Below are 121,896 nucleotides of genomic sequence, written 5' to 3' on the forward strand. Positions count from 1 at the left end.
ATACTAAAATTTAGCCCATCCCCCAGCCCTCCCTTTTAGAGGTCAGCATAGAAAATAAAAAGTTGTTTGTGTGTGTCTGAGTGGTCAGATATGCTATCTCCTCCCCACTGTTTTCTCCAGATCTTCTTCTTCTTTCACCCCCAAATTACAATCTTGTGTCCTAGACACAACTTCCCAACTGTTACACATTTATATTTGTTATTGTATGGATGGCTGGTCTTGCAAAACATATGGCAAGAACACTATTTTAGATTTCTCTACCAAACCTCAACAACACACAGCCCTCACCAAATAATAATGTACCTGTCCAACTGTTCAGCTAAAATGCGCAGCTGGACAGAGAAACAGCAGGACCTCTTGCATATAGAAATTTATACGGTTTCACTCATTTTATAGAACACAGTGTGGTCTTGGATTCTGAAGATTTTTTTTCCCCACTGTGTAGAAGGGAACAGGAGACTTCCTCGATGATGGGCAGCTATAAGAACATATGTATTTTCACTGGCTTTGGATATTATCTCTCAGAGATCAGAAACTGTATCAGTCTGTGGACTCAGAATCCAATGGAACAGTATAAAAGTACTACAATTAAATAGTTTTAAAACTACAATGGAAACTCCCCCCATCTTAACCATGACTTATGTGCTTTGTTATTTCTCACTAATTAACCAGGAAATCTTTGGTTTTCTAGGACTATCGTTTATACCAGTGGTTCTCAACCTGCATCTGTCTTGCAGCCCAATCAGCAAACAGCTGTGGCCCATGTAACATCCTCAGGGCCGTACAGGTAGCAAACAGCGGTTGCCCATGTAACATCCTCAGGGCCGTACAGGTAGCAAACATACTGAGTGGGTGTGGCCCATATAACACATAGTGGGCTGCTTATGCAGCCCACACTGGTAAATAGGTTGAGAACCACTGGTTTATACAAATGGGTTGCCAGTTCCTCTAGCCATTACTAGAGATCTGAAAGCCTAAGGGGCATGGGCTATCGGGGGGGGGGGTGTGAGGAGAGGGGAATTAATTGCAAAGAACTTTTTATTAATGATAATTTGTAAAGAGAACTTGGTAGGTTTTGAGAGCGATTCCTTCCTCGCTTGTAAAGCATACAGCTGTTTGCAATAGTTTGCTGCTGTTCAAGTCTCCTTACTCGTAGCTGGGAGGCATGCATGAGATCCATAAATCAGAGCATCTTCCTAAGGCTGCAGGGAGGCCCAGGGAGAGGAACCCTGCTCGGACTCCTCCTCCCCCCACCATGGCTCTGCACAGCTTCCGAGTCAGTCAGCCTTCCCCAGCCCTGCCCGCTCAGAGCCCCTGAACAAGGGGAGAGGGGGCAATGCATGCACTTGATGTTAGCAGGAATCTGTGCAGCCCACACAGACCAGCTCAACACGTGAGGACCAGCACTAATGCCGGTCTGCCGGAACCCTGCAAACCCAGCTCCTTCCAGGCTGCATGGAACCCCTGAGCCGTGCAGGCAGACGGGGGGGAGGGGGGGGATTTGAGCCCTTCTCACAGAAAGCGGGGGTCCTCAGATCAGACGGCTTGTCCCGGAACACTGATGTCCTTCCACACAGCTGTGCAGGGGGAGGCAATGACAGCAGCCAGCAGCACGGGGCATGAACCACACACCAGCTGCAACAGCATGTAGCCAGCACAGCCTGGGTCCCAGCCCGGGGCAATGGCCTCCCCTGCCCCACCCATCTGTGCTGCTGCCAGGGTGCTGGGCTGTGCCTCAGCAGGGAGCCAGGTACCAGGGAGCCAGCAGAGAATGGGGGGGTGCAGGAGGCAGGGCACCCCTATTGAGAAGCTGCGTTCAGGGTCAGGCAGCTGGGCTGTATCCCTGCAGGGGGATAGGAAGGTGGGTGTAGGAGCAGAGGGGTGGGCAAAGTCTCTGGCCACCCCCGCAGAGCTCTTGTGCCAGGAAGCCCATATAAAGAGGGGGTGCAGCTGGCAAGGCACCCCATGGGCACAGGCAGCCACAGAGTCCCTTGCACCTCCAACAGGGAGCTGGGTGCCAGACATGCTGTGGGGAAAGGCAGGGCAGGGAGGGTGCCTGGCAGCCCCAGCAGGGAGCTGTGTGCAGGAGCAGGGCACCCCGTGGGGAAAGGCGGGGCAGGGAGGGTGCCTGGCAGCCCCAGCAGGGAGCTGTGTGCCAGGAGCAGGCACCGCATGGGGAAGGCGAGGCAGGAGTAGGCAGGGTGCCTGGCAGCCCCAGCAGGGAGCTGGGTGCCAGGAGCAGGGCACCCCGTGGGGACGGCGGGGGCATGGGCAGGCGAGGCGCAGCACCCTTACCGAAGTAGACCTCCTTCTGGCAACGCGGGCACTTGGGCATGGTGGCAGCTCCGCAAGGACCAGGCTCTCCGCTGACTGCTGCTGCTCGAGCGCCTCTGCGGCCAAATGCGGCCCGCGCCGGCAGGGTCACCCCGAGGCCCCGCCCCCCAGCTGTGAAGCCCCGCCCCCGAGCTGGGGTGGCGGCGCGGGGGGAACCCTGGCACAAGGGCAAGGGAGGGGAGACAGGCGGGTCGGAACTGCCCTGCCGGGGCGGAGGGCTGGGGGATGAGACGGGAGGCAGAAGGGCTGGGCTCGGGGTTGGAGTGGAGGCGCTGGTGGACAGAGGGGACTGGGGGGCATCCAGGTGCATCTCCTCTCCTGGCCCCAGTGTCCTGTTGATTTTTGCCCCACGCTCTCTCCTAAACTCAGGGGCTCCCCACATTCCTGCCCCCAGCCACCTGCTCCATGAGTCCTTCAGGACATTTGGCCCTTGGGAGCCAAGAAGCAGCACACTTGGTGTCAGGCCCCCAGACGGGCCCAGATTCGTTGCCAGGAGCTCCAGAGCTGCGCTGGCGGAGCAGAGACGGGGGCGTTGCGGCCACAGTGGGAGCTAATCACCCACTGCCAGGTCTGGATTACCCAATAGGCAGACTAAGCATGTGCTTAGGGCACCAGCAAAGCAGGGGGCACCCCAAAAAAAAAAAAAAGATTTTTTGAAAAAAATCTGATATTTCAAAAAAAGAATCGGAGTAGTTGTCATGGGAAAAATCAGAACTTTGCTAGACTTCCTAACACTCCACTACACACTCTTCCCCCATTTTTCTGTTCTCTTTTTATTACTTATCCCCACCTAAACCAGGGGGGCATCCTACTAACATAGATCAAAATAATGTGAGGAAATCAGATCCTGTCATGTATTGCAATAAATTTATGTTTTATTATTGATATATTCTTCTGAGTTATACGTACTTGATTCGTTTCTCTGTGTGTGTGTGTGTGTGTGTGTGTGTGTGTGTGTGTGTGTGTGTGTGTGTACACACACACACAAAATAGTGTATGTTGTGTAATTTTTTTTTTTAAGCTCAGATAACTGAGATAAGGGGCAGGATGAAACATAACCGAGTGGAGCACGGAAACAAACTGGCAGAAGAAAAGAAACAAAAAACTAGTGAAATTTTCCAAAATCTCCAAAGCTGACATCATTTTTCAAAGCAAATCCAACAGAAGCAACATCTTCTTTCAGTAGCACAGACACCGTTCCAAAACCTGTAGCTGTTTCAGAGACTGACCCTTCTTCTATTGGTGAAACAAACACCATTCCAAAACCTGTGGATGTGTCAGAGACTGAACCTGCTCGTGCTGTAAATAATAGGAGAAAAGACCCTGGTATTTGGGTTGATTTCAGTACCGATGACGTAGCTTACTGGATAGATCGTGAACCAAATGACTGTCAACACCACACTTGGCCATTTGAGAAATCACATTGGACTTTTACCAATGGCAAACAAACAAGATATTGTCCACAAAAAATATTTTTCAGCATGAAAGAGAATGGTTAGAAATACACTCAAGAGTGGCTACTGTATTCACCATCAACAGGGTCTGTGTACTGTTTTGTTTGCAAAAAGTTTGCATATAAACCTTCAACATCCCGGTTTGCTGCAGATGGATTTAGTGACTGGCGGAATATGGTTTTAATTGAACAATATGAAAATAGCATTACCCACAGAGATTCAATGTTGACATATTTAAATTGAAGACAGGGCTTTGGATTGACACAAAAATTGGAAGAACTAATTAAAGGGGAGCGTGAATACTGGCAACATGTCTTGCAGCATGTTATAGAAGTTATTCAAACATTAGCTGAACGTGGTCTGCCTTTCTGGGGATCAAATGACACATTTGGATCATTGCAGAATGGAAAGTTCTTGGGATTGTTGGAGCTTGTGGCTCAGTTTGACCCATTTTTAGCAGGCCATATCTCAAAATATGGGAATGCTGGCAAAGGTAACCCATCATACTTATCCAAGACAATATATGATGAACTCATTGGTCTAATGAGTGACAAAGTTCGTTCAGCTATTGTGGATGAAATAAGTACTGCTGGGTACTTCAGTTTAATCTGTCGACTCTACACCTGATCTTTCACATATTGATCAATTGAGTATTGTACTAAGATGTGTGTCTCCCACAGATGTAAAACCAGTTCAACGATTTATAACATTCCTCAATCTGAAAAGCCACACTGGTGAAGAAATGATTGATTGTTATCCGGTGGCAGTAAGTTTTTTCTCAACAGTCCAGTTACTTTATACATTTTTCTCTGCCTCAACACACCGATGGGCAGTTCTTAAAACATATTTGGGCAATGATTGGGCAGTGTTGAAATCTCTTTCTAATACTCGCTGGGAGGCACATGCAGTGGCAACAAGTCCAATTCTGGAGTCCTACTCAAAGATTGTGGATGCATTAGAAAGTATAGCTGAAGACCAATCACAAAAGGGAGAAACTATACGAGAGGCAGAAAACATTGCAAACAAGATGCAAGAACTAGAGGTTGTATTCATGTTGACCATGTGGAAAGAAATTTTACAAACACTTTTACCACACAGGTCAAGCTCTCCAAGAAAAAGAACTGGATTTGAAAACATGTGCAGACCTCTATCAACCATTAGCAGACCACTTACACACCTTGAGGAATGATTTTGAAAGATTTGAAGACATATCAAAAGATATCTTGCCTGATACTAACTACAAAGAAGCCCAGTCCCGCAAGCGAATCAGGAAAAAACAAGCAAATGATAGCAGTGCAACAGAAACAGCATTGAATCCTAGTGACAAATTTTGCGTATAGACTTGAAGCTCATATGAAGAGGAGAGGTGAAGTGTACAAAGAAATATCAAGTAGATTTTCTTTTCTAAACGACATGGACTTATCTGACGAACAATAGTCCCAAAAGCTAGTTGACTCATACCCTGTTGACTTGAACATGAATCTCTGTGGAGAAGTACGGCAGTTCCACCGTTATATGCACGCAAAGTTTAATGAAACAGGAAGAATGAAATTCAGTCACATTGATCTTCATGATACAATATTGAAAGACAGAATACAATGTGTATTTCCAAATGTAGAGGTCGCACTACATATTTTTCTAACACTGATGATTACTAACTACTCCGCAGAACTCTCTTTTTCTCAGCTGAAAAGAATAAAAAACCCTCAGAGAGCAACAGTGTGTCAGGACAGACTTGAATCACTTTCCCTATTGTGTATGGAAGCGGACATGCTTTGTCAAGTCAGCTTCGATGAACATATCCAGAATTTTGCAATCAGAAAATCGAGAAAGAATCTATTTTAATTTCAGCATACATGTAAGTTTTGTTTCATTTCGAAAAATAAAATGTTATTTTACGGTATAATATTGTTTTTATTTTGAATTACATATGGGGGGGGCACCATAATATTTTCAGTGCTTAGGGCCTCTAAAGGCCTTAATCCGGTTCTGCCCACACCCTGTGGGGGCAGCAGGTGGGGGCTCCAGCTGAGATCATGCTTAGGGCTAATCAGGAATTGTTCAACAAAACATTTGTTGTCAGAAAACACTAACTGGTGACACCAGAAACTGCTGGGGGATCATGTCAGTTTTGATTATTTCTGTTCTCAGAAAGGTTTGTCAGGTCCCAGATGGAATTTCTGGTCAAAACCAAAGCCAGAGAGATTGGCCACCAGAACAGGGATTTGAACCTGGTCTCCCACATCCCCAGGGAGGGCCCTGTGCACAGGGCTATTGGCTAGGCAGGTTGGTGGTTTCTCTCTCTGGAAGGTCTCTGTTTCACCCCAGTGCAGAATGGGAACATTTTTGAAATCTTGACGGTTTTCCTGGGAGAACTGTTTCCTACAGAACTGGATGCATAGACAGGGAGTGAAAGCCAATCCCTGCCCTGAAGAAGTTACAATCTAAATGGAGAAATGAGAGGAGGGAAGATTACTGTCCCCAAGTTACACCTGGGGAGATATGGGGCTCAGAGTGGATGTAATGACTTGGCTGAGGTCATGCTGTAGCCCTCAGCTGACCCCAGCGTTCTTGAACCATTGAATGAAGAGAGCTCCTGTGTCACTCCCAGTGCCTTAACCACACAGCCATCCTCCCACTCAATATACAGCCCCATTTCCTTGGGTGCTGGGCTCAGCTGGCATGCCCAGAGCGCTGAGTCTGACAGGAAAGCATATTTTAAAAGGCTGAAGGAAGCACCAGGCTTGGATCTGCTCAGGATCATCCTGGTCCTGGAGCAGTTTGTGTCAAGATAGGAAGCAGGCCCCACACCCTGGGCTCTGCATTCTTAGGGGTGTGGCATGGACCATGTGTGCTTATTGGGAACATTTGGTCATGTTTTCTTGATTACTACTATTATTTGCTATGGGGGTTGCTTTTCTTTTGGAATAAACCCCTCTGAGGAGTCCCAGATGCATTCCTGGGGGAAATCCTTTCTGTCTTGCTAGGAAGGAACTCAGAGGAATAGCTAAAGGCCTGTTTTGAATTCAATTATCCTCCTCCTGTTCAGAGCACCAAAACCAAAAATGTCAGAAGTGAAATCAGGTGCCTAGCTGCAGCCAGCCAGGGGCTGTTGTCTGTGGGTAGTGACCACCCACAATTCCAGGTGAAATTGACAGGAGCTGCAGCTGCTCGGCACTTCCATAAAATCAGGGCCCCTTGGTATCTCAGGTTGGTTTTCTTCCTAGGGTTTACCTCAGCTAGATAGATGAAGGTAAAGAGCATTTCCCCTGCTCCAGGCTTGTGGTTAAATCAGGATTAGCTAATAACCTTGATCTAATCTCAGCCTTTCTTCCTCAGCTAGACAGACCCCATCAGAGGGGCATAAACTTGTATGTAATAGGACAGTTCTCTTGCTGTCCTCCTCAAACCAGGGTAAAAGCCAGAGCTCTGTGCTGATTTATAATCACCAAACCCCAGGAAAGGGACCATGGGTGGCATCTGGTCCTTAGAGGATGGCAGCTTTCCTGCAGAATCTAGATTAGGAATGACTGAGTAACGTCCTCCTAGCCAACAGTGCTGCATCTCACCCCTTGCAACAGGCGGGAAGTTGGACTGCTGTCCTTGGCACTTAGAGGAAGGGATTTCATGAATGAAAGCCCTGAAGCACTAGGTCTTGGCAACAGTCACTGAACTCAGCAGGACTAATTCTCTCTTATGTAAAGCATGCACTCCCGTCCCATTGGCTGGGAGCAGAAGCCTTTGTAAAGCATGTGTGCGGCAAGATTTTCCCTATAGATCATGAAATGAACTTTAGGGGTGAGTCAAAATAGGATGGGGTCTGACAGAGTAGGGTGCGGGAAGGGGTTGAAAGGGGTGCTCCCCCCCCCCCCCCCGAGGCCACTGCCATGTATCACTGACAGCCATCTTCACGAAAGAACAAGTTGATGGGCTTCTACCAAAGTCCCCATAGAGCCCTAGCTCAGACCTCAAGCTCCAGGGCATGCTCTGAAATCCCACCCTGTCGCCCAGGGATTGCTCTCGCAGAAGGCCAGCAGCACGACCTGGAATTGGACTGACTCCCATTGTAAAACTGCTTTTAATGCTTAGACTGTACCTAGCCGCTCCCCAGTCCTCTCCCATCAATACACACCATGGCCACGGCTGGGAGTGGGTGCTCCCAGGCCAGCACAGAGTGACAGTGCTGCATTGGCAGAGAGCATCACAGTTGGTCCCACCACATGGCCAGTGCAGTCAGTGTCTCTCTTGGGAGCTTTACAGCTCAACAGCTCAGGAAACTCCACCGTGGAGCAGTTCTCTGTCCGACCAGTGGTGAGACTGACAAGTGGGGTAAGACTGATTCCTGGGGCTCCTTCGAGCCCAGTGACCTATCTAGCCTCTGAGTTTGAGCCCTGGTCTACACTATGGGGTTAGGTCGAATTTAGCCGTGTTAGGTCGATTTTAAAATGAATGCATCTGCACAACCAACCCCATTCCATCGACCTAAAGGGCTCTTAAAATAAGACTTCTGTACTTCTCCCCGGTGAGGGGAGTAGTGCTAAAATCGACCTTGCTGGGTCTAATTTGGGTAGTGGAGACACAATTTGCTATATTGGCCTCTGGGAGCTATCCCAGAGTGCTCCAATGTGACCACTCTGGACAGCACTTTGAACTCCGATGCACTAGCCAGGTACACAGGAAAAGCCCTGGGAAATTTTGAATTTCATTTCCTGTTTGGTCAGCGTGGCGAGCTCAGCAGTACAGGTGACCGTGCAGTCCCCCCCAGAATCGCAAACGAGCTCCAGCATGGACCGAAAGGCAGACACTGGATCTGATTGCTGTATGGGGAGAAGAATCTGTGCAGGCTGAACTCTGATCAAAAAGCAGAAATGCTAATATATATGCCAAAATCGCACAGGGCATAGTGGAGAGAGGCTACACCAGGGACACACAGCAGTGCCGCATGAAAGTTAAGGAGCTCAGGCAAGCCTACCAAAAGACAAAGGAGGCAAACGGTCACTCTGGGTCAGAGCCCCATACATGCCATTTCTATGATCAGCTGCATGGCATTCTAGGGGGGGCTGTACCACTACCCCACCACTTTCTGTGGACACCTGCAAGGGGGGAGTTTCACGCAACAGGGAGGAGGATTTTGTGGATGAGGAAGAGGAGAAGAATGTGCAGCAGGCAAGCGGTGAATCCGTTCTCCCCAGCAGCTAGGATCTTTTCATCACCCTGGAGCCAATACCGTCCCAGGGTGGGATCCCCGACCCTGAAGCCGGAGAAGGCAGCTCTGGGGAGTGCACATTTGTAACTACAGTACAGGGTTAAAAAGCAATAGTGTTTAATGTTTGATTTGCCCTGAAGAATTGGGATGCATTCGCAGCCAGTACAGCTACTGGAAAAGTCTGTTAACGTGTCTGGGGATGGAGTGGGAATCCTCCAGGGACATCTCCATGAAGCTCTCCTGGAGGTACTCTGAAAGCCTTTGCAGAAGGTTTCTGGGGAGGGCTGCCTTATTTTGTCCTCCACGGTAGGACACTTTACCACACCAAGCCAGTAGCAAGTAGTCTGGAATCATTGCAGCACAAAGCATGGCAGCAAATGGTCCTGGGTCGATTTTATAGAAATTGATTTTATACAGTCGATTGTGTATGTCCCCACTAAGCGCATTAAATCGGCAGAGTGCGTCCTCAATACCGTGGCTAGCATCAACTCACGGAGCGGTGCACTGTGGGTAGCTATGCCACGTAGAATATCAGGGTTGGAAGGGACCTCAGGAGGTCATCTAGTCCAACGCCCTGCTTTGAGCAGGGCCAATCCCCAAATCCTTCCCTATAGATAGCTGGTGTCTTACTCCCTCTGTCTCCACTGATGAAGGTACCTGGTTTCCTTGTTGCTTTGTCCCATCATCTGACTAGCCCTTAGTTGCACAACTTTTTAATATTATTTACTCTAAAATTCCCTGTCACTATAGCATAGGCCCACAGAACTGTATGAATTCCAGATACTGAAGCCAGGGGCGTTAGATCAGGAGTGAATTTGGTCTGTTCTCAATTAAACTAAAAGGCACAAATAAAATGGGATAAAAGGAAAAGAAAACTGTACATGGAATACAAAGTTAGCCAGTGGAACTCACTGCCACATGGTATTAATCACCCATTTAATTATCCAAATGAGTAAGCTTCAGAAAAGGATTAGAGTGATGTTTGTCACCCAGTGTAGCTTCTATTCCAAGAGCAGGGGCCCTGGAGCTCGGGAGCAGCAGTCCTGCAGCTTGGCTGGTCCTGCCTGGCTCATGGAGAGCCCACCCTGAACCACCTCAATACTGCCCTCCGCCGGCTAATTCACCAACATGTGGATCTTTGATCCTCTGCAGGGTGCTTTGGTTTCTTCTGCCTGCCCACACCTCGTGCCTTCTAGTGTGGTGCTGGGAGCGTGCAACCCTACAAGAATGAGCAAAGCTGCGTGAGACCCTTCCCTGCCACAGGGAGAGAGGCTGCCTAATTCTCTTGGCAAGTTGACGTGGGAGCATGAGGATGGGAAAGGAGGGGAGAGCTCTTTCCCATCTCCCCAATCCCCTCTCTGCAGTGTTCAGGCAGCCCCAAGGAGCAGGGAGCAAGTGGGGAGAGGCAGATGGGGGAGCAGGGTTAATGGAGCAGAGACAGGATGGGGGAATCTGCTATATCTGCTCTTCCTGCAGGTCTGAGCAGCACATGGCTTGTGCATTTTGCTGCCATTGGAGAATTTTTCCAGACAACTCAGGCCTGTGAGACACCTCTGGTTTCCTATGGCTTTAGAGTCTCTCTCAGCTACCACGATCAGGAATAGATATCCTGACGGACAATGCTCCCAAACCAAGGTTCATGTGTCTGCCAGGGAAATAACTGAGCCAATGCCAGAATGCCAGCGGGGGTCAGCCTCAGCAACCTGCAGCCTTATCTTGTCTAGAGACCTTGGTTTAGCTAACATAGCCATTATCAGGATAAAATGTCTATCTGGACAGCCCTTAATCCAAATCAGAGGGCGGAGCTGGGTATAGGAGCATCAAGTCCAAACACTCCCAGAGGTACTAGGAGCAGGTGGCTCAGTTCCATGCAGCCCTTTGAAAATACAGGCTGGGCTGTTTGTTTTTGTTTAAGGAATGTTGTTAAGGAGGTGACGCAAAAACCAGGGAGGGCGGAGACTTCAAACGATCCCCTCTGGGCTCATCCCATCCTGCAGAGGGACTGTGGAGCAAGAATAATAATAATAATAATATAGTTGACCTCTTTATAGCGCCTCTTATCCAACCATGTTACAGCACTTCTAATAACTCCCCCTCCTTGCTCCCCTGAGGGCTGCAGGAATTGGAAGGTCTTCTGCCCCCTCTACCCCCGAAATGTTTTCCCCATCTCTGCTCCTCTAACCTCTCGGAGTAGGGTTACAAAGGAGAGAGGTGCCTTTTCCTTGCCCCTAGGTTAGGAGCCCTCAAAGGAGGCTGCTAGGTTTTGGTAAGCTATAATGGTGTGAGGTTGTGGAATTGCGTCTGTTTACACTAGGGCTCAGCGTTTTGAAGCAGAGCCAGAGGACAAAGGGCAGGGGCTCATATACAGAATGCAGATTATTCTAATCTCCCTCTTAACCAGGTTAGTATCACTGCTGCAATTCAGGGCTATCGACAGAGCCATGCGTTTTCCTGGGGCAGTGCAAAATCAGCGTGGATGGAGACACCACAGGATGAGAACACCATTTCCCTGGACACAAGCCCTTCTCCCAAGGTTTCCATTGAAAGAGACCCTACAGAGTGACACTGGTCAAGAGACAGCAGAGCTCCAAGATTCTCCAAATACTCAGACAGCTGCAGATTCTGCAGAATTCCTCTTCTCTTAGCCATAGTTCAGACAAAGTTCAATTTAAAAAAACCCAACTGTGTTTACAGTTTGGCACATGATTTTAATTTGACAAGAAAGTTACAAAACAGCCCAGAAAAAAGGAGCAGGGGAAGCCACCAGAGGTGTGATCTGATGGAAAGGCTGTCAGTGAGACAGGCCATTCTTCTGACTACAAGACAGAACACCAATGCCCTGGGATGTGGAACAGGGTAGTACTAAGAGCAGACACAGGCAACTATTCATGTCAATCACAGAGATTTATACTCTGCTAATCCTATTCTAATCTGTACATGGAAACCACAGAATTAAGTAGACTGTAAAACCAAATCATCCCCTAAGGAAAAAGTCTGGGAAATGTCTTAATAAAGATAAATGGGCAGCTAATGTTTTGGGCAATGGGAAACAGAAAGTGATGATAAAGCTATTTTAGTAGGACTGCAAACCCACCTGTTCAGGCCATAAACCAGCTTCTACCTGACAGAGGAGGAGGCAGGGGGTTGGTTAACCAATAACTGTCCACTGCAGGGTTTCTTGCACTTTCCTCTGAAGCATCTGGTGACAGCTACTAGCAATAGCAGGATACTGGCCTGGCTGGACAATTGATCTGAGGAGTATGGCCAGTCCCATGTTCTCTACGGAGCATGATGAGTAGGACTGGGGACAGAGGGCCAGGTTTCACAAGGGACCTATCTCCGTCTGACACCAGAGTGCTCAACGATGCAAGCTGGGTCAGGCAACCAGCTTTCAAATCCGACAGCCTGAGCATGGACCACAGGCCTCTCGGCATGCATAATAAAGATCTTTTCCCTACAACTCTGCCCTCCTGTAGCATCACTTATTGCTTACGAAACACCAAGCAGGACCCTGGGCTCCAGGTGCTGGGGGCAGCAGGACCCTCTCCAAGGCACTGCTGCTGCAAGGGTTGGCCACCTTTGCTGTGAACAGGAGGGAGGCTGACAAGACCGGGGGTGCCCCTACCCTGGCTGCCCAGAGAGGAGCAGCAGCAGCGGCACCTGGGGAGGAGGGGGATGTCTGGCCACCCGAGGCGAAGTGGTGGTAGCCATGGCAGTGATTCCCAGGGCCACATACCTCCCTGCTGGCTCAAGTGGTCCAGCAAAGCTTTCCCAGCTGTGCTGCTCTGTCCAGCCAAGTCTCCTCATGTAACTAGCCCAGCTGGGGTGGGGCTTGGAGGATCAGTCCAGTGGGTTGGTGTGGGGGTGGGGAGAGCTGAGATGGGCCAGGCAGTCCAGTCTCCTCAGGACTGGGGAGAGCAGCAGCTCTTCCTCTCCCCCTTGTGGTTTCAGGTGGGGCCTGCTCCTTGTACCTTCCAGGCTGTGCCTGACGATGTTACACTAGTGATATCATGTCATGGGATCCCCAGTCTCCATAGATATTAAGGTCAGAAGGGACCATTATGATCATCTAGTCTGACCCCCTGCACAATGCAGGCCACAGAATCCCACCCACCCACTCCTGCAATAAACCTCTCACCTATGTCTGAGCTATTGAAGTCCTCAAATCATGGTTTAAAGACGTCAAGGTCCGAGGCTTATTGTCAGTGCTCCTTAACATGGCCTTACTCCTGGATGGCACCATTCTTGACTCTCCAAGGTAATCCAGCTCTCTTCAGTGGGCCTGCTTGGGTCAGTAAGAGCTACAGGATTGGGCCCTTATCTGGTATCACACTTCCTGCTATAGGATGAGCTAAGTGGCCTACCTAGTGTCATTCCATAAGGGGTAGGAAATGGATACTGGTGCAGAGGTCGCTCCCATACCATGGTGGAAACATCGAGGAAGGATTGATTAGGTAGAATAGGAGGATCAGATAGGACAGTGAAGGGTGGGGCCCATTAAAGAAGGATCAAAACCAGACAAGGGAGTAAACAGCAGTGAGCAGGCCTGGGAAAAAACGTGGCTGGCTGGCTCTAATTACAAAGGAAGCTGAGCTCCAGAAGAACAATCAAGTCTCATGATACATAAGGTTAAAGGGAGAGGTTTGTAACAATAACACATCCTAGGAGGGCTGTGGCAAGCATGTGGCATTGGCTGGCAGTGACTGATGTAGACGCAAGGCACGAGGAGGCCCATGGATCAGTACAGGAGTCAGATTAACTCCTGGCAGAAAGTCAGGTACAGGGGCCTGAGGGTGGAAAGTCTGCCCAGGCAGGTGGAGGGGATGTAGCAGCCCCGGCACACATAACCCCTCTCTGCTAGAGGGCTCAGCGCTGATCAGTGCTGTTCCAGAAGTGGACATCAGTGTCTGGATTGGGGGTATGACCAGGGCACCTGGACATATGTTGATTCAGTACTGCTCCCAGGCAGCCTCCTCCAGCAGGTCTCCTGTGAAGTCCCAGCTAAAGCCATTCTCCCTGGGGTCAGAGCAAACATCACTGCCTTCCTGTGGGCCACAGCTGCCCCTGCTAGGTTAGGGCTGTACTAACTTCACCCCTTGTGCAATGGGTGAAGGGTTGGCTTAGAGAAGTCTTGTAGCCCAGAACACTCCAGCGTCCAGGGCAGCTGGGAATCTCCCCTGGGGGTTCACATTGTGAAAAGCGAGTCAGATGAGTAAAAGCCACTGCAGAGTCCAGCAGTTTCACATTGTGCAAGGGAAATTTCCACTCAGACTGAGCATCTTCTAATTGCCAGTAACAGAACCACACAAACTGGGGGCCAACGCTAGCTGCTAGCTCATAGTCCCCAGCTACCTACCAATGCAGGGATGTGCTCCTGGGACACTTGGGGATTCAACCCAGACCAGTGTGGGCCTGTGTCACCACCTGCAACTCTGGCTGCTTTAAATGCTATGCTGCTGCAGCTCACAGCCCTGACACCAACAGTCAGTGGGTCACACCTGCCTTCAACCACCTAGTCACTGTTTGCAGAGTGACCCCCCACCTCTAACTCCTCCCCTCCAGTCCCAAACTTCCACCAAATGGTCTCCCTGCAGAGCCCAGCCCTCTCCTGGGACACTCACTGAAGTAGTTACATCTGCTGCCCCTTTAAGAGACAGAAATTGCAGCTTGGTATCTTGGATAGAGCAAACAATCACTTCAATCCAATCAAAGCACTGGGCTGGTTTAGATACAAAGTCAAACAAGTTTACTTGATTAAAAAGTCATAGGCTTAAGTGATACCACATACAAGGAGTAAGGACAGAAAGGGTTACAAGCAAACCAAAGTAAGACTAAAACCATCTAAGACTAAAAGTTTACTTCAGCAAGTTACAATCTTTGCCTCAGCAGGTTTCTCACCTATATTCAGATACCAGAGACTTCACCCCCCTTGGCTGAAGGATCCTCTTTTCCTCTAGCCTCTTAGATCTCCCCAATAACGGATGCCAAAATGGCTTTCTGTCCTCACTGATAACTTCAGCAGGCAAGAAGCCCTCCTGAGGCCCAGCTTCATGGGCCCATGAGGGAGATTCATTTTGGCAATCACACACACACACACACTAGGTTGATGGCTTTGTTTACCCTTTAAGTAATTGTGCCTTCATTGTCTCTGCCAGGCTGGTCAGACAAGCAACTGCACATTTCTTTGTCTAAGGCAGCCTAGGCTGTAAGAAGGTAACTCTAGCACATACTGATACACATGCCATACAGTGGTTTCCGGGACCAGAACGTTAGTGTAACCCACACACCTCCTGGATGTGGTGTTTTGTCCCATCTAGCGGCACCGAGACCATTTAAGAGAGAGATTAAGGAGTCTGCTCTACAGCCTTAGCTAACAGGCACATGGCTTTTAGCTCATGCAGTGGAGGCTCATGCACTAAGCTCCAGAGGCCCCAGGTTTGATCCTGCCCACCGTGTTACATTAGCAGGTAACATATGATCCCTTACAGAACCCCTTTTAGACATGGATCATGACAACAGTGTCAGGTGCAGGGGGCACACCAGGCCTGACAAGAGGAGAGAGGAACAGAGGAGGACAAGAGTTGCCAACACAGAGAAGGGAACCTCTGTGTGACAGTTCCCCAGAAAGTGTTTTCTGGTCCTGTTAATGACATAAGCAATACAGCTTACCCAATGCCCACGGGGGAACAGGGGCATGACACAGTCTCATGTTTTCTTTTGCTACCCTGTATGTGCTCCTAAACTAACCCTGTAACAGGGCATTGCCCTCAAACGCACCCCCTTGGGGCACAACATGGCCCTGCAAATTGCACTGATTTTCTCCCAGCCCAGAGGGCTGAGACCAGGATTCCCCCTTTGTGGGGCTGGTTTATTAACTCTGGTAGAAGTACAAATGCAGTAGCCCTTCAACTCCACCCTTCTTCTGGGAGCTGATCAAGGGAGTCCTACATTCCAGAGTCCCACGGCGTCCCCCGGGCCAGGGTAGTAATTCAGGTAGGCTTACGTTCCTTGCATTCCTGAGTAGCACAGCTCTCCTCCTAGGGCGGGCTGGTGAACAGCCAGGCTCTTCCTTGGACCAGGAGTCCCCAGCTCTCCTCCTCGAGCCGGTCTGTAACTCAGGCCAGCTGCAGGCTTCAGCTAGCTTCTTCCCAGCTGGCCCCTTTTCCCTAGGCAATCCTCCCCCCTGCCATGCTTGGAGAGATCATCAGAGCCAGGTGCTTATTACTGACTTAGTTGCTCACCAGTCACCTAATTACTCACTTACACAGGGCTGAGATGGGCTCCTTCTTCTTACCCAAGTCTGTCTTGGGTAAACAGGACCCTGACTCCTCTTAAAGGGCCCCCTGACAAACCCACTCCCGCTTTGGTATTTACACCCCTTATCTTATCTTTGGGCCTGAGCCAAAGCTTAATGAAGTTAAGGTGAGTCTTTCCATTGATTTCAGGGGATTTTGGATCCGGTTCTTAAGCCATCCCTGAGCCAAACTATACCTATTTCGCTTTTTGAATAGTTTATCCTAAATCAAATCCTCCAACCCTTTTTTGGCTCCTATTGACTGACTTTCCAGCACTGGGTCTGTATCTTTCTTGTACAGGTGCCCAGAACTGGATGCAGCATTTCAGCAGAGGTAGCACCAGAGCTGAACTGCAGGAATAATGGCCACACTGTTCTGTGCTTTGTCTAACAGGGCCAATATCAGCTTGGCAGTCTGCCATCACCCCTCTGCTGCGCTCCACATTACTGCTTCCAGCAAATGCCTTCCCATTGGGCAGATGTGATTAGATTATCTTTTCCCCACACAAATTAGCTCATATGTGTCCAGGAGGAATCTCCTTTTGGTGTTTCCTGTCCACATGTCTAACCACTCCAAGTCCACGCAAGGTTTTCTGTCCTCTGAACAGGTGCTCCCCAGTCCAGTAGCATCTGTGAATGTCATTAATATGCTGTTTGCTCTCTGCTCCTGGTCATTAATGAAGATGTTAAGTGAAACCAGACCAAATCCCACTGCATATGCTGTCTAGGCTTCCATTTGAACTTCTGCCCCCCTCCACTTCAGTTCCACCCCCTCGAGGCAGGCCAGATCAGTCAACTGTACCCATGGCTCCATCAATCAATAGCCATGCCCCAGCCCTTTGAAGGGGGCTATCCCATCCCCCAGGTGTGTTGATTAACAGCCCGAGGCGAAGCAGAGTTTGGGAAATGTGCCACGGCACTGGTTATTTACATGGGCTGGGATGGCTCTGGGCCACACCTTGCAGCAACGTTGCTCATGCATCATCCTCTGCAGTTCCCAGCAGAAACGCTGGCCAAGGCAGTACTGTTCATAGAATGATACAGAACCAGGCTTATGTTTCTCGTGGCATCTCTGTATGTTGGCGGTGAGGGCCTTGAGGGTTGTGCACACACGCCCCATTCCCTCATCCGCTGCAGCTATGAGTCCAGCAACGGAGAAAGGCAGAAACCAAGCGAGTCTGTGATTGAAGGGGCCTGAAGAGCTCAATGTTTTAGGGGAGGTAGAATACAAATCACCCCCACGAAACCCCAGGAGCTTAATACTCTGCAAGCTGGCGCATTTGGAGCAGGGGGTAGTTAGGAGACCCAGTGAAGAGGGCCCACCACAGGCAGGAAGAGAAGAGGCATGCTGCATGTACAATGATTATCTGGGAGACCCAGTGGGGGCGTGTATACGTACAGACAGGCCCTAGGGGAAGTGACTCAAGCCCTCAGGTGCATGCCTAGATCCCTAGGATTTAAAAGTCTGCTGTCAGGTCATGTTAGCTGGCTCTGTCTGACACTTTCTAACACTACAGTCTGGACAAGGCAAGTTGTACTTTAGCATCCGCTAAACTGGCTGAGTGAGCTCACACTTCACTTGGCCAGTTTAGCAGGGGTCAAGGTGTAATCTGCTGTGTCTACACAGAGTCCTATGTGTAGTCTAGGCAAAGCAAAGGAGCAGGGGTCAGGACAGGGTCAGATACCAGCAACCTGCTAACCCTGCTCTCTTTCCTAATCCAGACAAAGCCTTAGAAGGTGTTAGTTCAGCTGAGCCCTTAAATCCTGGTCAAGACAAGGGCAGCTTCACTGTGCTAGGGTCTGACTCGGGGACAGAGCAATTCAGGAATTAAACAGGCATCAGAGAGGCACAGGAAAGCAGCACAGCTCTCTTCAGCTCCTGGCACAGCACACATGGAGCGCTGTCACGAGGGCACAGCCACTCCCAGCACTGGAAGGAAAGAGCCAGTTTGTCCCTTTCTAGGGAATAATTAGGTTCCCGAGTGAAATGCTCCCCCAGCTCCCCCTGTTCTGGCAATGTGGGGGATAATACAGCCTCTTCCCTAGCCAAGCCCAGCTGCATGTTAGCTGGAGCTGGCAGGTCAATGAGCCCCAGCTGTATCTGCTCCCTGAGTCCCTTCCTGCCTGGTTCCAAGTCTCTGCATGCCTGAAAGGAAAAGGAGGTCTGGGGCCTTGCCTCTAGCTGCAGCCACAGCTCTACTGCCCAGGGCCACCCTTGCTCTAAGACAATGATCCTTGTGATGGGGCATGCTACCCTCCAAACAGAGGACGAGGAGAGCGGTCATGCCTCCTGCCAAGGGCCCTGTAGGGAGCAGGCCACTCTGTCTGTAGCTATACATTGTGGAAATTGCATGTGTGTGTTGCTGTCTTGTGTTCTCATATGGATTCTAGCGGGGGGGTGAACTGGAGTCTGGGTTGGAGGGTGCCCTAGGGCTGCACACATGGCTACACAAGAGACGTGGCTAGTTGTGCTCTCTCAGCATACTCCTTCGCTCCGATACAAGGTCAGGCAGCTTGTGCAGGGGACAAACCTAAACTGAGACTTATTAAGTGTTAGGGTTATTTAGATAGCTGGAGGCTGTTGTTTTGGCAAAGGCTAGGGCAGATTAGGATGACATGTAACAGAACTGCCACTTTGGGAGAAATACTGACATTGCAGCTGGGGTCCCAAGTATGAGAGACAGCTGCTACTGGATAATAATGACAATTATTTGGGGCTGTTTGCTTTAGATCACTGGTCAAGGTGCATTTCCCTAGGCAATGTCAAATTCAAAACCTCTGCAGCAGGCACAGCGCATGAAGTGGTGCCTCACTTGTGAAACAGGCACTGAATAGGAGGGATTTCTGCCCTTCTCACTGCACCTTTGGATGACACTGGGACTCACCCCACTGAAAACCTTATACCCTTGGAAGTATTTAGGTGCCTAACTCCCATTGACTTCATTGGAAGCTCAGAGCCAAAATACCTCTGAGGATCTGGGTCTTAGTATCCTTCCCTCCTACCCGAATCCCTGTAGATGAGCTCCCCTGTCCCTCTGCAGCCCACCCCCTCCCCCCGCCGCGACCCACATGGCAACACTCGGGTTTTTCTAACCTAATAGGTTGCTAAAGCTTCCAGCTGCTCTTTGGCACTGACCTGAAGGGTAACTGGCATTAGAGAGCCCTCGGGCAATGCAGTGTTCATGGGAAGCCCAATACAGCCCAGCCACCATTCATCCCAGTCTCACAGTATCACATTGATCCACTGACCTTTGGGTATCACTTGCTTTGCCTTTGTGGCCCATGTCACTACGTAAAGAGGCCATGACTCTCCTCGGCTTGAGCCCTCCTTAAAAGGTACCCATATCTCAGAGCCAGGGCAATACAAATCGGTGATGTTTTTGAAGATAAATAAATTAATAAATCAGATTTTTTTTTTTTTTAGAAAATAATCATAAGTTTTTCTTTTTAAAAATAGCCCTGTTCAAATGCAAGCTGAATTTAATACAAAATATGTTAAGGCCTACTCTTATTATAAACTCTTACAACATTTAAATAAAAAATAAATACGCTCAATCCATAAGCCTTATAAAAAACTTTAGTTAAAGGCTGCTTTTTATGTAAAGGAAATCAGGGGGGAAACATCTCACTTTGGAGGTCAAGCATTACAAATATGGCATGACAGGTCATGCACTGTATTAAGGATTTGATTCTGTGGGGACCCAGGAGCTGTGCTACTGGGTGCAAGAGACTGGCAACATTGTCATGGGTATTGGGACCTGGCCTCTGACTCCAGGAGATACCATCATCCACTGAGCCCACCTGGGTGGTCTCATATTCCTATTTTAGAGCTTCTCCCCACCGGAGCTCTGATTGGCTCTGTTCTCAAATTATGAATATCTATAAATCCACCCATCATTCACCATTTTCTAACATACTAAAAATATACAATTAAAAGAAATCTGAAAATACTAAGCTATATAATTGCTTAAATATCATTATGCCATGCCCTCCTAGGAAGCAAAAACATGTACCAAATTGAGTGTCCAGGCTCCATTTAGTTCTAAATCAACATGGTTTCGTGTTTAGATCTACCACTGAGAATGCACCATTCTTTAGAAACTAATTGAAGTACAACTGGAAAAGTTGATTAAAATCCATGATTTAAATCGAGGCTTTCTACTTGGCATTTTAAATTATAATGTAAATCACTGCTTTAAATTGCTTTGATTTAACTCAATCTGCCTGCTCAGAACAACCCTGGCTACTGGAAGAAAACCTCCCCAGCCCTTTGAAGTGTTGGCTGCAGTCCCTAGTAAGCATTGCACAGCCTCACCCCAGATGTGACTGTGGATGTGCACACACAGTCTAGCATCTTCCACCCTCGACCCTGCTCTTGGGAGGTGGCTGCCCCCATCTTGCTAACTCTGGACCCCTTCAGTCTTCAGGCAGGCACTGCTGCCCGGCTCCGGTTGAAGATTCCCAGTTTGAGCACATGGTGGTTTTCCAGGTCGGGCTGAAGGTGACTGTAGCATGGGGGGGAAGGCGGCTCACTACTGAGAGACAGAGCCAGCTCCCATCCTGGCCATGTCTCTGTTACAGAAACAGGATGGCAGCTGATTCCTGGCACCATCTGAGCATTGCACTAATTTGATCTAATTTTTGTTTTACAGTTTCCCCCTAATAAAACTGTCAAGTAAAAAACCCCAGTAACTGAAAGTCTCCACCTGTGAGTAATCAGCCAGCCCAAGCCGGGGGAGGCTCCTTTTTCCACTTTCTTAAGTGCTGTTTAACTTTAACCAGAGCTGGCGTGCATCTGTGCCAACTGGCTGCCGGGGCCACCGCCCAGCATGGCAAATAAACATTGACAGGAGCAGGGTTGAGTATGTTTTCGCTTTCCGGTCACCACGGCAACATAACACAAGAGTGCGGGCAAGGCGTGGCACTGCAGATGGCAGGAACAGAGCCTGCACTCCCAGGGCAGACCCAGCATGGGACCAATAGGGAGCCTACAGAAATTGGCTGAAGAGAGCACAAGATGCTTTCTGTGGAGCTTTGATCCTCGCTACAGAATGGCTCAGAACCCCAATGGGCAGGCGACCATGCTCTGGTAGAAGCCTATAGGGCAGCCCTGCCAAGACTCCCACCTCGGGATGGGCTGTTTCAGGATTTGGGACTTTTCCTCTGCTCCCTGTAGCCACCTTAATCTCCTGTCACAAAGTGAACTCCCCCGGCTCCAGCGCCTGCTCAAGCTCACTCCACAGCCACAGCAAAGAGCCAGGCCCCGATGCAGGGCACGTGCCTCGCTCTGTGGAACAGCTGGGTGCCTGGCTCCCAGCTCCGAGAAGTCACGTCTGGGCTGCCTGAAGGAAGGGCTCTGTAGCTCTCCCCACTCTACCATCAGGCCTGGAGAGGTGGGGGAGGCTGGGAAGAGGGGGCGACAGGCTTAGAGATCAGAGAGGACCAAGAAGTAAAGGAGCCAAGACCCCATAGCAATCCCCCTTAGGCATCTGACTGACAGCTTTGTATTTCGTCTGGACTCCATCTTCCTGCTGCAGTGCCACTGGCCACGGTCCCTCTACACTGGGCCCCCTTCTCCTGCTGACTCTGAACTGGCCAGCGGTCCCTGCAGTCTGCCCCGACAGTGGGCAACAGCGGGGATATCAAAGGAAGGTGAACATCACACACACACACAAACACAATACACCTAACTGCGCACTATTTGCCATGCAGAGGCACGTACTGTTGACCCCACCTGTGATCAGCTGAAGTCCTAAATGGTGGAGCTGGGAGCCCTTGTCATTTCACCCTAGCCTTGCAGGGCTCACCACTTGTGCAATAACAGAGAGCTGTTACCAGCACCATCTATTGGTGGAAAGGAAAATTGCAGCAACCATGGTACATTTCTGGGATTTTCATCCGATTTATTTGGGAGCTCAGTTTTGCACACATGGACACCCCCAGAGCAGCAGATGGGGGAAGGTTCACTCCTCATGCCTGCTTCCTCACACCAAGTATAGTGAATCCTGCCCCATTGAGTGCATGACTGCACCCTGGTCTCCTCCCACTGCCACTGGCCACGCCCCCATACTCCCTCCCTAGCTCCGGTCATGATGCACCTCTCTTCTGTTCTTTCTAGTATGGGGGTACAGGCTGGGAACCAGTAGCTATGAAGAAAAGCAAGTCACATCTCCCTTGCCCCACCCTTCCCTATCACCCCCAAATCCACTCTCCTCCCTGAGGAATTCTGGTGGATGAGCATTCTCCTGCACCCACAGTGCTGTTACAGTCCCTTGAAATGGCTGGCCAGGTCTTTCTTTTCAGAGGCTCCCAAATCCTCTCTAACTCCATTGACAAAGCCCTTTGTCCACACCCAGGTTGTCTCTTGCCCTGGCTGCAGTAGTCTTCTTTGCTCTCCCCACCAACTCTGTCCAGAACACCCCTGAGAGAGTATCTGTTTCCCACCCCAAGGACTACTCCACCTGCACTGCGTCAAATCCAGCCATCATATCCTCATTCACAAGGCCCTCCATAGCCTTGCCCTCCCCTGCATCTCTCCTTACCCCACCTCCAATCCCTCTGCTCTTCCTATTCCTTTCACTTCCCTCCTCTTCCCACGCTCAGCTTCATGGCTCCTCTACCATGGTTCCTGTACCCTGGGCCTGGAACCCTCTCCTTCTTCTCCTTCACCAACCTCCTTTTCCTCCTCTTTCAAATCATGCCTCAAAACTGTTACCATCACAGTGCACACACATTGAAGCTGGAGTATTTTATGGCTTTATCCTTCGGGAAGGTTGCAATGTAACACGATTGTACTGCTTAGAATCCAGAACCCGAACACACAAGACCCAAAACCAGAACGGGACACAAAGCCAGCTGCTCCCTATGGCAGAGAGGCACACCTCACCCCCACCCTGCACTAGGCTGGCTCTTTGCAGACTGACTGCTGAAGACCCAGATTGCACACTGCCCCACAGAGCCCCCAGCCTGCAAGCAGGACCAGGAAAACCCCTAAGAATTTACAATGGTGGCATAGCATTTTAACACAGTTTACAATAAACCCCAAAGCTTGTCTCGCCAAGCAGGACCTTCTCCCTCCTTCTCATCAGCTATACCCTGTCTGAAGTACCACCCTATGTCTCATGTTTGATTTGTAAGTTCTTATGGGCAGGGAACATACCTGATTTGGGTTTTGTGAAGCAGCGGCTCACAACCTTTCCAGACAACTGTATCCCTTTCAGGAATCTGATTTGTCTTGTGTACCCCCAAGTATCACCTCACTTAAAAACTACTTGCTTACAAAATCAGACACAAAAATACAAAAGTGACACAGCACATTGTGACTGAAAAATTGCTTATGTTCTCATTTTACCATATAATTAGAAAATAAATCAATTAGAATATAAATATCATACTTACATTTCTGTGTATAGTATATAGAGCAGCATAAACACATCATTGTCTGTATGAAATTTTAGTTTGTACTGACCTTGCTAGTGCTTTTTATGTAGCCTGTTGTAAAACTGGGCAAATATCTAGATGAGTTGATGTACCCCCTGGAAGAGCTATGCATGCACCCCTTGTTGAAAACCACTACAGTAAAGCATAGGGTGACTTTACAGTGCTATGCAAATGTTAATAATCATTATACTTAATGACTAATTAGTATGGAATGTAGGTCACTTAACACTAGCCAATTGGCCAGTGCCCTGGCCCCCCTCACCTGGGAATTAGACCTAGCCTCATATGTGTCTCTCAGGGCTGGTCTATGAATACTTCATTCACTGCAAGCTGGAGTGTAAATCTACTCCGCCCTAGCGTGCCGGGGACCCTACTTCTGCACTCTTAAAGCTCCATAGTGCACTTTGATCAATGCCACTTTGAAAGGGGAGCAGATTAAAGCGCACTACAGAGATTATAGCGTGCAGTAGATGTATACCCCAGCATGCCAAGAACATCGTGTTCAGACAGACAAGCCCTCAGTCTTTAACTTTTAGCTCAAGAATCAGTACAAGCACGGTGCTGGGACACGACTGGGAATCTGAATGCAAGGAGAGATTCACTACAGGGGACCCTCCTGCGGACAGGTGCCTAATCCCCTTCCCTGACCCTGAGCAGTAGTCGGGACCCTGGTGCCTACTGGCTGCACAGATCAGCCACACACTGCACACCTGTGTGTCTTCACTCCACTCCAAGCACATGTAAAATATCTTGGTAAGATGATGTGGTTGGGCTAGGCCCACATTGTATTGTGCTGTGGCAGAGAACACACTGCTTTTCTGATGCAGTTCTCCTGTAGTACAGTGCTGTTCACACATATCATAAGTGCCACTCATAATAGTTACCCCTGCTCCCTTCAGTCATCAGAGCCGATCGGGGCCAATTTAGTTCTTTGCCTTTCTCATCTCAAGTTGTCCCTGCAGCCCCTTCATAATTTGTGTTGCTTTTCCCTGGCCCATCTTTGTGCTATGGGGCTGCCCAGGGCTGAGCTACATCGTCTCCCCAGAGCCATACAGAGAGAGGCTGTGACCACACATGCACGCACCCAGAAATGTGTGGTATACAGGAGCTCAGACAAGCTGATCTAATGGTTCCTTCTGGCTTTAAATTCTGCAGAATCACATCAGCTTCTTTCCTGTCTTATGGGCCAACCTGGGTCAGATAACGCACTCAGTGTCTGTCTGAGCCTTGGATGAGAGTTGGTTGAGGCTCACCCTGCATAAGATGGAATGGATGGAGGAAAGCAAACAGAAGGCATGGCAGAGAGTAGATTAGCCTCTTTGCTGACGCAGTGCCCATGCCTCACTATTTAGCACCAAGGAGCACAGTTCAGAGAGTGCCATAGGGGTTTGGCCACACAGGTAACAGCTGTAGCCAAGACTGATGCTTTCCCTTTCCCTTGGCATGAGAAGGGAGCAATCTTTTCTGGTAGGTGCTGACCTCACCCCAATTAGCCACACCTCTGTCACCTCAAGACTTTGCAGCTGAGTGTGCTTCAGGTATTTCCCCACACACCCCTGCATTTCCCCCAACCAACCCCCCCCCCCCCCCCCCCCGCAGCGGTCAACCAGTTACATGTAGTATTGCCAATTTAGTCGTTGGTTGGAAATTAGAATTGAAATTGAAACATTACTACACTTGTTAAAAGCATATACAGTATATAAGAAAATACTTGTACCTGAGAAAGCATAGTGGGTTGGAAAAGTATGAACAAAGACTAGCTTCCTCATACAGCTGTTATTTATGACAATGTCAGCACATCTGTTTTGGCTATATGTTTTGGCTATATTGGCCTAACTAATCATTTCAAATTATGATTTGAAGGCAAGGTCTGAATGAGCTCTCCCCTGACAGCTAGTGATGTGCCAGGGGTGGGTGAAAAGGCTTTAGGACCAGACTGTATTTACATGAACACACCTAGTCTGCCAGCAGACAGAGCTGTGCTGCCCAAGTGATCAATTTTGGCTGGTGTTGGGTTACAAATCATTTTAGCACTGAATGTGGGGTTCATGAAATGTTGTTATCCCTATCGTGTAAGTAAAGGGCTGCCAAACTGTGCTTAGTCTGTCTGAATGAGAGGGTCTCCCTCAGTGCTTAATTTGTGCTAGGGCTTGCCAGGGCTGAGCCCCGGCACCTCTAGGTTTGGCAGTTCATAGCCCTGGGACCTCTGGGCTTGTCATGTCAGTTATGAAAGCAACAAACTTGCTTAAGCCCCAGCACCTCTTTCAGTACAAATTGAGTACTGGTTATCCTTACCTGAACTGCACTCGCTAAGCAGGAGGTTTGGATGCCAGATTCGAGCGAAGCGAGAGCGAGTGGGGCACAGGTGTTTTGCTTGGTGGTGTGGTCTCTGCCTAAGAGTCACAGGCACTATTTGACCTGCCCCTCTCTCCTATTTAGAGTTAGAGGTGATTACGCACCATAGAGAGTCTTTCGGTTTGTTAAGTGACTACTAGAGCTGAAATCACTGATTATCAGGTCTAAGTGCCTAAACCTGCTATGGGACAGTGTTTCTGTGGAAGAGACAGCCCAGCCTGCACTAGCAGCAAGATTCCCCCACGGAGAGCTGAAATCACAGAGAGCTGAGTGGAACCTCAAGAGACCGACTTGCAAAGGTCACACTGGCAGGTGGCAGCAGAAGGTGATTGTGCAGGGCCATTGGGGATGGAGCAGTGGAGTGACGGTGGCATGATGAACAACAGCCGCCAGAGAATTTGTTTGGTGGACTATGTTTTAGTGACTTCACTCCAGAATGCTAGATTTGTGACTGGGAAACTTATATAAATATACATTTCCTAGTAGGCCAAGATTTTTAAAATGCATTATTTGACACGGTTGTTATCTCACATGATTGCTATCTCGAGATGTTTCTGTACTAAACTTTTTTATTATTATAATTCATTTTTATGTAAGAATGGCCATATTGGGTCAGACCAATAGTCCATCTAGCCCAGTATCCTGTCTTCTGACAGTGGCCAATGCCAGGTGCTTCAAAGGGACTGAGCAGAACAGGGAATCATCAAATGATCCATCCCCTGTCGTCCACTCCCAGCTTCTGGCGAACAGAGGCTAGGACACTCGAGCATGGTGATGCATCCCTGCAAATCCTGGCTAAAAGCTGTTGATGGACCTAACCTTTATGAACTTATCTAGTGCTTTTTTGAACCCTGTTATAATTTTGGCCTTCACAACATCCCTGGCAAAAGGCTCCATAGGTGACTGTGCATTGTGTGAAAAGTACTTCATTTTGTTTGTTTTAAACTTGCTGCCTATTAATTTCATTGGGTGACCCTTGGTCCTTGTGTTAAGCAAAGAGATAAATAACACTTCCTTATTCATTTTCTCCACACCTGTCAAGATTTTATAGGCCGCTATCATATCCCCTCTCAGTTGTCTCTTTTCCAAGCTGAAAAGTCCCAGTCTTTTTAATGACAGGTTTCAGAGTAGCAGCCATGTTAGTCTGTATCTGCAAAAAGAACAGGAGTACTTGTGGCACCTTAGAGACTAACAAATTTATTAGAGCATAAGCTTTCGTGGGCTACAGCCCACTTCATCAGATGCATAGAATGGAACATATAGTAAGAAGATATTGATATACATACAGAGAAGGTGGAAGTTGCCACACCGATTAATCTTAATTAATTAGCCTCTTACAGTTTGTACGCCCACTTAAGAGTACTGCTAGGAGAATTCAATTTTCTTAGACCATGCATTTATAAATATGCTAAAATAACTCACCCACTCTGGAAACTGCTAAAGAAAAAGACAAAATGGGGATGGGGAAAACAGCAGGACTCTGCTTTAAGCCTGCTAAAACAGAAGGCTCTCACAGCCCCCAGCCCTGCATTTCCCTGATGAATCACAGCCTTTTGTTATTCGTTTGGCAGCTAATAACATGGCCTTGCTGCCACACTATTACAAAATATTTAAAAAGGGAACTGACATGAATGTCCAGAAGTCACTCTGGAGCAAAGAATTGCCTTGGTAGAGGCACTGGAATTCACTCCCACTGGAAGAATTAGATACCGTGGGCCAAGAAAAGCACATCTGATTTACTGATGGGAGTGCAATGGTAGTAAAAAGAAAGAGATGTGCAAAATACGCTGCCATTAACTTAGAAGAGGAAGTCATTCAGGGACATTTAGACCATGGATCGGCTCAGCATGCCAAGCTCCATGCAATTATCGGGTTTTAAGGCAATATGAAAATTCCCCACGGCCCGTGTATATTTATGCTGACAGTAATTTTTGTGTGATGGGAATTCAGTTTTGGATATATGATTGGTATAGGAATGGGTAAAAAGCGGCAGATGGAAAGGATATTGCATATTCAGAGAAATGGAAATAAATTTACCAGTGGGTAACAAAGAACCCTGAACAGTTAAAGGTGTGACATGTAAGAGCACACAGTAAAGGAACGTGTATAAAAACCACCTAAAATAATCAGGTAGATGCAATAGCCTGACAGCATAACATAGCAGTTGTAACCAGAAGTCAGAAAAAGAATGTCTGTGCTGACACATCTGAGGTAACAGATGGCACTACAAATCGCCCTAACCAAGTTCCAAAAAAAACAGAAAAACAAAAGTTACTTAATGTAGCCCATCGGTTTATGCATAAAGGAGTGGAAGGGACTTCAAAAAGGCTAAAGCAAGTAGCAGAATGGGAGTGTATTAAAGATAATGTTAAAACTTGGGTGTGAAATTGTGTGCGGTACGCTCAGGACAAGGCTCGTCCTCCACACTGGCAACCCATGATGCACCAACGAAGCCTTGGGCCATGGCACAGGGTTTAAATTGATTTTATTAATACATTGCCAAGGAGTAAAGAAGGATTCCAGTATTTACTGGTGATAATTGATTCCTTTTCAGAATGGGTGGAGGCATTATTACCTACTAAAAATAATAGCATCAGGGTAGTGGCCAAAAAGTTTTTTAATGAGGTGGTATGTAAATATGGCACCCCTGAAATAAAAGGTTCTGACAATGGGGGAGTCGTCGTAAAAGAAATCTTTACAACAATGATACAAGCCTTGGAAATTAAACAAAAGCTCCATGTACCACACCGGCCTCAGTCCTCAGGCCAAATAGAGCGCACGAATCGCACTATTAAGGAAGCGCTTCAGAAGGTAGTAAATCACACAGGAAAAGACTGGCCGGATAAACTGCCTCTGATTTTGGCTGCCATCCGCAGCAGTAATAAACTAAGAACAAAAATTCAACCCTTCCAAATTTTGTTTGGACATCCAAAGCGCCTATTAATTGATCCTAGTTACTTGGTACAGGGTCAAGAAGAAAAAGCTCTAATATAACCCAGTATGATTATTTTCAATGGCTCAAACAGTTACAAAAAAATAAAACCATCCTCCGGTATAGGGTTAATCAGGCCATCAAACACATGAGCAACAAAATTCAGAAACAAAGGCCCACAAAGGCAGCCTTGTAGGAAACGTGACCAAGTCATGTACCTTAAAATGGGAAAAAGGGGTCACTCACTGAAATCAAAATGAATAGGCCCTTACTCCATAGTGGACCACCTTAGCCCATTGGTATACCGCATTGAAAAAAATGGAAAACTAAAATGGGTACATGTTTCACAAATTAAACTGTTTACATAAATAATGATGTTTGAATTCTTTGCAGAAAAGGGCATCCCGGAACCTGAGCACGAAGCACTGCTTAACCACCACAATTTTAATCCACAAAAAATGAGACTCCAGTGTAAGGTCTGGTTTTACCTGTTTCTGGGAACTTCTAGTGCCCAGATAATTAGAGCAATCATGGAAAAAAATGCCGCCCTCCTTATAAGCCAATATTTAAGGAATAATTCATTCCCCGCCAACCAATCATAGAATCATAGAATATCAGGGTTGGAAGGGACCTCAGGAGGTCATCTAGTCCAACCCCCTGCTCAAAGCAGGACCAATCCCCAGCTAAATCATCCCAGCCAGGGCTTTGTCAAGCCTGACTTAAAAACTTCTAAGGAAGGAGATTCCACCACCTCCCTGTGTAGCACATTCCAGTGAATATTTATTCATTCTGCAAATAACTATTAATATTAAGCATTGTTCCAGGCCAGGATCCTGGCACAGTCTGCTCCGGCTTTGTTAGTTTTGAGCTGAAATTTAAGCTGTTGGTTTTGACTTACAAAGGCCTAAACAGTTTGGCATTTGGCTACCCATGGACCAGCTCTCTCCTTGGGATACGGCTGCAGTTGTGGTCAGTGGAGGCAAGCAAACAGCCCCTTGGTTTAAACGGGAGGGGGCTGATGGCAGAGCATCACCACTCTGGGTGGGAGGGAAGTTTCTTCCTAAACCCAGCCAGTTACTAGTTGGCATAATCAGCATGGAAGCAAGCAGGTTTATTCCCTTTCTAAATAGTTACTCCAACTAATGTAACTGCAGAAAATACTAGACTGTCTTTTGTGAATCTGTAGCAGGGCTTAGCACATGGGTGGGCAAACTACGGGCCCACGGGCTGAATCCTGCCCTCCAGCCATTTTAATCTGGCCCTTTAGCTCCCATTAGGAGGGCAAGCCCCTCTCCAGCACTTCAGCCGGGGAGCAGGGTCGGGGGCTGCTCCGCGTGGCTCCTGGAAGCAGCAGCATGGCCCCCCTCCTATGCATAGGGGCAATCAAGGGGCTCTGCTTTTCACGCTGCCCCTGTCCCAAGTGCCACCCTTGCAACTCCCATTGGCTGGGAACCACAGCCAATGGAAACTGCAGGCGCGCTGCCTGCGGACAGGGCAGCATGCAGCAGAGCTGCCTGGCCGCGCCTCCATGTAGGAGCTGGAGAGGGGACATGCCGCTGCTTCCGGGAGCCATTTGAGGTAAGCGCCGCCCAGAGCCTGCACCGTGACCCTCCCTCTCTGCCCCCACCCCCTGTTCCAGCCTGAATCCCATCCTCCAAACCCCTTGATCCCAGCTTGGAGCACCCTCCCGCACCCCAAACCTCTCATCCCCAGCCCCACCCCAGAGCCTGCACTCCCAGCTGGATCCCTCACCCCCCTGGTGCCCCGACTCTCTGCCCCAGCCCTGATCTCCCTCCCCCTTCCGCTAGCCTGTGAAATTCACTGCCGTCCTGGGTCCTCAAAGACTCCTGTTGAAATATGAGCAGGGTTTTCTAAGTTAACTGTTGTAAATAAAGTTTGTAGTAAGGGTAGTCACAGCTTACATCTCAGGGCATCAGCTAATCAGTACAGGCAAGATCAGGAAGAAATTCAGCCCCCTCTCTCCTCCTCTCCATGCACAGCACTGCACAACAGGCCAGCTGCACCAATGCGAGTTCTCGACTCCCCCAAGCTTTTGCAGAATCAGGGCTTTGCAACTAGAACTGCTGCTAAATGGAGCATTGATCTGACCCAGTTCATCCTCCTCTCTGTATCCCTCTTCCCCCTCAGAGCACAGTTCCGGATCATTCTCTACAGTACATTCTCCATGTCTGTGTCCACGCAGTGTGGATGACACACACACACTAGGATGTCGCCACTTCCCTGGGAGCCCATGACATGTATAGCGTAGCTCTTGCTGTGGGGATATTTGCCTCAGTTTCATTTCATCCCCTTGCTCCTGCGGTCATTACTGGTGCTAGACCCTGGGGGTTTGCACCCTTCAGCTGCTCACAGCCCTTGCTCAAGTCCCCTCCTAGCCATCACGCACCCTAGCTGTGCACATTCAGAACCTTCAATCATACCGCCACCACCTGCTCATTCTACCTGCTTGTCCCCCACGGGCTCAATCCCATTCCCATTGCTGTCAACGGCAAATCTCCCACTGCTTTCCGTTACAGCAGGATTTCCAATGGACCGATTCCCTCCTCGGTATGATCATTGCAGTGAGCATCTGAAGCCTGGCCCCAAGCTGTTGTCTTCACCACGTCAGTCACAGAGTGGGATTCCACTGCATATAGCAAGGGGAAGCCACTCAAGGCTGCTACAGACTAAGATACACTAATACCATGCTGAGCTGTTTGGGAGGTGATCATTATCATGCTATCAGAGCCAGGAGTAAGTTAAGAGCCTTGAGCTGCTGGCTCCTGGCACCATAAGGGCTCAAACAACGGCCAGGGATCAGCGCACCATAGGGGCACCCCTGCCATTGCCTGCAGCCTGCCCCTGCAGTGAACCTCCCATGGCACGGGGTCCTTGGGGACCTCTTTGCACTGGGACAGGGGATGATCATCCCAGTACCAGTTCTTCTGGGTTTATGGCCAGGATCCACCAGTAGCGTGGCACAGCACAAACAAGGACCGGCACGCGGGAGGGACTGGCTCATCATTTCCTGGCACCACTGGGTGATCTATGCAGCAGCTGGGCTGTTCTGACCCACTTTCAAAATACCCGCAATCTGGCTGAGCCCAGGCAGCTTTGCACTGTTAGAGAGCTTATTCTTTCACTCTCCCACTTCCCCGGTCCTTCTCGCATGAACAGACAGCAACAATACCCAAAGTCCGAAGGTGCAAACAATTCCATGTTTATTGGGGTGAACTTCCAGCAAGCTTAAATCCAAGTTCCTTTTTCCTTATTTTCGAATCCCAACTTACTTCCTGTTTGCCCCTAATTTATATAGTAATATTCTTAGCTATACCTTAACCAATCATTTTACTGAAATTTACCTGACCAATCCTAACATATTGTAACATGATTAGCTAACCAATTATATCCCACCACCTTAATTAGTTTACACCCAGCAAAATTAATTATACAACAGACAGAAACAATCACAGAACCAGACAGAGACCATGCAAATAAACAATAGTAAAGGGGGAACTATAATGATAAAACAATACAGAAGTGAGGATTTCACAACTACATCTATAAAGACATAAGGGTTTCCCAGCTGTGTCTATTGAAAAGTGAGTTCTTACCAAACAGAAAACTATCAAACTAAATTTCCTTTTACACTTCTAGGCCAGTGGTCTCCAAAGTGGGGTGCGTGCACCCCAGGGGGTGGGCAAGATTATGCCTGGGGGTGCGCGGCAGGAGGAACGCCGCCAGCATGCCTGAGGCAGCTCCTCTACATAGCAGCTCTTCCCTTTTTTCTTCTTCGGCGGCACGCCTGTCGCAGCTCTTCCCTTTTTTTCTTCAGCAGCACGCCTGCGGCAAAAAAAATTTTTCCCTGGGGGTGCGCGATCAAAAAAGTTTGGAGACCACCGTTCTAGGCTCTTCCCTTTATCTAGAGGTGATAGATCGGATCCCCTTTCTAACAGCCCCAGATTGCCTCGTTTCAATATGACTAGTTTGGGATGTGAGGATGTGACCGGTCGCTTCCCAGCTTATGGCTGCCTCTGCTGCTTAGCCAAAGGCACTGGCCTAAGAACAAAGCCTCAGACTGTCACAGTGAGAGAAGGCACTTACACAAATTCTTTCTTTTATACTTCTATAACTAGCTAAAAGATAAGCATATACCTAAATTCTTAAAGTATAGGCCTTTACAGACAGGCCTGAATATCTATATCCTAACACTCCCCCCCTTTTTTTTCTTTTGGGATCCTCCTGCCCAGGTATCCCTGGAAAAGCATAGGACATATGGCCACACACTTCCTAATAGGGCCAGGCATCATGGTGGAAGGAGTTGATGCTCCATCTGTCCCACTGCCCCTTGTGTAGTACAATGCCCTGCACCTTCTCTCGTACGGGCATACCACACCTATTCCAATTAGTGTTCCAGATTTCCCATTATAGTGGTCCCGAGAAGGTTGGGTCTGGGTTGTCTAGTACACTGGGGGGGAGGGCTTACTACATTACTTATAGGTTATAATTAGTGGCTGTTTGCTAGGGGGTTGTGCCCCCGTTGATCGTTTCCATATGCAATGTAACACAACTACAGTTAACCATACACCAGCTGCTATGATAATCCATAGCAACACTGAGAGTCCTGACCACTGCAGTATGGTCCAACATCCTGGCCACCACCAAAAACACTGCTTCTCCTCCTTTGATAGGGTTAAAATTTTGTCAGCGCCATCCTGTAGTGCGTATTGTAAGTGTGTCCAATTGTTGGCGCTTGCAGCAAGTTGCTCTTGTAGTCTTTGTGTACTTTTGTCCATATTGTGTGTCCATTGAATATCCACAGTAAAATTTGGTATTGTCCAAACCAATTCAGCTGCTTGGTACGGCATGGGGTAGTAGGTGCTGGTTCGATTGTTTACAATGATTAAGTCCACTGATCCATTGGTGCTCCATAGTCCAGGTGGCAGTGCATAGAAGTTCATAAGCTAGGGGGGGCGCTTTTCTTGACCTGCTGCTCACAAACCGGGTAGAATTAGTGGGGGAAGCAAAAGTGGATGGGAATCTGGGAGGCAGTGACCATGAGTTGGTTGAGTTCAGGATCCTGACGCAGGGAAGAAAGGTAAGCAGCAGGATACGGACCCTGGACTTCAGGAAAGCAGACTTCGACTCCCTCAGGGAACGGATGGGTAGGATCCCCTGGGGGACTATCATGAAGGGGAAGGGAGTCCAGGAGAGCTGGCTGTATTTCAAGGAATCCCTGTTGAGGTTACAGGGACAAACCATCCCGATGAGTCGAAAGAATAGTAAACATGGCAAGCGACCAGCTTGGCTTAATGGTGAAATCCTAGCGGATCTTAAACATAAAAAAGAAGCTTACAAGAAGTGGAAGGTTGGACATATGACCAGGGAAGAGTATAAAAATATTGCTCGGGCATGTAGGAAAGATATAAGGAGGGCCAAATCGCACCTGGAGCTGCAGCTAGCAAGAGATATCAAGAGTAACAAGAAGGGTTTCTTCAGGTATGTTGGCAACAAGAAGAAAGCCAAGGAAAGTGTGGGCCCCTTACTGAATGAGGGAGGCAACCTAGTGACAGAGGATGTGGAAAAAGCTAATGTACTCAATGCTTTTTTTGCCTCTGTTTTCACTAACAAGGTCAGCTCCCAGACTGCTGCGCTGGGCATCACAGAATGGGGAAGAGATGGCCAGCCCTCTGTGGAGATAGAGGTGGTTAGGGACTATTTAGAAAAGCTGGACGTGCACAAGTCCATGGGGCCGGACGAGTTACATCCGAGAGTGCTGAAGGAATTGGCGGCTGTGATTGCAGAGCCCTTGGCCATTATCTTTGAAAACTCGTGGCGAACGGGGGAAGTCCCGGATGACTGGAAAAAGGCTAATGTAGTGCCAATCTTTAAAAAAGGGAAGAAGGAGGATCCTGGGAACTACAGGCCAGTCAGCCTCACCTCAGTCCCTGGAAAAATCATGGAGCAGGTCCTCAAAGAATCAATCCTGAAGCACTTACATGAGAGGAAAGTGATCAGGAACAGTCAGCATGGATTCACCAAGGGAAGGTCATGCCTGACTAATCTAATCGCCTTTTATGATGAGATTACTGGTTCTGTGGATGAAGGGAAAGCAGTGGATGTATTGTTTCTTGACTTTAGCAAAGCTTTTGACACGGTCTCCCACAGTATTCTTGTCAGCAAGTTAAGGAAGTATGGGCTAGATGAATGCACTATAAGGTGGGTAGAAAGCTGGCTAGATTGTCGGGCTCAACGGGTAGTGATAAATGGCTCCATGTCTAGTTGGCAGCCGGTGTCAAGTGGAGTGCCCCAGGGGTCGGTCCTGGGGCCGGTTTTGTTCAATATCTTCATAAATGATCTGGAGGATGGTGTGGATTGCACTCTCAGCAAATTTGCAGATGATACTAAACTGGGAGGAGTGGTAGATACGCTGGAGGGGAGGGATAGGATACAGAAGGACCTAGACAAATTGGAGGATTGGGCCAAAAGAAATCTGATGAGGTTCAATAAGGATAAGTGCAGGGTCCTGCACTTAGGATGGAAGAATCCAATGCACCGCTACAGACTAGGGACCGAATGGCTAGGCAGCAGTTCTGCGGAAAAGGACCTAGGGGTGACAGTGGACGAGAAGCTGGATATGAGTCAACAGTGTGCCCTTGTTGCCAAGAAGGCCAATGGCATTTTGGGATGTATAAGTAGGGGCATAGCGAGCAGATCGAGGGATGTGATCGTTCCCCTCTATTCGACACTGGTGAGGCCTCATCTGGAGTACTGTGTCCAGTTTTGGGCCCCACACTACAAGAAGGATGTGGATAAATTGGAGAGAGTCCAGCGAAGGGCAACAAAAATGATTAGGGGTCTAGAGCACATGACTTATGAGGAGAGGCTGAGGGAGCTGGGATTGTTTAGTCTGCAGAAGAGAAGAATGAGGGGGGATTTGATAGCTGCTTTCAACTACCTGAAAGGGGGTTCCAAAGAGGATGGCTCTAGACTGTTCTCAATGGTAGCAGATGACAGAACGAGGAGTAATGGTCTCAAGTTGCAATGGGGGAGGTTTAGATTGGATATTAGGAAAAACTTTTTCACTAAGAGGGTGGTGAAACACTGGAATGCGTTACCTAGGGAGGTGGTAGAATCTCCTTCCTTAGAGGTTTTTAAGGTCAGGCTTGACAAAGCCCTGGCTGGGATGATTTAACTGGGAATTGGTCCTGCTTCGAGCAGGGGGTTGGACTAGATGACCTTCTGGGGTCCCTGCCAACCCTGATATTCTATGATTCTATGATTCTATGACAAGGAGGAGGGGAGGTTGGGGTTGGATGGGTTGGGGGTTGGGGATAGTCGGGGGCAGGAAGTGGGAGGGGGCAGATAGGGGGAGGGGGCCAGGCTGTTTGGGGGAGGCACAGCCTTCCGTATCTGGCCCTCCATACAGTTTCACAACCTCGATGTGGCCCTCGGGCCAAAATGTTTGCCCACCCCTGGTCTAGCCCTGGGAACGCCCTTTAGAAAGAAGGGTGAGCACAGATGACAGGGCTGTGGCTCCAGCCCGTGACTGGGTTAGGCACGTGTAATGATGACTTGCCACAACGTGGTGAAAGCACATGTGAAATCTGAGCTGATGGTTAGCAAGGACTTTGGGTGACTAGTGGCCTTCTGAAGGCTGGCTCTAATCTCTACTTGAATCCTGCTTTTTGTTGGACTCTTACAGCAGCATCAATTTTGCTTCACTCTCAGGAAATTTTCCCCTAACGTCTCACTCAACAAGTCCAAGTCAGTTGCAAAGCCGTACAGGGGACTGTATAGACATTTCCTGTGGGTGGTCAGAGCCCCACAGCCAGAGTCAGTGAAGCCGTGTAGACATCGTTGACATTATGAGTCATCTGAGGGTTCTCTGAATTAATGGCCTGCCAGAACTAGCAGCTCCAGGCATTAGCAGAACAATGCGCTGCTTTGCATTAATCTCTGATATGCTGATTCAGCAGGTTACTGGAATTGCTTCTAAAAGCATCACTTAGGTGAGGCTGGTGGGTTCCCAAGAGCAAGGAGCTGTGCAAGTTTCCTCATGAGTTCCTGCAAAGCTGTGGCCCTGTCCTGCTTAGCATGGCACACGGGCAATGATCCCCACTGGCACAACGGGTCTGTGGGCACCACTGCCATGGAAAACCCAGAAAAGAGAGCAGCTTTTCCAGTGCAGCTTGCTTGAACGAGAATTGTCAGGGACATGGCCAGCAGCATCCAGCGCTCAGAGAGGTGGATTCTGGGATACTAGTGCTAAAAAGGGCAGTGCATTATGGGTAAACATGTTAATTTAACAAAATGGCTGACATTGCTCCAGTGCATAGACCTCCCCCCCTCCCTCCCCCCTGCACACCTCGTTATCAAATGACACCCTTTGAAGACCCACGGCCAGGAGTTTCAGAAGTGACTAGTGACTCGGGCACCTTCGTTTTTGGGTGCTCAATTTACAGTTTGCCAGACAGCACCAGGCACCCCCTGTGCTGACAATCCAGACCTGCGAAGGTGTGTCAAGTTGGGCACCTAACCTCACCAGTCACTTTTGAAAATCGTGGCAGCATCCCCCGTGAGATTGTCTCTCTCATGGGACTCTGCAAAGGAGCAAAGCACGTTGAGTGGCTACATGCTGGGATACCAGTATTTTCCTGTAAAGCTTGTGAGAAGCCTCAGTGCTGGCCAGACAACATCCCGGCAAAGGCTCTCACTGAGCGCAGAGCTGAGTGAGATAATTGTTTTCCCCAGTGAAGAGTCAGACAATGGGATGCTGTCAGTCAGGATCTTTCATGCCCAGTCTAGTGAGTCATTGACCCTGGACTCCAATCTAATCCTCTGGGATTTAGACACACTGGCTGTCATGCTGCGGCTTCTCACACCCTGCCTCTGTTTCTGTAAGAGACTGCAGGACTGGAACTTGGGACAACGGGCAGTTTGGGGCTACTGATGCTTCTGCATCACCCCTGGAAGCTTAGGCTGGAGGGTCCTGTGAAACTAGATGCTGCAAAAAATACCGCCCAGCAGATCCTGAGTGGTGGCTCCCTGCAGCCGTGTGATTGGCTCATGCCAATATGTAAACCAGGAAGCCATTCTAGGGAGCTGTCTGAACACTGATGTAGCCTGCCTGCTGCTGCTTCAGACCTTGCCCTGCTGGAGACCCTCGAGTCTGGCTTCTGACCCTGGTTTGTCCCCGACTCTGCTACTTGCCTCCTGCCTGCCTGCCTCTGCCTTGCTGGTATCCTGACCCAGCACACCCCAACCCCGCTACTTGTCTCCTGACTGCAATGTCTCGAGCCTGGCCCAGGCACTTTTATTCTTCCCAGGGCAACGGGGAGCTGGTCAGAGTGAATGATAGCTGAACCATGGAATGGGGAGCGCTGGAGGGTCTTTCTTCTAAAGCTAATCAGAGCCACACCTGGGCCGATGCTGTGATGGACCAAAGAGGAAAGCAACCATGATGCTGAGACAAAATCCCATCACTGCACAAACGCAGCCCAGACACGTTCCCTTCTTGTACGTACTGTGAGAATGAGAGGGGAAATCAAACAAGTTCTGGGTTCCATCCTGTGCTTCCTATATGGGGGTATGTCTGCACAGCAAGTAGACACCCACTGCAGACTTGGGCTCACAAAGCTTGGGCTGTGGGGCTGTTTATTTGTGGTTGAGTCTTGGGCTGCAGCATGAGCTCTGGGACCCTCCCACCACACAACGTCCCAGAACCTGGGCTCAGGTCCAAACCTGGAAGCCTTCACAGCAAAGAAACAGCCCTGCAGCCCCAGCCCTGTGTGCCCAAGTTGGCTGGCATGGGCCAGCAGTGGGTGGCTAATTGCTTTGTAGACCTTTGTAGACCTTTGCTACCCACAGCAGCAGGCATACAAGCTTTCTCTGCATGCCCCTTCCATACTCATGTCACAGCCACTCTGTTCCCAATGCTTCAGAGCTCAAGACTGGGGCTCTAGGGTCATCCTCCCTATTAAATTATCCTCCTCTACCAGCTGGCTCACCCTGGGCTGAATTTGCAGCAGCTGGCCTCTCCTGTCACGTGCCTAGTCTTTGTGATGCTGCAATGTTTTGGTCACCGTCACTTGTGCACACGTATTGGATGCCCTAAAGCTGTGTGCATGTGGCTGTACGTGTTAAGCAGTTGTATATCCAGAGGAGGAATATGGATGTGCCCCTCTCCTATGACTATGGAGGAGCGGGATCAATGGCCTATTGCAAAGGGGGGGCATTTAGGGGTAATGTATATGGGGTACGGTGTATTCTGTTGGGAATGTATGCAATCCAGCAATATAACACTTGAAGGCAAAATCCTTCCAGTATATGACCAAATTATAGAATCATAGAATCATAGAATATCAGGGTTGGAAGGGACCCCAGAAGGTCATCTAGTCCAACCCCCTGCTCGAAGCAGGACCAATTCCCAGTTAAATCATCCCAGCCAGGGCTTTGTCAAGCCTGACCTTAAAAACCTCTAAGGAAGGAGATTCTACCACCTCCCTAGGTAACGCATTCCAGTGTTTCACCACCCTCTTAGTGAAAAAGTTTTTCCTAATATCCAATCTAAACCTCCCCCATTGCAACTTGAGACCATTACTCCTCGTTCTGTCATCTGCTACCATTGAGAACAGTCTAGAGCCATCCTCTTTGGAACCCCCTTTCAGGTAGTTGAAAGCAGCTATCAAATCCCCCCTCATTCTTCTCTTCTGCAGACTAAACAATCCCAGCTCCCTCAGCCTCTCCTCATAAGTCATGTGCTCTAGACCCCTAATCATTTTTGTTGCCCTTCGCTGGACTCTCTCCAATTTATCCACATCCTTCTTGTAGTGTGGGGCCCAAAACTGGACACAGTACTCCAGATGAGGCCTCACCAGTGTCGAATAGAGGGGAACGATCACATCCCTCGATCTGCTCGCTATGCCCCTACTTATACATCCCAAAATGCCATTGGCCTTCTTGGCAACAAGGGCACACTGTTGACTCATATCCAGCTTCTCGTCCACTGTCACCCCTAGGTCCTTTTCCGCAGAACTGCTGCCTAGCCATTCGGTCCCTAGTCTGTAGCGGTGCATTGGATTCTTCCATCCTAAGTGCAGGACCCTGCACTTATCCTTATTGAACCTCATCAGATTTCTTTTGGCCCAATCCTCCAATTTGTCTAGGTCCTTCTGTATCCTATCCCTCCCCTCCAGCGTATCTACCACTCCTCCCAGTTTAGTATCATCTGCAAATTTGCTGAGAGTGCAATCCACACCATCCTCCAGATCATTTATGAAGATATTGAACAAAACCGGCCCCAGGACCGACCCCTGGGGCACTCCACTTGACACCGGCTGCCAACTAGACATGGAGCCATTTATCACTACCCGTTGAGCCCGACAATCTAGCCAGCTTTCTACCCACCTTATAGTGCATTCATCTAGCCCATACTTCCTTAACTTGCTGACAAGAATACTGTGGGAGACCGTGTCAAAAGCTTTGCTAAAGTCAAGAAACAATACATCCACTGCTTTCCCTTCATCCACAGAACCAGTAATCTCATCATAAAAGGCGATTAGATTAGTCAGGCATGACCTTCCCTTGGTGAATCCATGCTGACTGTTCCTGATCACTTTCCTCTCATGTAAGTGCTTCAGGATTGATTCTTTGAGGACCTGCTCCATGATTTTTCCAGGGACTGAGGTGAGGCTGACTGGCCTGTAGTTCCCAGGATCCTCCTTCTTCCCTTTTTTAAAGATTGGCACTACATTAGCCTTTTTCCAGTCATCCGGGACTTCCCCCGTTCGCCACGAGTTTTCAAAGATAATGGCCAAGGGCTCTGCAATCACAGCCGCCAATTCCTTCAGCACTCTCGGATGTAACTCGTCCGGCCCCATGGACTTGTGCACGTCCAGCTTTTCTAAATAGTCCCTAACCACCTCTATCTCCACAGAGGGCTGGCCATCTCTTCCCCATTCTGTGATGCCCAGCGCAGCAGTCTGGGAGCTGACCTTGTTAGTGAAAACAGAGGCAAAAAAAGCATTGAGTACATTAGCTTTTTCCACATCCTCTGTCACTAGGTTGCCTCCCTCATTCAGTAAGGGGCCCACACTTTCCTTGGCTTTCTTCTTGTTGCCAACATACCTGAAGAAACCCTTCTTGTTACTCTTGACATCTCTTGCTAGCTGCAGCTCCAGGTGCGATTTGGCCCTCCTTATATCTTTCCTACATGCCCGAGCAATATTTTTATACTCTTCCCTGGTCATATGTCCAACCTTCCACTTCTTGTAAGCTTCTTTTTTATGTTTAAGATCCGCTAGGATTTCACCATTAAGCCAAGCTGGTCGCTTGCCATGTTTACTATTCTTTCGACTCATCGGGATGGTTTGTCCCTGTAACCTCAACAGGGATTCCTTGAAATACAGCCTGACCGCCTTGCCATTGGCCGCCCCCTCCCATGACCCCCCCATCCCTAACTGCTCCCCAGGACCCCACCCCCTATCCAACCCCCTCTGCTCCCTGCCCCCTGACTGCCCCGACCCCTATCCACCACCACCCCACCCTCCAACAGGCCCCCCTGGGACTGCCACGCCTATCCAACCCCCCCGTTCCCCATCCCATGACCACACACCCCAGAACCTCCACCCCATCCAACCCCCCCTGCTCCTTGTCCCCTGACTGCCCCCTCCTGAGACCCCCCCCACCCTAACTGCCCCCCATCACCCCACCCCCCTATCCAAACCCCCCTGCTTCCTATCCCCTGACTGCCCTGACCCCTATCCAGTCCGCTGCCCCCCGACAGGCTCCCGGGACTCCCATGCCTATCCAACCCCATCGTGCTCCCTGTCCCCTGACTGCCTCCCAGGAGCCCCTGCCCCTTATCCAGCCTCCCCCTTACCATACCGCTCAGAGCAGCAGGAGCTCGCAGCCCAGCCGGAGCCAGCCACACCGCTGCGCAGAGCGCTGGCGGCACAGCGAGCTGAGGCTGCGGGGGAGGGGGGAAAGCGGGGGAGGGGCCGGGGGGGCGAGCCTCCCCGGCTGGGAGCTCAAGGGCCGGGCCGGACAGTCCCGCAGACCAGATGTGGCCCGTGGGCCATAATTTGCCTGCCTCTGGGCTAGACTGAGGCCTAGCGAGGAGCAAGTCTGTTAAAGGAGGTGAATATTATATGCCTGGTCATACATTAACAACAGGATATTACGGCTACAGACCCAGCTTCTTCATAAAGCCAGAGCGCCTCATGCCACTGAAGTCACTCTGGATTAACAGTTGTGGTGGCATTGAGTGCAGACTTTAGGGTGGAGAAATGAAGAAAGACGTAACAACTGTGTCTCCAAACTGCAGTGGGCATTACTACTCAGGGGGATGTTCTTAATACACAGCAGTGGCTTTATTGAAAGCAAACACAATGTGCCCGGGGGAGCTGTATGTGACAGCATGGCATTTTGGTTTCTCCCGGTCTATTATAGCCTGCAACCTGCCACAGTTTATGCTCCCTGCAGGTGGTTTAGCAAGGTCACACCTCCTCCTCCCGGGATGGAGACTGCCATGTTGGCTCCTCCAACATCAATCTCTGCTGAGACAGCCTGAGAGTCAGGAAAGGTCCTGGAGACTGTGCTTGCTGAAGCAGCTGTGCTTGCACACACATACAAACAAACACCCCCATCACTGGGTGCTAGTCTCCATGGAGACCCCTTTGAAACATAAACACACCCATCAGCTTTCCCCTGGCAAAAGAAATGGCTTTTTGATGAGATTTCATAGTGTCTGGGAAGTTGGCCCTGACTCAGGAAATCTGTTTGTTATTTCAATCCCTCCAACTAGCTGCTGGGAAAAAACAGCTTTTGTGACTTGTTTTGTCACTGAATTCCTCCTAGTTCCCTTTATGTTCATTACATATCGCTTGAGCCCTGCAGATTTAGATTTCACAGCTGTGGACTTCATTGCAAATGCAACAGCTTGAGCTCCGCACTCCAGCATGTTCTTTCTATTAAGAAATGACTTCTGAATGTCCTCCTTGAGAAAAAAAAAAAGCCTTAGAAAGGAGAGGCAAGTGGAAGCAGCGCAGAGCTGATCAAGAAAGGAAACGCCACTTTCACAACAAGTTTCAAAATTGTTTCCAGTGTGCAGGTTGGAAAATGGATAATTGGAGCAGATTGCAAAATGGCACTTCCCCCCTGTGGAAAATGTTGTGGTGGCAGCAATAAAATAAATAAATTAATTAAATAAATAAAAGAAAGTATTTTGGCCAACAGCAAAAAATATTTTTATCTGGAAATTCTGCTTCAGTGCCTCACGATCCCATTTTCTTTATGGGAGAGACTTGCTGGTCTGACTACATCTCCCATGATGCATCATGATCAGCCTTCTTGCAGGGTGTATTGTGGCAATCGCTGTGTTGCAGTGCATCATGGGAGGTGTAGTCTAGGAAGCACAAACCATACAGGAGAGGGGGAGCACACCCCACTCCAGTCCAAATGCAACAAGGAAACTCAGAGGTGGTGAGTATCAGCTAAAGCCTAGAAAGAGCTGAGGAGGGGAATTGGGCCACTGAGGAAGGCAGATCAAGTGGAAAGGGTGCTAGGCTAGGACTTGAGACAGCCAGCTTGAAGTCCCTGTTCTGCACAGGCTCCCTCTGTGACTCCGGGCAAGTCACTGGAGCTCTGTGTGCCTCAGTTTCCATCTAGCACACTAACAATGGGACTAGCAGCACTGCCCTGCCGTGCCCCACAAGGGGTTGAGAAGATAAATACATACATTAAAAGATGGTGACAGGCTCTGAAACTATAGTAATGGTGGATCTAAGTACCTTACAGAGATGGAGATATCTAGAGACATCGAGACATCTAGATAGATGTATGTGTAGTGCTGGAGAGGAGCTGGTGGTCACAAAACTGGGTAATTGGGCAACAAAATGGCAGATGAAATTCAGTGTTGACAAATGCAAAGTAATGCACATTGGAAAACATAATCCCAACTATATGTATAAAATGATGGGGTCTAAATTAGTTGTTACTACTCAAAAAAGAGATCTTGGAGTCATTGTGGATAGTTCTCTGAAAACATCCACTCAATGTGCAGCGGCAGTCAAAAAAAGCAAACAGAATGTTGGGAATCATTAAGGAAGGGATAGATAAGACAGAAAATATCATAAATCCATGGTACACCCCCATCGTGAATACTGTGTGCAGATGTGGTCGCCCCATCTCAAAAAAGATATATTGGAATTGGAAAAGATTCAGAAAAGGGCAACAAAAATGATTAGGGGTATGGAACAGCTTCCATATGAGGAGTGATGAATAAGACTGGGACTTTTCAGCTTGGAAAAGAGATGACTAAGGAGAGATATGATAGAGCTCTATAAAATCATGATTGGTGTGGAGAAAGTAAATAAGGAAGTGTTGTTTACTCCTTCTCATAACACAAGAACTAGGGGTCACTAAATGAAATTAATAGGCAGCAGGTTTAAAACAAACAAAAGGAAGTATTTCTTCACACAACGCACAGTCAATCTGTGGAACTCCTTGCCAGAGGATGTTGTGAAGGAAAGACTATAACAGGGTTCAAAAAAGAACTAGATAAATTCATGGAGGATAGGTCCATCAGTGGCTATTAGCCAGGATGGGCAGGGATGGTGCCTCTAGCCTCTGTTTGCCAGAAGCTGGGAATGGGTGACAGGGGATGGATTACCTATTTTATTCATTCCCTCTCTGACACCTGGCATTGGCCACTGTCAGAAGGCTAGATGGACCTTTGGTCTGACCCAGTATGGCCGCTCTTATGTTCTTATGAGGCTGGGGAAGAGGGACCTTATGCTGCTGGGAGGCCCAGAGCGGTGGAGCCTTTGTCCCTCCCTCCCAATTGACAATGGCTACTGGGGTCCCACCCATCCTGTTGTTGCTGGGGAGAGGTGTGCATGTATGGGTGTGTCTACAGAGACTAAACCCTTCCAAGTCAGGCCCTGGTGGGTCAGGATTAAACTCATCCCAAGGCCCTGACCAGTGTGTGGGTATCACCCTGCACGGGTTGGGTAGGCCCAACAGAGATAAGATGAGACAACTCACCTGCTTCTTGATGCCCATAGAGGGCAGAGGTGGCCTTCGGCGCTGGTAAATGCTAAGCAAAGGCCTGCCATACAGAGGACGTAACAACGACTGGTGGTTTAGCAGGTCCAGAGGTTCTCCCTGGCCGAGGTGAGCTCCCTCCAGTCTAAGCCACACCATGCCCAACTCTCTCCTGCTGTGCTGCTTGGGCAGCCATTTGCCCCTGGGCAAAGTGCTGTGGCACCCTGCCATACCACAATGGCAGAGTTTCACACCCGCTTGGCACTGGGACAGGCAACAAACATACTGCAGGGCAGAGACACAGGGGGCCCATTCCTGAAAGTGGCACTATGGGGCCCTAGCGTGGGCTGAAGATGAAGTGGCAGCAGCTTACTGCAGTCTGTCGGGCCAAGTCTCCTCATCACACCGTTTGACACTGCTGTAAAGCCATTGATCACAGTGACTGCTGGTGGCCCCGGTGTACAGGCACGGCAAATATCAGGTGCTAGGTGTGTGGTACAGCCGCAGAGTCCTCCGCTGCATGCCCAGTCCACTACACATCTTTGGATCTCTCCATAGTGTGGATAGATAAGGTACGATTGGTGGTACCAACACACGCTCACTTTGCTGACCCCCCTGGGCCAATCCAAGCATGAGCACAGTCTCTTCCAAGAAGCAGCAGGCGCGACTGACCCTCGCAGAAGTTCCCATAGTCACTGCTCGGCTTGGCAGCATTAGAGTTTGCTAATTAGCAGCACCACATAGTTCCCAGAGCCCAAGCTCCTCTGGGGAATAGTGTTGATGTCTGAAGCTGGGTGTTGGCAGTAGCTGTTGTATCTCAGCAGTAAAAATGCAGCTGCCAGGGGTGAGCAGCTGGCCAGCAAGCCCTGCTCCTCCTGCATTTCACTCTAGCGCTGCTGTGTCCAGTCTCCAATTTCATGCCAGACTCTAGAACAGCGGTTTCAGTTTGCTCTGGCTGTGCAACAGTGCTCTGAGGAGGACTTGTTTTTGTGTTGCTGCTACAAGAACAGAATAAAGTGGGAATACATGAATTTGCTGTACATGTGGGTAGGGCCTCACCATTCCGGCATCCCATTGCCAGCGAGCAGGCTGCTGCTGGTGGAGCACCTGAGCCATCACGCTACCACATTCACTAAGCAGTGGCTCTTACTAATGTGGTGCCACCCACATGCACAGAAGGTCAGTGTCCCGCAGGGAACAACCACAGCACTCCAAGCCTTGCTCAGGAGACTGATGTAGTAGTGGGAATCTGTGCCTTTAAGGGCTGAGCTGCCCCACCAGAGCGGCTGGATGAGCCAGTGTTAAAGCCCTTGTTGAGCACAGCCAGTTAGAACCAAACACAGAGCAAAACAAAGGTCTGGCAAGCACGGTAAGCAAGGAGTGAGCTCTGAACACCACAGCCCAGACCGTGCTGGTGAAGGGAGTGGCACTGAGCTGGCACTGGCCTGGGAACTTCACAGAGCAGAGTGGCTGAGCCAGGAACCCCCATTGCCTGCCTGGCCCCAGTCACACTAAAGAGATGGCACCAGGGAGAGGAGCAATGGAGCGAAAACTCAGATCTGAGAGGGTACAACGAAGAGGTGCAGCCACCAGGATCTTGTCCCAGCAGCAGCAGAGACTTTTAGCTGAAACAAAGCAATGGCCCCTGCCCCCGCAGCCCCTTCCCACTGAAAGGCCCTTCCCAGCAGTGGCCACCAGCCACTCTCCTTTTATTGTATTTGTTTAAGTTGCACCCAGCTCACAATTCCCACTCAGTGAAGCCTCCCGCCTCCCCGCCCGCATTCCCCCCCCCCACACACACACACCTGACTGAAGGCAAAGAAAGTAGAGCTCCGTAAATACTCCTTGTGCCCCACTAAAGCCCTTCAGCTAAGAATTCAGCCTGGAATGGCCCTGTGGTGCCCTTGGCCATTCCTGTCCCTCCCGAGGAGGCCCAGGCTGCTGTAACGTTGGGCTCGTCCTTGCGGCAGCTCCAAGGGAAGGCTGGACCCCAGCAGAGCCAGCCATGCCCTCGTAGCTTTGCCCCAGCTCATGTCCCAGTTCCTAGGCATCCAGCAGAGGTGCCCACACAGCCAGCTCTGCAGCTTCATGGTGGGCTACACCAAAGCCAGGCTATCTTCATCCACACCCATGCGGGCTGGTGGAAACAGCAGCAATGAAAGGCAGATGCAGGGCATCCAGAGAGACTGGAGCTGCCCCTGAGCCAAACGCTGAGGCCTGTCCTGTTGCAGGAACCCACCCATCACACACCATTTGGCTGCAGTAAGCTGGTTCCCAGCGCCAGGCACAGCCAGAAGCAGCGACCGAGATGCAGTAGAGCTGTACATGGCAAGAACACGATTGCCACGAGCTACAGGTACAGTATATCCCAGAGCATGCCCAAGCAGGCATGTAGCCATTGCCGTAACACAGACACAGCCAGTGCCAAAGGGCTCTTCCCTGACATCCATCAGGCAGCAGCACTGCCCTCGGCGCTCACTGCCCGCCACCACGAGTCCAGTGAGCCCTAGAGAGTGCCCTTCCATTCCGGCCCCAGGTTCTCTAATACAGCAATGCCGTCCAGCTGTGTCGTACCCTGATGCCCTGGCTGGCTGCCTGGCCAATAGCATGAAGAGAGCTACAGGGGCAGAGAAGGGCTATGAGGATGACTGGAGGCATGGAGAACCTATCTCACGAGAGGGGACTCAGAGCATTGCTAATCAAACGAAGGCTGAGGGGAGATAGGATTGCACTCTATAACTACAGCAGAGGGATAAATAACTCCTCTCCAAGAACAGGTGGCTATAACCTGGTCCTCAAGAAGTGTTGGCTCAAAATTAGATGACAGTTTCTAACCATCAGAGGAGTGAAGTTCTGGAATAGCCTCCTAAGGGGAGTAGTGGGGGCAAAACTAACTTGTTTTAAGACTGAGCTTGATAAGTTTATGGAGAGGATGGTGTGATGAGATTGCCAACAATGGCATGTGGCCCAGCCATGTTGGCTAAAGGCAACTATCTCTAATGGCTGGTGAGGGACACTAGATGGAGAGGGCTCTGAGCTATTACACAGAATTCCAGTGTCTGGCTGGTGAGTCTCGCCCACATGCTCAGGGTCTAACTGATCACTATATTTGGGGTCAGGAAGGAATTTTCCCAAGGTCGGACTGGCAGACTTCCTCTGCAGCATGGGGCACTTAGAATACCAGGGTTGGAAGGGACCTTAGGAGGTCATCTAGTCCAACCCCCTGCTCAAAGCAGGACCAATCCCCAATTTTTCCCCCCGATCCCTAAATGGCCCCCTCAAGGATTGAACTCACAACCCTGGGTTTAGCAGGCCAATGCTCAAACCTCCCCCCAAAAATCAAAGAATGAAACACCTGACCCTGGCATGATTTGAACATACAACTTTCTGATCTGGAGTCAGACACACTACCATTGTGCCACAAGGTCACTTGCTGATTTGAGGTCAAGTAAATGATTGAATGTCTGTAACCTGAAATCTTTAAATCAAAATTTGAGGCCATCACTAACTCAGCCAGAGACTAGGGGTCTATTACAGGAGGGGGTGGGTGAGGTTGTACGGCCTGCAACATGCAGGGCAAACTAGATGACCATGATGGTCCCTTCTAGCTTATGAGCCATTGGTGCTGGGCGACTGCTGGTTCATGTTCAAGGAGCCGTCTTCAGGCCTGCACACCAACAGCAAAACCTTGGGCTGTGCGTCAGGACCCCTGCTTGCTCTGCCGATGCTACTTAGTGCCCATTTCCACACACGTTCTGTGGCTGGGCATTCCCTTTGGGGGCAGGAGGGGAAGGTTTTGGCTCAGCCTACATGGCCCTTTCAGCAGTGAGCTGACCGAGTGGCCTGGGATGGCGAGGCTGAGAAACAGGGGAAGCTCTAGGCCAGCTAGCTAGAGTCTGGTCCATACAGCACTTTTCCATTAACCCCTGCACCTTTCAGCTCCCTCCAAGGGTTTGACTGTCTAGAGCAGTGCAGGGACAGAGAGGCGAGCAAGAAGCTCTCTCGCCCTGGCTGCACAGGGGTTGCTAGCCAAGTTCCTACCTGCACCTGCCTTTCCCCAGAAATCCTGGCTCCATAGAGAGTGAGGGAGCAGCTAGGCCATGAACAAAGCATGTCCCACCCTCTGTACCATGCACAAGGAGCAATGCCGGGAACTGCTAGGCTGGGCCACTTCACATCACCCCCACCTGCAGGGCTGAGGCTTAGCCACCATACTCCAGCCCCAAGCCCCAGCCAGACTATTCGGGCTGGAGAGTTAACGTTGGGGTGAGGCCGGGTTCTGGGTCCAATTTCCTTTACAAAGCTACATCAGGCCAATAACGTTAGGTGAGCGGCCCCTGAAGCAGGGGGCCGCTTGCCCTTAGCTAGCTCTGCTCATACTCCCTGGAGCCAACTCTCAGCACTTGGGGTTTCCTTTTTCCACTCACGCTGGGCCCTATGCATTTTACGCCGACCAGCTTACAGCAGGCTGGGGAAGTTCTTCTCAGCAAGAGACTGCTTGCATTGCAGAGCCACCGCCCCCATCCCCACAAAGCCCCCCATCGCTGCCCTCTCTGTGTACTGCTGGGGCCCAACTCCCTAATACATTCTGGCTGCTTCAGGAGCACAGCGGTGGCTCTTTGCCAGAGCACAATGCCATAGAGAGAGCACCTTATGGGACTGCTTCGCTGCATCCATGGCAAACAAGGGAAGGACAGAGCTGACATAGTGAGACCTGCAGGGGTTTGCTACTGGCTTGGAAACAGACAAGGCCCCTCAGCCCCGCAGGCCCTGGAGAGAAGAGCATGTTTGTATAAGGTTAGGAGCCCCAGCTTGCCAGACCCACGCAGGGGAATGAATTTCAAAGGGCCTCCGTAGAGGGTTTGGGATGCCCCTTTGGAGAGCTCAGGAAATAAGGGCAGGCGACTTAGCAGAATGTGGACAGGGCGTTTGCTCCAGGGATCCTCTCCCTGGCCAGGATACAGAAGGGGGAAGTGCCCATAGCCAGGCACTGGGCACTCAAGCAGGGGGGGTTTCAGACCTCACTGCTTGGCAGTACAGCGCCTGGCACTGCTCTGCTCCAGGTATCAGTCACACTGCATCCCTTCCCTAGCATCTCCCAGGATCCTTCTTTGATCTGAAGCATCATATACCCTACTGGGGCAGCATCTGAGTAGACAGTAAAGCCCCACAGCAACAGAAACGTTGGGGTTGGAGGTAGATGACAGGCCAGCATGAGAGTGATTTGAAGACCGTTTCCCATGTACTGAGCTGAAATGGTGCAGAGAGTGAGAAACAGCTAAGAGACAATTCCTGCATATTCCACCTCCAAATGGACACTTCCAGCAGAAACCCCACTGTACAACACAAGTCCTTCATGTCTCACCCCACCCAGACAGCAGTGTGCTAAGACAGTCGGCTCCATTGAGCTTCTACTGGTGCTCAGGGCCAGATACCAGGGAGAGCAGGATCTGTGAAGGGGGTAGAAGCCCAGGACTCCTGGATTGAAAAATCACCCCCTGACCTGTGTGATGCCAGAAACTCTCCAGAACCCCGGGTAGAGCAGGCTGGGATCTCTCACATAACTTGTCAGGCCTCCTTTGCATTATGCTAGCATCACGAGTCCAACTGAAATCAACAACCCATTGTGCTAGGCGCTGCAAAGATAGTGTGCGACAGTCCCTGTCCTCAAGAGCGTTTCTAAACAGACACGAGAAAGGGTGGGAAGGGGAAACTGAGGCACGGAGCGGGAAAGAGTCTTACACAAGGTCACTCAGCTGGGAAGCGGCAGAGCCAGGAATAAACCCAGTCTGAGATGCTGCCTCTCCATCACAAAGCAGCTGAGACAGGTAGAGTGCCACTACATGTCTGCTTTTCCAGGTTGCCCTAGGGGAGCAAAGGGTCCTGACTCATCAGTGCTTGATATGTGTTAAACCTGGGTGACAGACATCAAGGACACATCCCCCACACAGTCAGACCACGCCACTTGTTGTTCAAAACTTTTATTGTCAGCAATAACAACAGGAAATCAGTTTTGCTGGCTTGCTTCAGGTGCGTTCTGGTTGGCCTGTACCTGGTGGGAGCACAGCAGCTGGCCCTGCAGGTCACGTTAGCCTAGGGTGATGGGCCAGGCTAGAGGCAGAGTGCAAGCTCCGTAGGTTTGCTCTCAATTCCCACTTAGGGGGTCAGTGCGAATGGCCAGTGCAGTGATCTGGGGGGTGACCTGGGGAGTGCACACCATTCACCGAAGCAGAAAGCACATTTCTATCCACTTATAAATAGACTAAAAAACAAACACACACCATGAACAGTCTCTTCCGCGTGGGCGAAGGTGGGAACCCTGCACACTTCACACCACTCAGCCAACTTCCAGCCATTGTTACAACACGCCCTGACTCTCCCACCAGCCCCTCCCAGCCCATTCCCTCACCAGGGCCATAGTGTGCTGTATGGCACAGACAAAGGGACCTGCGCTCACTCCTCCAACATGGGCTAGGGCCATGGACTCGGACCCTAACATTTATCTCCCTCCCCTGCAGGGCCCATGTCACAGGGACCCTCCCATGGTCTTGGATACAGCGCACTGCAAAGTTCAGTGTCACTGGTGGTGCAGGCTGGGGTACATGTGCTCCCACAGCAGCACCCTCAGCTCCCAGGCCAAACTCAGCACCCCAGCTAACACATTTGGGATCACACAGATTGACCACTCCTTGCAGCACAGTGCGGAGAAGCAGCTGTTTAGGCAGTCCCAAGGGTGCACTAAGTTGCTCGCAGCTGTTGGGAATGGGCATGCAGTGTACATACTAGGGGCTGGCATCACACATGTACATCCCAGCTGTTCCCAGAGTCCGAGCTCCCAATTCTGCCACTGGCTGCAGAGAACAAGGCAGGCGGGTGGGATTCAGGGCCAAGGAGGCACCAGCCCTGAGCAACACGGCAGAGAGCACAGATACCAGAAACGGGACGCCCATGCTCATCAGCACAAGGCCGGTGTGGTCACCTACAGCAGGACTGAAAGGAATATAGGCCATATGGCCTCATAACCCACCAGTAGCTAGGATGCTGAGCCCTGGCTCTGCCCATGGCTCCAGGCAAGGACATGAGCAGGAGGGCAGCTACATGGTGTGTGCACAGAGCTCGCAGACTGAGGGCACAATGGAGCCCAAAGCCATCTAACTGGGCTTGAAGAGAACACCTGCCTATGGAACGACTCCCGCACTTAACACAACTGTTTCTGAGGTGCAAGACTGCCATCCTACACAGCCAATGGGCCATTTGTTCCTGACTGGCCTCCCCAGAATGCCAGCAGCCATTGGACCTAGGGCAGACCCAGCTGGAGGGCTGGCAGGCCATGGGACAATTTGCTCAAGGCTGGGCGACTCATGGGAGGGACACAAAGGGGGGCACCAACTAAAGGGGGCACGTGACCTCCCCACATGACTCCTCCCCGCCCCCTCCCCATACCATGTTACCGGGAGTGGGGGGCAGAAAGAGGAGAGGGGCTCTGTCCTCCTGCTGCAACAGGAACTGCAGTGGTGAAAGGAGCTGCTGTTAGATATGGATGAGCTGGGACTGAGGTTGCCCCAGCCTGCAGTGCAGCATGCGCCTGCACATCATCCAGGGCTTGCCGACGGGCTCACTTGGAGAGGGCTACCATGAACTGCGATGCCAGGTGCATACCAGTCATGCCCAGGACGCCTCCATCCCATGGCTGGCAGGGGGCAGAGGGCCTGGGGGATAAGGAACCCCACGGGAGAGCTCAGGAGAGTCAGGCACATTGGGAGCGACCAGAGACACTTTCTACTTCTGTCTTTAACATCAAAGCTTATATTATATTATAAAATCCAGAGGGCAGGGCCGCCCCACCCAGAATACAAACAGCAGGGAGCACAGCTCTGTAGCCAGCCAGGCGCAGGGCTGCTCCAGCGCATGGCTTGGCCATCCTGGAACTAAGCTACTTCTACAGAAGGGAGCGGAGGAAAGAGGGAGTAGTGTGAGTGGCCTGTGGCAGGCGGGCAGGAGAGAGGCAGAGAGCTCCTTAGGGCTGGTCCTTTGCATCAGGGTCTTTATCGTAGATGTAACTTCCAACAGCTCCAGTGTTCACTCCTGCAACAGAGAAAGAGCCCCACGTAAGGGCAGGGCCAGGAGAGCCAGGCAGGGTGCTGAGCACAGATACCTCTCCTTAGCCTGGGGGCTGCACAGAGCCCCAGCCAATACGGCTGTGGAGAAACGGAAGGGGAAGGTCAGAAAAGAGACGGAGGGTGACTGGAAGGCCAAGAGCCTGGCCATCCCTGCCTGGGATCCAGTAACGTGAGCAGCTTGCCCTCCCACGTTAGGGAACTATGCCCCATAGCCGAGGACTCACCGTTCCACGAGCTGGGAGCGTAGGGAACCCAAGCGGGGAGCAGTTAGTCAGAAAGGGCCAATGGAAAAGTGGGGGGCTGAGCAGTAGGGGAAATATTTGCATAAGAGCCCTCGCCAAGGAGTCAGAGGATCCTCGCCCAGCTGAGCCCCGTGTACCCCCTGACCCCTAGAGGGAGCTAGGGGACTGTGCTCAATCTGTGTTCTGTTGGCCTGGTTCCAAAATGCAGCAAGCCTCCCGTTTCATCTATGGGCCCCACAACACTTCCCCTGTCCTGGGCAAAGGCTGTAGCACAGTTAGCAAGGGACTGCCCTCCCTCCTGGAGCCTCTGGGTGTACTGGGGCACCTGGCGTACCCCACTGGGCTATCTGCTCCGGGGCCCTACAAACCAATAGATGGCACGGCCAGCTGGGGGGAGGGTGCGCGGGTGAGGACCTTACAAATGGGAGAATATCCTGCAGAGGCAGCAGGCCCAGTCACTGCTGCCCCATGGCTCCCTTCCCTTCCCTACACTCCAACCTACCCCTCCCTCCCACACCCCCATTCTGGCCTCTGGACACTTCCCGCCCACCTCCAGTTCTGTGCAGCACACTCACCCTTTGGCCCAAAGAGGATCCCATAGCAGGGCTTGTGGCAGTACGGCTGCCCATCGTGCTGCGAGGGGGCAAAGCAAGACACACATCAGTGCCATCCCAACCCAAGAGATGCAGGAGAACATGATGCAGATGGCCGCTCACCCATGCCCCTCCCCGGGGCACAGCCTTGCCATGGCAGCACAGTGGGGGTGGGCTCCTCAGCATCCCACCCCAACTGCACAGGACTCCTGGAGAGACATCGCTTGATTTCCATTGCCCTGAAGCTCCCAACGTGGCTAGTTTGCTACTACAGCCCTGGCCCCCCGACAGCTCCTCCAATGGCCCCAGGCCTGGGCTGCTGTCTCCCTGCTAGCGCAGCACTTGCTCTGCCAGTCTGCCCCTGGAACCTGCCCTCCGTGGCATAGACAGTCCCGCGCGCATGGAGCACAGACTCCATCTCACTGATGTCCTGCATCACTTGGATACACAGAGCCCTTTGTGCTGCAAGCAGCCCAGCAGCGCTGAGCAATGGGAACCTCCCCGAGGTGTCCGCACTCGCCTTCCAGCAGCCAGGGCTGCCCCCAGCCAACAGCCCCAGCTTTTCATTTAAGTCCAATCTGTCCTCTGGTGGGCATGCCTGGGATCATTGGAGCACGCGATGGCAGGAGAGGTGCTCAGCTCACAAATGTGGGGAGTGCTCCCCAGCCCTGGGATGAGATTACGGGGTGCAGCTATTCCCATGAGACCTTCACTGGGGGGGGATCAGAACGTCACGGGATCAGAACATCACGGGGCTCTGGCCTGCCCCTGCTGCAGCCACTGCTACATGGCCATGTAGGCCACGAGCATTTTCCACCCACTGCACACAGGTGTCTGTCCAACATAGGCCAGGCCCTTTGTGCAGCCCCCCCCTCCAATGTTGCCTGACTGCAGCATCCTCCCAGGAGAGAGGTCAAGGCCTCAGACCTGTCAGAGCAGGAGCAGTTGGGGGTAGAAGGGGCCTGCAGTTGTGGCTGGAGTCTGAATGCAGGCAGTGATGGGAGTCTGAAGCTCCAGCAACAATGGGGAGGCATAGAGATAAAACCCTTCTGGCCACTAGAGGCCCAGGACTGCTCCCAGCAGCCCCACACTCCACTCTCACTGCACCTAGCGCACAGGAGGCACCACGACAGATCAGCTCTGGGGGAACGGAACTGCTACAGTACATCTTTTATCCCTTTACACCGCACGAGCCCAGGCCTGGCTGTTGGCCTGCAGGATTTTGGGTACTGGCCTGGGTCTGCACCTGGACTCCTCAAACCACCAGACAATTAGCCAGCCAGGGTACGCTCAGATGACTGACTCTGCCTTAGGGGTCCCTGGTGATCCCCAGGCGCAGGCAGCGAGCACCAAGGACCGGGGAGAGGTCACAGGCGGAAAAGCCATTGGCCAAGCTGGGCGAGAAGCAGGGGGCTGTGCCCAGCTGAGCAGCAGGGGTGTGAAGTGAGGTGGGAGGGTCAGATGGGATGCTAGCCAGGGGTGCAAGGACTCTCTCTGCTCCAGAGCTGAGGCCAGCTCCCCCAACATATCCCTTCCTCTTGTCTGGGTGGGTCACACCAGGTTTCCTGGAATCACGGCTGGGTGCAGCCCAACTCCAGACACTGCCCCCCCAGGGCACGGGCCATCACTGCTGTAAAGGCAGCAATCGGGAGAGGGGCAGGGGAACGAAACATCCAGTCCAGGGGTCGTACCCCATCCCTCGCTAGGCCCAACGTGCACATGCTCCAGTGTGAGGGGAAGGAGGTGGTGGCAAAAGCCTGCACCAGAGCACACATGGGGCAATCAGATCACAGCATGGGCTCAGTCCTTACCTCCGCGTGGCCGCCAGGGGTCAGAGTCTTGCTGCAGCGCTCACAGCGCAGGCAGGGGCGGTGCCAGTCCTTCCCCAGTGAAGTCACCTTCTCGGCTGGAGCAGAGACAAGAAGGGACATATTCCAGTGGGAGCTCTTCGTTCCCTGCCTTGGCTTGAACACGTCCAAGCCGGGGCTTCCACAGCATCAGCTCGCCCCCTGGCAGCAATCCACACAGCTACAGGCAGGTTGAGACCACCCCGATGGGGCAGCCCAAGGGATTGTGGGTAATCTCGCAGATGTCCCAGTTGGCCACACTAGGGGAGCCTTTGCCTGAGAACTGCCCCTTCCTAGCCATGGGGCAAGAGAGCCTCAGCGCTCACACAGCGCTCCCACAGCTGCCAGGCTCCTAGCCCCGTAGCCCTGCTGCCCAAAGAGCCAGTGTCTGGGTCAAGCCAAGAGGGAAACCTGCTGGCAGCAGTGCGACAGCTGAGCCAGGCTGCTCTTGAATCAGGCCTCCAGCAGCGAGAGGCTGCACAACACCCTCTCCACAGGCAGGCTTTGCTCTTGGAGAGCGGACGTGTTACTAGCATCCCATAAAACCTTTGCAAAGAGCAGCTTAGGTCTTTACTGAAGGGTCTTGTCCTTCTCCCTTGAGGGAGTCAGCTGCACCCATACCCTGACATGCTGCTGAGCATGTTACTGAGCCTTAATGAAAGCTGTCTCCTACCCAACCACAGAAACAGCAAAGAGGTAAAATCAGCCCTCGGAAGTGACAGCTCCAGCGCCTCCCGGGGACCATGTAAATATTAATCTAGATAACAAAAGAGCCAAATTCCCTGCTGGCAGAATGTCACTGACTTCAGAGAATGTAGCCCAAACCTTTGTAACATTAGTGGGAGTCATGAGATGGCGCTGTCACAAACAGCCTTACAAATTCTGCATGGGTGACTATATGAGCATGTGTGTGTTGGAGACATGCCTATTGTTAGTTGTGGTGCAATTCCACTTAGAAGGTAAACATGTTACTACCTGTACAATCTGTTCCTCTACCTATCGCGTTGCATCAAGTTAGCTAAAAATGTGATTTTAAACCAATTTAGACTCGCCCACACCTAGCCTCCCAGATACCTCCTCCCCAAAGGCCCCACAACCCCCTCCACTGAAGCAGTCACATCCTCCAGGCCCCCCATTTAAGAAGCTGAAACCCTCCTGCAGAGGAAGTACTGCCTTGTGGCTAAGGCTCCCAAGTCTCAGTCCAGTGACCTGGGTTCCACTGCTGGAAGTGCCAAAGATGCTCCTTGTGACCTTGGGCAGGTCATATATCCTCTCTGGGCTTCCCAGCAGTAAAACAGGGCTAGTAATCCTTTGTCGGCCATTTCCACTTAGTCTAAGTGCTGTGGGGCAAGGCCTCTCTCTTCCTATGTGTATGTGCAGCACCTAGCCCTGATCTCTGTTAGGAACTTCCCACAGTGCAAACAAGTGACCCTGGGGCATAAGCAGGAAACACTAAGGAAGCCGGCCTGCCCTGGTCCTTACCGAAGTAGACTCTTTTGCCACAGCGCGGGCAGATGTTGGGTTCCCCGGTGAAGGTGGTGACACTGGAGGCTGAAAGACAGGAGAAGAGTTTCTTTAACGCCCTAAAGAAATCAGCTACATGGATCCCACACACACACCAGTGCTACTGCAGCACCCATGGGCCCTCTCTCCAGGTAAATTCAGAGCTCACCATCTCCAGCTGGCAACCAACAATGAACCGTGCCCTTGGAAGGGGGCTTTCGTTCACTGCAGAAACAACAGGCTAAAGCTACCATTAAAGATCAGAGCCAGGCCAGGTCTACGCTATAAATGTACATCGGTATAACTCTGTTGCTCAGGGTTGTGAAAAATCGGTGTAGACAGTGCTATGTCGACTGCAGAGCTTCTCCCGTTGACAGACCTATTGCCTCTCATGGAGGTGGATTAACTAAGCTGATGGGAGACGTGCTCCCATTAGTGCAGTAGCATCTTCACTGCAGCGTTTCAAGTGTAGATCTATCCCCAGTCTCTTTAATGAGCATAGGGCCTGCATTAAACAGCGCCCTCCCTTCTGCCCTGAATCCTCCACCAGACGAGATCTCAGCCCATTGGTGCACGTCATTATTTGCTTTTGAAAGTGGCGTGGGGGAGGTAGCTCATCGGTGACTGAGTGACGGCTCTGGTGCAAAGAAAATAGCATACAGTCATGGTCATTTCTGCTAAGCAGATTAAGTTGGGTGGAACATGAACATGGAGATAACACCCTCAGGGCTAACAAGCCGGGGGGGGGCGGGGGGAGGGGGGGGTTGCAGCATGGGAGATGCACAGCTAGGGATGGCAGGGAGAGACACAGAGCAGTGTGGAAGGGGAGAAAGGCCTAGGGCTGGTGAAAGATGTGGAGGGGCAGACGCACAACAAGGGGAAGGGGAGCACCCCAAGGGCAGAGGGTGAGAAAGTTCAGGCAGGAGCTCCTCACAATGCTCTTTAATCCCCGAGGGTATGTCTTCACTGCAGTTAGACTGAGCAAGAAACAACACTCGAGCAACACACAGCATCAGGTTAGCAGCTGATGAGCTGTGCTAATGCAAGCGGCAGCCTGTACCCCCAAGAGGCCAGCCACTTGAACTCTAGTTCAAGCCCCACTACACTCAGGTTAAGGGTTTGTGCAGTTCTGCGGAAAAGGACCTAGGGGTTACAGTGGACGAGAAGCTGGATATGAGTCAGCAGTGTGCCCTTGTTGCCAAGAAGGCCAATGGCATTTTGGGATGTATAAGTAGGGGCATAGTGAGCAGATCGAGGGACGTGATCGTTCCCCTCTATTTGACATTGGTGAGGCCTCATCTGGAGTACTGTGTCCAGTTTTGGGCCCCACACTACAAGAAGGATGTGGATAAATTGGAAAGCGTCCAGCGAAGGGCAACAAAAATGATTAGGGGTCTGGAACACATGACTTATGAGGAGAGGCTGAGGGAACTGGGAATGTTTAGTCTACGGAAGAGAAGAATGAGGGGGGATTTGATAGCTGCTTTCAACTACCTGAGAGGTGGTTCCAGAGAGGATGGTTCTAGACTATTCTCAGTGGTAGAAGAGGACAGGACAAGGAGTAATGGTCTCAAGTTGCAGTGGGGGAGGTTTAGGTTGGATATTAGGAAAAACTTTTTCACTAGGAGGGTGGTGAAACACTGGAATGCGTTACCTAGGGAGGTGGTAGAATCTCCTTCCTTGGAAGTTTTTAAGGTCAGGCTTGACAAAGCCCTGGCTGGGATGATTTGATTGGGGATTGGTCCTGCTTTGAGCAGGGGGTTGGACTAGATGACCTCCTGAGGTCCCTTCCAACCCTGATATTCTATGATTCTATGTGGACGAAGCTTGAGTTACGGGCAACACTCGAGTGAACTTCGCAGTGAAGACATAGGCCTTCAAGGGCACCTAGGAGAATTCTGCGGGAGCAAACCCAGTGACGCACTTTAGCTTTCAGAGCTGGCAGGCAGGCCAAAGGTGGGTGAATCTACACTGGGGACATGCACTGGCAACAGCCAGGCTACCCCCATGCGACGACTTTGCTTTATAAGCATCTCAGCAGCAGCCAGAGCAGACGAGCTCTCAGCAGGTCTATGAGCCAGCTCACTCTAAGGGGTTTCACTCTGGAACTGGTTTGGTGCCAGTCTGGATGTGGACAAGCTGATATAGTTCTGACAGTCCTACTGTTACTATCCCATAGTGCCTTCTGAGCTATCCCCGGAACACACTGCTTCTGGGAGCTGTGCCAGGAACTGTGGGGTAAGTACCCAAAGGGCACCGCATCAGAAACAGCTTCAAACAGGGCTACCACAGGGCAATCCTGCAAGGGTTCTTTCAGCAGCTCAGCAAGGACACACATGCTCCTTGGGCTCAAACCTGCTCAACCCCCTGCTATAGCACCCACTCAGCCCTCAGGGGTTGTGTCAGTGGGGACATATGGCCTAGTCTCTGCAAAGACCACCACCAGAGCGTAATCAGGTCCACTGTACCATCATCCAGGCCACGGTGTGGACCCACATGCACCTGAATGCAGGCTGCAGCAGATCCTGTCTGGAGTGACACGGTCCTTCTGGAGAGTCCCACAGCAACACGTGCACCGTGTGCTATGGGTGCCCCCTAGTGGTCATTCCAATCAGCGCATGCAAAGCAGAGGGAGCACCCAGAATCGCTTCAGTGCCCTCATTCCACTCACAGCGGAGCTTCGCTGTCACTGCGCTAAGTCCCTGGCCACGCAGCAGCTAGTGGCACACGTGCAGGTCTGAACCAGGGCCATGAAGTCTTAGCTACCGTCCCCACCCAGCCCTCCCTTGCCTCATCTTCCCCCCTTGCCAGAGTTCCCCGGTCAGCTGGCAAGGTTCTCACAGCAGAGTGCAGTGCCATGCTGGCTTTCCAGCCTATTTCCCACTTCAGCACTCACCTCTGCTGGGCCCCTTCGGTGGGCCACTGACTTTCTTCTCTTCTACCTTCGAAACATGCTCAATGGGCCCAGAAGCTGGCTGCTCTTCCATCTGAGGCTTCTCATAGATATAGGAGCCAGCTCCACCGATATTCACACCTGAAATGGGAGTATCAGCGTTTGAGGCTGTTGGATCCAAGATGCCCTTCTGGTCTTTCCACCTCTCCCACAGGGCCATTACGAAAGGCAAGCCTTGGCCAGTCTGCACTCCCAGCTCCGGCTGGAGCTGCCGGTCTCTCCAGCACTCCTGTTCTGCCGGCCCAGGGACATGCCCTGCCAGATGTGCTCTCACCGTACCTTTCCCGAGATGTACAGCTGGGAAGGGGGCATGTCTCCAGCCTCCTACAAATGGCCTCCTGTCCCCTCTCCTGTCCACAAGGTGGAGGTAGTCACCACCACAACTCTACCCCACATGGCTCTCTCCTGGGACTGTTTTACCTCCTGGGAGGCAAAGCTGTCTGAGCGACCAGCCCTCCCTGTGGTTTGCAGGGGAGCTGTCATGACTTCTCCCCTGAAACATCTAACCTCCAGCTCTGTGAAGAGCAAGTTCCACTGAACTCACTGCCGATCTGGAGCCACTCAGTGTGGGGTTTGGGGCTGTGAAGTGCTAAGATGGTGGCTCTTTGGATTCCCCTGGAGGAATCCCTCACAGAGCTTTGGCCTGTGCTGTCCTGAATCTGGGGCAGTTGTCAGGGCCCTAAACTCTTCTGTTAAAACCTAGGATAGGACAAATGCTCTGAATAGCTGCATGAATCCCTGCAGCCCTGAAAATGGGCAGCATTCATCTTTCTGCCTCTGGACGTCCATTTCTCATACCAAGGGGAGGCTGGTCAGGAGGCAGACTTACCTTTTGGACCAAACAATGTTGCATAGCATGGCTTGTGGCAGAAGGGCTTCCCATCATGCTGAGGGAGAGAGAGAGAGAAGGGGCGTTAGGAATAGAGGTTAGCAGGGGCTTTTCCCTTGGCATCTCTAGTGCCAGACACCAAATCCCTGGGACACACTAGCTGCAATACCAGGCATTACTGAGGGGCAGGAGCTTACGTTCATTAAGTGTCTGTAAAATATACATGAAGAGACGAAAAGGGAATGAATTTGTAAACCAACATTGAGGGAGTCCTGTTACACATACTAGTCAAACAGTTTACACAGACAGGCAGAGCATTCTGGGAAAGAGGAGGGAATGTCACAGCAAGATGTACTGCACTCTACCTCTTACGTACAGTGTTCCTCACAAAAGACCTCCAGCCCTGCCCAAGAACACCTCCCATAGCGCACCATTAGCTTCATCTAGAGCAGGGGTGGGCAATCTAGCCTGCCAGTTGATTTAATCCATCCCTCAAGCTCCTTCTGGGGAGCAGGGTCTGGGGCTTGTCCCACTCCCGCGCTCCAGCTGGGGAGTGTGGTCAGCAGCTGCTCCACGCGCACCTGCCACAGCTCCGCACAGTTCCCGGAAGCAGCGGCATGTCCCCTCTCCGGCTTCTATGTTTAGGGGCAGCCAGGGGGCTCCACCCGCTGCCCCCACCCAAAGCACTGCCCCCGCAGCTCCCATTGGCCGGGAACTGTGGCCAATGGGAGCTGCAGGGGTGGCACCGGTGGACGGGACAGTGCGCTGAGCCACCTGGCTGCACCTCCGTGTAGGACCCGGAGGGGGGACATGCCGCTGCTTCCAGGAGCTGCTTGAGGTAAGCGCCGCCGGAGCCTGCACCCCTGAGACCCTCCCACGCCCCAACCCCAGCCCTGATCCCCCTGCCACCCTCCGAACCCCTCGATCCCAGCCCAGAGCACCCTTCCACACCCCAAACCCATTATCCCCAGCCCCACCCCAGAGCCTGCACCTCCAGCCAGAGCCCTCACCCTCCCCACCCTAACCCCCTGCCCCAGCCCGGAGCCCCCTCCTGCGCCCTGAACTCATTTCTGGCTCACCCCAGAGCCCACACCACCAGCCAGAGAACCTCACTCCCTCCTGCACCCCAACCCCAATTTCGTGAGTATTCATGGCCCGCCATACAATTTCCATACCCAGATGTGGCCCTCGGGCCAAAAAGTTTGCCCACCCCTGATCTACAGTAATATCAATAGCCCACCAGCTTTCCTTTCTGATAGCCCAGCAGTTACAGCACTATCCTGGGACTTGAGACACCCAGGTTCAATTCCTGCCCTGCCCCAGACTCCCTGCATGACCTTGGGCTAGTCACTTTTTGCCTTAGTTTCCCACCTGTTCAATGGGAAAACAGCACTGCCCTGCCTCACCGGGTAGGTGTGAGGAAAAAAGCATTGAAGACTGAGGTGCTCAGATACTGTGGTGACAGAGGGGACCTTGCAAGGCCCTAGATAGATTTCTCAGGTTTACATCCCCCTGTCTGCGGTGAGCATATGACGGTCACCACACTGGGGGATTGAACCACAGAAATCCAGAGCTGGAAGCATGAACGGATACAGCTTGAGCTCAGGAACCAAGCCCCTGTCACTGAGGGCTGTTACAGAGTAATATCCTGTGTAGATCAACACTGAGAGGGATCCATAACACAAACTCACCACTGGTAACACGTACAGACCCAGAGATGGCTCGCCCCGCCCCCCGTTCTGGAATTGTGGAGCCCCACTCCAGTGAATCAGGGGCCTACCACAAAGCACTAACTGAACCAAATGTAACTGAGCTGTCACTAGCACCTTGTGCCCTCCTTCAGGTATCTCAGGGCTACACACAGCTGAATCCAGAGCCGAGCACAGCATCCATTTCAATAACTAACACTCTAAATACACAGCCCCGGGCGTTCACTTCTGTGAATATTCTGGGGGTTTCATGTTTACATATCTCCCAAAGGAATTCAATTATCCCATAAAATAACCACATGAGAGAGAGGGCACATCAGAACTCACGGGCAGTTCAGCTCAGCAGGCTCTCAGAGCTGAAACTCTGCAACATGACACAAGGATCCGGTAACATACGATTTTACTTTTTAACGTATTCTGCGGATTGGACTTCCCTTGTTTATATGCTTATTTTGGGGGATTATTTAATGTCTTGGGAGCCACACATCCTGGCGAGACCAGACCATTTATTTTAAGTGATTTCCATCTACTGTGAAGTTCAGATTGCATTATTACTATAATACTTTTAGACTTGGACATGGGGAGTTTGTATATATAAACAGAGGTCAGATTTTCAAGCTTTGGTGCTTAAAAGTGACACCCCTAAATCCATATATAGACCCCTAACTAATTGGTCTGATTATCAGCAGTCAGAATGTCCATAGCTCCAGCTCTCTGTTTTGAATTTGGTCACCCTTTGTTGTGCAGCCTGTGGAGCCACAACATAGCTTCATTTTTTGGTGCTCATCTGTCTTAATTGATTTTGGGGTATTTTAATTTCCGACTGGTCAGTTTCGTCACACCAGGGGATACTTCCAAACGCATTTATTTTGAAACAAACACAAAGAAAACCAATGAACGATTCAGCTGAAAATGTCAAAGTTTAAAAAAAAAAGTCCTGTTTGAAAACGTATGGAATGAAAACCCCTCCCAAAATCTCTGCAATTCCCAGTGATTGTTACCATGAGAACTTATCACACACGAAGGCTCAGATGGAGCAGAGGGGGCCAGTCCATTTAAAACAAACAAACAAAACCTCCTTTCTAAATAGCTTTTCTGCAACATGGCAGCACGTGCAGGGGGAAGGACTGGGATAAGGTATTATCAGCCTGCATTTGACACCATGAATAACTCACTCGTGCACAACACATCAATCCCGAATCATATCAATAAACCCCTTTATACATGCCATTCTCCTGCTGCTGCCCTCATTCCCCCCCATCTCCACTCTGCACCCCAGTCTCACTAGCAAGACAAAGAGAGAACATCCCCAGGAAGCCATGATACCATTCCCTCCTCGGGTCCCTCCCCAGGCATGGTTGCTATGGTGCTTGCCTCATCAGAGCCATTATCTGCTCACATTATTGAACAGGGGCGGATTGCTTAGAGGAAAAGCAGTTTTCTCTCTGGACAGAGTGATAAGGAGCAAGAGTTTTCCCCCCTTATGTCATGCCCTTATCACGAGGACTGGAGCATGTGCGCTGCCATTGATTGGAGGATCAGGGTGGGACAGGGGCTGGGACAGCCAGCAGGCAGGAGAGAATGTTATTCCAGCTCCCAGCAGCAGTTTCCCACCAACCAGTGGGAAGTGAGTCAAAGAAAAGAGAGAGTATTTGTGGGCTCTGGCAGCTGGTCTCTGCGAGGGCTGGGATGCTGAGCACACACCGCTCCGCAAAGAGCCAAAAAGGAAGTCAACTGGCCATGTGTCTGTCTCCTTGGTAAATGTGGAATGCATCCCCAGGGGCCGAATTCGCTGCCTCCCATGCAGTACACTGGAAGGCCTGGGCCCATCCAGATGGGACTCTGGAGAACCAAAGCACATGCCTCTGGAGTGAGTCACCAACAGAAGCGTTCTCCTCCTGCTAGGCACTGGGCACTCTCAGCCTTCCTGGAAGGGGAAGAGGTGCAAGACACTTTGCGTGCCATGTTGCTTTGCTGGTTTAAACGTACCAAGATTTTCCACACATTTCACACCCCAAAAATTGTTCTGTTTGCTGCAGCACATCCTGAAACGGAGTAACGAACAAGTCTGACTAGGAGTCAGTGTAGCACCCCAGCTCTGCCAGCACTGCTCCACACTCCCAACACACCTGTCTTTGACCTGCTGCACCCCCTGCTGTTCCATTCTGCTCCTTACCATCCCCCTGTACTTCACTATCCCATTTCTAAGCCCGTCCCCCCACAGCTTCTCACCAACACATCTCATGCTGAACTGCATCACCCCCTGCCATTCCAGACTTGGGCCCCACTAAGAGCTCTGCCAGTCATCCTCAAGCCTCAGCTACCACACCCTCTCCTGCAGTGGTGCAAGGAGCTGTGATTGACCCCACCCAGCCCCAGGTGGCAGTGCAGGCATGGCAGCCACAGAAATGGGCAGGGTCTACACTAGGGAATCCTGAATCGGAGGGGGATGAAGAGCTTGTCTGGACTGGAGCACTCTTCCTCTGATCCTAGGACCCGAGACTGAGATACAGATCAAGGACTCCGCAGTAGCCCCGAGCTTTGGTCATGGTGTATATAAAGTAACATAAAAAGACAGCCACAAACATCCCCTGGGCTCTCTGTACCCCAAGCGCTCCCCACCACCAGCCCCATGTCATTGCTGACAAGACCCTCTCCCCCATCTTCCCATTTCAGTGTTCAGATCAAACTCCAAACAGCCAGGAACTTCTCCCAGACGCCAGTATTCCTAGGTCAGTCCGAGAGCAGGAGCGGCTGCTCTTGGGTCCCTCACTGCCTGGAGACTGTTATTCATTGGGCTCAGGTTGTCCTGCTTGAGATCTGGCAGGTTTCTGGGTTTCTAAACAGAGGAGCAGTCAGCAAAAGAGCAAGCAAGAACGAAAGCAAGTGAGCAAGAGGTGGGCAGGAAGAACTTGTGCCAGTACGCCACGCTTTGGGACAATGCAAGCCACGCACAGGTACCAGCACGCCATGCATTACTAAGCCCTGCGGGCAGGCCACACTGCATTCTGGGCACTGCACCCCTGACAATGGGAGAGGGAAAAGCCTGAGCCTTTCCCTCATGGTGCTGAGCCCAGGATCCTCCCTGATGTTGAGGGCATCCAACGATTACACCTCAGATCACAACATCAAAGCCCTGCCCAGCCTCCCCGCAGGAGCCCCGGCCCACTACAGCCCTGCCCATCCTCCCCATGCGAGCCCAGCCCACAGCTGGGATCAAGAACTCTCCTCTATGGAGCCTGCCCAGACAGCCCCACCTGTTGCTCTTCATTTCTATTTCACAGTGTTATCACAGATGGGATCCCCTCGCCCTTGAGCATAGGCAGGTGTGCCTGGGAGCCGCCTTCTCCAGCGCTCCAGGCTCGGAGCGGAGTGAAAGACACTCCCGTTTGGGTGACCAGATGTCCCTATTTTATAGGGACAGTTCCGATTTTTGGGTCTTTTTCTTATATAGGCTCCTATTACCCCCCACTCCATCCTGATTTTTCACATTTGCTGTCTGGTCGCCCTAACTCCTGTGTCACCCATAATCACTCGCTTCCGGCTTCACTCTCCTGGCTGGGCGGGATGGGCCAGTTCCCAGAGAGCATCTTTCAGTTCAGAGCCCTTGAGGCCAGTGGCCTGTTCTGTCTGCTCCCGCGCCACCTGCATTGAGTGGGGGGACACAGAGCTTCGCACCTCCTCCCCACCTTGCAGGAGCCACAGCCACCCCAGCGTTTGTCTTGACAAAAGGGGCAGAGCGTTTCCATGGTGCTCAGACCTGAAGACCCAGCAGGCTACGCGGCAGCTGTCATGTTCCAGGTTTTAGGACCCCCTTCCCCAGTGCCTCCTGCCCTGCACCACCAGGAAGAGACAGCGTTTCCCCATGGATGCTCCCCCTGTCTAGGGTGACCATACGTCCTGTTTTAAGCCTTGTCCTGGCCATCCCAACTTTTTTGACAAACATGGGCATGTCCCATTTGCTCTTGCCAACTTGATAAAAAAATGGTGTCAAAAAGTGGGGTCCGGAGGAACATGCGGGGTGGCAAGCAGCGATGCCAGCCCTGCACAGGATCCAGGGAGGCAGAACTCAGGCGGGCAAGCAGGGCTTGAGTGAGCAGCGACACCAGCCCAGCGTGGGGAGGGGGGCTCAGGTGAGCGGCGCAGGCCAGCCTTGTGCAGGTGGAGGGACAGGCTCAGGTTAGCCCCACGCAGTGTCCCATTTTCCTTTTGGGAAATATGGTCACCCTATCCCCATCTGCAGCCTGAGGAAGCAATGCCACACAGCAGCAGCCTTTGTGCACATGGGACTATGCTAGCTCTCTGCTGCCCGGGGGGCCTGGGCAGCACCCCCCTAGTCCAAGGAATATTAACTATGGAGTTATTGCACCTTCCTCTGTGGCATCTTGTGCTGGTCTCTGCCAGAGACAGGAGCCTGGGTCGGGTTGATCTCGAGTCTGACCCAGTCTGGCCATTCCTATTGTTCCTATAGCCTGCCCCACCCCAGGGCTCGCACATGGCAGGGGGAGAGGACAAGTGGGCCTGCCAGGCCTCAGGATGGGCCAACGCAGCTTGCCAGCCTACCATCACTGGCACTATCTTGGCTGACCAGCAAGCCCTTTAGGTGGCCCATCAGCTGCAGTGTACATAGCCCAGGACAGGACACCATTTGCAGTAACACCAAGAGGGACAGCCATGAGAGCAGAGACCAGCCCAGCTTCCAGGGACACAGATCCCCAATTTATACAAAACAGAGACTGAGTGACAGCAGTGGTGATTGTGGGACAGCTAGCTTCCTCTGAGCAGGTGTTTGGCTTAGGCTGAGCCTATTCCCATGCAGACCACGCCTGGATTCTCAGTGTTCCGGTAAAGTCCTGGCAGATTCGTCCCTGGATCAGGGACACCTGCAGCTCAGACCCTGTGTGCTTTGGCCAGACTTCACTGACTGCGTAAGCCCAAGCACAAAGCTATACCTGGCCTTGGAGAGAGAAAGACCTGCTCCCTTTGAGCAAGATGGCACAAACTCTTCCTTTTCCCAGTGCCCTCCAGTCTTCACCTGGAGGGGAGGAAAGGGAAGCCCTCCTGTTCCAGGCATGCCATCTCTGCCATTGCCTTGGGCTGAGGCTGAAGTTTGCCATTGATGGAAGCAGCTAAAGCTGCCTCCTTCCATTTTTATTGTGACACTGGCTTTAGATGGATTGAGCAGAGACATTTGAGAAGGCTGCTTTCTGCTAAGCTCTGCCAGGTCCCCATCAGGGACCCCCAGGCTTCCATGTGCACCTCTGGACACAGACACAGCACACTCTGTTCCCAGCAGCTCCCCCCCACACCAGCTTTCCAAGATGGGAACACAGGCCAAGAGGAACCACTTTCCGACACAGGCTCTGCTAATCAAGCAGCAGAGCATGGAATCAGACAGATCTTAAAACTGTTACAAACAGGTAAAGTGTCCTGTGAATTCAGTCTTAATACAAAACAGAGTGCCATAAATCTGTCTCCAAGACATAGAACAGCTTGACATAGACCCACGTGCCACTGTTCTCACATCTGCCTGCAGTAGTTGCCACTGCAGCATAAGGACTGTAATGACAGCAGATGCTGAAGCACAGAGGAGGAAGCAATAATCACAGTACAGCTCTGTTGGCCTGGGTTCTGTTAGAAACACAAGGAAGAAGCCAATGAGCCAAACCCACTGAGACAGAAATGGGATTGTCAGCCGTCGGGGAGGGGCTCCCAGGCTGCGAGAAGGGAAAACTGAGCGGAAAGACACAAGCTTTGCAACGAACCACTGGCCCTTTATCCTAGTACAAGCTCACAGCAAGACAGAGGGGAAAACCGGCACCATCCGAACTCAGAGACTTCTCTTAGATAGTTCTTCATTGCAGAGCCTCTCTGTGCTGTTTGGTTCCACAGGAACAAACAAATGGGACCAGCTGGGAAAGCATGCAAGCAGAGCAGTGGGAGCAAGGGTAATCCTGACAACGAACAGCTCCCAGTGGCAGAGCTCAGCATAGTCTCTGTTACCCAGAGGTCCAGCTCCTCGAGGGCAGAAGGCTACGAGGGCAGTGTCTAGCACCAGCTATGTGCACTGCATGGTGAATTTTCAAAAGTGCCTCAGTGACTTGCAATGGGGCTCACGCTGCTAAGTCAGTTCTGAAGGTCCTCCCATACACCCGCATCTCCTGTGACAAGCAGGGGCAAGATCAAGCAAACCTTGCCTAAAAATGGGGAGGCGGCTTTGGGTCCATGAGCAGGGAGAGGACATAATGCAGCAGAAAAGGCCTGGCAGAAACACTGAGCCTCACATGGGTTCCTTACCCTAACCAGCTGCTGCCCCCAACGGAAACCACACAGCACACGCTAAAAGGGCACTAGGACTGCAGGAGCTTAAGGGAACACCAGGCTCATGTCCAGGGGGCTGACTGGGAGCAGACTGCTGCAAAGGCTGGTGTGTGATAAACTTTAGTGTGCTTTGTATTAGCAAATCAGAGAGCAGAGTAAGCATTCAGCTATTTCCCTGGGCCACCTTTATTGCCCTGAACAGAGGAACAGATTTCTGAGAAGGTAACAGAGGCCCAATCCTACTCCCACTGCAATCACTGGGAGTTTGGCCGTTTACTCTGTGGAAGTAGCACCAAAGGACAAACCAAGGGCTGAGGATCTGGCCCAAGGGTCATTGCACAGATGGACAGTTATCTATTCCAGTTGTCTTGTTAAATGTGTAACTTATTACTATTTAAATTGTTAAATACATACCAGAGAGATACACAGGAAGTGAAAGTGGCCCAGCCGATGCTACCATGACAACCTTTATTCTTTTAATTGCCTGCTTTTTGGCAATTTTAAAAAAAAGGGAAACTGGTTTTAATTTCCCTTTTGTTTTTGCTTTTTAAAAAAGATCCAAACAGAAATTGCCTCTGCTTAGTAGCTTCAGTTCAGATGGGATTGTCTATGCTCTTAGAATTTGTTTAATTTTAAGTCCCCCCTCAATTATAGGAAAGATGCCAAGCCTCAGGACAATGTGTGACGAGCTTCAACTCTTCACTGTTTAAGTTATCTGCAGGAGAAATACCTAATGGTCAGGCTAACAGAGACCAGATTTCAGGGGTGCTGGAACAATTTCTATAGAGGGGTGCCGAGAGCCATTGAACCAAACTGTTAAACCACTTTAAGCCAAGGACTGCAGCAGCACCCCCAGCATCCCTAGTTCCAGCCCCTATGCCAGATTTATCACTCTATTATAGCAACTGCAATGGCTGACTGAACTATGCTCCCGTTTCCCAACGGAGTTCTCCTTTCAGCTGAGATCAAGCATGGGAAGGAGGGGAAAATGGGGGTTAGAACAGAAATGGTTCTGTTCTGCAACTTTAACTGGCGTGTTCACTACCGTATCAGCAGCATCAAGGTCCAGAAGCCTCACAACGGAGCCCACTTTTACCAGACATCCAGCCCAGTTTCCAGAACCAAGAGATTCAGAAAAGCAGTACAAAACCACCAAGCCTTCTGGGGAGTGTCATCTCCACAGCTGCACAGCACAGGTTTACATGGAGGCTGTATGTCCTTAGAGGGGAGAATCTGCAGCATGGCATATAGAAAACAGTCTGCTCCTCTAGGGCCTCCAGTCGACCCCTCCCCATTATACGTCATGACCATGGGTAACCATCCACTCACAGCCCCATTTACCCAACATCTCTATTCAGACCTTCATCCCCCAACAGCCCTCAGAACCCTATTCCATAAATTCCCCTGCTCACTGGTTCCTAAAGGGCTTCTGAAGGGAGTGGAGTCCAAGTGAGAGTTAAACAAGATGATCCTAGCACTGCGCAAGGTCGTTTCCCAAAGTTCAGCAGGGCCTTGGTTCTTATCTTTCTCCAAATATTTACATTTGAAAATGAATTCAGATTTTCTTATCCATTAATAGCTGTAAGAAGAATGCAAATTGGAAAGCTCCGCATCTCCAACTCCTGCCTCGCCTGCACCCATCTCTGAGAGCTTGGGTAACCCACTCCTTTTCATTTTAACTGGGTGGGGACTCTGCAGACAGGGTTTTCTTTCTATTGCTTTACCATGGCTGGGTGGAGTGCTTTGGAAAGGCTGTGTTTGAACCTGTCTAGCTCAGAGCCAGCACTGCTTGTCTTGGATTTGCCCAGGGCATCTTCCCAAATGCTGATTTGAGTTTGGTGATTGTGCTATCTTCCATTCCTTCCCCAGCAGCTCTCTCACCTTGCACACATGGCAGAAGTGGCAACATTTAGCCTAGTGAAAACACCTGGGATGATAACTCAGGTAGCACTAGGAGCACTCTGTGCAATGGGAAAGTAAAGGGCTACAAGAGCTTCCCGCTTTCCCAAACGTCCAAAGATCCAGGACCCTCTGAATTAGCAGAGCACAGTGAGGCCTTTACACTCAACTCAATGGCATTCCTGTCTGTTTGCAACACAATAACTTTTGAAAATCTCATCCAGGCTGTTCCAAAATTTCAGGGAATGTTTGAGGTACCAATGGACAGAATCGTACTGGTTTTGGTGAATATCATAAAACCGGAAGAGCCTGTTTTCCACCAACCTAACTTATGATTCTATAGGTTGAGGTACAGGGGCGAGGCAGCGACCTCCAGGTCAGGGCACCAGAGAGCCATCACTGCCCGCAGCACCACACAGGCACTTTGTGGGCCTGGTTTGAGTGGAGATCAGGCTGCTACAAGCCCCTCACTCCCTACCGCCCCCCCCCCCGCCAAACCAGGCCTCCCAGCTGGGCAATGCATCCACATGGGGGGGGGAGGGGTGAGGAGGTGGCTGAGTGTCCAGCTCTGCCTATGTAAGCAATGAAGCGTGCAACCCTCTAGTATATTATTACAGCCAGTTCTTGGCCCCTGAGATGAGACCCTGTTATTGGGGTAATAGCCCTACCCTGGTGGGCTTCCTAGCCATCCCAGCAGAAGCAACAGCATCTTCTGACTCTCCATCATCTCAACCTTGAGACCCACTCACATACTGCTGGGACGTTTTCCCCAACCCAGGGTGGGGCAAATGCATAACTGATGCTCTAATGTTGCTCTTACCTCAGCATGGCCCCCGGGGGTCAGGGTCTTGTTGCAGCGCTCACACTTCAAACAGAACTTGTGCCAGTCCTTGCCTAAAGAGGTCACTTTCTCAGCTGCATGAAAGAGAAGAGAAAGAGCAGGGTTAGCCAGCTTGGCAGGAGAGAGAAGGCAAAAAGCAAACATCTGCAGAACAGGGCCCAGCAGTCTCACTCCAAGCTAGAGGGCCAGGATTCAGGTCTGTTGGAGTCTGCATCTAATGGCAATTACTGCTCTTAGCAAACATTACTAAACATACTAACTTTGTCTGCAGCATGAATTAATCACCTTGCTTCTCTTCTCTCCTGTATTATGACCTATTAGGGAAGCCTGACTTATCAGGTAAAGTTAAAGGACAGGACGGGGGAGGAAAAATTCATTGTCTGACTTTCACTCCAAAAGACCCCACAGCTCTCTACCAACTAGACAGAGGCACAGGAATCACTTGGCTCACTAACAAAATGCATTAAATTGCTCAGAGTGACACTTCCCCATACTGTAAGGTCAGGAAGTGCAGAAGAATCCCTTGTTTGATGGAAGTTTTATTCTGCAAGTATAAATGGTGCTTTACAAAAAACACACAAAAACAAAAGTTCTGCAGGATGAAGTTTACACTCTAGGCAGACTACAGTTCCCTGGAGCTAGATTTTAGCCAAGACTCTGGAGTTAACGGCTGGTGCTTGCGAAAAGCACCATGGGATCATCAATAACCACAAATGGTCAAGACTTTGGATTTTACGCCTCATCTGTCAGCCTGCCCTTCCTGCATCACAGCCCCCCAGCACCATGGTACGTCCTGGTGAAAGGAACATCTCCTTACTGAATTGCTGACTCCTGATACATTTCAGTGTAGCTCAGCGCTCCCACCACAACACTGAGCAGACCTGAGCTTATGAGCGAAGATGGGAATTTGCCCCTTTTCCTCCCATCAGCCCAATTCCCAGAGGGACATTCTCTCTGGTGAGAACCTTACATGCATAACTGACAGAGACCTGTGAACAGAGCCCTTTGAGACAGCTGGAGTGAGGAGGGTCTGAGGGCATTGCCAGAGGGCACTGCCTCACAAGTCAGGGGTAGGCCCAGTGTCCCTCCCCCGCCTCTCTGCAGCACTGCGAGACTGGAAGGAGCTCAGGATCTCCCCATACAAAGGGTAGGTTTGGGGATCAGTCCCGATTGCCTGCTAGTCCCAGAAGATTTTTAAGATGTCTTCAGGAATGCAGCTTCCTGGGAGCCTCCAACAGTTCCAGATTTTCAAGAGAGCTCAGCACCCCATGTTAAAATCGGGTGTCCCAGCAGGAGTTGCTGGGGGCAGAGCACTGCTGAAGGTCTGGCAATTCTGTAGTTGCTTAAACGGAGCTGGGCTCTTTGGAAAAAAATGGCCCCAGCTGTGGGAGGGAGTCCCTTGAGAATCTGGGCGTTGACGACTATTCCAACCATTTCATAATCTCACTGGCAGGAAGATACAGGCTAAATATCAGAGATGTTCCCTTTTATTTGTTGCTTCTCTTTATACCTCTTTGTACCACCCCAAAGAACCCGCTGCTATTCAAATGTTTGTAGTCCATTAGCACTTCCGCTCCAACTCAGCCCCTTTTGTCTACACTACACAGATTTTAGCGACACGGCCATGTCACTAATAAGGGTATGTCTACACTGCGAAGTTGTCGATAAAACTTTTGTACTTTCACGGGTACCCCCCCGCCATGAAAGACAAAAGTTTTGCCGACAAGTGGCAATGTGAACGTGGTTTTGTTGGCAGGAGCACTCTCCTGATGACAAAACTAACGGCGCTTGCGAGGCTGGAAGTATTTTGTAGGCAAAAGTGCCAACAAAGAGCGTTTACACACAACTGACTTTTAGCAACAAGGCTGTGTCCAATCCATTCCTAAAGGCCCTGGGTTGTCAGCATTCTTGGAGAAGGAGCTCAGAAAGGAACACAGTCACCTAGGTGTGGTCACATCAGAGCCATATATAGTAAGGAACGATATTAACCCCACACTTTGGAAAGCATCTGTGTATTCAGCCTAAAAAAAAAAAAAAAAAAAAATCACAGTTGCTTGTGCAGTGCAGTCACATTACCAGTTCATCTCTCTGACCCTAGGTCAGTCTCTCTATCGCTGCTCCCCAGACTTCTCCCACCTACTGAACAGGAATGGCTTTGATTGTTTATCCCAGATGCATTCGCTTAACCGGGCCAAGTGAAATCTCGTTTTGTGTTTCCTGCCCATACATCTAGTATCTCTCCTCTCCCATTCAGCACACTAAACAAGGATGTTATGTGAGACCAGATCCAGCAGCAACACCGATCTTATCTAGGCTTTGCAAGGTCACCCTTTGCTGTGCCTTCCACAAAGATTAAACATTTCAAACTCTCTCCCCCCAGCCCTGCTGGCTAGAAGGAGCAGAGCTTGCTAGAATTTTTCATTATGTGAAGCAAGGATGCCGCTGTGCCTCTGGGCCTCATGAGGGGAAAGCCATGCAGAAGAGATAGGTTCTGCATTTAGTTTGCATGTGGTAAGGGTGCTGGTCTCTTATGTTGAAAGGCAGCACATTCAAGAGCCTGAGTCCAGGTTCTGGGAAAGTTCTGTGTCTTGTGGAAACGGGGTTCCTCTTGCTTGTTGACTACTTTTCCCCCAAGGGAGCAAGCTGTTGTGCAAGGTCATCACCGCATGGAACAGTTGGAATTCATATATCCCAAGGCCAGAAGGGACTGTTGTGATCACCTAATCTGACCTCCTGTACAATCCAGGCCAGAGACCTGCCCCCAAATAATTTCTAGAGCAGATCTTTTAGAAAAACATCCCGTCTTGACTTTAAAATTGCCATGATGGAGAAAATTATCCCAATAATTCGTAACCTTCACTATTCAAATTTACAGCCTATTTCCAATCTGAATTTGTCTAGCTTCAACTTCCAGCCACTGGATCGTGCTAGACCTTTTCTCTGCTACACTGAAGAGCCCATTATTAAATATCTGTTCCCCATGTCAGTCCCCCCTTAACCTTTTCTTTGTTAAGCTAAATAGACCAAGCTCCTTGAGTCTCTTGCTACAAGGCATGGTTTCTATCCCTTAACTCATTCCCATTGTTCTTGTCTGAACGAACCCCCTCCAATTTATCAACATCCTTCTGAGGCCACTACTATGCCAGGCTTCGAAAGCCAGAGCAGCAACCTTGAACTGGACTCTGGTTTCAATGGGAAGCCCACGCAGTGATTGGTGATCACACCAATCCATGTTAGCGAGCAGCCACATTGCTGCATTCTGGGCCACAGATAGCTTCCCCAGAGCCCAAGGCTCCATTCCCAGGTGTAAGAGATGGCAGGAGCTGAGTCTTAAGGCTACAGTGTGCATCAGGTTGATGTTTAAAAGGACCAGGGTCATCCCCTGGCCAGGCACAGAAGGAAGGGGGTGTTTCTCACACTGTGGCTACCTGTGTTCAGGCACAGGACAGAGCCAAGGAGCCCCCATGGCTGCGGACAGATCCAACAGGTGCTGTCTGTGACAAGGTCCCTCCTCCTCCACCATCACCTCAGATGCATCAGGGCTTAGTCCCAACAGCACCAATCCCTCCTTTGGACTGTGCTGTGAATGTGTGCTGTCCAGGTACTCCTGGCACTGCGGCCCTGGTTCTGTGCTGGCTCTCCCTACAACTCCAAGAATATTGGACAGGAGGGGGGAAAGGACTGAACCTTGGAACACCAGCCAGTGAGGGCCCAGGGGGCTGAAGAATAGTTGCCCATAATTACTCTTGCTGTACCCTGCTCCAGACTTCCCTCCTGCCATCCCTACACTGTATGTTGCTATTTAGCATTACCCCCAGCACCCTTGGGCAGCTAGCAGGCCATGTCACTGCACTAACACCTACTCTGAGAAAGACCCCAGGCCCCAAACGCCTTCCCTAGAAGACCATCTTCCGCCCTCCAGTCAGCCATTAGCCTTCTAAATTCACCGTGTTTGCCTGGGAGGTTTAGCGATCTGATTCCCCCTTCCCTTATACCAGGTTAACAGAACTGGAACCAGCGCATTATACCAGCACACAACTGGAGCAATGCAGTAGGCAGGCTGGCTGTGTGTGCCAGGCCCACTTCTCACTCGGGATTCTAGCATCCTCTTGCCACTTAGATCTCTCCCCGATGTTTGTCCACTTCCTTCAGCAGAAACCCAAGCTAGAGTTACCAGATAGAAACAGGTTAGGCCATGCTGCCTTTCTTTAGGACTGATGTCTCATTGGCTTCCTTCAAACGCTTTACTATCTCTTTCAGAGTAACAGCCGTGTTAGTCTGTATTCGCAGAAAGAAAAGGAGTACTTGTGGCACCTTAGAGACTAACCAATTTATTTGAACATAAGCTTTCGTGAGCTACATGCATCCGATGAAGTGAGCCATAGCTCACAAAAGCTTATGCTCAAATAAATTGGTTAGTCTCTAAGGTGCCACAAGTACTCCTTTTCTTTTTACTATCTCTTGGTTCTCTCCTTAGCATGCGACGGATCATTGTCAGTGGCTCTGTAAACCCATAAATCAGTTCCCACAGCACTATAAAATTGGGCACACGTCACCCACACCTGCAGACACATACACAACATTCTCCCACGCCCATCATCAGGGTTACTTCATGGGGGTTTTTATCAACAGCTACCAGCATATTGACAAAACCTTCCTTATTCCCTCTTTGCCCAGGCATCTGTGCTTTATATTGTTATTAAAAAGGAATCTAAATAAGCACAGTATCTCTGCTGTTTCTGAATCAGTTCCATCCCACTCCACCCTCCATCTCTCTTTTCCGCCCAAGATATTTATATGAAAGTCCTTTTTGTTCTACCCCAAACCCCTTCTGGCAGCATTAATTCATTTTGCTACCCTTATCTTTTCTTTGCATGCCTAACCAAGTATATTTGTTACACCGCCTCCCACCTCTTTCCCATTTCCTCTTCAGGGCTGGGATCCGTCTTTGTTCTTCACACCCACTAATTCCCCATTTTTGTTTTCTCTCTCTCTCTCTGACACATACAGACGTGGGTGCACACACTCTGGGCACTGCACAAACAGCTGGAATACGGTAAAATTCAATTAAAGTTGCCATAAAATGAAGTCATAAAAAGCCAAATGAAATATTTAACAGGCAAATAAAGCAGCAGGATTGAAGTGCACTTCTACTCTAAATGCGACTGAAAATAGCATTATGGGTTTTTTTGTTTATGTATTCTCATTGGCTTCATTGTGGGGGGAGGAATGTCAAATTTGTTTTGTTTACATGTTGTTATACTGGAACATGAGAAAAACCACACTGGAGGTGGTGGGTGTAACAGCTGCCTTCCATTCAGACTAAATGAGGGAACAATTTAACGCCCCTTTTGTTTAGGGATAGCCAAAACAACAGGAGCCACACTCCAAAACAACAGGCGGCTTAGGGGTCTGAACTATGTGGGCGGAGGGGTTTCCCTGTGGGTGAATGTAAATACCGGGATAGGGAACTGATTTTGATTCCAGCTGTGCATGTGGGAGAGGAGCGGCTGGAACACCACAGAAGCACATAGAGAAGGCACCCCAGACACAGTGAGACTAAAGAAGCCCTGGTAGCATGACCCTAAGAAAAAGCTAAGAAAGGGTTTTTGGGCAAAGTGCTGGCTGGAAAGAAGCTTGGAACTGGAAGCAAAGAAACTACCTCCTGCTGTTTAATTCCTACTGTGTTCAGGACTTTATGTAACTTCTTTGTAAACAAACAGAACTGCCTCCAAGAAATACCTGAATCCATCACCAATTTCTCCTCCTAATGGAAACAAACTGGTAGACTCTGAACTTTGGCGAATGCCTTGGGTCAAAAGGGGGCAAGACAAGAGGTTTTTTCTACCTGTCACACCTGCACTATCTGGGATCTGAAAGCTGAGCTGGGTCCTTTCTGGTTCACTCAAAGTCCCCAGTAACAAGGACTTTGCAAACCACATTCTGCTCTCCATTATACTTGCACATCTTCATTGACTCCAATGGAGCTGCACAGGTGAAACATAAGAATTTGGCCCAGCAGCTAGAACAGTGGTTCCCAAACTTTTCAGGATTGCATCCCCCTTACTCCTGTCCACGCCTCCCCCCGGAGCCAGCAACTCAGACGAGGCCAGGCATCCCAACAGGCCCTGGCCACTGGCCCTCAGAGACACAACCAGGCGATGCAATCTACAGGGCAGTAAGGCTCCCACAGGTCAGGCTTGCCCTGAGACTCTGGACTGGGGAGAGTCACCAATCCAATATGGATTGCACATGCACCCAGGGACTCCCTGGCTCTGCTGAGTGGGGGCTGCCCAGCTGCATCAGGCATTCCCCCTCGCCTCTCTGTTAGGAACCGGACCATGGGTGGTCTCACCTTATGGTAGGGCAGGAGGCTGGCACAGAAGTGACCAGGCCTAGCAGCCAGACCCTGAATCAAGAGCCAAGTTACCAAGGCAAAGGAGTGAGCCGGAGCCGAGAGCCAGGAATCAGGAGTTGAGGGTCAGAGGGAACATCTACACTATAATAAAAAACCACAGCATCAAGTCTCAGAGTCCACGTCAATTGACTCAGGCTCACAGGGCTAAAAACTGCAGTGTAGACATTCGGGTTCAGGTTTGGGCTGGAGCCTGGGTTCTGAACAGACATGCCAAACCCATGAAAAAAAAAAATCACAGAAGTTGGGCTTGTTTTGGCTTAATTGGCTTGTGAGATGATTGTTGGCTAGGTTTCAGAGGGGTAGCCATGTTAGTCTGTATCAGTAAAAACAATAAGGAACCCTTGTGGCACCTTAAGAGACTAACAAATGTATTTCGGCATAAGCTTTCATGGGCTATAACCCACTTCATCAGATGCATGGAGTGGAAAATACTGTGAGTAGGTATAAATATACAGCATATGAAAAGATGGGAGTTGCCTTACCAAGTGGGGGGGGTCAGTGCTAACGAGGCCAATTCAATTAGGGTGGATGTGGCCCATTCCCAACAGTTGACAAGAAGGTATGAGTATCAACAGAGGGAAAATTATTTTTTGTAGTGACCCAGCCACTCCCAGTCTCATTCAGGCCTCATTTGATGGTGTCAAGTTTGCAAATTAATTCCAGTTCTGCAGTTTCTTGCTGAAGTCTCTTTTTGAAGTTTTTTTTTGGTTGAAGAATGGCCACTTTTAAGTCTGTTATTGAGTGTCCACGGAGACAAAAGAATAAATGTACACAAATCAGACATCAAGAATCGTAACATTCAAAAACCAGTAGAAGAGCACTTCAATCTCCCTGGACATTCAATAACAGACTTAAAAGTGGCCTTTCTTCAACAAAAACACTTCAAAAAGAGACTTAAACGAGAAACTGCAGAAACTGTTTTTGCTTGTTTTCTAGTTTTTGGCTTGTAGCTTGTTGGACTTGTTGCAGGTTGTTGCTTCTTTTTTTTTTGATCGGCTCCCGGCAAGCAGAGGCAAGGGGGGACAAGAAGGGGCAAGGGGGAAGAGAGAGTGAGGGGTGCACAGCAGCCCCACAACAGTCCCAGACGGCACACCAGGGGAATCTAGTCACTTAGAGTGTTGGGATTCTTAGGGATTGGCTTGTTTTGGCCTTGTTTTGAAATGGGATTAGCTTGATTTTTGGCTTATTGTGAAAGTCAGGGTGCTTATTTACCACGTGAAAGTTGGCAACTGTGGTTCTGAGGCCCCATGTTCAGGGAGGGTTTCAGAGCCCAGGCTCCACCCTGAACCCAAATGTCTACATAGCATTTAGCCCCGCAGCCCAACGCCTTTGAGCCCGAGTCAGCTGACTTCGGCCAGCCACGGCTATGCTGCAGGTCTTTTACTGCAGTGTGGACGTTCCCAGTGCTGTGGTTAAACTCTAAATACCATGTCTAGGCAGAGAGATGAATCTGAGGGTCAGAACCCGAGTATCAGCCGGAGCAGGGGGTAGCAGCCAGGGGGAGGAAACCAGGAGCAGGAGCAGGAAGCAGGACCAGAACACAGCTGTAGGCATGGACCACTATTGAGCGACCAGGGACCCAGGGCGGCTGCAGGGTTTAAGAATGGCTGAAGACACGAGCACACACAATAAGGATGCCAGGTTCATTGGCTGAACCAGCTGAAGGCAATGAACTGGGTCTGGGTTCAGATGTGGGTCCCTAACGCTTCCCATCACCGCAAAAGCCCACTGCCCCTGACCCATATAATCCAGGGCAGGGAGCCAGCCCCCACCCCAAGACAACATCAGCGAACCCAGGGAAATGACGTGTAGCCATTCCCTGCTCCTGAGGAGCAGGCTACAAGGGTGCAGCACTACAGCGGCACCCCACATCACAGCCCAGCATGCAACAAGGGCCTGTGCTGATCAGGGCTCAGAGCATGCCCTCCCCCCCAGCTCCCAGTTGCCTCGGCAGATGGAGTCTGCGGTGCCTGTAGACAACCGAAGCTACGTCACAAATAAACCATTCTTAGCCTTAAACAGCTTCATGTCTTTCCAAGCACTTTCCAAAGGCAAGCATGGCTCCTAAGCACCTGCTTCCCTCTGCCCTGGGTCACAGCTGGAGGCACTTTGCCACCCCACAGGCAGGCACACAGAGCCTGCCCGGCATTACCGGGCCCCCCACAGACCTCCTGGCAGGGGAAATGGAGTGTGAAAGCTGTAAGCTGAGCCTGGTGTCAGAGCACAAACGGCGTGAGCAGCATTGTCATGGTGGAGAGAAGGTCAGGCTAACCCCTGGATTGAATTTCAGCAGCGTCAATCAGGAACTCTCCTCTCCCCACTGCTCTGAGCATCAACAATAGCCATCACCCTCTTACAGCAATGAACTGCAGCAGGAAATGGCCAGAGACCACGACAAAGAGGCTGTCTCCATTACAGCCCTGCCACCGGCCAAGTGCGTTTCCACCCCCACGCCCAAGACTCTCTGTGAGTCTGGCAGCATTGGACGGCTGCTTTTTAATATTTCAGGCTGGTTGTTCACAAGGCGGAGCAGGCACGGCTCAGCTACTGGCCATGACCACACTGTAATCAGATCCTTAGGGAAGGAATCTGGACTGTGAAGGGTCTCCAAAGCCCATGCTCACAAAGATGGTGGGCTAACACCACAGAGGTGGGACGCTTGGCACCCTCTGACACAGGAAGGCCTGGGACCCAGGAGGGTGAACACTTTGTCTCACTCTGCAGCGACCCCTGAGGGTCCAGTGGGAGCCACATCCAGAGCACCTCAGCACCAGGCAATTCTCCATGAAGCCAGGCCTGGCGGTGGGAGGTGAAGTGGAAAACATGGGGGGTGGAGGGAGAGGAGAGCTTTAAAGCTCAGAAACCACCCCCCCCCCCAACACCACACAAATAGCAGAGCCCGGAAGGAAATCTCCTGAGATCATAACCTGCCATACACTCAGGCTGCTCAAGGGTTAAGAACTCCTCCTCGGCACCAGGGAGTGGAAGAGACTCCAACGGGACCTCGCAATCCCTGTTAAGGGGGTCACTGGGGAGTAGGAGACCTGCTAAGACGTCATCCCCCTCAAGTTAAAGGAGTAACTCTGACATCAGTGAGACCATACACCTCAACATGATGGGGGTAGGGCATTCCGCCCAGCCCAGATCCCTCCATTGGAGAACAAAGCTCTCATCCAGACATCCTGCTGGGCCACAGTGCAGTCAAGCCCAGCTGAGCTCTCTGATTCCATGTGGCAGATGTTTACAGACAGTTATCTTGCTCTGAACAATGGGCCCACGCTCCCCAAGGGAGCGCAAACAAGCCACCGCTTAGCCAGGCCATCAGCCAGTGGATTAGCAAGGGAGTATTCCAGGCTGCATTGTTTACTCCCAGCAGAGGAAATAGCTTGGAGACACCCAACCTACTTCCAGGGCACTGACGTCCCATTTGTGTTCAAAGTCCTATAAATCACCACTCAGAGAGAGAAAAAAAAGAGTTCCAATTTCCTGCCGCTTCGCTGTATCTGCTCTATAAATACACAATCGCCGTCCCCTTCCAGGGTACAGCCTCAGGCACAGCACAGAGTTGAGACTGCAGCCCACTCACCATGACCCTCCTGGGACCAAGCAACATGCTGAGATTTCAGCCAGCTCAATATTTGCAGTGAGTCTCTTCAAGGATGGTCTTGGGCAAATCAGATCCCAAATCCAGCCAGTCCTCTGTGGGGACAGCGACAGTGCAGGCTTCACATAAGTTAATCAAGGATTGGATGTGCAGTGAGATACCCATCCACCCAACACAATGTACACTCATCCACATCCACATCCACTGCTTCTGCCACCAGGGGCTCCTCCACAGCTGTATGCCTGAAATGATGGGGCTAGTCTACCATGCTGTCCGCTTTGGTCCTTTTGCTGTTGCACCATGGCACATGTGCTCCGTTCTGCCTCCCTTCCTCAGTTTCCAGGCCGAGGAGCTCAGCCTGCAGCAAGGCCCCTGGTTCCCCTGCAGTGTTACATACATGAAAAACAGCACCAGAGAGACTTATGGCCATTAGAAGTGAGAAAATCATAAGGCATCAGGTATGTTACTACAGCAGAGAAATAGCAAGGTATTAGGTTTGAGAAATAGCAGGCCATTTGTCATTTAAACTCTGCATCATAATGTGACCTCCCATGGGGCAGAGTTATGGTTACACAGGAACATGAAATCTGGTATTTCCTGACTCAAGCACTTCACTCTACGTCCTCACAATCCCCCCAACATAGTTCTTTGTATGGGACCTTCCATTGCAGGGAAGATATGCACTACTCTGAAACAGATCCTCAGTCAACTTAGCCCTCCTTTAGCCCTCTCTGTGCATCTGTCCCCTGTACAATGAGTCCCCTTGGACAGCTGCCTAGAGCACCTGCTTTCACACCTGGAAGGGCAGGCACCCTGCCCAACATCCTCTCCACTTGTGAGCTTGTTCCTTGTTACTTACGGTGGGATCATCATCTCAGAGTCAGCTCAGCAAGCACCAGGGTCCTGGCTCCTACGACATGCACTTGGCTATGGATCATCTTGGCCAGGGCACAAAGCGAGGATGGAACTGGATCAACAGCAATGCTCCCATCACAGGGGATGGGGGGGAATGATCCCAAAGCTCTTGAAAGCCATGGCTGCATGGGTCCCATGCCAGCCCAATGCTGCAACAGACACATGGCACTGGAGATGATGCAGGAGGGAGATCAAGGGCCTGCAGTGCAGAGGAGTTAGCAAGAAACAGCTCCGTCAGAGACCCTCTTTATGCCAGTCGGGGTCAGTACTAACCAGAGCACATACCGAAGTCCCCAGCACGCTGTTCATTACACTGACATGCTGCCCTTGGAAGAGTTACTTTGCCATCAGGACAGAGAAAGGAGGGGCTGCCTTATAAAGATACAGCATTGCTACCCAGCTGTACCCTGGTCCACTGGATTCCTCTGCGTTCCACCTGCATTTCCTGAAGATCCAACAGGACTTCACTCGCTCCTGTCCACACACAGCAACCATCTCCTCCCCTCTATCAGCAAGAGCAGAGATGCGCTGGAGCGAGTGCTCGCGTTACCAAGACTTCAGCACGGCTCCCAGTCACACTCAAGAGTGCTCACAAGCAGGCTAAGGATGGTCATGAATAATTAAACCCAACTGCGATGGGTAAGACGAACAACTGCAGGACTCTCTGAGACACTAGCCCTGCTCCAGGATTGTGTTGGTTCTTGGAATCCAATTTTGTTACTAATTTGAATGGGTCTCCCATCATTAGGGCCAATTAACAGGGCTCTGCTCAGTCTCCCTGACAACCAGCCCCAGCCTTTTGCTTCTTTCCAACTCCTGGCCCTCCCACCATTGGATCCCAATGGTAAGCAATGTGATGTCACAGCACGTTGCCATGGAAGTGTGTAGGGTGTGGCTGCAGCATAGCACAGCAAGTTCACAGATGACACTAAGATGCGGGGGGAGAGGTAGATATGATGGAGGTTAGGGATAGGGTACAGAGTGACCTAGACAAATTGGAGGATTGGGCCAAAAGAAATCTGATGAGGTTCAACAAGGACAAGTGCAGAGTCCTGCACTTAGGACGGAAGAATCCCATGCACTGCTACAGGCTGGGGACCGACTGGCTAAGCAGCAGTTCTTCAGAAAAGGACCTAGGGATTACAGTGAATGAGAAGCTGGATATGAGTCAACAGCGTGCCCTTGTTGCCAAGAAGGCTAACGGCATATTGGGTTGTATTAGTAGGAGCATTGCCAGCAGATCGAGGGAAGTGATTATTCCCCTCTATTCGGCACCGGTGAGGCCACATCTGGAGTATTGCGTCCAGTTTGGGGCCCCCCCCCACTACAGAAAGGATGTCACAAATTGGAGAGAGTCCAGTGGAGGGCAACAAAAATGGTCAGGGGGCTGGGACACATGACTTACGAGGAGAGGCTATGGGGACTGGGCTTGTTTAGTCTGCAGAAGAGAAGAGCGAGGGGGGATTTGATAGCAGCCTTCAATTACCTGAAGGGGGGTTCCAAAGAGGATGGAGCTAGGCTGTTCTCAGTGGTGACAGATGATAGAACAAGGAGCCGTGGTCTCAAGTTGCAGTGGGGGAGGTCTAGGTTGGATATTAGGAAACACTATCTCACTAGGAGGGTGGTGAAGCACTGCAATTGGTTACCTAGGGAGGTCGTGGAATCTCCATCCTTAGAGGTTTTTAAGGCGCAGCTTGACAAAGCCCTGGCTGGAATGATTTATTGGTGTTGCTTTGAGCAGGGGATTGGACTAGATGACCTCCTGAGGTCTCTTCCAACCCTAACCTTCTATGATTCTATGACTGGGATGAAGGCTAAAAATGTCCCTTACCTTCAGGGGAGACATTTTCTTGTTTCCTTTCCAGCCCCATTTGCTTTCTCCACACTGGTTGAGAAACACCTGGAATCACATGCCCAGGTGCTCCAACAGCCCTAGAACAATCACGGATCAACCCAAGAGCACAGCTCCAGCCCCGGCCAGCTTCACACACCCACCCAGCGCCTGTTCTACTCACAGCTGGACATTTCAGATGGCTGTTTCTGAACACCCCTCCCAGAAGGGGGGACTCAGGACTGGCAGTGGGCCGATGCTCTGATGGCATACCCAGGAATACCACCAGCACCAGAGTCAACATCCAGGATGGCGACAGTCATGCTGCTGACTCAGAGGAAATGTATCTGAGCACACACCCACATGCATCTCAGAAGCACCTGCCAGACTCATGGCTCTTGGAAAACTCAAGACCTCAGAGGCACCTGCTGCAGGAAAGAGACTCGACCCACAGCACCCAAGACTCTGAGACTTAGGGCTCCCATGCCAGGCCATACTGGTTTGTCCCGTTGCAAATCATAACTGATTTAATAGCCAGGCTGCAAAGACCAAGGGATAAAATAGCCTGGGGAGTTGCACAGCAATGACTTGCATGGCACAGCAGAGACAGATTTACTAACCTGCTGCAGGTTGAGCATAACTTCTGCAGTTCTGTCCTCTTCGCTGGCCCCCTATGTTTTGGGTGATGGGGATTTGACATCTGAAATCAGCCAAGCACCCACTTAACTCTTGTCCTGCTTCCCATCTTTAACAGATCGGCACATTGTAATTCTATTGCTTAAAATGCATTAAATTCCTAAAGCCAGATCGCGGCCCCAGGGGCTGCTCTCAACTATAACGGCCCCAGAGGGGATCACCAGAGCGCAGCATAGCCTGGCCACAGTCTTTTCCCTCCATGGCACATCCCTTTTGCTGGGCTGCTGAGGAGCCAGAACCAGGTAAAGAATCAGGGAGGGCAGCTGAAGCCAGCTTCTGTCCCCTTTGCACCACTGATGGAGCAAAATGTAAAACTTAGCCCTGGAGTCTTACTTTTTCCTTTAGATTTTCCATGGCGGATTCAGACATGGCCCCTGCTACAGCTATAGCTGCTTTCAGAGTCTGGTAAAGAGATGGCCTTTGTACAGACATTGCTGCAGCTACAGGTTAGCAGGGAATTCAACCCATTCTGAATGCTACTGGCAGGGAACAGGGCTGTATACAGCACTGAGTGGCCTCTGGCATCCAGGAGGTCAGACCAAATCAGGGGTGGCCAACCGGTGGCTCCGGAGCCACATGCGGATCGTCAGAAGTTAATATGCGGCTCGTTGTAGAGGCACCGAATCGGGGGCTGGAGCCACAGAGGCCAACTTTCCAGTGTGCCAGGGGTGCTCACTGCTCAAGCCCTGGCTCTGCCACAGGCCCTGCCCCCATTCCACCCCTTTCTGCCCCCTCCCCTGAGCCTGCAGTATCCTGGCTTCTCCCCCCTCCCCTGCAGAGCCTCCTGCATACCACAAAACCGTTGACCGGGAGGGAGGGGATGGTGCTGATCAGTGGGGCTGCCAGTGGGTGGGAGGTGCTCGGAGCGGGGTGGGGGAGCTGATGGGGGGCTGCTGACGTATTACTGTAGCTATTTGGCAATCTACATTGTTAAATTCTGGCTCCTTCTCAGGCTCAGGTTGGCCACCCCTGGACTAGACAATCAAGCGCTCCCTTCTGGCCTTCAGCTCCATGGCTCAGGGCTAGGGAACGTCCGGGGGGAGTGAGTTTTCCAGGTATATCACTCACTCACTCAGAGTAGGAGAGACAGCCATCTCAGCTCACAGCTGCCCAGCAGGAGCTGTCTGTACTCCAGGGCCCACCCCAACCAGCAGACATAAGACCTTTTCTGCACTAGCCCCCTCTCATCAGCCTGCGAAAAGTGACCAATGAAAGAACGAAAAGTGGGCTTTGTGCCCTTTGTTGTGATTTCTTCTCGCTGATGCAAAGATTCTGGCAAATAAGTAGGTGCCCATTTGGAAGTGGTCTATATGGTAACAGATCTGCACACACCTTGAGCAGGGCTGAAGTGGTGCTGAGGCCTTGGGCTGACCCCTTGCGCCAGGTATCTGTTACCCCACCTGAAACACACTCCAGGCTGCCTGTGCAGGTGGGAATTGGATCCGCTGCCCCTCAGGTTCAGAGAGGTGAGTCAGCAAGGGGTCCCCAGGTCTCCACCAAGGAGGTCTGCTAGACTCCAGCAGTATTCAGGAACAGGTTTGTTGCATCTGGGGCTGTGTAACTTACACAAGAACCTCCCTCCAGCATCCGAACGCCTGGAGAAGAAGAATTTTAAAAAACCAAATTCCAAACCGGAGTTCTGTATTTAGCAGCCAGATTTCCAGCGCAGGATGCGGCAATGATGTAATGTTCCACTTCCAGAATCCAGCAACACTCTGCCAGCTGCCTGCACAGAAGCTCAGTGTTCCCTCCAAAAGGGGAAATGAAGACACTCAGAAAACACTACAATGTGTTTTTTATTGCACAGAGTGCAGCAGTAAAGAACTCCATGTTCCCTCTCCTTAGCCAGACTCAATCACCAGCACAGACAAGATATATAAGAGACAGCTGCTGGAATTGGCAACAGCAATACCTGCCCAAGGTGCAATGAAACTCACAAAGGTAAACCTCGCGATCCATGTAAACTCTCTGATTGGCAATGGTGGGCAAAGAGGAGGGAAGCGCCTTACTCCCTGCAGTCTGCACTTGCAATGCCCTTGGATGTCACATGTTGCAATCAATCAACAGGTAAAGGCTGTGGCTCCGGGATGGACATGCTCAACTTCCAAACTAACCTTCTGCAACATCTGATTGCTCATCTTTCAAACACCACCACAGTCTTCAGAGAAAGGTGGCCAATTGCCTTTGGCCACAGATCCCCTGGCTGTGAAATTAATCCTGGGGCCTCAGCTGGATCACACATATAGGTGCCTGATGAGCAGAGCTGGTATGGCCAGCTCCTTGTCAGGCAGGATACTGCCCCTCACTCAGCAGAGAGGGCAGCCTTGGGCACGACATCTCTCCTGATAGAACCTTCCTGGGATAGAACCGTGGCAGCCTCTAACAACATCTCTGCTCAGCACAGCCCCTGCAGGTCAGTGAGGAGCCCATTTTAGGGGGTGATGCATAGGGAACGGAAGAGCTGGACAGCACAGCAGCCAAACCTCGACCTAAGAGGCTGCACTTCAGGCCTGGTGGAGAGAGGGTTTCTTTCAGTAATCTCCTGAAGTGATACCTGAACCCCCTTCATCTACAACATTTCTCACTGAGCCCCACCAGCATGGGGACGCTGCCTGCTTTCCTGGGTCCAATTCCCCAGCAAACTCTTGTGGCAGCTGCTCTGTTCAGAGCTAAGGAATCCCTAGAGCCACACAACAACTAGCCTGGTGATGGAAAAGGGAAAGTAATTCAAACCCCACCTCCCCTACCAATGATCTGTTACAAGATGATCAGAAAGGGAGGGACCTGGGGTATCCGTCCCCGTGCCAAGCCAGGGGTAGTGACAGCAAGGGCAGATCAACAACATACATAGTACCAGCTCCTCTGTAAGGGAGGCATTATGCCTATTTTATCTATGGGGAAACTGAGGCACAGAGCAAGGGAACAACTTGCCCACTGTCAGAGAGCTGGGGCAGAAAGTCTATATCTCCCGACTCTTAGCTCCTTCCTGTAAACCCCAGCATACTCCCTGAGAGAAGTAATGACTCCAAGCCCCCTGCTCTGGTCGCTGACATGCTCCCAGCTGGCACAGGCTGTAGTAGCCCTTCCCCAGCCCCACTACCAAGCCCTGCTCCATTCTGGACAGAGACGTATTCCCCAAGGCCTCTCTGCCCTGCCAAGGCCATGGAGGAGTGGTCACAGAATGACAGACAGCTTCACCCAGCTGAATGAATCAGGCCTTTGTCTGGAGTCTTGGTTCCCTGGAAGCTCAGCTTCCTGAGTCACTGCTCCCTCTCCTCCAACAGCGGGTGGATCCCTACCAGGAGAGCTATGGCTGCCCTGCTGAAGGAGGGGGTGGGGGACACAGGGCAGCGCTAGCATTTCTGCACTTCCAAGGGAGAGCCAGGAAAACCCTGTGGGGCTGCCCAGGAACTGAGACCCAGTCCACAACTCATGGCACAGGCTGGACTGACGAGCAGGCAAAGCACTGCCTCTGCTGGGCTCAGAGACCAGTGAGTATGCTCTGGGTGGCAGCCTGGCACCCCCACATGCCAGCTTTCGACACTTCAGCTTAGAGAGCACAGGACAGCAGATGGGGTGCTTTCACCTCCCTCCCAGCCCAGCCTGGATCAGTCCCCACTCGTCATACTCGACAGTGGCCCCATCCCTCCCTGGGCCTCACATTAGGGAGACCATATTTTCCCAAAGGGAAAACAGGGCACCCCATGGGTCGGCCAGAAGACCGCCTGGCCCCTTACCTGTGCGCGGGGCTAGCCTGAGCCCTCCCTGACTCTTGCCTGGGGCTGGCTTGACGTCCCCCTACTCCTGCCAGTGTAGGGCCAGCCCGAGGCCCCCCACTGCCCACCAGCACACAGGGCCCCCCTCTCCCTAGCTCTCCCTGCCTCCCACCTGCACGGGGCCGGCCCAAGGTCCCCATCCCTCCCAGTACATGGGGCCAGCCCAAGGCCCTCTACTGCCTGCCCACAGTCCCTCTCCCCATGGTGACCCCCCTCCCCCCACCCACGTGGGCCCAGTCCCAGACCCCTGCTGCCTGCCCATGTACAGGGCCAGCTGGCCCAAGCCGCTCTCCCTAGCCTCCCCTCCAGCACAGGGCTGGCGTTGCTACTTGCCCCCATCTCACATGTTCCTCCGTGCCCCACCAGAGGTCACACCCCACTTTTTTGGCAAAACTGGGCATTTGTCCTGTTTGCTCTTGCCAGCTGATCATCAGGATAGTTCAGCTGTTTGAGCATTGGCCTGCTAAACCCAGGGTTGTGAGTTCAATCCTTGAGGGGGCCATTTAAGGATCAGGGGCAAAAACTGGGGATTAGTCCTGCTTTGAGCAGGGGGTTGGACTTGATGACCTCCTGAGGTCCCTTCCAACCCTAATATTCTATGATTCTATGACACTCCCTGGGACAAAGACCCTGCCAGTGGCAGTCCACTGAGGCCAACAGGCACACGCCAGGCCCAAGAGCTTTAGAATCCTTTTGATCTCGTTAAAAATGGGGCTTACAGGCAGCTGAGAAACCACTGCAGCCTGGCACCCAAGCTCTCTCCCCTGTGGGGCTATAGGGCCTCTGCCTGTTTCTGGTCCAAAAGGGAATGATCTGGAAATGGTGCCCACCCTTCCTCCCCCAGCCTCAGAGACCCACACTGCTGCTGCTCTACAAATCAGCCCGTAGGGCTAGTGCCTCCCAGCCTCTCCAAGCCTCATACCAAGAGTTGTGGGTATGAGCCACCCAGAGGGCCTCTCTGCAGGGGCACAAGCAGCTGCCTGCCTCCCAGCAAGCTGGCATGTCGGAGTCTTAGCACACACACTTTGGTCTCTCAGCTCACCCAGTCCATGCCACACCTAAGTGTGCACCATGCACGGGGAGCACCGTCAAGTCTCTGCCTCTGGCAGCATGCCTATGGCCAGGACAGGGGAGGCTCTGCACACGAGCTGCTCAGCGCCTCAGCTCTCAAGAGCTTCCTACCACTCCTGTTTGGGGGCTCCCACGTGTGCTACCCAGCAGGGATCGAGGGAGCAGCCTGGCCCAGTGAGCACACGCAGGAGATCAGACTGCATTTCCCTCTCTGCCCCAGGAACGGCACCTCCCGGAGGTGCCCATGACAGCAGAGGCAATCCGCGCACTGCTCAGTCCTGCACTTAGCCTGAATGTGCTGCTTGTGGTGGCTGCATTGAGAGCACCTCGCCTGCTGCAGGCTTCACTCCCACCTCTTCCGGGTGTCTCTCCGCTCCAACAACCCGGCTTCAAGCACTGACTGTGGACTAGAGTCAGGGCAAAAACATGGGAGCGGCTGCCAAAACCTCCTGCAAACCATCCCAGAAAAAAGACGTAAAAGCCGACAGCCCCTCTGGGGTCACGCTGCAATGCTCAGGGCAGCAGGGTAAAGTCCCTCTCCCAGCTTCTTCACTGGGAGGCTCCTTCTGCCCAAGTGGGAATGCTGCGTATGCAGGGCGTGTTTCCCATGTCCCCCTCTGTCCTGGACACTGGCAAAGAGAGCACAGCTGTGTGGCCAAGAGCTACTTGCTCATCTGAGCATCACGCAAGGAAGATCTGCTTGGATTGGCTCCTGCTTTAATGAGCAGGCTAGGTCAGCCAGTGAGGGACAAGAAACACAACAAAAACCAGGCCATCTGTCTGTAAAGACCCTCCTGCTGACACTGCCTGCCCCCATCTTCTTGCTGCTGAGAAACAGTAGCACATCTGTGCCTGGCTGCAGCTGTGGGAAGCTGCTGGTACGGATCAGACACACTCCCGCCGAGCATGAGCCTCCAGGACCACCACGGGAACTATTTCAAAGAGCAATACACACAGTTTGTAACCATTCTGAGTGCATCCCTCTGCAGCACTGCGCTTGGAAGACACCATCTCCCATAGCTAGCAATGTCATTACCAGGCCACAGGTCTGTGAGCAGCAATTGACCGAGTAGCTGTCCAACCAGCGGAACACAGAGCAGAGAAAACAGCCGGAAGAGCTACACCGAATAGGTCTGAAGCTACACTGAGAGGAGCAGGTAGCAGGTGCTTACTCACAACACCTGCAAGTGTGGTTTGGTCCATCGCTACCAGTCCTCCCCTCGCTCAAGGATGGGGGCATGTATCTGGGGCAGGGCCTGCGAAGCACAGCATGGCGCTGTGCATAGGACAAGCAGTCCTCAGCCACACACAGCATGCAGCATGGCAGGGCTGCAGTAGACCATCTCAAGTAACACACAAAGAACAAGGACAATGGAGGAACAGGGATTGAACCCACCAGCATGACGCAGTTCTCTGCCATTCAGAAACAGTGTGGCTAGCAATGCAGCACCTCATGGACACTCAGTTAAGAGGCAGTGTCTAGTTTCCTGCGAGGCTCCAGGTATTAATCCAATTTTCCTGCTGGTTTCACAGAGGTGCTAAGAGGTAGCAGGCCTTGCCTGGGAAGGGGAGAGGAGGGCTACACTCAGCCACCGCCCTGCATTATGCCAGTCACTAGACACACACATCCCACGGATTGCTAGCGGGGGAGCTGGGTTTCCTTGTGATCAGCTGGCAGGGCACATGGAGGCACTGTCTGACTGGACACACACACACGGATGCTCATACAACTCCCCTGCCTTTGCTCAGCAGGGCTCTCATAATCTCACAGATGGGGAGCCCATCCAATCCACCCTCTCAAGGACATACCAGGGAACATATCGTCCTGGGGCTCCTGAGAAAGCCTTTTGTTTCAGCCTGCACACACCCCATCCCAGCCAACGGCTGCATCCAGTGCCCTCTGGCATATGCTAGCACAGCTAGGAGTAAAGCCACACACATCTGTGCTGCACAAGTGCTCAGACAGCTATACTCCACAGCCCTCCCCAGCGAGGAGAAGCAGGAGGTGCCTGGCAGAACATCGCAGACCTCTTCCAGACACTCAGACTCATGCTACACATGGGCCTGTCTTGGCTCCAGCCAGCACCCAGTCTGACCCTATCAGTTAGCCAAGCAGAAGGCTTGGGAGCCCCTTCTTTTCTCCAGCTTTGTCTCCCATAGCTTGGTTCAGCTACATCACTTCTCCCACGTCCACACTACGGACGGTTCCACCTTCGGCGTGTGGCCAGGTCCCCTCTCCACCACCTCACCGTCCACTCGACTGCGCCTCTTGGCCAGTCCTTTCCTGGCCCTCCCCCCACAGCCGTTTGTGCCCCAACCCCTGGAATGCTATTGTGACCCACAGCTCAGCTGCCATCTTTCACAAGGACCAGCTACAGAAAGTAACTCAGGCCACAGCCAGCAATGGGGAAATTCTGAAGAACTGGGCAAAGGCAACCAATTTAAATTGGGAGGGGGAAAGGGGGGGGGGGGAATGGAGGTTTTCCCCAGCAAATTCTGCCATGCCACAGAAGGTTTCAAAGGCTCTTTCTGCCTCCATCACCGCCTCACACAGGCTTTCTCCCTCTCCAGGCAGGCTCCCACACACAGAGTCAAACCCCACCCTCTTTACTCCCATGAGTAAGACGGGCAACAAGTCAGTTACCTTATGGGGCCAGGTTCCTAGCTGCCATTCAAAAGCAAGTCATGCAAAGGCACAGCGAGGAGTTGGCATGTGAATTTGAGTCCAAGCTGGGGTGTGACAGGTGTGACTCTAAGTGAGGAGTTTCAGAGCGGTAGCCGTGTTAGTCTTTATCAGCAAAAACAACGAGGAATCCTTGTGGCACCTTAGAGACTAACAAATTTATTTGGCCATAAGCTTTCGTGGGCTATACAGTAGGGAGGAAAATACAGTAGGGAGGTATAAATACACAGCATATGAAAAGATGGGAGTTGCCTTACCGAGTGTGGGGAGGTCAGTGCTAATGAGCCAATTCAATTAAGGTGGAAGTGGGCTATTCTCAACAGTTGACAATAAGGGGTAGAGGAGTGTTACCCATCATGAACCGCACTTCAGGAAGCAGTGTGCCATGCAGGGATATTTATGGCTGAGGACTGCTAAGAGGAAAAACGCAGACTACAGGATTATCAGATGAAATTCATGTTAGTGAAAGAAACCTGTCTGCCGAGAGATTGTTCCAAGAGCCCCACCCCAAGAGACGAAGAGACTCGTTCCTTCATTATCCTGCCAACCCTCAGGCCAGGCAGCCACCCTTCGCATAAGGCACAAGAGCAGGAGACTAGAGAGGATAGGCCAGAAAAGGAGGGTAGTGTCAGGGCATGCAGCTCCTCAGGATGGGAAGTGGAAGGGATTAGTTAGTCCTCCCAGCTTCACCACAGAGAGGCAGCCATCTTAACCTGGGTTCATGGAAAGCTTGATTTCCTCTGTGCATTTCCATCACTGGACTCTACTCTGTGCTAAATAACGCTCTTGGTGAACTACTGAAGGGGACTGTAGCCTTGAGGGGGTTTCCATTGGAGACTGTAGTTGGTCCTCACTAAGGAAAAGACACTTAAGTGTATGTGCCCGTCTTCTTACAATCATAGAACCAGAGGGTTAAAAGGAACCGCAAGGGTCAGCTAGTCTAACCCCCTACCAAGACGCTGGATTTGTTTTGTCTAAATCATCCAAGACAGGTGGCTATCCAGCCCCGTTTTGAAATCCTCCAGTGAAGAAGCTTCCACAACCTGTCTGAGATTCAATGGATTCATTTTGTCTGGCCAGTCTGAAGACTAAAAAGAATATCCTCCAATCCATGCCCGTCACCTTGCCATGGCTCAAATGTGGGAAGCAACAGGTGAGACCCAATACAAGGGCCACACAAAAATTAGCCATTGCCAGAACTGGACAGAGCTGTGGGATTCCTTCCTTTAGTGTAAAGGACCCTGTCTGTAACCTTGGGCCCACGCCTCTCCATTCCTGATGTAAACAGCAGCGTTCAACTGTAGAAAGGGAAAGGGAGATCAGATCCGCATGGCACATAAGGACAAAGATGAGCAACAACCCTGAAAGAGAGGGAAGCCTTTGAAGTGTGTCTGGCAGTAATTCAAAGAGTTCTAGGCCTAGAGGAGATGGAGATAATAGTAGAAAATGGGACCCAGTAACAGGCTGCATTGAAAACAAAGCCAGCAGAAACACCAGGCAGCTGAGAACCTTATCTGCTACTTCCATTCACAGCAGAACATCCAACAAAGCCACTGCACATGCAAGATTACAAGCCCCTAGTTTTCTTCCACTGCCAATACCTGTGTCCCATTGGTTAGAGCCTCCAGCATGATCTATGGACTCATGCCTTCTTCAATACTTAGTTGGGAAATTCAAAGCTTCCCCACATTTGTAGGTCTCCTGACCCACCCTCTGGTGTCTCAGGATGGCTGGGCTTTCCTCCCCATCTCCTTTTGGAAATCAGAAATGGGAGATGGAAGAGACTTATTAGGTCAAGTTGTCCCTCTCCTGTGTGCAGGGGGCACTGTCCTACAGAATATCCTCCAGGGCTCCAGTATTAGGTGAACTACACTATTGGCCTCCATCCCGTGGCCTAACAGACCCTCAATTAGGAAATCTTTTCTGATGTTTAGCTGCATTACACTCTCACCCCTACTTCCTCGGACTTTTCTAAACAATTCTTCTCCCTCCTTCTCATCTCCAGCCTTCACATATTTGTTGGCAGTTATGTCTCCACTTCTTTGTGCAGCCAAGACATACATAGTTCGTTCTTTACCAGTAATTCAATCCCTCCAGCCCCAGAGTCACTGTTGTTGCTCTCTCTCTGAAGTCCCTTCAAGACTTGCACAAAGCATTCTCGCAGTGTAGTCTCACCCACAGAGAGGAGAACTATCACCTCTGTGGGGATCAATCAGGAATGGCTCCAAGCGAGTTCTCCCAGCCTACCAGAACACCACTGTGAGTGGGATCAGAATCAGGATCTCGCTACGCAGCCTAAAATTGCTCTGGTCTTTTTTGGCACGCTGCTTGTCTGATTTGTGCTCCATTATTACCCTAGTGTCTCTACATCATTGCGTTCCAGATTTCCCACTCCTACTGAATAGCTGTCTTCCAGATTATTTTGCCCCAGATGCTTTAGCTAGCATTTCATTTTATTTCCTGTCCAATAACACTAGCACTCTGCATTAATGCATTCTGCTTTTTTGCTAACCGTGTCTATTCCCTTCAATCCTTAATTAACGTTGTGCACTCTTCTTCCAGCTCATCTGGGAATTCTTCACCCATTTTCCTCCTGTCCTGGGGAGTCTGTTGCAGTTGCCCACTGCAATTTCTCTATTATTTGACATTTGGCTGCCATACCCTCCTTATTAAATTGTATCAGACTGGTTCTGAAACGTGGACACTTCTTGTTCTAATGTGTTGTGTAGCACTGCTGTGAGCTGTTAAGCATTTGACTCACTCGACCCCAGAAGTAGGTGCATTTCAGTAATGGATTCACTTGACAGGTATGGCTACTGTGCTGTAAATTCTGTGATGTGCTGTGAGATTCTTCGGGGTGAAAGGTGTTGCACGATCCAAAAGTATACTACTCCATTTAATGTTGAAGGCTAGTGATATACAGCACCAGCCTTCTCCTACTGCACCCACATATGCTAGCATTCCAGTTCAAATAACTAGCCTAGCAGGTTTCGGCTATGTGCACTAGGACAAACTCCATCCACTACAAACACTTCCAGATACTACAGGGGCAAACTGCTGCCAGTTCCTCTGGGGTAGATGTAGAGCATCTTCCATCTGCAGCGTGATTTGCAGGCAGGAGGCCCATGCCAGGCTTTGAGCCTCAGAGAGGAAGCTCCAGCTTTACACCCTTCCAATCCACGTCACACACTGCCAAGTCTGAGCCCAAGAGATCCACTGCCTTCTTGCTTTAGGGCAGACCATGTGATGCAATGAGCTGCCCTCCATCATGACAGCCCAAACAAGGAGCAGTCACTGTAACAGTATGAAAAACAAAGTCCTTTCCCAGTGAGGCCATTTCCTTTTTCCCTCCAGCTGGGAAGAGAAAGGGGCATTCAAACAGCTTGGAGCCTCTCAGCAGCACACCAGGAGAGCGCCTGATAAAAGCCTGATGGGAGACTCACAGACTGCTGCACCAGGCAGCAGATATACAGAGCCTGGTACTTTAGTTTGCTACTGTGGACTGTGTTCACAGACACCGACTTGGAGGGGAACCCCGCCAGACACCCAGTTCCTGAGCCTCCACAAACCCACTCCCTGGCAGGGCCCCCCCAAGGACTCCTGAGGACTGAGGGGGGCAGAATCTTTTGTAGATTTCTAGTCTTCTTTGCCGTGGCTTTGGGTGGGGCAGTTGCACTGATCAGATCTTAGAAGCAGGCTGCATGTCACCCACACGTCTGTCTGAGGCAATTCCAGTGTGCCCGTCACCACTGTATCTAGGCACCATCCCATGTCATCTGTGGTGAATCGAACTGACTTCACTGAGTGGAAGTTTTCTATTGGGACTGCAATGGGAGTTTTCTGCTGGCTTCAATGAGAGCAGAATCTGGACCTCAGCTTGCGCCTCTTTATTTTAAAAGCTTTTTGTATAAGAAGTCTAACACCTCCTCCCCCCAATTCTACAAACTCTCATGCATGCAGATCGAGTGCCTCACATGTGTAAGCGTTTGCCAGGTCAGGCATAATATGAATGCAAATACACTGTGCCAGGACAGTGCAACTAATGTAGGAATCCATATGTAAGAATGAAGAATGCTGTCACAAGATGCTATCTATGTTTATCTAAAGTGCTAGTCAGAACTGTATGATATTGTTTTGTATTACAGAAGGAGCATGGGACCATGTAATTAAAGAGACATCATGAATCTGAAACTTACTCTGCTCCAAAGAAGTTTAAGCTTGTGTTGGTACCACACCAGCCTTGTGTCCCCTGCCAGCCTCTGTGGCTTTATCATCACATTTTCCTTTGTGGCTTTATCACCATATTTTCCTTTTTCTAAAGGAAGCTTCTCCCCCTCCAGCTGCTGCATGAGACCCACACAAACAAGAGGGAAAATCTAATCGCTCCGGTCCTGAGCCTGAACTCATAGGACTCCCTGCAGTACAAGGGCAGCACCACTTTTCAGGATTGGGGCCTAACACCACACCGGGGAAACAGCAGAACTGAGCATACAGAGTGCTGTCAATCACACAAAGGAGCAAAGAATAGAGGAAAATGTTTTCCCCACCTACTCCCTTGCAGTGACAGTCATCTCAGGAGCCCCAACAAAATACAAGCAAGAAAAATTCACACTGAGATGTGATTCTTTTAAATTGCCACAGCACCCTGTATCTAAGCGTCTACACACAAGGGGGAGGGCTACAGGGGTATGGCCATTCTGAACCTGGGCGTTTCCTGATGCCCGGGGCCTTGGCAGTGCAGCATTAGCATTCGGTCCATGGCACTTTCTGTGTTTCTTAGTGTATTTCCCAGCACTCAGGGAATGGTGAAAGGTTCACCATTCTGCCCACAAGCTCAGGACCCGTTCTGTCTTATTTAATCATCTGTGCGAGTGTCCAAACAAGAACATCCCAACCCCAGGCACAGCTCCTCTCCCCCTCTTGCTGCTGACAGGACCCAGATTAGCAGAGTTAAAAATACACAAAAGTAGTTCAGAGGAAACGATGACAGGCAAAGGCAGAGAGCTCAGAGTCAGGCTGTGACCCAGCCTTTCCTAACGGTATGTCTGGACTAGGATGAGAGGAGTAGGATTTTAGATCATGTTGCTTGCACCTTCTAACACAACTTCAAATCTAACCCAGGCTCATCCCACAGGTCAGTTCAACCAGCTAGTGCGTGTGGGGATACAACTTGCCTTGTCTACCTTCATGTGTTAGAATGTGGTTGCTAACATGCTCTAGAAATCTACCTTTCCCCTTCGCCAGGACAAGCCCTAAATCTCTCACTCTCTCAGGGGCTTCCTTCCTGCAGGCAACAGCCCACCCTTCAAAAGAGAAGCCAGCCATGTTCCTCCTGCTCAGCAGCGGATGCCAAAATTATCAACCTGCATTCTGTTTAACCACCTGAATCTTCAATTCCCCGTGCCTCGGTGGGGGCCCAATCCCAAATCCGGGGAGTCCATGGAGAGCTTCCCACAGACATCTGTGAGAGCTGAATCAAGCCCTCCAGGAGACAGTGGCTTCTTCAGGCAGTTGGGGCCCAATTCTCCATTGCCCTGGCACTGTTTTGCACTGGGATGAATGTCAAATGTAAATAGAAAAGGAGTACTTGTGGCACCTTAGAGACTAACCAATTTATTTGAGCATAAGCTTTCGTGAGCTACAGCTCACTTCATTGGATGCTGTAGCTCACGAAAGCTTATGCTCAAATAAATTGGTTAGTCTCTAAGGTGCCACAAGTACTCCTTTTCTTTTTGCGAATACAGACTAACACGGCTGTTACTCTGAAAAATGTAAATAGTTACCACTCCAACTGAGTAACATTTTGCACCTACTGCGTACCTGCCTTCAGCTCAGCGTCCGAGTGTCTGGCAACATCAGCTACTTTTAAACTAATCAGTTTCTTTTAAATATAACAGGTCATGCTGGTAGCCTGAAAAATGGCAGAGAAGGACAGCTGAGCGATGAACCTCCATGCTTGCTAACTACTCGGGCCTGAAGCTGAGGCTCTGCATTGCTCTCTCTGCTAGCCAGGAGATTTCCTCTAATACGCGACACTGGAAAACAGAGCAGCTCCCTGTAACAGCAGCAAGACTTGCAGGAAAAACACACAGCCCTGAAAGGTAATGGAAGAAGGAAATCATTCTGACTAGCTGGGTTATACGCATTTGTAACCCACCCGCTGAGAATCATTTAGGCTGTCTGCTCTGTCCCCACCCTGATGTATATCCTTCCACTGCCATTCACATTTTTAATCTTTTCTCCAATTCGGAGCCCAGGCACTGCCCATAGGATCACTATCATTGTCAAGCCCTCTCCACCACAAGCCTGCTGAAGCTGCAAACCAAAGTCAATCACTCAGTCTTCTGGCTGATGTTCTCTGCACACCAGACACACTGCAGGGCCACAGGGATGGGATCATAGCTGCTGCTGACAGCTTGTTGCCATGGTTTGTTTTATTTAAAAAAAAAAAAAAAAAAAAAAAGCACTGAAGCATCTGCTTGCCAACACGGGTCCATAGAAAGTTACATAGATTTTGTGACCAAACATAGTAAAAGAAACACGGCTGGTCCAGTCAGTGACCCCCTCCAATCCAGCATGCATGTCTTTAATTGGCTAATTTGGCCTGTGCTCTCCTCAGGTTTGGGAGAAACCGCACTGGTCTTTATAGCATCCCGTTCCATGGCAGGGAACACAAGGCTCTAGACTGATAACGCTCGTGGCTAGGGCCAAGCTCTCTCTGAAACCTGCCCTGATTTGCTCATGACCGGGGCCTGCTTTCTGGAGCCCGTTGGTTTGGTGAGGCAGAGAGGTGCTTCATCTCCTCATCACCTTCCAAGCCCCAGAAGGAAGTTCTACACTCTTCATTCTTGCCCTCTCCCATGGAAACACACCAGGTTTTCAGTATGCCCCATAGCTTCCGGGAACTGCAGCTCTAGAGAGACAAGGACCAACACCCATTTTATAAGGGAGGAAACAGGAGCAGAGAGGGGTCTGGAGGCACAATCTGACTGGCTGGCCTGTGCCGATGAGAGCCCAGCACCACACAGGACACCAGGAATTCACTGGCCAAAGTGTTAATACAAACATGAAGTCCACACGGCATCACACACTGCATGTACTCCTCATCTGTTGAAGGCCCTCCACAGCCTTGGACCTGTTGCTTCACGATGTATCCAAGCCTTGAAAACTGCACATCCTGGCTGCCCTTCCACTCATGTATTCCTACAAACCTGTAGTGCAGGGTCCCGGAGAGCTTCAAGCTACCCACAGATAACTCCACGCATTCACCACCCTATGGATAGGTGGAAGTAACTGAATGACGGGGCCTGCTGGTGCAAAGTCACCTGCCAACACAGTGTGCAGCACAGCCAGGTTTCCTGCTGAAAGCCCAGGCAGACAAAAGGTCTCCTTCCTTTCAGGGCTAGGAAGGGACCCGTGCCACAATGCATTGCAGGCACTCTCCTTTTTCTGCAGGATGTCACCCGCTCTTCAAAATTATCTATGCTAAAATTAATCAAAGGAAGCCCACTGGACCAAACAGTCAGGTGTCAAATGCCATGTGGGCTCAAGTGCTAGAAAGGGAAGCCAGAGACATTTTCAACTCCCCTCCTGCACCACTCTTTCAATAGCTTCCCAGCCCAGAAAGGCATTGTCCCCTCTCAGGCCTGCATGGGAAGGTGAGAGTGAACAGGGTGGATGACGCAACAGCCTGGGAACTCACGTGGACAAATTTAACCAAACCCACTTGGCCTGTCAGCAGGGTTTGAACCCAAGCCATTCAGTGCTATAAGCCTTTACCGCTGGAGGACAAAGTCCATTAGTGGACTCAAACTTTGTAGAAGAACCAGTCACTAGAGGGGGACAAAGAACCCCCTCTCCTTACATGGGTTGCACAAGCACAGAAAAGATCACCATGGAGCGATGTGCCCAGGGACATCTGTCCAATGTAATTTCCTGCATTTTACAAGATTTAAGACATTTTATTTTTTAATCTACCTGCCTCCCTGGAGTTCAGCATTAGACCAATGCCCCATCCTGGTAGAAAGCCAACAAAACTCCATTCTGACCCAGCGGCCTTTGGGTCTTGTCTGGTATAACCCATCAGGCACACACAAAACCAGGAAGAAAGCCATGCAGAAAGCCAACACTAATATTAGAGGAGAAAGCAAAATCAGAGCAGGTTCTCTACTGACCCGCACTGGGACCCACCTCCCATTCTCAGCAAGGTCTCCCATCCCTTGTCCTCAGTACTGCTTATACAGCACCTTCAGCATGCATAGTGCTGTAGTAAGAGCAGGATGGCTTTTAGTCTAAAGGCAGCAGAGGTAATATATATTGGGTACTAGGCACAGATCTGACCCTGCATACGTAAAGTCAGACCTACGCGTGATGTAACAGAAGCTATTCATTCTTTGTGTTTTATTGCAACATTTTCTTAATAACTGTATGGAAAATTTGTTTTGCCTCATTATTTTTGTTTCTCTCCCCACCACCCCACTTTATCTGCCTCTTTTCAAGTTGTGCCTCTAATTTTTCTTCCCCCTCCATTCAATTTCCTTTCCCCCCTCTCTCAATTTCCCCTTTCCTATTTTCTCTCCCCCTCCCTATGCTCTTTCCAGGACAGTGATCAATAAATGAAGCTCCCTTCTAATTGCTCGCTTGCAGCCTAAAAACTAAGCTCCTGTTCCTGAAAACACTTGCACAGCACACAGGAGCGTTCCCTGGATCAGGGCCTAGGCTCTCGCCACACCTGCTGTCAACCAGCAGTTCAGTGAGAAATGGAAGCACCACTCACTCCCTGCTGACCTAATGAGCAGCATGGAAAAACTAGGTAGGCCAGATACTAGCTGGCTTGCAGGGGAGTCTCCTGCCAGTCCCAGGCACACCCAATCTGCCCCTCAGCTGCTCTGCAAGAAGAAGCTGTGAGCTGGCTTCCAATGAACAGCAGAGGAGGAGGGGAGCCACTGAGAACTGCAAGGATGAAACACAGCAGCATATTAGGTGCTCTCACCTCCTGCAGGGATTTCTGCAAGGCTGGGTCTATGCTAATTGTGGGATGGAACACAGGTAGGAACAAGTATCCGGGGGTAGCCGTGTTAGTCTGTATCCACAAAAACAACAAGGAGTCTGGTGGCACCTTAAAGACTAACAGATTTATTTGAGCATAAGCTTTTGTGGGTAAAAACCCCACTCTTCAGATGCATCAAGTGATAGGAACAAGTGGTTAATTAACCAGGCATGTTAATTAACCTATCCAGATCTGCTCTAGGAATCATTTCAGGGAAGTTCTCTGGCCTGGGTTACACAGGAGGTCAGACTAGACGATTACAGTGGTCCCTTCGGGCCTTGGAATATATGAAACACAGTTAATAACTGGCATCTTGTCTTTCAGACCACAAGCTCTTTGGGAGCAGAGCTTGCATTTACATCTGCACCGCACGGAGCACAGTGGGGCCACAGGCGCCGACTTCCCCTCTTTCCCGTGGGTGCTCAACCCCCCTCTGCCCTCAGCCCCGCCCCCACTCCATCCCTTCCCTGAGGACCTGCCCCTTCCCACCCCTGCACCGCCCCCATTCCAACCCCTTCCCCAAAGTCCCCGCCCCAACTCTGCCCCCTCCCTGCTGCTATTCCAACTCCTTCCCCAAATCCCCACCCCAGCTCCCCCTCCTCCCCTGAGCACGCCATGTTCCCACTCCTCCCCCTCCCTCCTGGAGCGAGCTAACACTGCCAAACACCTGTTTGGCGGCGGCTGAGCGGGAAACGCTGGGAGGTAGGCGGAAGACCGGGGACGCAGCACGCTCAGGGGAGGAGAAGGAGGAGGAGGTGGTGATGGTGGGGCAGGGGTTGAGGGGAGCTTGGCTGCCAGTTGGTGCAAAGCACCCACTAATTTTTCCCCATGGGTCCTCCAGCTCCGGAGCACCCACGGGGTTGGCACCTATGAGTGGGGCACACCCTGATGTGACCCTTAGCCATTACTGCTATGGCAATGTTTGCTAATAAGCTGCAGACATACCCCCAGTGAAGAGGCAGGAAGGAAGGTTAGGGGCTGCTACTACAGGAAGGCCTATGCTATTTTCTGTCATTTGTAGTATTTGTCCAAGTACACTACAACTGTGCTAGTCACCCCACTCTGCAGCTTTGGGCAATTTCCTGCTCTCTAGGACTGTCACAGCTAAATCCCCATCAGCTGCTTGTATTCTGATACCGGAGCCAGGCGGCAACTTGCTAGAAACCCTGTCTCCTTAGATGGACACACCCAGAGAGCAGCCTTTCAGACATCAAAATAGGAGATTATATAAGAGCCAGCTTCCAGGCCATCAGCATTATCCCTGGCAATAAAGCAGCTGTGCTTAAGTCACCCATATGGTCTCTGCCATGCAGGCTGTGCTGAAGAGAAGGCTGGAGTTTTCTCAGTATTTTAAGAAAACCTATAATACACATACAGACAAAATCCTCACACTCAGCCATGCAGAGCCGGCCTGGGCTGGAGATTTTCAGGCCATGGGCACTGGAAAACAGCAAGCATCTATTTCCAAGGACAGTGGTTACTTATTAATAGCAGAGCTGCTTCTGCTCTTCTAGCTTGAATTTCTCCAGAGCAAACAAGCCTGCACAGAGCTCTGCAAAGCACAGAAGGAAGCAGTACTGGCCAGGACATTGTATTCCTAAATACAGCGGCAGGAGGAAGCTGATACACAGATGACCGGTGTAGCAATGATGGGCTTTGGGCACTTTGACACCAGCCAATGGGCCCCTTTACTGAGCTCAGACCCAGCTGCAGTGACCATGGATCAGACTCCCCTTCACTGCACTCAGGGGGTCTGCTCACCTCTTGCTAACACTTGTTCCCCTTTCCTGTGATGCTGGGCTGCTGCTTACCAAGGGTTCCCCTGTGGGAAGCTTGAGCTGCTCCCCCAGGGTATCAGTGAGAGGCAGCTTGCCTCCATTCTTCTCCTATGGTGCTGGTTACTGCTGGCCCGAGCTACAGAGGCTGATGCTGGGCTGTGAGCCTTATACCCTCCACCCCCCGCCGCCCAACTCAGAAGCACTCTCCAACCTCAGACGCTGGCCAATACTGGCAATCAAATGATCCCAAGCTAAAAGCCTCTCTCCCTGCTGCCTCCAGACAACAGGCTCCTCATTCCACACATACAAAATTTCTCCCCAATACCTCAGCACTCACTGCTGCTGCCAGTTGCACAAAAATGCTAAATTCTGGGGCTATTTGGCCACTTCTTCCTCTGGCATGGGCTGGCATGTACCCACAGGCATTTCTTTGGACAAAGAAAAGCCACCCCCTTGCAGCAAAGCTCCCTGACTCTGTAACTGCATGCGCGTTCACACACCCACCGCCAGACGAGGTCCTTTAGAACAATGCAATCAAGAACAAAAAATGCCTGTTTGTTATCTGCCTGCCTGGCTCCAGCAGATGGACAATAAATCGCATGTACTTGTTACATATTTTGTCTTTTTAACTTTGTATTCAAGCTCAGAATTCTGTGATAAACATTGCACAGAGGAAGCAGCAAGACGCCAGCTGCTGCAGTTTTCTCTCTGCAGTTCACTAGTCTGAAAACAAAGGCGGGTAGAGAGGGGCAATTCAGAATTTTCCCCCAGACACAGGCCACAAAGGCAGTGACCCTGCAAAACTCACTTGGAGGCCCCTCTTTTGTATTGGTAGCTTAGGAAATACTCAGTTGTTTTGCTTCAGGGTGACTGTGACCACCAACTCTTCCTGGTGGAAGAGACCAAAACATGGGCTATTTGCAGTTAGGGGTCTAGGAGTCAGCTACAGAGAATTAGCATCAAGCAGTTACTTTTTCACTTAAATAGTCCCAACAAGTATTCACTGGATCTTTCAAATAGCATCGTAAAAAAAAGGTAGACTAACCAATGGCCCAGCTGCTACTGGGAAAAATGTCCCAGGCCACAATGTGCTTTTTCAAAACAAAAACAAAAAAAATCTATTTTTATGTTTTCCTGCACTTTAACCTCATTCTGTATTTCAGGAAACACCCACATCCCTCGCATTACAGAGGCAGGATCTGCCAGATTTTTCCGTGGAGTAAAAGGCAACAGGAAGACTGAAAGTTAATTTTCCATCAATAAAATTACCGTTATTTCTGGACAGCTGCCCCTTCAGTACATGAGCATCTCAACAAAGTCGGGCAGAGGGAAGAGAAAAATAATTTGGTTACATTTTCCTGAGATTCAGAATCACAACTCCTGTCATCTAAAATAATTATAAGCAAGGGTCATTCATCGCAAGGAAGTAACACTTCCAAACAAGCAGGACTTTATTAATCAGTCTCCATTAATTTAAGGGGCAATAAAGGAATTCATGCACACACACAACCTGTGGAAGATAATTCCACTACTGCTTTCCTACTAGGTTATGTGATTTATTGGTCAATTGCAGTGGAAGTTCAAAATAAAAACTGGCCTTGGAAACAAGAAGCAGGAAAACACCACTTCTTCTGCCACTTTCCTGATATGTTTGGACTAGATCTGGTCAGGAAGTGATTTCCCCAACTTGCAGAAAAAGTGTTTGATTTGTTTTCATACCAAGAGAAATGAACATGTTTTAATATTTGGGTTTGGGGGGGGGGGTGTTATATGCAAGATATTTCAACAAAAGCATACTGTTTTTGCAACATTTTCCATCAAAAAAGTGTTTCAACAGAAAATTTTGGACCAGCTCTGACTCTGATTGCTCTCGCCACTCCCTTGAATACAGACCACCTTGGCTGGCATAGAACCAGCATTGGCTCTGTAGCACAGTCTCCGCTATACCCCTTTCCTCAGACCCCTCAGAAGCCCTCCCCCACAAATAAAGCCAGGTCTCCATGGGATGTCAGGCAGCGGAGGCTGAGCTGGGGCTGGGAGGAGCAAGGGAGCAGCCACAGCCCATGGCATGCAAAGATGGCTTCTATCCAAGCGGATTTCTGCATGTTGTTGCTGCAAAGTAGGGAGCATGGGGTGTCTCTTCTCTCTAGGTTATTACCTGCTCCATGCATCTAGGCAGCTCATTTATGTAGCTGTGGGTGGATGGCACCTGCATAAACCCATCTTCCCTGGGACCGTGGGGCAAGAGGGCGGGGAAAGTAAAAGAGCCTAGAGCTTCTGCAGGACTGACGCTTCCACTCATCACAAATCCTGGGAATGCTGACCTGATCCCTCCCTAAACGGGGAAGATTGGAAGTGAACTCTGCAAGATCATGGTTCCTCTGGCTCACTCCCATGGGTACTTCTGCTTGGGCAAAATATGGCCCCATCTCCCTGACTGCAGCTGGGGCAGTCAGGAGAGGACAGTCTTCTCCACTACTAACAGCAACCAGTGATTCCACAAGAACAGAGTCACCCAGAGAGCAGGGAGAAGGAAACTAACATCAGACTGGGGCCTCCAGGAAAACAGACACGGTATTTTCAGCTTAAAAGGGAAAGATTCACACACGAGGGAAGAAATCCAACAGGCTGAGTTATTCCCGCCCCCACAAAAAGACTTAGAAGGGGAGAAAAAGCAAATTCCTATTTCTCAATGTTTACTTGGAGATGGCTGCAGCGGAATGAAAGTGCACAACCCTTCCCAAAGCTTTGAACGCTCAGATGCTATCATAACCCCATAGTATTTCTCTACCAAAATAAACAACCAGGAGCAGCAAGGACTGGGGAAGAGGGATGCTTGAGCAGTCACACACTTTGCTACATGGCAGTAGATCATAGGAGGGAGATGGGAACTATTCTCCAGGGTGGGAATAACCTGCAAGCAGCACTAGCCAAAACTAAGCCGGAATGCAAAGCTAACTAATTCAATCAGAAAGTGATCTGGGTAATGGAGATTAATTCCCCATGCCTTTAAAATGATCCTAATCTTCAACAGTAATTCCCAGGACTCTTAAGACCATGACAGGTTGGAGAAGGGAGCAAGTCAAAGCTAGGTTCTAGTTGGTGCCAAGCCACAGTCTGGACCATGTACTTTTCATGTAATAAAAGCGGTATTGGAAGAGGTAAGTTTTCAAATGGTGGCAAGGCACAGCAAGGAGTCAGGAGACCTGGGCTCTAGTCCCAGGTTGGCCACGACCAGCTCTGTAAACTGGGGAAAGTCACTAAAATCAGGATGCTCCACTGGAGACGCCCAGGGTCTGACTTTTACAGGTGCAGAACAGCCATCTCTTCAACTGCAGTCAACAGGAACTGTGGGTACTCGGTGCTTCTGAGAATGGGGTCCAAGGTGCCTCAGGCTGGGCACCCCAAGAATGGACATCCCCAAATTCAGAAGCCACTTTTTAAAATATAATTAAGTGTCTTTGTGCCTCAGTTTCCCCATCTGTAAAATGAAACTAATACTGCTTTACCCACCTTTGTAAAGTGCTGTGAGCTCCTTTAGTGAAAAGTGCACTATAAGAGTATTTTACATACATTTACAGTAAAGGAGAACAAAGCAATTCAGAGACTTTGGAAATGGTTTGGATGAGAAATGCTCTGTACTTCAACATGCAGAACTGAGAGGTGGGGGGGCACATGTAGTTAACCTTTGCATTCTAGCTCTTTGCTGTCTGTAGATGCTGCTGGAACTCATTTCTGACTTTTACCTCCCATTCTTCCCACTACTGCCAAGTTCTCCCGTCTTTCTAAAAAGAACTTTGCCCATCCTCTGGAAAGTCAATGTGTCCTAACTCAGGCGGGCCTCCTGGCACCGCCATCCTGGCAATGCCATCCTGGCAATTCTGGTCAGATCAAAGCTACTCAGCACCCACAATCAGTGTGAGATTTGCAGATGATTACAGACCAGTCAGCCTAACTTCGTTCTCTGGAAAGATACTGGAACAAGTTATTAAACAATCAATTAGTAAGCACCTAGAGGATAATAGGGTTATAAGGAATAGCCAGTATGGATTTGTCACAAACAAATCATGCCAAACCAAAATAATTTCCTTTTTTGACAGGAAGAAAAGGAGGACTTGTGGCACCTTAGAGACTAACCAATTTATTTGAGCATGATGGATGGGGGAGAAGCAGTAGATGTGATACACCTCGATTTTAGTAAGGCTTTTGACATAGTGCCAGATGACATTTTCAGAAGCAAACTAGGGAAATGTGGTTTAGATGAAATTACTGTAAGGTCAGTGCACAACTGGTTGAAAGCCTGTAGTCAAAGAGTAGTTATCAAAGGGTTGCTGTCAAACTAGGAGAGTAAATCCAGTGGGGTCCCACAAGGGTCAGTCCTAGGTCTGGTACTCGTCAATATTTTCATTAATGATTTGGATAATGGGGTGGAGAGTATGCTTATATAATTTCTGGGAGACACCAAGCTGGGAGGGGTTGCAAGCACTCTGGAGGACAGGATTAAAATTCAAAACAACTTTGACATATTGGAGAATTGGTCTCAATTCATCAAGATGAAATTTAATAAAGACGAGCTCAAAGGACATCACGTAGGAAGGAAAAACTACATGTACAACTGCAAAATGGGGAATAACTGGCTAGGCAGTGGTACTGCTGAAAAGGATCTGGGGTTTATAGTGATCACAAATTGAATCTGAATCAACAATGTGATGCAAAAAAGGGTAATATCCTGGGGTGTATTAACAGAAGTGTTGTATGTGAGACATAGACGGTAACTGTCCTGCTCTACTGGCACTGCTGAGACCCCAGCTGGAGTATTGTGTCCAGTTGTGGACACCACACTTTAGGAGAGATGTGGATAAACTGGAGGGAGTCCAGAGAAGAGCAACAAAAATGATAAAAAGGTTTAGAAAATCTGACCTGTGAGGAAAGGTTAAAAAACCTGGGCATGTTCAGTTTGGAGAAAAGACGACAGACGGGGGGACCTGATAGTCTTCAAATATGCTAACAGCTGTTATAAAGAGGATAGGGATCATTTGTTCTCCATGGCCACTGGAGACAGGACAAGAAGTAATGGGATAAATCTGCAGCAAGGGAGATTTAGGTTAGACATTAGGAAAAAGTTTCCAACTATAAGAGTAGTTAAGCTCTGGAATAGGCTTCAAAGGGAGGTTGTAGAATCCCTGTCACTGGAGATTTTTAAGAACAGGTTGGACAGATACCTGCCAGGGATGGTCTAGGTTTGTTTGGCCCTGCACAATCCAGGGGGTTGGCCTTGATGGCTTCTCAAGGTCTCTTCCAGCCCTACCTTTCTGTGAGTCTATGATCTCAGCACACTGGGTGTGGGACGGACTCGAGCTGTTTTGAAAAATCTGGTCCGAGCTGCAAAACTGAGCACTTGAGAGACTGGCCCAGCCACGCACACCCATCTGGGCAGGGGATCAGACAACACAGCAGAGATCCAATCACCCTGTCCCAGTAAGCGCACACAGGGACTCTCCCAGGGAGCCGGTACCAGAGGACCAGATCAGGTGGAGCCCTCACAACTTTACAAATACAAACAATGCAGGTGTTTCCCCCAACCAACCAAAGCAGCAGCGGTTTAGTTGTAACCCTTTCCCTGCCACGCCCTATCCCTATAGCCTCTACTCATCATGTTAAATCTATGCAAAGAGCCACAGACCAAGGTCTAACATGCTCAGCTGTCCTCTGTTCCCAGAGAGGGGGAGCCTGCAAACTGGAAAGGGGGTGCACCCAGGTTGGGGATGGGCTCAGCCCCCTTATTCCCAGGTAGGGGTGCACAGAGGGTGGGGAAGGGAGACACCAGCTGCCCGCCCCGCCCCCGGGAAGAACGCACGGACTGGGGATGGGCTCAGCTCTCAGGAGAGGGAAGAGGGTTGCAAGGGGGGGGGGACACGGGGCGGGGGGGTCGCAGCCCCTACTGCCAGGTTGGGGCTGCACCCAGGATGGAGGGAGAGCAGCCTTCCCTTTTCCCAGGCTGCGGGGAGTGTGTGAAAGGGAGGTACTAGTCCCTCCGAGGAGTGGGGATGGGGGGAAGAGCTGCGGCTAGGCTGGGGAGCGCAAGGGGGTAGCCCCTGTTCCCGGGCGGGAGTGCCCCAGGCTGGGGAGCGAGGGCGGGGGGCACCGGTCCGTGCCCGGGGGATGCCCCGGGCTGGGGAGGCAGGGGGCACCGGGCACTCACCGAAGTAGACGGTCTTGGTGCACCGGGGGCACTTGGCTGCCATGCCGCGAGTCGCGCAGCCGGGGAGACGCGCTGCTGTGTGCGGGCTCCCTGCTCCGCCCGGCCCAAGCTCCGCTCCGCGCCGCCCACAGCCCGGCCCGCCCGCCCATTGGTCGCGCTGCCGAGCTGGGGGCGACTCCGTCCCCGCCTCGCCTTCCCTCCCTCCCCGCGCTGCGCCGCTGCTGAGACCGACGCGCGGGCCGGGCGCGGCAGCAGGTGCAGGGAGCAGCCCCCGCCGCCCAGCTGCACGAGGCGCCCCCCATCACACGGGGCTGCGCTGTCTGCATCCCCCGAGCGCTGGGCCGGAACCGGGGCCGGCTGGAGACAGCGGCCGGGCACCAGCGGGGGGGTTGCCCCTGGTGCCGCACATCACTAGTCCCTGCTGAGCGCAGAGCCAGGGCGGGAGGCTGGGAGCCACAGGGCTCCTCGGACCCTGGCCCAGAGCGAGCTGCACCCTGCCCGGGACTGTGTCCGGTCCCAAACACCTGAGCAGAGCAGGACAGGGGCCCCCCCAGGTGTCCCCTTCGCACCCTCCCTGCAGCCCAGCCACGCTGGCCCCACCTGAACAGGGAAGGCCAGTTCCCCTGGATGTGTAGACACGCCAGCCTCCAAGGCTGCAGGGAGTGACAGACGCAAAACTGATAGCAAATTAAGAGGCCCAAGCCCAGGAGAAAGGCATTTGCGACGGGAAGGCACTGACAGTGAGTCAGGGGGCACAGCGCTCCTAGCCAGCTGCGGAGGTGATGGTTCCCACCACCCCTTGGTGGCAGGTGGCAGTGAAAGGGCAAAGAGGAGGATGGGGATAGGGGAGACGAGCAGGATTGGGTCCATACCTCTTTTTGAAATCAAAGGAAGCTGGATTGTGCTCAAAATTACCTAAAACAAAACTCTTTGATCAAGTTGCTTAATTGCAACCTCTTTCCTTCCAGCAGAGCCGGGGCATGAGAGCTGAAGGCGATCTAACTACAGGGAACGTTCCAAAGGGAACTAACCATCCATTTTCAAATCAGGAGGAGGAGAAAAGAGACAACGTGCGATTTTCTTGCTCCCATTCACATAAATGGGAGTTGAATACCCATGGAGAGCAGGATCAGGCTCTGGGTGTGTGTGCACATATTGCTCATAAGGGTTCTGCAACAGCCAACGCCTAAACCAGATCCATTCTACGTAGGTTCTTATGCCATGTTCAGCACTATAGTAGCTGAGTGCCTTCCTGTAGTGCACCTGACTAGCATCTGTCATGGGTTTGTTCTCTCATCCTTGCCCCTCAGGGAGAAGGGCGTGCAGGGGAGTGTTTTGTTTTGGAAAAAAAATTAATACACACACACATATGTGGCTCTATGTGTCCATTAGTGAAGGCATGTCAAAAAAACATGCCTTGCTCTTGGAGCTGACGGTGGTGAGGTTTGGGATGATCCTTAGTTTCTGCGGGAATTCATTCCACAATCTGGGACCAGCCCCCACAAAAGGTTTGGCGTCTGCAAAGACAAGCCTTCCCCTTGGACTAGAGAGTTCCACTGTGCCAGAGGAGTGAAGTTCTCAGCCATGGACCTCAGCCTGGGCTTTAGGCCCTTTCATGTACCTTGAGTCCAGGCCACGGAGCTCCTTGAAGGACCAAGACCTTGAACCTGACTTGATAAATATGGGAACCCAGTGTAGGGAGTGGAGGGCAGGTTTGATGTGCAGGTGGTTACTGAGCCTGCATTGTTGAGGAGACGCACTGCAGCATTCTGTACTAGTTGGAATGTCTCAAGGGCTGAAGGCTTCATGCCCAGCTGTATGACACTGGTGTCATCCAGACAAGAGGTGACAAAGGCAAGAAGAACTGAGGCCAGGTCTCCATCCACCAGAATGGGATGGAGGCTGCGAGCCAAAGATGGTAGAAAGTGTTACTCACAGAGGCATTCCTACACTAGGGACGTTTTTCTGAACATATTGATTTGTCTGAGTAAGGAGGCCTGTTAAATTAAAGACTTATAAGTAAATGGCGCCATTTGATAGCATTTACAAAGCGTCTAATGCTTCTGTGCATCCTTTGAAAACATCCCACCGCACCATATGAGATACAGGTAGGTTTGAACACTGCCTCAAGCTAGAGGCAGTTTTCAACAGCAAGAATAGCAAAAGGTTTCAGAAAAAGTCCTTCTTTGAAAACTAGACAATGAAGCTGAGACACACAAAAAGTGGCATTGATGGGTAATGTCTTTGTTGTTAGCCTGCACCTTTTCAAAGGTCAAGGCAAACCTCATAACTGCTGGAGTCGGTCCTTCCCATCAGTTCCCGCTTGGCCTAGGATGAAAAGGCCCAGATCCTCAAAAGTTGTTAGGCTCCTAACTTCAACAGAAATCAATGGGAGTTTGGTGCTTAAATACCTTTGAGGATCTGAGCAAAAAAACCCAGTTCTGTTTTCCAGAGGGGGTAACAGAAGGTCTGATTGTCCCCGACGATGATCCTCGTGCAGTTATTTCTATCCAAGCACAGTCATACCCAGTCCAAATGATGGCGTTTTACTCAGATGTAGGTGACAAGGCGGCAGTCATACAGACTGCCTAGAAGATTTAAGCAATTTGCAAAGGTTACATAGAAAGCCTATGGCAGAATTGGGGAAAGAACACTGAACTGGGAAGTGATGGACTCACATCTGAGCCACCGGGTCACAGTGCCTCTGATGCAAACAGCTTAATGCCTCTGTACTTACTTAGGCTACCTGTAAAAATAGGGCTTTTTGACCTCTACAAGGGGGTAAAAGCACTGTGTATGTGCAATGTATTATTATTAGCCACTTTTTCCAGATATAGGATAATTTAAAAAACCCCAAAGATTAAGTAGCCTGGACACGAGGCCTGGTATCACAGTGGGTAAGGCATTGGCTGTGGAAACGTGAGCACATAGGTGGGTGTGCCATCACATTGACTAGCCGGTATTGAAGGTGCTGCTCACTCTGCAGGGCTAGATTAGCTCTGTAATGGTGTCAGGTGTACAATGAAGGATATAGTGCTCCACAGGAGCCATTTTCTCCTTGTCCAGTGAATGCCACTCCTTAACCTAGCACTCTGGTGACTCTTCTAGCTGATTTATTTAACATTTAGTTAAGCTGGTTGTGATGACATGGGTTTTTTAACTGCCCGCAGTACGAGTGTGTTTCTCACGGGGCAGTGTGGGATTGATAATGTCTTTAATGAGACGTTCCCTGACTTCGAAGCAGGTGGGTTTAGTATTTGCTGGAAGAGCTGGAATTCTGTGAAGCTCAGAAGTGTTGGTTGTCACACAGTTAGCTCGCCCCAAAGTAACCAGGCCACCTCCACACTGTGATCAAGCCAGCAGCTCTGTCCAGCAGTCAGCACAGCCCAACCCTCCAGAGTGTATGATGCAGCAGGGCCTAGTCGCAAATGAGCTCCCCCTGCCATGACCTTTCAGGCTCTTTCCTGCCTGCTTCTGACTCCTGCCAACAAACCCAGGAAAGGGAGGAATTCCTGCATCTCTTGAACCCCGGATGGGTAGCAAACTCTGTCACACTCATTGCTCAACTGTGGGTCCTCAGTCACATCCCATATGGGGACTGTTGGGAGATGTACGACCCCCAGAAGCTCCAGGCCGCCATGTCTCATGGAGATCTAGGGAACACAGCTGCTTCACCACCCTTTGTTTCCAAGGGTGAAGGATCTGCCCCCATGCCCCTCCTCACCCCTGTGTGTCCAGACTCTGCACAGAGCTGGGAGGTACAGAGATATGCCCTCTTTCCCTTCCAGGTCCACAGAAGCCTGAGCAGCATCAAGCCCTTGCAAAAATAAATTAAAAGGATTATTCCTCATTTATTGCCAGATCATCAAACAGCTAGCAGTGCCCAGGGACTTGCAGCAGAGTTTTGCTTGGTTACCATGGCAACTGCAGCATCAAAATTCGTTCAGCTGTTTATTAAACAGAGAGAAGACTCAAGATGAAATCCTGGAGATCTGACAGAGACATGGTTCTTTGTTCGGAAGGGTCTGGCTAGGGTTTTTAGCAAAGGTATTGGGTAGACGGCTCCTTGCTGATATTAAAAGGGACAGCGGGGGAGAGACAGGTTAGGCTGGATACTGGATTTCAGTCCAACAGTTCATCTGGCTGATTTATTTTAGCAAATAGTAAATTTTAAGATAAATGCATTTTTCAAGGCATCAAAACTATTTGTGAATTTGAGTCTAATTCAGTGAACAGTTTCAGTCAAAAAACCCTGAAAACCAAAATTCCATCTATGTTGAAATAGATTCCTAGATTCTAAGGCCAGAAGGGACTATTGTGGACATCTAGTCTGACCTCCTGCATAGCACAGACCAGAAACCTGCCCCCAAATAATTCCTAGAGCAGAACTTTCAGAAAAACATCCAATCTTGATGTAAAAATTGTCAGTGATGGAGAATCCATCACAATCCTTGGTAAGTTGTTCCAATGGTTAATTATGCTCACTGTTAAAAAGGTATGCCTTATTTCTAGTCTGAATTTGTCTAGCTTCAACTTCCAGCCATTGGCCCATGCAATACCTTTCTCTGCTAGATTGAAGAACCCATTATTAAATGTGTTCCCCATGTAGGTACTTGCAGACTGGGATCAAGCCACGCATTAACCTTCACTTTGTTAAACTAAATAGATTGAGTTCTTTGCGGTTATCACTGTAAGGCCTTTTTTTCTAATCCTTTAACCATTCTTGTGGCTCTTCTCTGAACCCGCTCCATTTTATCACCATCCTTCTTGAATTGTGGGCACCAGAACTGGAAACAATATTCCAGTAATGGTCGCACCAGTGCCAAATATAGAGGTAAAATAACCTCTCTACTCCTACACAAGATTCCCATTTACATGTCCCAGGATCGCATTAGCTCTTTTTGCCACGATGCCACCCTGGGAGCTCATGTTCAGCTGATTGTCCACCAAGACGCCCAAATCTTTTTCAGAGTCGCTGCTTCCAAGGCTAGAGTCCCCATCCTGTAAGTATGGCTACATTCACTGTTCCTAGATGTATACATTTATCTTTAGCAGTATTAAAACACCTATTGTGTGCTTGCACCTAGTTTACCAAGTGATCTAGATCACTCTGAATCAGCGACCTGTCCTCTTCATTATTTACCACTCCACCAATTTGTGTGTCATCTGCAAACTTTATCAGTGATGATTTTGTTTTCTTCCAGGTCATTGATAAAACTGTTAAATAGTGGAGGGCCAAGAATTGATCCCTGCGGGACCCCCAGGAAATGCACCCACTCAAGGACAATTCCCTGTTTAGTTACATTTTGAGACCTATCAGTTAGCCAGTTTTTAATCCATTTAATGTGTACCTGTCATGAATCTGTGGTAGTGCACCATCTTTAGGCTGTATGGGGAGTGCATGCACATGAGTCCAATTACTCCATCCCCACCCCAGCGGATGCTGTGGGGCATCTTTCTAGCTGGCTGGCACTCAGCTTCGGTCCGGGACCTCTCAACTGTCTCCTCCCCACTCTGTGTCCCTGGCAATGCCACCAAACAGCCTGTACTCAGCAAAAGGGGTTACACCAACAGAACGGAAAAGAAAAACCTGTAGGCAGCTTCCTCAGGGCTATGGGCCCCTCTGATCTCAGAAGCAATGTCATTGTCCACGTCAGAGGTCACTGGGCTCCAGTACAAGTCTCAGCTCTTTTCCTCTTCAGCTCAGGGGATCTGCACCTCCTTCTGCAAGGGCAGGGGCTCTGCAGGCTGTCAGCCCTCTCTCCAGGGCCAGAGAAGCTCAGCCTTTTCCCTTCCTAAAGCAGCCCCCATCTGCATGGACGTCTCTCTTTTTAACACCTCCGCCAGTCCTGGAGTGATTTGCAGGTGCAGCCCAAAGCAGCTCCTTAACCCCTTCCGTGCCACCGCAGGGTTTATGTATCCCATTGTAATGCCATGTTAATTTGGGGACAATGTATACCTTCAGATCAGCGGCACTGCTATGGGTACCCGTATGGCCCCACAGTATGCCAACATTTTTATGGCTGATTTAGAACAACGCTTCCTCAGCTCTCGTCCCCTAACGCCCCTACTTTACTTGCGCTATATTGATGACATCTTCATCATCTGGACCCATGGAAAAGAAGCCCTTGAGGAATTCCACCATGATTTCAACAATTTCCATCCCACCATCAACCTCAGCCTGCTCCAGTCCACACATGAGATCCACTTCCTGGACACTACAGTGCTAATAAACGATGGTCACATCAACACCACCCTATACCGGAAACCTACTGACCGCTATTCCTACCTACATGCCTCCAGCTTTCACCCTGACCACACCACACGATCCATCGTCTACAGCCAAGCTCTGCGATACAACCGCATTTGCTCCAACCCCTCAGACAGAGACAAACACCTACAAGATCTCTATCAAGCATTCTTACAACTACAATACCCACCTGCGGAAGTGAAGAAACAGATTGATAGAGCCAGAAGAGTTCCCAGAAGTCACCTACTACAGGACAGGCCTAACAAAGAAAATAACAGAACGCCACTAGCCGTCACCTTCAGCCCCCAACTAAAACCCCTCCAACGCATTATTAATGATCTACAACCTATCCTGAAGGATGACCCAACACTCTCACAAATCTTGGGAGAAAGGCCAGTCCTTGCCTACAGACAGCCCCCCAACCTGAAGCGAATACTCACCAACAACCACATACCACACAACAGAACCACTAACCCAGGAACCTATCCTTGCAACAAAGCCCGTTGCCAACTGTGCCCACATATCTATTCAGGGAACACCATCACAGGGCCTAACAACATCAGCCACACTATCAGAGGCTCGTTCACCTGCACATCCACCAATGTGATATATGCCATCATGTGCCAGCAATGCCCCTCTGCCATGTACATTGGTCAAACTGGACAGTCTCTACGTAAAAGAATAAATGGACACAAATCAGATGTTAAGAATTATAACATTCATAAACCAGTCGGAGAACACTTCAATCTCTCTGGTCACGCAATCACAGACATGAGGGTCGCTATCTTAAAGCAAAAAAACTTCAAATCCAGACTCCAGCGAGAAACTGCTGAATTGGAATTCATTTGCAAATTGGATACTATTAATTTGGGCTTGAATAGAGACTGGGAGTGGCTAAGTCATTATGCAAGGTAGCCTATCTCCCCTGTTTTTTTCCTACAAACCCCCCCCCCAAGACGTTCTGGTTAAACTTGGATTATTGCTGTGCACATTGTAAGATGAGCTATTGCCAGCAGGAGAGTGAGTTTGTGTGTGTGGTTTTTGGAGGGGGGTGTGGGGGGGGGGTGAGAAAACCTGGATTAGTGCTGGAAATGACCCACCTTGATTATCATGCGCATTATAAAGAGAGGTTTCAAAGAGGGATGGGCTATTACCAGCAGGAGAGTGAGTTTGTATGTGTGTATGTGTGTGGGGGGGGGGGGAAGGGTGAGAAAACCTGGATTTGTGCTGGAAATGGCCTTCCTTGATGATCACTTTAGATAAGCTGTTAGCAGCAGGACAGTGGGGTGGGAGGAAGTTTTGTTTCATGGTCTCTGTGTGTATATAATGTCTTCTGCAGTTTCCACGATATGCTATGCATCCGATAAAGTGAGCTGTAGCTCACGAAAGCTCATGCTCAAATAAACTGGTTAGTCTCTAAGGTGCCACAAGTACTCCTTTTCTTTTTTCTTTTTACGAATACAGACTAACACGGCTGTTACTCTGAAACATGTTAATTTTATATCATTCCATTTTTTTAATCAAAATCTTGTGCGGTACCAAGCCAAACGCCTTACAAAAGTCTCGGTATATTACAGCAACACTATTACCTTTATCAACAAACTTGTAATCCCATCCAAAAAAAGCAATCAAGTCAGTCTGACAATCAGTTTTTCCATAAACCCATGCTCATTGGCATTAATTACATTACCCTCCTTTACAAAACAAAACGCTTCCTCTTGAAAATGTCACCACAAAGCATTTCGGCAGTTTGTTTCAAATCCATGTTTTCGACCCAAACCAAATGGTTTCAGCTTTTCGCTTTGGTGAGACTAAACGGTGAAAAAAATCAGTTTGGGTTCAAAACAAACCAATTTTTTTTTTCTTTTTTGGTTTAGCCACTGAACGGAAAAAATCACTTATTCACTCAGCTCTACTCAACAGTTGTCATCAGTTAATCCTGCTCCTAAAACAGAGACTCACATATGCAGGAAGATGGGGGCTGTGGCTGTCAGTCCGAGGAGGTCCCAGGAAGCTATATATGCAAAACATCCCCAAACAGATGTAGCTCTACGCCCATCTCCCCAGTCTGGGCTGACATCTGGCTGGTCTCTGGCCTATCCCTTTGCACACTTGGACAGGGCTGGTAGGGCGGCTCATCCTGCCATGGTGGGCTGTGTGGTTCAGAGCTAACTGGACAAGCTGCGGAGGATAAAGAGGGCATACGCAGGAGAGGATGATAGCAGGAATCAAACCTTTCATCCCGCAGGCACTCCAGCAAGGGGGGCGCAATGTCTTCAGCGAGAGCCAAGACCCTTCATGCCTCTTTGCTCCAGGTATGAAAGCGGTCAGGCAGGAGTGCTGCGGGAGCAGCAGCTGGGGCTGAGATGCCCACACAGTTTTATAGTAAGCCAGAGGTGAAAGTAAGCCAGTCCGGTACAGTCCCTGCAGCAGCCGGAGCCCCGGGCCCTTTAAAGTGCCGTCTGAGCCCTGCTGCTGCTACCCTGGGGCTCAGGCAGCCGGGCTTGGGCAGTGATTTAAAGGACCCGGAGCTCCGCTGTGGTAGTGATGGCTGGAGCCCTGGGACCTTTAAATCACCCCTGAGCCCCGGGGCTCCCAGCCGCCTCTGCAGCTGGGAGTTCCGAGGGTGATTTAAAGGCCCCAGGGCTCCCAGCTGCAGCCGGAGCCCCGGGGCCCTTAATCTTTGAAGTCCCCGCCTCTTCCAGTTGAGGCCACGCCCCTGCTCAGGACTCCAGCATACTGGTAAATCCTTTAAGTTACTTTCACCCCTGTAGTAAGCGTTAGTCCTGGCTAAATTATTATTTGTATTACAATAGCATGGTTAGGGCCCAGGGCTCCATTGTGCCAGGCAGTGTGCAGACATGTCAACAGAGAAACTCCCTGCCCCCAAAAGCTTACAATCTAGATAGACAAAACAGACCCAGGGCGGTACCTCTGCCAGGGAGGGTATTAACCTGAAAGCTGGTGCAGGCCTGGTTAGTCACCTGCTCTGGCCAGAAGGCTCCTGGTTTAGCTGCTCTGCATTATGCTTAGAGCCCTCCAGGAGTCTAACCACACAGAGAACCAGCCGGAGGATTCTGACCAGAGAGCTGTAAGCCTAGTGCCTTCCAATCCACCCATGGCCATAGGCTTGGAACGACAGCTAGGGTGAACTGTAGCCAAAGATTCCTCACCTTCTCACCCCAGCCAGGGAGCAAATGGACACCCAGCCACAATATCGATCCCTGGAGCTGCCAGATCACCTTTCCAGCCCAGGGCAATCACACAGCAACAGCCCTCCCCACCCCAGGAGCTGCCAGAGTTACTTGGGCCCAATGCACAGTGTTCCACCCAGCAGCTTGGTAACCAGGACATTGGTCATTTATGTTTGTTAATAAGGTACTTGCATATCCAGCTGTCACCCATATTAGTCCATTTTTATATAAGCTCTGGATTTCTGAACCGGCAGCTCTGGCAAAGCAACTGGCCTCAGGTCATACAGCAGGTGGAGCTGGGAAGAGCAGCCAGGTCAGCAGGGCCTCAGGCTAGTGCCACATCTATTGGAACAAACTACTACCTGATACTGTGAATGAAACGTATGGTATGGAGTTAGTATTTTAGGAACACTTGATATTTTCTTCTGAGGCCTGGTCAAACGATCTGGCACAAGCATGGTCACTAAAGGGTCCGTGGGTGACTGTGAGACTTCCGTGTGGATGAAGAATGTTGCAGTGGATGGGGCTGCTGGTTGAACCTAGCTAAGGAGGGCTGTTGTGTTGCAGGGCAGTTGGATGCAGGGCGTTAACAGCCAGACCCAGATAGACTAGCCAGTTCAACAGTGAGAATGAGTGAGTGCATGTGCTCAGGGAGAGTCCGTTAAACTTACTTCTGCCTCGTTGCCTACAGAGCAGCCCAGTGGCACTGGCTAGGCAGGTGCTGCACCAAGACCCCCTACTCATTGTATTACGCCTTGTTCTCTTTACTGTTACCTTCTTCCCCCACCACACACCCTGCTTGTCCAGCTCCCCCAGCTGTTGCTTCTTGTCACAACATAGATAAGCTGACCCCCAAAGAGATTGCAAACTTTCTATTGCATGCCCGCCCCCCAGCACCCTACATGTTGGCACTGCGATCCCTGACTGGTGCCTCTAGCCACAAATGCCACTGCTGCTGCAATAGCTTGTGGCTTTGTGGCCTGGAAACCTCCATCCAGCCCAGTTTTAGCAGCAGGAATACTGGAAGCAGCACAGAGTCAGAGGGAGAAGTTGCTGGTAAGAGATGTTGAGAACTGTGTGCATTAGCTGGCTTTCTCGAGTGGAACTGTCTTGCAATCATTTTTGCCATCTTTGTTCCAGGTGACCAGGATTTAGGTCCACATGGTAATTAAGAGAAAAGTGTCTCAAGTCTGTGTCAGTGATTTCTCTTCCAACAAGGAACTGCTCACTCTAAAATGACCCTCTACCTAGCAGCAACACTTAGTACTTCCGTGGTGCATTAGGCTAGGCCTGTATAAACATCACACTCATAATGACACTTTGAGGCACAATAAAAGCTCCCCTGCACAGGACCTATCATTCTGAATTACCTGCGAAGTACTAATAAATCATAATTACCCTGATTCTACAAATGAGGCAGCTTAGACAGGGAAGTTAAGAGATGTGCCAAAGGCCACACAGCAGGCTCCATAGCAAATGAGACTAGAACTCCTGAATTTCTCACTGACAGCCCATGCACAGTCCATTCAACCATGCTGCCTGCCAACAGTAGCCTGATCTTACATAATATATTAAAGGATTTTGGGGTAGGCTCCAGGTATTCATTGAGCTACTGGATTTGAAATTTACCACCTCCATTAGTTCAGCTCCAAGACTCCAGGCATCACTCACCCGAGACCTTGAGGTCCCCTTGCAGTTTCCGGAATGCCTGCAATGCATTTAAAAACCTTCAAGTGGCAATAGATAGAAACCACACAATGCAAGCACAGCAACCTCAGCAGCTCCTGGAACACTACCTGCTTCAATACTACAGCACAGCAATTATGTTTGGAACCATGACATTCCTGCTGCATTTGTGTTTTGATTTAATTTGGCTATTCTACTATGCCTGGGAGTGCATGTTGTAGTCAAGCTTCTCTCTGGCTGTTGATCTGTGGTATTTCTATTGTTGCGAAACAGTTTTGTTTCTCATCATGGCCTGCACAGCCATACGAAGGGAATACATTCAGAGAGGAATTTAAAGATGAATTGTGAAGTCATCAAACAATCTCTTTGGCTTGTGTAATTTCTCAGGGCTAATATCAGTCTCCCTGATCTTGCTGGGATACATTAACATTAGAATTCTTCCTTCCCTAACCTACTCATAGTTTCTTGGAGTTATAGGCTGGCTCTTTAAAGGCGGCCTGAGGGAGCTGGGCACTGATGACTTTCAATGTGAGCTAGGTAGCTAAAGCCATTAGACGGTGTTGCAAATCCCAGCAATAATCAGACAAGTGAGAAGGGAAAATGTTTTTTCTGAAATCTAACAAGAATGAGACTGGATGAGTTTTCAGTGCAGTTTCCCGGTATGAATATGGATGGAGCAGGAGATCAAACCCTGCTGGCAACCCATGCTGGAGCTCATAGCTTATACAGAGTGGATTTTCTTCTTCCCCATCAAAAAAAAAAAAGATTTTAATGTACAGAGTGAGAAAGAGTACCTGTGAGAAAGAGGTTTCATAGTTAAGCAG

The 121,896-nt window shown here is 50.5% G+C and overlaps 2 protein-coding genes and 1 non-coding gene across 3 annotated transcripts in view; all 3 read right to left on the reverse strand.

Moving 5' to 3' along the window:
• Positions 1 to 2,433, reverse strand: part of CRIP1 (cysteine rich protein 1) — a 15,356-nt gene extending 12,923 nt beyond the window's left edge. The window contains exon 1 of the mRNA XM_074960849.1: positions 2,296 to 2,433. Coding sequence (XP_074816950.1) covers positions 2,296 to 2,335 — 40 coding nt within the window. The 5' untranslated portion in view covers positions 2,336 to 2,433. The remainder of the gene's footprint in view (positions 1 to 2,295) is intronic.
• A 45,985-nt stretch (positions 2,434 to 48,418) lies between these two features.
• TRNAW-CCA (transfer RNA tryptophan (anticodon CCA)) lies at positions 48,419 to 48,490 on the reverse strand. Its single transcript has one exon. It is a non-coding gene; the product is annotated as a tRNA-Trp (tRNA).
• Positions 48,491 to 51,027: 2,537 nt separating this feature from the next.
• CRIP2 (cysteine rich protein 2) lies at positions 51,028 to 110,100 on the reverse strand. The gene is made up of 8 exons (XM_074960848.1): positions 109,943 to 110,100; positions 71,899 to 71,993; positions 61,150 to 61,207; positions 60,264 to 60,401; positions 57,347 to 57,415; positions 55,829 to 55,923; positions 54,000 to 54,057; positions 51,028 to 53,147 (listed from the first exon to the last, which is right to left on the reverse strand). Exons 1-8 carry the CDS (start codon positions 109,983 to 109,985, stop codon positions 53,080 to 53,082), a joined length of 624 nt encoding a protein of 207 aa, XP_074816949.1. The 5' UTR covers positions 109,986 to 110,100; the 3' UTR covers positions 51,028 to 53,079.
• Between the last annotated feature and the right edge of the window lie 11,796 nt (positions 110,101 to 121,896).

This window comes from Natator depressus, chromosome 8 (assembly GCF_965152275.1).
Source record: "Natator depressus isolate rNatDep1 chromosome 8, rNatDep2.hap1, whole genome shotgun sequence".
Taxonomy (NCBI): domain Eukaryota; kingdom Metazoa; phylum Chordata; order Testudines; family Cheloniidae; genus Natator; species Natator depressus.

Coding starts and splice junctions, on each gene's coding strand:
- CRIP2 (XM_074960848.1), bottom strand. CDS start 109,985: ATGGCAGCCAAGTGCCCCCGGTGCACCAAGACCGTCTACTTCG. Junction 55,924..57,346: donor TGGCAAAAGAGTCTACTTCG/GTAAGGACCAGG, acceptor TCTCTGCTCCAG/CCGAGAAGGTGACTTCACTG. Junction 54,058..55,828: donor CCCCTGGCGGCCACGCGGAG/GTAAGGACTGAG, acceptor GCCCCCTCGCAG/CACGATGGGCAGCCGTACTG.